General features: G+C 40.4%; 2 protein-coding genes and 1 pseudogene across 3 annotated transcripts; 1 reads left to right on the forward strand and 2 right to left on the reverse strand.

Annotated features, from left to right (window-relative positions):
• The first annotated feature begins 19,192 nt into the window (after positions 1–19,192).
• LOC105870334 (ATP synthase F(0) complex subunit f, mitochondrial pseudogene) lies at positions 19,193–19,444 on the forward strand (annotated as a pseudogene).
• Positions 19,445–56,839: 37,395 nt separating this feature from the next.
• Positions 56,840–108,230, reverse strand: SLC16A9 (solute carrier family 16 member 9). 2 transcript variants are annotated; one of them, XM_012762813.3, is made up of 6 exons: positions 107,838–108,226; positions 83,615–83,847; positions 73,852–73,995; positions 62,157–62,252; positions 59,470–60,387; positions 56,840–59,058 (listed from the first exon to the last, which is right to left on the reverse strand). In XM_012762813.3, exons 2-6 carry the CDS (start codon positions 83,808–83,810, stop codon positions 58,880–58,882), a joined length of 1,533 nt encoding a protein of 510 aa, XP_012618267.2. In that variant the 5' UTR covers positions 83,811–83,847; positions 107,838–108,226; the 3' UTR covers positions 56,840–58,879. The 2 variants fall into 2 exon arrangements, with proteins under 2 accessions (XP_012618267.2, XP_012618270.2); XM_012762816.3 differs by lacking the exon at positions 73,852–73,995 and having other exon boundaries at positions 107,838–108,230.
• Positions 108,231–124,704: 16,474 nt separating this feature from the next.
• MRLN (myoregulin) lies at positions 124,705–136,585 on the reverse strand. The gene is made up of 3 exons (XM_012762812.3): positions 136,485–136,585; positions 126,246–126,357; positions 124,705–124,939 (listed from the first exon to the last, which is right to left on the reverse strand). Exon 3 carries the CDS (start codon positions 124,917–124,919, stop codon positions 124,779–124,781), a length of 141 nt encoding a protein of 46 aa, XP_012618266.2. The 5' UTR covers positions 124,920–124,939; positions 126,246–126,357; positions 136,485–136,585; the 3' UTR covers positions 124,705–124,778.
• Positions 136,586–144,179: the final 7,594 nt, after the last annotated feature.

Consider the following 144,179-nt stretch of genomic DNA (forward strand, 5'->3'; position numbering starts at 1 on the left):
TGGTTATTAAAAATGATCATTCATGCTCATGGGCAGCGAGCCTGAATCAAGGCCAATAATGAGAGAGGAGAGCATTTCTCAGGCTTCTAGGTCTCAGCTGCTAACCTCATCTAACTCATCACAGCCAGGGTTTGTCTGCTCTCAGTGCCAGGGATAGTCTTTGCAGTCAAAGATACCCATGGTATAGTGCTGCTTAAAATAGATTTTGTGACTTAAGGATGTCTCTTGTTGCCTAATTTAAATGGAATGAATGACTATTGGTTTGAAGCCATACTGATTTGTCTGACTCTTCTACTTCAAGGAACAGATTCATTCAGGATAAGGGATTTGGTTTAAGCACCTATAGGGAGTCTACTCTGGTCTGAATGTGTCCCTTAAAATTCATCTGTTGGAAACTTAATCTCCAATGCAACAGTCTTAGGGGGAGAAGCTTTGGAGAGGTGTTTGGGTTATGGGGGCTCTGACCTCATGAAAGGATTAGTGCTTTATTAAAAGGGCTTGATAGAGAAAATTTGTCTTTTTTTTTTCCCCCCTCCTTCCACTTTCTGCCTTGTGAGGATGCAGCAAGAGAGCCCTCACCAGATGCCGGTGGCTTAATTTGCACTTCCCAGCCTCCAGAACCGTGAGAAATCAATTTCTGTTCTTTATAGATTACCTGGTCTGTGGCATTCTATATAGCAGCACAAATAGAGTCTAAGGGAAGTAAAAAATAATCAAGACCTAAGGTGAATCTTAGGACCAACTACTCCCTCCATCCTCTCCTGGGCCACTGGCTACTCCCTCTCACACATGTCTGTTTCTCTCTGTGGATAAGCTCTACCTCCACTTTCTCCCCTCCAGCTCACAGAGCTTCAACTTCTTTGCATCTCAGTCTTGCTCAGAGCCCACGCTGGCCACAACCCTCTTGAAGTTCCAACTCCCACTATTAAAGGTCCCACTGTTTTGTCTTCTTGAGAGAATATGATTGACTCAGCACATCCTATCATACCAAAGGAGTGAGTGCCAGGCTGGGGTGACATTCAGATTATTGTAGTTAGCAATTAGCTCTGCACTTACACAGAATATCAGAATCATTGCTAGCCCAGGCCTGGAGCAGCATCTTCTAAACCCCTTGGTCTCCCTGGAGTTAACTCTTTAACTGCTGGAGTGTGGGAAGTCCAGAAGAAAACAGGCTGAGACAGTCAGGTCAGTAGGAGGGCACCAGGCAGGCTCTGGGCAGCAGTGATTTCCAATGGATGCAGAAATGTTTCAATATTTTCATAACCAGTATAGCCATACTGGTCCATACCACTGAAAACTCTGCATCACTGGGTTGGGGAGGCACAGGGACATGATGTAAACAATACAGCCACCTTAGAAGGTGGTCTGGGTTTAACAGATGTTTGAGACTTAATCTGTTCGACACTTATGGACATATTTGAGAGACTTATCAACCTTGAGAGCAACAAAGACTTAAGTCTTTTACTTCTCCTTCAACTCCCCAAAGAACAATTCCACACTCTCCTATACTAAGGGCAACTAGTCAACCATTCAGTGTTGTCTGACTGGTGAGTGAGGGCTCCCCTGGGTCTCAGCTTTCATGACTTTAAAGTGATGAGTTTGTGTTGGATAGACTCTGCAATTCCTTTCCCATTTCAGAATCCTCTCATGTTCAAGGAATTTATTTTTTTACATAAATTTTTATTGAGATGGGGGTCTCATTATGTTTCCTAGGCTAGTCTCAAACTCCTGGGCTAAAGTGATCCTCCCACTTCAGCCTCCCCAATGGCTTATTTTAAGATTTGTGAGCGGAGGCACATGCAATGCCAGCTTCAGAAGGAGGAGAAAAGGCAGAAATCTAACCTTATTTGGATCAACTCAGCACAGTGATGAAGAACATAGACTCAAAAATCAAATCTTAACTCAACCAATTGTAGTTTGTATAACCTTGGACAAATTACTCACCATTTTCTCATCTGTAAAATGGGACTAATAAAAAAGGTTTCACAGTGTTGTTATACAGAATAAATAAGAAAACACATATAAATAAAGTGTTTAAATCAGTGCCTAGCCCACAGGAAGCACTGAATAAATATTAGCCAATATTATCATTAGAAGCCATACTAGGAAATTTTAATTAATTACTGTTAGGATGGAAAGCCTAGTGGGTACTCACTAGGTGCAGATGGAGAAAGATTTCTCACACAGAGATTAAGATATAAAAGTAAAGTTTATTTGATCTTCTTGGAGGAAAGAGAGAGAGTTACCTCATTTAAATATTTTAATGACCATACAGATAGGTGCTATTAAGTCTATATTATCAATGAGAAAAACTGAAGCCAAGAGAGAGATACTTTAATTCCCCTAAGTAAAAGATTGGTCAACTTTTTCTTTAAGAGACACATAGTAAACATTTTAGGCCTGACAGGCCATATAGTCTCTGTGACAAGTACTCAACTGCCATTATAGCTGAAAATAGCCATAGACAATAGTCATTGAAAGGGTGGGGTTATGTTTCAATAAAACTTTATTTTAAAAACACACAGGCTGGCTGGCCCCTGTCAACTAGCCATTGTTGGCCATCCCTTGGCCCTAAGTCTCACAAGCAAACAGCTGGCAGTCAGAATTCGAACTTAGGAAAACCTATCCACTATCCAAGAGATGTTCTAATTCTTCTTTTAGCCATGAAAATATTTTTTTTTGTAATGAAATTTTATGAAGTTCACAGGATATAAGTTAGAGCAGAAGCCCACTCACACAGGCTTCTCTTAACCATCCCAGCTACTTCCCTTGAATAAACCAGTGGTTCTTAACCATGTGGGTTTTTAAAAAAATATAAATCTTTACACAAAATTGATTGTAGTTTTTCAAAACAATACAGATCTGGAGGTCCCTACTTCCATAAGCTCTGGCTCAGATGGCCTAGGGTAGTGTCGAGTGGTGTATTATTGTTCGCAAGCTAACTACCCACGTGATCCCGACCCAGGGTCTTCAGACCACTCTCTGAGAAACACGGATCTAGAATATTCTAATAAATATAAAAGAATTTAATCTTAAGGCTGATTTCATTGAAGATAGGGGAACAAAAGGCATCACGAAACAGGAACTGAGTTTCACTGACTTCACAGTTTTGCCTTGGATTCGCCACAGAGATTAATCTATTTTTCATAATCAGTGCTATTGCTTAAAAGCTTGTGTTACTTTGAAAAGCAATGAGTCTCTCCTACTTATGTCAGATTTCCTTGGCACCTGGTCTTATTAATGTGAAGTACACACAGAATCTCTCCTTAATCCTGCTGTGAATCTAACAGGAAGCTACAATAGTAGTACAAGAATTCCCTCAAGATATTGGGGTGGAAGACTGGTGACAGGGAGTTACTCAATAGCTGGCCCTCAAAAAGAACTTCCAGGGGCTCTGACACACCTTCAAAGAGTAAAGGCAACACTGAGTCATATGACAATGACATTAAATGAGTGTGTGCCCCAAGCAGCTCAAAGAGGGTTCAAGCAGGGCACCAGGCAGGAAGACACCTGAGACACTTGGGCTTCCATTTCAAAAAGAATACAGTTCTCTGAGCAAAGCACAGGCATTAAATTTTTAATATCATTGTAAGTGCTGAAATGTCTTCATAAAACTTGAAGACCTGTGCTTTCTGGGCCCGCACTGAACAGTCTGCACTTTTCTAAGCTATAAACTTGGCCTACAGGGAGAGCTGATAAGAAGGGCCCATCTTTCTTCCAGCTGGCCTCCTTCTTCCTTAGCCTCTTTGAGGCCACCTTCGGGAGAGATTTTCCAACAACACTGGGTGCCCCACCCCTGGCTTGTCCCCTGGCAGCTGGAGCTGCTAAAGACAGACCCACTAACTAACCACTCCCCAGAAACTAGAGACAAACAAGCTAGAAACAGCTTGGAGACGCTGCCTATGAGGGTCTCTAAAAATTTCCTGCTACTTTGGAAAATCTCCCTCCCAGTCCTGCTAAGAGTTCCGGGGGCACAGCTCCATAAACACTTTGTCAAAAGGCTCTTGACTCTCCTGAAAAGCTGACAATCTGACCCCTTTTGAGGCTGCCTTAGGGGGTAAACGGGAGAGAGCACTGGCCTGGAAGTTGGACTATAACAGTAATGGCAGCAGCCACAATTTATTGGAGGCCACCATGTGTCAGACTACTTGCTAAACACTTTATTTACTCTAGTTCATTGAATCTCACCACAACCTTAGGAGGTTGCATTGTGTGGGTTCTTGCTACTCAAACTTTGGTTCAAGGACTAGACGCATAAGCCTCAACTGGGAACTCATCAGATCTGTAGTGTCTTGGGCCCCACCCAAACCTACTAAGGCAGATTCGGCATTTTTAACAGGCTCCTTGGTTGATGTCTGTGCACGTCACATTTGGAGAAGCACTGGTGTAGTTACAAATAAATAGCTGAATCACCTACCTTCCTTAGCACTGGGTTTCTTACCTGAAAAAAATGAGGGAGTTACTCATAATCAATTCCACTTGTTGAACACACTGCAATGCATATGTTGCCACTCACCCTCACAACAGCCCTGAAAGGCTTGTACTCAGATTCCCATTTTAAAAATGAGGAAAGCAAGGTCATAAGCAGTGAAACAGCTTCCCATTTGCAGTTAGGAAGCAGCATAACTGGGATGCAAACCTTCTCTGTACGAATAAAAGATGCTGCTTTTTCCTGTCCACCATGCCTCCTCTTGCAGATGATCCCTGAGATCGTGCAGCTGCTGGCCAACATTTGGTTTGACCCAATTGCTTACCCTATGGACATATGAACCAGCTGTATTCCCTGCCCTCCCTGGTCAGCTCTGAACAATCCCTGGTTCTTGTTCACCTCCTCCCCTGCCTAAGCACATCTCATTTGTCCACCCCTATCATCCAAAGTCAGTAAGTGGCAGGACTAAGATTCAAACCCTGGACTAAAGCCTACCCTCTTCACTCTGATGCTATAAAAACCAGGTGCTTTCTCTCCCTTGACTACAAACTTCCATAGGTACCCAGGAATGCTGGCTTTAACACGACCATGCTGGCCCCAAAACCCAGAAACAGCAGTGGGATTGTAAATGTAGGAGATTCCATTTGGGATAGCTTGACTAAAAAAACAGCATTCTCTCTCCTCTTGGATTCATGTGCTGCTGTGAATGCTTTTGAAACAGATGTTGAACAGTGCTTAACTCCTGCCCTTCCCCCCTAGAAAAACAGAAGCTTCTCTTGTTTCACATTAGCTGGTTTCCCATTATGTAGACCGTCTGAGCCATCTTCATTCAATTTATTGCTACATTAGTCCCAAACCTGGCAATGGGAAATACATTAACTTTTAATAACTTTGATGACTTGTAGAAATCAGTCCCTGCCAACTTCCTTCTTCCATTTATCCTTGTGAATCAGGGAGCAATGGTAGAAAGTGGCAAATTAAACTTTGTGTTCTTCTGCAGCTGAGGGAAAAAAGGAATTTGGAATTCATGGCAGAACTTTAAAAAAATATATGTAGTGTTTAATCATCTGCTTGAAGCATATGGTAGTAAGTAGTAACTTGTTAGCAGATTTCTGGAACTGCGCACACATATCTTTACTCAAAATCCTGACAATGGTACCAACTAGCAACAGGGAAAGGAAGGAAATTACCTAGGATTTTTCTGAGAGCTATTCTTCCTATTACAGCCCTGCTTTCCAAGGTAGGGAGCAATTTAGATTTTATGCATTGCTATAACAGACCTGAAATTAATTCAGAATCTAATCACAAGAACCTTGGGAATCAATCCAATTTTTAGTCAACATCATTATCATCATCATCATCAACAAATGTTTCTAGAGCATCTAGAACACCAGGTGCTGAAATACAAAGAAGCCTGAGCCCCTCTTTCTGCTCTGAGGATTCAATAGAGAGAAAAATAACAGCACATATTAGAATTCACTCAAGATAAAAGGTATTACAGAAGAGGGCTGACTAGAGGCATCTGGCACTTGCCTCTTCCAAATAAGAAGCAAAATAGTGAGTACATAATCACACTTCAATAGATCATCTAAGAGAGAACACTGAAATTCAACAGAGAAGCAACAGGAAACACCTAAAGCAAGTAGAGGAGGGGAGCGAGGCAGCCTGCTCAGCCAGGATCAGTGGGGGGAGGGGGGGGCCTAGAGAGGCTCCCCAGTGCAGGAAAAGGGTCCCTCAGTGGTCCACATTCCCACCATAACTCCTGCAGCCTAGCCATGGGGAAGCCCCTAGACCCTCAAGGCCAAAGACTCACATAGGGAGCTGCCTGCAGACTGGGGGATGGCATTGCTCCAGAGAGGGGCTCACGCTGGATCCCATGCAACCCCTGACACCTAAATAGCTGCAGTGAGATGCCAGATTGGGAGCTCAGCCACCACCAGACCACGTCCTGGGGCCCCAATAACCCCTGCATCTCCACATCTCTGGAGCTATTAACATTCCCCATCTTACAGCCACCTCTGCAGCTGGCTGCTGCTTCCAGGGCTGAAGCACAAACTGTTGGCAAAGACCCTCTGGCCCAGCAGCAGGGCCACAGTGCATATTTAGTGCCCTGAGGAAAAACTCCCCAAGCCAGCAACAGCCACTGCTGTGGAGCTGCAGCATTGCCTCAAAACACAAGTGAAGTGTGTACTCCCCAGCTCCCTGCAGACAGCTGCTGCCACTGAGAGCAACCCTGCCCTGCCACCCCTACCCAACCATTCTTGTTTGGGCCTGAGGATAACCCTGCCCCTGCCTACCGCAGCCAGCACCTTCATGCATCACTGGGCGCAGGGAGGGAGAAGATGAGGACAGGTCTACCTGACCAAGCTCTACTTCCCCAGTGCCTGGGGATCACCCCAGTGTACTGGGGATCACCCAGTCCAGTCCAACACTGCTGGCACCTAAGCACTCCTCCTGGGGTCCTGAGGTCAAGCCCGCTCAACCTGTACTACCACCACAGCAGCCACCCACCCACATGCACCACCTGCAGGCCTGGGAACTGACTCACCCAGGGTTTGCCGTAGGAACTAAACAGGGAAAGGCGCAACCCCCACCGGCTGACTAAGTGGACCCCCTTGGGGCCAAAGGAATATCCTAAAATTAAATTGTCTGCCAGGAGGAGGGAGGTCAGATATGCCTTATCATGCCCCCTCCCTTCTTGGAGACTTCCTTTGTAACCCATTAACAGGCCTAAGGGTTTGCAACTCAGACCTGCAGGTCCTCAGTTTACACAACTAATCTATATCCAATGGCTTATCTCTGATAACAGCTCCTTATGTTAAAACATTCCAAGCCTTTAGACAAAGCTTCATGTCTTTAACCAATTACAGGCCAAAGAATCTTTAAACCCACCTATAACCTGTAAGGCCCCCCTCCCTTCGAGATGTCCCACCTTTTTGGGCCAAACCAATGTGTGCCTCCCACGTATTGACTTATGACTTTACCTGTAACCCCTGCCTCCCTGAAATGTATAAAACCAAACTGTAACCCAGCCACAATGAGTCCACTTGCCCAAGGCCTCTTGGCAGTGGCTGGAGGTCATGGTCCTCAAATTTGGCTCAGAATAAATCTCTTTAAAATTATTTTACAGAGTTTGACTTTTTTCTGTTGACAGCAGCCACTGCCAACACAAGAGTAGCCCGCTTGGGACCCAAAGATTAGACCCATGACGGCTACTTCCATCAGTCATGCCATGCTGGCTACCCTGTGGCCCAAGAACCTACCCACCCACCCACCCAATACACTGCTGCCACCACTGGTACCCAAGCAAACCTTCTGGAAACCCAATAATTAGTCTTCTTGGACCCACTAACACCAATGCCAGCATATGCCACCCTGGGGCCCAAGAACATGCACTCGTAGTCCACTACTGCCACCACTGGTGCCCGAGGAGAAGCCAACCTAGTGTCCTCATCCCCAGCAAACTTCATCACAGCCTCTACTAACAACTGCACCCTAAGCCACTGAGAAAATCACAGACACCACTGATGCTATCTACAGCTAGAGAAATAATATGGAGGCGACAATACTGCACACAAGCAGAATCAAAGGCAAAGTGTCCTACCCAACCAACATCAGAGATTTGTCTTAAGGAAAATATCCTCCCCTATGAAAGCAAATTCAAAGCATTAAGAGAAGTGACTGTTACAACAGATGCACAGGTATAAATGTAAGGACAAAAGAAACATGAAAAAGCAAGAAAATATGGCACCTCCAAAGGAACACAATAATTCTCCAGAAACAGAGTGCAATCAAAAGGAAATTTATAACATCCCAAATAAAAAAAATTCAAAATAATAATAGTAAAGAAGCTCAGTGAGATACCAGAGAATACAGAAAAACAACACATCTCAATGTTTTGTTTGCAGCTAAAAATGTTTAAAAATTAAACATTTTTAAAAATTAAATAATACACAGAAATTAGAAAAGCAATTCGGGATGTGAATGAGAAATTTACCAAAGAGATAGATATCATAAAAAAGAACCAAACAGAAATTCTGGAATTGAAGAATTTATTAAACGAAATACAAAATACATTCAAATGCTTCAACAATAGGCAAGATCAAGCAGAAGAAAGAATTTCAGAACTTGAAGTCAGATCTTTTGAAATAACCCAGCCAGACAAAATAAAGAAAAAATAATTTAAAACAATGAACAAAGTCTGCATGACATATGGGACACCATAAAGTGACCAATTATTCAAATTTCAGTATCCCAGAAGCTGAGGGAAAATAAAATGGTTAGAAAATCTATTTAACAAAATAATAGTTAAAAACTTCCCAAGCCTAGCAAGAGATTTAAAACATCCAAATACAGGAAGCTGGGGGATTTCCAAACAGACAAAATGCAGAAAGGTCTTCTCCAGGGCACATTATAGTCAAACTGTCAAAAGGCAAAGACAAAGAGAGAATTTTTAAAAAAAATTTTAAAAGTGGCTACTTATTTATAAGGGAACTCTCATCAGACTAACAGTGGATTTCTCAGCAGAAACCTACAGGCCAGGAAAGAATGCAGTAGCAAGCAGGAATAGCTATACTTATATCAGATAGAAAAGACTTCAAGTCAAAAACAAAAAAGATAAAGAAGATCATTATATAATAATAAAAATATCAACTCAGCAAAAGGATATAACAATTCTAAACATATATGCACCCCAGAATGGAACACTCAAACATATAAAGCAAATATTATGAAATCTAAATGGAGAGATAGACTCCAATACAATAAGAATTGGGAACTTCAACACCTCACTCTCAACATTACACAGATCATCTAGACAGAAAATTAACAAAGAAACATTGGATTTAAATTGCACATTAGACCAAATGAACCTAATAGACAATTACAGATCATTTCATCTAGGAGTTACAGAACACACTCTTCCAGTATATCAAAGGGATACCTGCATTTCCTATGTTGATTGAAGCTCTATTCACAATAGCAAAGATATGGAATCAACCTAAGTGTCCATCAATGGATGAATAGATAAAGAAAATGTGGTATATACACACAATGAAATAATACTCAGCCATAAAAAATGAAATCATGTCATTTGCAGCAACATGGATGGAACCGGAGAACATTATGTTAAGTGAAATAAGCCAGTCACAGAAAGACAAATATCACATATTCTCACCCATATGTGGGAGCTAAAATACTGATCTCATGGAGGTAGACAATAGAATGATAGACACCAGAGGCTAGGGAGGTTGTGGAAGGGACAAAAAAGAGAGTTTGGTTAATGGGTACAAACATACAGTTAGATAGAAGGACTAAGTTCCAATGTTTGATAGCATAGTAGGGTGACTATTGGTAACAACTTGTAGTGTGTTAATATATTTCAAAACAGCAAGAAGAGAGGACTTGAAAAGTTTCCAACACATAGAAATGATAAATATTCAAGATGAGGGACACCTCAAATACCCTGGCTTGATCATTACACAGTCTATGCGTGTCACAAAATACCACATATGTTCCGTAAATATGTACAATATTTGTATCAAATTTTAAAAAGGTATTACTGTAGGTAGGCTGGAACAGGGAAGGAAAGCCAGAAATAAGATATAACATGAGCAAAGGCCTGAAGATTAGAATTCAGAGAGGATGCTGTTAAGGTAAGATAGACCATCTGTCTGTAGCACAAGGTTTATGCCAGAGTCGGCAGAGAGAAACCTGGACGATGGGCATTTATGAACTGAGCATGCTGAGAGCTGTTGTTTTTCGCCATTTGGCACTGGGGAGTCATGGAAAGTTCTGGAATAGCAGAATGATTTATGCAGAGTGCACTTAGGAAGACCTCCAATGGGCTCGTGCAGTATGAGATCAAAACAACTTGGGGAAAGAGAGATTCATTTGGAAATAATCCCCAGGTTAGGAAAGGCAGATACATACTTTGGAGTTGCCCTATGAAAATAAAAGAAAATAAAGTACCATTATGGACACCAACAATAAAATACCCACAATTCCCCTCTATGTGCCTCTAAAATCATCTGCAATTTCCCATTTACCCTTCGACCCACGCAATAAAATAAGAGAGACCACGTTGCAATCCTTCATTTTTTTTCCTTACTGATCCTAGACTCTCAAATACATTTTCTTTGAGTTTGCTTTCCTGACTTGGTGTCTTTTTGCAAGTTTTATGTTTGACTGTATTTGAAAAGAGGCCTTGTTTTAAACCATCTCATTTTAATAAGACGTCTTCCTGAAGGAGAACTTGTGAGGGTTGTTTACTATGTTGATAACATCAATCCGTGTTCAGTGCTCCTCTAAGCAAAGATGCTGGCTAATGTCAAAGTAACCACAGGCGATTGGGGTTGGTTTGCTGCCTGGGGTTTTATTCTTTTAATTAGCATTGGAATAATTGTAGCCTCTGAAGGCTGATTAACTCCTCCAAACAATGGTGAAGCCAAAACCATTAGGACATCCCCAAGCTACAAATAGGTTGTGTTCTGGAAACAGGAATTTGTCATTTGAGAGTCAGGCCAAGGTTTCTCACAGAGGAAAACAAATGTTCCATAGAACAAGCAGCGTAATGGCCAACAGTCCCCGTGCCTCTGCTCTGTTCTGTTTGTCTGCCTGTTTATATATTTATTTATTTTTTCACTTTCTTCTACAATCTGTCTCCTTGCAGAGACACTCGGGCTTGCGGTTTTTCTTGTCCGCCATCTTCCCTCACTCCACTGACCACATTATTTAAAAATAATACCTCGCTCACCTCCGTGAATCTCTTCCCCACTTTCACCATCTCACATTTCATGTATTTATGCATAGGATACAAATCCATGAGAGTAGAGATTTTGTTGGATTTGTGAATATATAATTTCGGTTGGTGTAAAAGCCACAGGATGAGACTGTGCGTGATATGGGAGCAGATGGGAAAGGATGTCTAGAATGTGGTAAAAACCTTACATTAACACATAGTTGGAAGTGGGTGGGTTTAAAACAAAGCTCTAATAAGATATATTGAGATATATATCACTGAGATTATCAGGGAGTAGGGAGGGAGGCAAGATTAGAAGCATGAAATGGGGTTAAGAAGGCTAGCACATAAACCTAAAGATATCACTCCATTTGGGTTAATGACAGTAGAGATGGAAAAAAAGAAAGAGTTGGGATATATTTTAAAGGCAAGCTAACCAGACTTGCTAAGGGATTGGTGTGGGAGGTAAAGGAAAAAGAGAAGTGAAGAAAATTACTGCTAAATCGTCTGGAATCTACCCTAAGTCACTAACAGCTTCTGGTGGGATGTGGATTAGCATTACACTTGGAGCATGACATCGAAACTTCCACTCTACTTCTCCAAAGACAGCTACACCCCAAAGAGAGAAGTGCTGGCTACTCACTGTTACCAAGTGTCCACTAGGTGTTAAAATACTGCTAGGGGCAGTTTTAACATTGTTTATTTACATTAACATTGTTAAACGTAATATAAAACAAATAGAAGGAATAAAACTTTTTCTCTCGAAATTTGTAAACTTACAGGTGAGGCAGGACAAGACAAAGATATACTGTGTATAAACATCATGAACACACACTCTAATCAAAGAGGCTGGCGTGCTTATTGCAATTTCATCAAGAATTGTAACTCTAAGTAGCTGAGACTTGAGTGGACTTTGCAGGATAAGTTAGGATTTGGATAGATGGAGACGCAGGGGAGGAGAACATTTAATTAACTGGATTTCTTTGAAGTATGAACTCTATCAATTCTGTTCTTAATGCAGATTCAATATTCAACATGTCTAATAATGTGAAATGAAGCCGCCTTACCATCCTTCAAGCACTTCTTGGCAATCAGGGTTCTTGGTTGAGGGGCCTTAGTCTGGGAGACTCAGGAGCAAGGCTCTCTGGAGACAAGTGGCTGACTCTTAATTTTAGCCAAAACCTGAGTTTTCTGAATTCACAGTCCTTTCTAGTAGCCTCTGCTAGTCTTCCTTTTCTCCTCCTCCTCTTTAAAAGAATATAATAATATCTAGAGAAACATTGTTAGGTTTAGGGTTCTCACTTATAAGTTTTCGTTTATGACAAACTAGATGATGCCTGGAACTTTTTTGTTTTTGGAAATAGAATCTCATTCTGGTGCTCTGGCTAGAGTGCAGTGGTATCATTCACTGTAGCTCACTGCAATCTCAAATTCCTGGGTTCAAGTGATCCTTCTGCCCCAGCCTCCCAAGTAGCTGGAACTACAGACATGTGCCACCACACCTGGCTTGTTTTTTTTATTTTTAGTAGAGAAAGGGCCTCGCTCTTGCTCAGGCTGGTCCTCACCTCTTGAGCTCAAGCGATCCTCCCATCTCGGCCTCCCAGAGTGCTAGGATTACTTTTGCACAAGAGTGTTTTCCTTCTCTATTATGTTTTCCAGTACAGTATTTGACACATAATGGTAATATATGTAACATACATTTAAAGTATAAAGCAAATTATATTAAATACCCATGACCCCAACACTAGAATGTAGCAACAACTTATTTACCTCTGTGCTTTTCCCCATCTCTTTGCCCTGGCTTTGTCACCGAGGCAGCCACTACTGGATACTTTTTAAATTTTATTTATGAAGCTGTCTCTTAAAAATTATCATCACACATGTGTTTCTATATACAATTACACAATGTATAATTTGGTTTTATTTTTGAGCTTTATAACATGGTATTATATGTGAACCTTCTGAGACTTACGTTTCTGAAATTCAACCATGTTCGATTTAGCTCAGTCATGTTCTGTTATGATATTCCACTGTGTGAATGTACCTCAATAAATGCATTTATTCTTTTGACTCTGAATAAAAAAAAAAGATTTGTAGCTCTATTAAATTACGCTCAAAAATCCAATTCTGGTTTATAATTACAAGATCAGCTAATGATCACAGTTAGCAATATTAATGCATAAATGGAAGTCAGTTTCACATGCCCATCTTTAGCTTTCATTTATATAATGGCATGTCACTTTGAATGACAGGATCATCAGTCTATTTTATTCTTGAGCTGCATTTACTTAATACCAAAAAGAAAAGGTCATCCAGATAATGGACTAAATTGTCACTTGTCACATACATGTTTTGAATTCTGTAATATAGACAGCACAGAGGAAAATATAAGAAACTCGCCTGTATGGAAACTACCTAAAACAAATTTGTCAATAGGATAAACTAAATACAGAACTGAAAATATTTTTGATGATTCAGTGTCACTGCAAGCTTGATATGTAAACATCAACTCTGAGAATACAGCAAATGAAAAAACTTTGGTAATTATTACTGTTTCTAAAATACAAGCCATTCAAGAACTAATAATTCATTAGATCCTAGAAACTTCCACTCATGCCGGTGATAAAGCCAGAGAATGCAAATAATTATCAAATTCAGCAGATTGTCTTACTCTACATAATTTATACTCATTTATTGCATTGGATTTGCGTCAGCAAATGATTAATCAGTTTTCTTTCTCTACCTCATGGTTGAAATATGATTGCTAATTTTACTTTTCACATTTTCATTCAATACAAGAAAGAATAAAAATTTATCAATGTGTTCAATTGCCAAAGAACCTACAGGCCAGTGTATTAATGATATCTGGGAGATTTCTTTCCTTTCTGAAAAATGGTTGTGATATAGGCTTCCAGGGCTGGAAGATCTATACAGTCCATTCTTCTGTCATCGAAGAACTGCTTACAAAGCAACCAACACATGGTAATAGTTAAGAACTCAGTAATTATAGTCAAATATTGAGTTTTAAACCCAGATACGTCACGTACTTACAGTTGAATCATAGACATATTACTTAAACTCCCTCAGGTTTAAAATTCTAATTCCAAAACCCAGCCCAGAGGGATTAAGTGAAATAATGTATGTCCAGTTTGGGACACAGAGTCACACATATAAGTGCAATAAGTTGACTATAAGAATCATTTTTGAGAAACTCTCAAATTCTCTACATAGTTTACCATTACTACCACCTTCTCCTGGCTTCTGCAGCTCTTGAAATGTGCTCATTCCCTGTTCCCTTGTTCATGCTTTCCATTATTCAACAACAGTGTATTGAATGATTACTTGTGCCAGAAATTGAGACAAGTGCTAAAGCCATAGCTAAAAGATGAGATAAATAAGTTCACTGCCCTTATTGTCTTATAGCCTAGTTAAGTTTGCAACAATACAATGCAATACTTACCCTGATACGAGAAATTTAGGCTAAAATTGGATCCCCTAACCCAGGTTAGGTTGTAACCCAAACTTGGGAGTCAAGGACTGCTTTTTTGTGAACAATATATTTAAATTGCAAATAAAAGAGGAAGTAGAAGTACCTAGGAGAAGGGAAGAAGAATAGTATTTCAGGCAGAGAAATCAATATGAGCAAAAGTCCATGGATGAAAAGTGGTGGTGCAGCATTCACAGTGGTGAAGGTACAAGAAGGTCATGGGGACAGCTGTGCAGAGATAGCAGGGCCCCACCATAGAGACACCTATTGCTTCCCTCTACCCAGCCACCAGCCACCTGCCTCCCACACTACCTAATGATTTCCGTGGGGATTGCCGTGTTTCCAAAGGCTCTACTCCCTCTCCACATCTGCTCAGTCCAGGAGTGACACCTGACCCAAGCTGCACCAATGACCCACGATTCCTTCCCTAGGATTCTTGGTCTTCCAGTGAGTGGTATTATTGAGAGAGTGGTATTATTCTTTTTATTAGTGAAAGTGGTATTATTCTTTTTCTGCTAGCTGGAGGAGTACAGTATAAATCGAGGAGTCACCAGCTCATGTTTTGTGCCATATGGAGAAACCTACTCTATGGCAAGAAAAAAGGATGAAAACTCAGAGATGCAGGCAGAAATTAAACCCTTGTTGTGGTCTAGTCTCTGTTTCTATCTGTTATATCCTCAAGTTCAGTGGCTCCTCTATCACCCATGTGGCTTGTTCTTTCCATGAGTACTCCAGGATCCTTCTGTTAATGAAAAAAAAAAAGATGATATTTATACTTTTGAAAAAGGAGAGCTTAATTCTCATAAAGGGTAGCAGCCTATCGGGCAGCCATTCCCACAGGCTGGAAAGCAGAGGCCTAGCCAGAAGCCAGACACACGTGTTTCGAAAGGATAGACAAAGGGAGGGTGGTCAAATATACATATTCAACAAGCTATAGGAGGAATCATGAATATTTATGAAGGGAAATCATGCATTCGTAATTGTGCTTTATATTTTCCGCCTTCTACCATGGCTGGGAAGTCAGTTTTAAGGTGTTTCTGGGATCTCCTTGACCGAGAAGGGTCCATTCAGTAAGAAAAGGGTTTGGGATTTTAATTTGAATGTATTTCCAATACATTCTTCACTTCACTTAACCTAGTTTGAACTGGGTTTTTATCGGCAATCAAAATAGGCCTTAAAAACAAATTTTTTTTAAAAACGAAAAATGTTGATTTGAGAATTTTTAAATCTAATTTTCCCACTCGATCCTCTATTTCAAAAGCAGTCTCATTTTGTGTTAAACTCATTGATACTTCTTATCAAGTAATGGAAGTAAGATAATAGACAATAGAAGAAATTTTCCTTCCAGCCTGACTTATAAAAATAATAGTGAAGACCAGGACCAATCTCCACAACCTACCTGAAAAAATTTCTTTGGGTGAAGTAGGTTAGCTTGTGCAGTGTTAGCAGTTAAAACTATTTCGTTAATTATCTGGATCTTTGATGTATGAATCGGCTATGAGAAAGAGTTCCTTGAAAAGCTCTCAACAAATTGTACAGTATTGATATCAGTCATCATAAATTATAAATGTTGAAAAATGAATCTCGTTAGAAAAAGATTGAGAAATACACTTTGAGAGCTCAAAGTCCCTGATGAATGAATTTGCCTTACTTTTGTTGCCTTAATTTTATAGATAAAGATCCATAAAAATTAACTTCCCATAGTGCTTGAAATTGATTGCTCCAATCCCTGCACAATTCATTCAAACAAGGGGAAAAGTGAACCTGTACAGATTCCCTGTCTGTACCCTATTCCCTGTCAGGTACCCTATTCAAGGCTTTTCACACATGGTATTTCATTCATTTTAAGAGCCAATTTATAGAGGAGGAAACTGAAGTTCAAAGATATGCTTGCTGGATGTCATCCAAGTGTTTACATGTTAGCAAATAAGATCTTCTAGATTCCAAAGCCCACATTTGAAATAATTTAGTCCTAATCATTCTGCAATTTCAATTCACCAATCATAATTCAAAAGAAATGGGTCATTGGTAGGCTTTGAAAATATTAAAAAGTAAATATAGTCTTCTAATATTCTTCAATAAAGTGGGAAGACTAAAAAACATATAATGTATAATTTAAATTGAGGTGTTGAGGTTGAAGGGGGAGACAATGTTGGTGGTTAAAGTGGTTTCATTTTTGGTTTTTAAGAATGTTTTTGCTTGTTTTGATAAAAGCTATAATCTATCTGCTTTATAGACAAGGATTTAATACTAACAAACCACTAGAACAAATGTGCTCATTCAACTTCTATTTTACTTCCATCTGCTCTGTCTAAAAGCATTGCTGCCACACTGGGCAAGGTGAAACTAACATTGTTAAAAGGGAATTGAGGCCACAGACAGATAAGGAGATTGTAAATGAGTTTCAAACTGGACAGAAAAACAAGTACAGGGGACTCAGGAAGAATTGCTATTGGTGATCTTTGAGGAATCAAAGAGAAAGAAAGTGTAATTATAATCCCCATTCTCACAAAATAAAAGGAGAAAGTGGATTCTACAAGATCCAAGTCGTTGAAATATCCAGTGAGAAATAGAAGGCTTAATGCAGTCTACCAATGGGGCTAATGAATGTGTGGCTGGCTGGGAAGTGACAGAGGAAATCGAACCAGTTCCTCTTCCTCCAGTTAACATCACCTTCACGCTTCACAAAGGTAAAGAGGAAGAAGAATGGACGTTCACTCGCTATTTGAAAAAAGATCAGGGATTTGTAGCAAAGATCCAAAAAATGGTCTGGGTTAAGCACCTGGAACTCTCTGGGAGGTAGTAGTCTATGAAGTCATGCTGAGCACAGGGGAAGAGGAAAGATATAGCCTATGCTCAGAAGAGAATAAAGAAAGTGAGGGGTCCAAGTCCCAGCTCCTAAAGAAGAGGGGGCTTCCTCCATCCCTCTCCTGAGTCCTAGGTCCAGGGTGCAGAGACTTGACAGGAAGGCAGCTAACAGCAGTTGGGATAGCATCGCTAGAGGAGGAGCAGTTGGCCAATGCCATGTGGATTCCCTTGAAGCATCAGCAAGGTGATGTTAGGCCTCCAGACACATAGGCAATGACCAGGCTCCATTACGATGGGCTGAATGTGGAATAAAATAACAACTACCTAATACTGAGCATCTAGTATGTCCCAGGTATTGTGTCCAGTGCTCATAGTGATCCTGTTGTACAAGTTTCATTTTTCTCTCATTTTATAAGTAAGGAAACTGATCCTTAGAAAGTCAACCAACTGGGTCGAACATAACACAGCTGGTAAATGCCCATGAGGATCTGAACCTTAGTCTACATGGCTCTCAAAGTGAATACTCTCTCCTCTGCACAAGAAGAAAGAGAGATTTTGATGCACTGGACATATTTTCCTCCACCTTTGAGCCAGATTAGGTCATGAGGTGGGGCCCTCATGATGGGATTAATGACCTTATGAAAAGAAAAGGAGACACAAGGTCTCACTCTGAGTTCATGCACCAAGAAAGGCCATCTGAGGACAGAAGCAGAACGATGGTCCTCATCAGAACCCAACCATGCTGACGTCCTGATTTCAGATTTCCAGCCTCCAGACCCGTGAGTAATACATTTCTGTTGTTTAAGCCACCCAGTCTATGATACTTTTTTTTTTATAGTATCCCAAACTGACTAAGACAATGACCTAACTAAAAATTGTTAGAATACTGATTCATCAAATTGTTAAATGGCTTGGAACTCAGAGGCAGATGCTTGGGATGAGTGAATCACAATTCAAAGAGTTCTTGTCAGAGGAAATTTAAGCTAATACCTGTAAAGTTCTAAACTTGGGTCCAAAGAATAAAATGTATAAGTAAAATAGTGATATGATAAAAAGACTTAATAGCTTTTGATTAACTTTTAGTCCATATAAGACAGCTCTGAGACGTAACTACCAACAAATTAGCAAATTCTTAAACTCTAATAATAGAATTTATAAAATCTAGAAAAAAAGGTGACATTACCAATTCTTTCTTCACCAACCAGATATATCTGAGACATTGTGTCTCACCCTGAGTGCCACAGGGTAGGAGTAACACTCACATATGAAAGATGTCCATGTTGCAGTTCATTCATTCATTCATTCAGGAAACATTTATGGAGCACCTTTTTTGTCTTGATCAGGATTAGAACAAATTAGAAAAATTTTTTTGTAAGAGTGCAATGAATAGGACAGGATGGTTGCTCCCTAACTTACTGTAATACTTTCTTTAGAACCAGTAGAAATTACCTTTATAAGTAGGATTATCTTTTAGAAATACATGCTGAATTTTTAAATAAGATGATATGATGTCTGGGATTTGCTTCAAAATAATATGGGGAAATGGGGGGTGGGGTTATAGATAGAATAAGATTAGTCATGAGCTGAATTCATATATTGTTTGAAATTTTTCTCAAACAATAAATGCTCACTATCTTTATGGAATATATAATCCAAAGAGAGAAAAATTAAAACAAAGACATAATACAACAATGAAGAATATTAAGACAGCAGACATCAGGGCTTCAAGATGGCATCAGTGGTACTGGTGAAGGAGAAGAAACTCATGGATGTTAAACTAGGGGAGCTGCCAAGCTGGATTTTGATGTGGGATTTCACCCCTAAAGGCATTGTTGGAGCCTTTCAAAGAAGTTACTACCGGTATTACAACAAGCACATCAATGTGAAGAAGAGGAGCTTCACTGGGATTTCTATGATACTGGGAGCTTATGTGCTTTTCAACCACTGCCTTTCTTACAAGGAGCTCAAGCATGAGTGGTGACACAAGTACCACTGAAGAGGGGACCATGTGGGGGGCGTACTCTGCACTCGTGACCTTGACCTTCTTGGCCCTGCACCCTCTGTGAGGAACTCCATCATTGCTGAATACTTTCACATCCTAGTGACAATTGACCTCCAAATAAAAGATGACTGATATGTGTAAAAAAAAAAAAAAAAAAAAAGGCCGGGTGTGGTGGCTCACGCCTGTAATCCTAGCACTCTGGGAGGCCGAGGCGGGTGGATTTGCTCGAGGTCAGGAGATCGAAACCAGCCTGGGCAAGAGCAAGACCCCCGTCTCTACTATAAACAGAAAGAAATTAATTGGCTAACTAATATATATAGAAAAAATTAGCCAGGCATGGTGGCGTGTGCCTGTAGTCCCAGCTACTGGGGAGGCTGAGGCAGAAGGATTGCTCGAGCCCAGGAGTTTGAGGTTGCTGTGAGCTAGGCTGATGCCATGGCACTCACTCTAGCCTGGGCAACAAAGCAAGACTCTTGTCTCAAAAAAAAAGAAGTAAACAATACATGTTGCTCTGAAATTCATAACAGGGAAATCCAACCTAGTCTAGGGATGGTCGGGGAATACTCCCCCAAGAAGGTGGCATGTAGCAGGGTCTGTGGACACGTGACATTAGCCAAATGGATGGGAAGTGAAGTGGAAGGAAAAGAGTGTTTCAGCTATGGGGAGCATATATATGTCTACAGACCCAGAGGCAAAAGAATGTCCTGTTCAGGAATCGAAAGAAACCTGCCATGATTGAGGTCAGAAAAGATATGAAAACAGAAATAAGATGCAAGGCTGAGAAGTTGACAGATGGCCACATAGCTATTTTAAGGGGCTAATGTTTCATTCTAGGACAACAGGATACTATTAATCTATTTTCAACTTTAAAGTATCACTCTGGCTTCAGGGTAGAGATTTGAGCAGAATGAGGCAGCTAAGACCATAGGGACCTTAGGCAGCTAAGACCATGTAGGGCTATGGCAGCTTGGACTGCAGTGGTAGTCCTGAGTAAAGAGAGTAGCAGGTAGATTCCAAAGATATTGCAGGTGGGCACAATGACACACACCTGTAGCCCCAGCTACTTGGGAAGCTGAGGAGGAAGGATTGCTTGAGCCCAGGAGCCTGAGATCAGCCTGAGAGACCATCCTGAACAACATAGTAAGATGCCATCTCTAAAAAATAAAAATAGTAAAATAATTTTAAAAATTAAAGAGACATTGAGGAGATGGAAACCACAAAACTGAGTAAAACACTGAATGGTGGGGTAGGGGGACAAGAAGAGGATTAAGGATAAACCCCAGATTTCTGGTACAGGTAACTGGATTGCTATGGTCTGAATGTTTGTGTCACCCCCAAATTCATATGATGAAATCCTAACCACCAAGGTGATGGTATTAGGAGGTGACGCCTTTGGGAAGTGATTATGTCATGAGGGTGAAACCCTCACAAGTGGGATTAATGCCCTTATACAGAGGCCCAAGGGAGCTTGTTTGCTCCTTCTGCTATGAGGACTAGCATGCAGGCACCACCTATGACTCAGAAACCAAACCTTCACCAGACACCCCATCTACCAGCATCTTGACCTTAGACTTCCAGCCTCCAGAATGGTAAGAAATAAATTTCTGTTGTTTATAGGCTACTCAGTCTATGGCATTTTGTTGTAGCAGCCCAAACAGACTAAGACACAGATGTATGCCAGTTGTCATTTACTGAGCCCCCAAACACTGAGCAAAACACAGATTTAGAAGAGAAAAATAATGATAGTTAGTGAAGCCATTGGAATAGATGAGAAGGTCCAGGAAAGGAGTGTAGAGTGAAAACAGACAGGGGCCTTCAGCAGGAATCAGAGTGGTGAGGAATCTTAAATTCATGTCTTGTAAGAAGGAAAGACAAAGAGGAGACACTCAGAGCAAAATTTTCATGGGGATAGGGCCCTAATTTAAAAGAAAGGTTAGATTTTCCATAGGTGTTTTTCTGAAGGCCAATCGAGGGCCAGTAATTTAAAGTTAGAGAAGTATATTTAGATTTACTATCAAAAATAGTTTTCTAAGAGCCCAAGCTCCCCCAAACTGGAATGGATTAGGCAACCACTACACCAATCACTTTCTGTTACCTCATTTATTCTTCTAATCCTATGAGGTAGGTGTTTCTGTCCTCGTTTTGCAGGTGAGAAAATTGAGTGGCAATCAGAGTATGTAATTCATTCAAGAACACACAGCTAGTAAGCGTTGAATATTGGAATTTGAAATTAGATCTCCAGACCTATATTCTTCCCACTCAGCACTCTGAGAAGAAAGTTGAACTAAATTTTATAATTCTAAGAGTCTGTGATCCTAAAACGAGGAGAAAAATGTGACTTCCTTCTGGAAGACTGGTATATACAATCATTCAGATCTAATCTTTTATTCCTAAGTAAAGTTACAGAGTAGACAAAGCACTTGAAAAAGCAAGCTCTGGCAGGGCGCAGTGGCTCATGCCTGTAATACTAGCATTTGGGGAAGCCAAGGTGAGAGGAACACTTGAGGCCAGGAGTTCAAGACCAGCCTGGGCAACACGGCAGGACCCAGTCTTCTAGCTACTTGGGAGGCTGAGGTGGGAGAATGGCTTGAGCCCAGGAGTTTGAGATTATAATGAACTATAATTGCAGCACTGCACTCCAGCCTGGGTGACAGAGGGTGATGGAAGAGAAGGAGATAGGGAGGAAGGAAGGAAGAAAAAAAAAAAAATATATATATATATATATATATTCATTCTCTTCTGCCGTGTGTGTGTGTGTGTGTGTGTGTGTGTGTGTGTGTAAAATTTTTGTTAAAACTACTTTGGATACTGAGGATAAAGTTCAGCTCTTACAGTACACAAATCTCTCAACATTCTTCATGGGAATATAACTGAAAGAGTCTTACAGGGTCATTTGCTGTAAAATACTCCTAAACGGGAAAATTTGGTAAGAACAAATTGAGTATGTACAAACTTAACAGGAAAATATTACTGTCAGGATACAAGGTTTTTGGGTTCACTCCTCCAACAAGGAGCTCGAAGTTCCATGTGTCATTTGTGGAGATGGATGCAACACATTTATAATGCATGAGATGAATTCTACGGTGTTTCTACTTAATGCTGGAGAACTGTCAACCCCATTTCAAGGGAGCACTGGCACATGGAGTCTGACTCATGCTGAGAATTGAAAATTATAACCTTTCAGTGACACATTAATCTTCATTTCCCAATTTATTTGTAGCATTTTCCAACTGCAAGGCATTTTTATTGCATACATATATTACTATAGTTACATAAAAGTCACATTTCATTCTAAAGCAAAGATAGATGATAGATAGCCTGTCATTCTCCATTCCCCCAGAGAAAACAGACTGTGGAATATGGGCTTACCAATATAATTTGAGGTAGCAATTGAAGTGAGATAAAGAGATAGTTTAGTGAGTATCAGAATACTAAATGGGAATCAAGAGGCATAGTTGTATTTATAAAATTTATGGTATAACCTTGAACATGTTAATTCTTTATTATTTATCTTTCTTTTTGGTAAAATGAGAATGATATTCCAATCTTATCTATCTCATGGGGATGTTTTGGTGCTGTAGGAGATGAGACCAAAGACAAAGGAATCAGCAGAGATGATCAAGATTTCTGCCTATTTCCATTTCTAAACTCGCTCATCACAATAATAAATATCTCTTCCGTGTTTCTATGGCTCCGACTCCAAGCCTTATATGATAGCACTTTCCCGGTGATCATATGTGTTGCTTTGATAATGATTTTTATTAATGAGTTTTGTGTTTTAATCTAGAAAGAAAAAACAGATCCTAGCCACAGTTTATAAACAGAGGTTATAGGGAAAAATAAATCCTGTAGATAGCTGATGCAGAAATCCACTGAACTCTCTGATACTGGTGCACAAATTGTTCCAAGCTAGTGAGTTTGGCAACCATGTGGTGGGTGCCCCTACCCCATAACTCTTCAGTGCTTATCATTTCCATGCATGTCCATTGTTCGCACCCTCCTTTAGGGGGCCACAGAGATGGTTAATGCTTTTACCTTTAGACCTCCATGTTCTCCTTAAAGATATTGATAAGGGGATGGGCAGCAGCTATGGAACTTGGAAATTCTCCACTGTAGGTGGAAATCATCTGACAGTTAATGCGTACTGAAAGGAAAGGTTATGATCATAATCCTTAATATTTATCGAGCACTTCTATAAGTCAGATCCTCTGTAAAGTGCTTTATGTACATTACTTCATTTTATTCTCATGGCAACTTTATGAAATAGGATTTTTGCCCCCATTTTACTGATAAGAACATAGAAGGATGGAGGGTTCACATAGAGTGGAAAAGGCAAGTTTGGGCTTAGCTGCCTTGCAATTCCATGCATGCACTTTACTCTATGCTACACAGACTTCCTGCACTAAAACAAAACAGCTGTGGTGCATCTAGTAGCCAAGGATTATAGCTTGGAGCCTATTCCAACTAGCACAATCCTCAAAACCAGAACCGTTACAAAGCCTGAGAAAGAACATCAATTGTGGAAACAGAGGGAACTATCTTCATAAATGCAGCTGGTAATTACCAGGGCTCCAGACATCACCTGCACTGCACAGCTGGCTGTAAAGCAAACGATCCAAGTTCACCCAACACGAGCAGATTGCTAAATGTGCAAAAAACATAGGGAATTCACAACAGTGTTCTAACTCAAAGGTTTTCTTTTAGCTGCAAATATTTATATTTGAAGAAAATAAGGATAAAAATGAAGTGGGATAACAAAAGCATGATCCATGAAAGTAAAAATTGACAAACTAGACTTTATCAAACAAAAAATAAAACAAAAATCAAAGCTTTTGCTCCGTGAAATACCCTGTTAAAGAGGATGAAAAGACAAGCTAAAAACTGGGAGAAAATCTTTGCAAACCACACATCCAACAGAGTAGTAGTATCTGGAATATTTAAAGAACATTCCAAATTCAACAGTGGAGCAAAGCAAACAATTAGAAATAATTAGAAAAGGGGCAAAAGGCAAGAACAAATTTCACCAAAGAAGATATACAGATGGCAAATAAGCACATGAAAAGATGTTCCATGTCATTAGTCACTAGGGAAATGCAAATTAAAACCCCAATGCAATATCACTACATACTTATCAAAAGGGCTAAAACGAAAAATATGATAACTCCAGATACTGGTGAGAATGTGGCTGAGGCAGGAAGATTGCCCAAAGCCAGGAGTTCGAGACCAGCCTGAGCAATAGCAAGACCCCATCTCTCAAAAAAATAGAAAACTTAGCCAGGCATGGTGGCGCACACCTGTAGTCTCAGATACTTGGGAGGGTGAGGCAGGAGGATATCTCAAGCCCAGGAGTTTGATGTTGCAGAGAGTTACGATGATGCCACTGACACTGCCTAAAAAAAAAAAACAAGAAAAAGATCATATACTATATAATTCTTTCTATATAGCATTTGTAAAAATAACAAGTTTATAAAGAGGAAGAACAGATTAGTGGTTGTTATGAGTTAGGGACTGGGGTCAGGAGGGAGTGGCTATAAAAAGGTAGTACCAGGGTTCCCTGAGATGGAACTGTTCTGTATCTTGACTGTGGTGGTGGTCCTACCATTCCAAATATGTGATGAAATTGCATAGAATTAAATACACACACACACACACACACACACACACGAGTGCATGTAAAAACCATTGAAATCTGAATGAGGCCAATCAATGATAGCAATGTTAATTTTCTGACTGTGATATTACACTATAATTATGTAAGATATTACCATTGGGGGAGGCTGGGAAAAGGGTTTATGGAATCTCTCTATAGCATTTCTTTTTTTTTTTTTTTTTTTTTTTGAGACAGAGTCTCTCTTTGTTGCCCAGGCTAGAGTGAGTGCCATGGCGTCAGCCTAGCTCACAGCAACCTCAAACTCCTGGGCTCGAGTGATCCTTCTGCCTCAGCCTCCCGGGTAGCTGGGACTACAGGCATGCGCCACCATGCCCGGCTAATTTTTTATATATATATATCAGTTGGCCAATTAATTTCTTTCTATTTATAGTAGAGACGGGGTCTCGCTCTTGCTCAGGCTGGTTTTGAACTCCTGACCTTGAGCAATCCGCCCGCCTCGGCCTCCCAAGAGCTAGGATTACAGGCGTGAGCCACAGCGCCCGGCCATCTATAGCATTTCTTACAAGTACATTTGAATCTACAATTATATCAAAGTTAAAAGCTTAAAATTTTAAAAATAAAAATAGAATGAGATCATGTCCTGTAGCTAATTTTATGTTTGTTTATATTAATTAAAATGTAGTTTTAACTTCATGAAATGATAGAAAGGGAGCTGATGTATATTTTTGATGCCAAGGTGGATCACTTACAGGTAAACGGAGCAATAGGCTCCAGCAATCAATTAACGTGTATTTGGATCTCCACCAAGAACTCTTGGTTTTTCATGTCTCACATGTCAACAGGGTGTAGTGGAAAGGGGCCTGGGAATCAGGAGCCTCATGTGTCTAAGTCTGGTTGTGCCTCTTTCTAGCCTGGGCTAAGGTTGACCTTTGGTAATAATACAACACAAATGCGATTTTCATTAGCATATTATTAGTATTTTAAATATCCTTCTTTGCCGAACATTTTTAAAGTAACTTATAGCATAAGCACAATTTTTCTCAACTTTCTCCTAATGACCTCATATTCCATGATTCAACTCTTTCTCTCTCTCTTTTTTTTTTTTTTTTGTATAAATATGTGGAGACCTCAATCCTTAATTCATAAAACATTAGACTTCTGTTCAAATAGCACATGTCCCCAAACCAGGACCCTTCAGATCTCCTGGTAGACCTCGCCGCTTACATACACAGCTGATATCCTGATAGAGCAAACTTTTCCCATAACTCATCCCCTCCTCGGCCAAATTAAAACTCAGATTCATTCCAAATGACTGGGTCATTAGAGGAACATTTGGGACGTGTGCATGTTGCCCTAACTGTACCTTTCAACAAAAGTATAGCGTGATTAAAACAACTAGGGAGAGTGCAGGCATGCTAGCATGGTCTCAAAGTTTTTCTTTCTTCATCTTTGGTTTGTATCTTGACAAAAGGTTATATGCCTTAAAAATGCCAAACTGGGACTTTATTTTACTCCTAATGTAGCTGTGTTCACATTCAGATACATACCTGACTGATACTATGTTTCTTCTCTTTTGGATAGTGACACGATATTTTGGAATGTCGGGGGACATTATAATGTGGAGATCCCATCCTCAATATGTTTTATTTATTATTTTAAATCGGACAAGCCCTAAAGGACCTTTGGAAGAGGGGATGGCCATCCCTAGCAAATACAGACAGTAGAAAGAGAATCAGGTAGAAATCTCTTGGCATTGTTGCTCCAAGAGGAGGTTTTAACAAAAATAGTTTATAGTAAATATTCTTTAAGATAAGGAAAGCTTTGAATGTAGTCAAATACCATTTAAGAATCATAAGATAAGAAGCGGTAGATGCAAGATGATCTTTTCAATAAATTCCGAAGATAAAACAAAGTTAAGTGTTAAGGACTGAATGAATATTTGTGCCCCCCAAAATTCATATGTCAGAGACCTAACCCTCAATGCGATGGTATTTGGAGGTGGGGCCTTTGGAGGGCAAGTAGATTTGGATGAGGTCATGAGGGTGGCGTCCCCACAATGGGAGTAGTGTCCTCATAAGAAGAGACTACAGCTTGCTTGAGCTCTCTCTCCCTCTGCCATACAAGGACAAAGCAAGGCAACCCTCAGCAAGCCAGGAAGAGTGGCCTCACCAGAGCCCGACCATGCTGGCACCCTGATCTGGGACTTTTCAGCCTTTAGAACTGTGAGAAGCATATTTATGTTGCTTAAGAACCCAATCTGTGGTAATTGGCTGTGGTAACCCAAGCTGACTAATGGTAGAATTGCACAGGACGGTACAAATGGGCAAAATGTTAAAGCTACCGTTATAAAGGGAATCACACCTTTGAGTCACCTTGTAGAGCCTAAAGTAGCTTCAGCTCAAAGTTTTGAAGCAGCTGGTAAAAAGAAAAAGGACTCACTTCAGAGACTAATGAGTCCTTGTCAGGTAATATGTAGCAAATATTTATCACCATATTAAAAGATCATGCACCTCTAAAAATAAATAAGTAAATAAATAAATATGCAGCAGTCTCCATGACACTGAATGCCCTAAGTAAGTCAAGGACTTTTTGGGATTGTTATTTCCTTGGCATAGACTTCCTGAGGTCTCAATACTTTATGAGGTGAGGAACAGAGGTGGGTGGTGTTAATGGTGGAGCCCTCCTTGGTAGAGAATATACTTTCTGTAAGTAGACTTTATTTTTAGAAAAAACTGTATTTCTAGCCCCTGCCCCCCCCCCCCAAAAAAAAAAAAAAAAAACTAAGGTCGAGCATGGTGGCTCACACCTGTAATCCTAGCACTCTGGGAGACTGAGGTGGGAGGATTGCTCGAGCTCAGGAGTTCCAGACCAGCTTGAGCAAGAGCAAGACCCGTCTCTACTAAAAATAGAAATATTAGTCAGGTGTGTTGGCAGGCACCTGTAGTCCCAGCTACTAGGGAGACTAAGGCAAAAGCCTCACTTGAGCCCAGGCGTTTGAGATTGCAGTGAGCTATGATGACGCCATTGCACTCTGCCCAGGGTCACAGCAAGACCCTGTCTCAATATTTAAAAAAAGAAAAGAAAAATTTAAATTAAAAAAAAAAAATTTAGACGATAATACAAAGAGCTCCTCTATGCCCACCTCACACACGGTGTCCTCAACTATTAACATGTTCCATTCTTGTAGTACATTTGTGACAATTAATGAGCCAATATTGATTCATTATTAATTAAAGTCAATAGTACAATATAATATATTCAAGACCTCCTTAGTTTTTACCTACTGTCCGTTTTCTCTTCCAGGATCTCATGCAGGATCCCACATCACATCTATTAGCCATGTCTCCTTAGGATCCTATTGGCTGTGACAGTTTTTTAGTCTGTCTTTGTTTCTGATTGACCTTGACAGTTTTGAGGAGTCCTGGTCAGGTGCATTGTAGATTGGCCCTCACTGCAGAGACTTGTCTGACGTTTTTCTCCTGATCAGACTGGAGTTATGGGTTTGGGGGGAAGAAGATCACATAGATGAAGTAATGTTTTCATCACATCGTATCAAAGGGACATATTATTAACACGGTTTATGACTGTTGATGTTGACCTTGATCAACTGGCTAAAACAGTTTTGTCAGGTTTCTCCACTGTCAAGGTACTCTTTTTTTCCCTCTCCCTTTCCACGCTGTACTCTTTGGAAGGAAGTCACCGTGCACCGTCCACAGTTAAGGGGAGCAGGCTCATGCTCCACCTCATTGAAGGCAGAGTCTCCCCCATAAATTATTTAAAATTGTTCTAGGGGATTTGTCTCTGCCTCTCCATTTATTGATTTTTTTTTCAATCATTTACTTTTATCAGTATGAACTTGCAGATATTTGGATATTCATCTTATACTTTGGGTTATAGCAGAATCTACTTTTATTATTATTATTATTTTTTTTTTTTTTTTGAGACAGAGTCTCACTTTGTTGTCCAGGCTAGAGTGAGTGCCGTGGCGTCAGCCTAGCTCACAGCAACCTCAAACTCCTGGGCTCAAGCAATCCTCCTGCCTCAGCCTCCCGAGTAGCTGGGACTACAGGCATGCGCCACCATGCCCGGCTAATTTTATATATATATATCAGTTGGCCAATTAATTACTTTCTATTTATAGTAGAGACGGGGTCTCGCTCTTGCTCAGGCTGGTTTTGAACTCCTGACCTTGAGCAATCCGCCCGCCTCGGCCTCCCAAGAGCTAGGATTACAGGCGTGAGCCATAGCGCCCGGCCTCAGAATCTACTTTTACAAAGCTATAAAACACAGTGTTCCAGAGAAAAACAGGAGCAGGGATCCAGGCCCTGCCTGTGCTGCTGAAATCACAGATGCTGTTTATTGGAACAATCGGTTTCCATGTCCCCCTCTGTCCCTCTGTGGATGGTTCTCCCACTATGGAAGATAAATGGATTAAAAGTTAAATGCTGAGCCCGGCTCTTCTCATTCAAGCCGCACCTGTCTTGTGGCTTCTGCCTGCAATACTCATTTAAGAAACACTTGCAAAATGATCAATCGATGAAAGAGTAAGTCCCTAAATCTCCTAAGAGTGCTGCTTACCTGTCAGAGAATGCAGTAAAGAACCTTTTCCCTGGGGTGTGCTGTGGTTCAGACAGAAACCCTGATTTTGCATAGAGCTCTTTCTCTTTTATTTCCCCACTCGTAACCACTGGATAATTGACTTTCTCAGGAGAGAGGAGGAAGCTGCATTTTTGCCCCTGTAATTGAACTTTGATGTTGAACTAAGAATCTCTCCTCTATCGTATGAATGAGCACATTTGGATTTTTAGTTCCTTGCCTAAAAAGACAAGGGTCTTTTGAACCCAGGGCATTGCCAGAGAAATAAAGCACTCGTCTAAAGAGGAGGTCAAGCCTTGTGAGCAGGAATAGCACCTGCTTCACTGTACCTCCTCAGTACCCACACATAATAGATGATGAATAAATATATAGTGGATTAATTAAGTAATTGGAAGAAAGAAACCCAGGCTCATGCATCAGGAGACCTTTCTTGCTGTCCACTAACTTGCTGTCCGCCCCTGAGTAATCACTTTGTGATTCTGGGTCTTAGTTTTTCTTGAGCAGGAATGGAGGAGGCTGTTCATGCCAACTATTAAAAAGCAAAAATATTCTATAGACTTTGTACTGAAAATCCTTAGGTTTCAAAGTATGTTCCAGGAACCCTACTGAGAAAATGCCATCGCTCCGTGCAAGTAGCCAGATTGATTACAATTGATTGACAGTCACGGAAAACACTTAAGCCTCCACTTCCAGCAGTTTCCACAATTGCTCCTGAGATAAAAAGGGGAATGAAAATAAACGGTACTGCTATTCTTCATAGCCATTTTTCTAGACAAAGCCAGATTTCCACAAAATTGAGAATTAAACAGTTTGTGTCTTTCTATTCTCTCTCCCCTTTGTATGTTGGTTTAATAATTTTTACCTTTTAAAATAAACTGTTATCACAGAAGCAGAACATATGCAGTATAGAAAATAATAAAATGCAAACAAATAAAACTTAAAAAATAAAACTATTGCATTCCTTCCTACAATGCAGAGAACACCACTTATAACACCTTAGTACCTGTCATTCTGGATCATTGTCTATGTATATATGTACATATATGTGTGTTTAACTGAAATGAAGTCATATACTATTTTATTATCTATTTTTTCAGTCAACGACTTCTACTTTATTATTTCTACTGATATCCAGACAATATTCAGATTTTCCCAGTTGACCCCAAAATGTCCTTTAGCTGATTTGTTCAAACCAATATCCCACCCAGGACAATGATGGGATTGCACCTTTTTATTTTTCCTCTCTAGTTTTTTTTAATCTACTTCAGTTCCCCAGATCTGCAAAACAGATAGCCTTGATTATCCTGGAGAATGAACCACCTTCTGGATATGGAATTGTCTTTGCTGCTCTCTTGCAATGTTGTTTAGCTGTTTCTGCACAACAAAAGTTTCATCTTAAAGGCTTGATGGGTTGAAGTTGCATCACATTGGAAGATTTGTGATACCTTAGCACACAGTTTGTGATGCTAAGTCTGACCCTTGGATTAGTGTGATGCTGCTCACATTGTTCTTGCACTTTGTGCAAGTTTTCCCCTTGCATCTGACCATACATCTGTGTGCTGTTGATTACATTGGCACTATGAGAACATTCAGCTCTCCTTCCACCATCCATCTAATGATTTTTAACACAAATTGATCATGCATACCTGGATCCATACTTCCATTATGATTTCCCTAAAAAAATATTTTCCTATTTCTTTCCTTCTTTACACATGAAAAGGAGCCACCCCCTTTTCAGCATCACATTGTCCCTAACCACGTGTGAATTCTCAGGGCACTATATCAACAGTCCCCTGAACCCTCCATCTAGGATGGCCACGTATGCATGTGGACAAGCTTCCACAGTATTAGCCCAGGGGGAGTTAACTCTGTTCACGTCTTCATGAACTGTCACCCCAATGCCCTCTGCTTGTAATGACACTACTTGAGATGTCACCCATGTAAAGGTATCTGGAATGAGGTCATCAACTTCCTAAGGAGGATATGAAACTGTAACAGAAGGAAGAAGAAGGAGGAGGAGGAGGAGGAAGAGGAGGGGGAGGAAGAGGAAGAGGAGGAAGAGGAAGAAGAGGAAGAAGAAGAAGAAGAGGAGGAGGAGGAAAAGGAGGAGGAAGAAAAGATTTTTTTGTTCTCTTTAAAACTTTCCCCACTCTTTCAGGGAACTGCAGTCTGGCCTGCATCCCTGAGGCAGGTTAAGTCTCCTTTAAAAGAAATAACTCCCACGTGGTGCCAGCCCCCAGGTGGGTGGCTGGCGGAGTTCACAGGCTTTGTCTTTGGCAGAGATGGGACGTTTAGAATAATTAACCATGTTATCCTAGAACTGAGGGGCTCTCCCTTTAAAAGCTCTGTATTTCTGCCTATGTTCAGGAAATTTGGATTTTTGAGACAAGAAGATCTGCTATTTTTCCTACTTTGTCAGCAAAGTAATCTCTTTCCTCCTCTCCAAAACACTTGTCCTCGTTCTTCTGATTTGGCCTCGTAGACAAGTGTCGAGTTTTCAATAAGAAAACGGGTCCTGGAAAAAGGCACATTCTAAAGTGCTTTGCACATATCCATAGAAAGCATTCAAAAACGGGTCTTTTTCTTCCTCATGGGGTTTACCGCCCCCCACTTTGTCTTCCCCATCACTGCCCCTCCTTCACTCTCACTCTGCTGTCAGGTCTAGCGGGAAGGGGCTGACCCTATTTGAGTTGAGATCAATTGGTCCCATCATTTGTCCCGTCTGGCCCTCATGACCCAAGAACACAAGGCTATTCGGGCCACAGGCTCCTGAAATTCTTGAGCTGTGGATGTTCAAAATGAAAGAACCTACTTTTATGGAGCTTGTCTTGTGTATCAGGCATTCTGTTGGGAACATAATTCTGAAAGACCAATTTATGGATAAAGAAACTGAGATAACAATATTAAGATTCTTGCCCCGTGCTTCAGACGTCGTCTCTTGACTACGTTACCCCACTCCTTCCCTGCTGGCAGAGTTTACCTCTCACTCTAGAGGCTAAAAATGTCACAGCAAAGGCATGGGCATGTGACTCATCCAGGTTCAGAACACCTGGATTAATATGATGATGTTCTCATATCACAGATATCAGTGGTATACAAGGAGCAGCATGCGAGGAGAAGTCTTGAAGCAGATTCTGAAGTATGCTTCCTTTCTTCATAAAAAGGATGCATGAGAAGAAACTACTATCCTTCCTCATTTTTTTTGTTTGTTGTTTTGTTTTTGCCTTTCACTGTGATTGTGTGAGAACATGAGTGATGCCTGGAGCTATGGTAACCACCTTGTTACCATGAGACAATATTTCTGAGAACAAAAGCCAGCATACTGACTGGCAGGGCAGAAAGATAGAACTTAATTACTTGATGGCAACAGTTGGGACAGGACTTAATTATCAGATGGCAGCAATTACTAGCCTTAGAACTGTCCCAGGTCCCAACTTGCTGTTATATGCAATAGTAAATATCATCCAAACATCCTACCTGATACACCTAGGAAAGCAAGGAGTAAGGGTTTGAACCCCACTCTATCTGTCTCCTGTGCAAACAGGAGTTTCAATTCCCTGGTTCTCCTGGTTTGTTTCTAGACTGTAAAATATTCAAAGGAGATTTGGAGAGACTGCTACCTCTGCCAGGTCTACCCAGCTGCCCCCAAACATGTGTTCTGATGCTCAGCTCTTCACATATCTTCACTCCCTTTCTGAAGTAGGTCTCACTTGGACTGGTTTGGTCTGTGACTTACTGGCTGATGCTGGCCCCACATCTGCACCTCCATCGAGACTTGAATATGCCCTTAGGATCCAGCTCTGGGAAAGGCATCTCAAGCACTAAACTTCCTCTTCTGCTCACAAGGGCCAATTGAAGAGCCTGGTTGCTGCCTGGTAGCCCAGGCCAAATAAACAATAAATGCTGGGCAAATACTCTCAGTCTTCAGAGCCTGCTGCCCATGTGGCAGTGCTTTCTGCTCCTAGACTCCAACCACCTGTCCGTCACGGATGTGCCGTACATTGCAGATGAGAAGGAATGTTCCTAGCCTTTGCTCTGCTGCCTGTTGACATTTTCCTTCAGGGAAATAACTGAATTTCCTACCCTCTATCCCCATTAAAACTCGTCTTTCACAGAACTCATGTAATATGTACTTTTATACTAAGGTTAAAGTAGCACATAAGAGCTTAAATCACTCTTTTAGCAGAATTGTACTTTTAAGGCCTTCTAATGCCTTAACTGAAAGGAAAGAGTCACACAGGAACTACAGGTATTGAGGCCACCTAGTGGGAAGGGATTTTTATTTCTGAGGGTTTTTTTTTTTTTTTTTTCCTGTGCCACTTAAATCTCTCATGCAAATAATTGCCAGATATGATTGGTAGGGCAGCCCACAAGTCTTAGCAAAAAGATGAACACTGAGCCCAAGAGCAGACAGGACTCCATCGTGTGTCCCATCCAGGAGCTGGCACAGTCAGAGCTCTGTTTTTATTTAGGATCTTAAATTGCAAGTGCCTACAACTCTGGGGGGGGAAAAAAGCTACAACATAGAAAACCATTAACTTGAGGACTGAGGGAGAGGCATTGGTTGTTTGACCTTGTTAGTTACAATCGTTGCTCTTTGCCCTTGTTGGAACAGGTATTTAAAACCCTGTAGGTAAATGTCCATTTCTTGACATCTTGGATCTCTTCTTTGGGTCAGCTCATTTGTCAACCAAGGAAGGGTCTGCAAGGCTGTGCTTGGCCAAGTTGAGAAGTCAAAGGACCTTGTTTCCAGAACCCTGCAGTCTACCTGCTTTCACTCTCTTCCCTCTCGGTCCCAAGCCTATCGATCCAAGCAAGTCTCTTGCACTCTCACATTTTTTTCCCCAGTAGTACCTGTTCAAATGCCCTCTCAGCTAAATCTTGGGGAAGTGTCAAGGAGATATTCTTCTGACATCTTCTCATGGGCCCAGAAGACAATGCCTTGCCCTAAGAATAATGCCCTTCTGGAAAAATCCCAAAAGGGGAGGAAAGAGATTATTAGATCATGGCTTTCCAGCAACTCCTTGGCCTACTTTGTACATAACAATGACATAACACTCTGAATAATGCCACAGAAGTCATAGCTATCACCACCACCACCATCAGGGCCGGGACTAGAGTCAGCATCATGAGGGACTCCCTTTCAGGGCCATCTTGCATCCTCACTTGCCCGCCCTAGTTCCCAGCGCTGATTACCACCTTCAGTGAATTGTTAGCAGCTCCCAGGCCTTGCTGTAAAGCCTTTATGTGTTATTAATTCATTTAATGAGAAGGGAAAACTGAGGCACAGAAATCTCATCAATAGACATTCCGCCCAAGTAACACAATGAATGAAGCGTAGCGCTTAGATTTGAACTGCTTCAATAAGTTACTGTCAACTAAAGAATCACAACATTCATAAATTTGGAAAGTAGAGCTTTATTTCTCATAAAAGAGTGCAGCCTACAGGCTAGCCATCTTGCAGACTGGCAAGTGTAGCCTCGGGCAGAAGATAAGAGCAAGTATTACCAGGGAGGGGAGGATGAGATGGAAATTTATGTGGAACAGTTAGCTAAGTATACATATTCCACAGGTTATTGGAGGGACTATGAATATTCATTAAGGGGTGGTATATGCATGCATAGTAGGCTAACATGTATGCAATATGCATCCCATGTTCACTTTGCAGTGGGGACTTAACATTTAGGTATATTACAGTTAGGTCTTACACTTCAAAAAGTGAAGCAGAGGAAATGAAGGTCCTCTGCACACAGCCTCTGTAGACTGACCAGAGCCACTCCATGGTCAGTGGCCTCTATCAGGAAGGAATGCTGGTCTGTTGTTGTGTCAAAACCACAAAAGGGAGGGGCAGTCATGAGGTTTGTTGAAATCAGCAGTAGAGCAAGTCTTCTGAAAGGGCTGGTTTCTGTTTAACCCTTAGGTAAGAAAATCTAACAGTGGTTAGCAAAGGAGGGGGTATAATGAGGTGAGTCTAGCTCCTGGTCCTGTCATAGCTGGGAACTCCATTTTTAAGGTTTCTCTAGGGTCCCCTTGGGCAAGAGGGAGTCCGTTCAGTTGGTTGGGGAGTTAGGATTTTATTTTTATTTCTCATTACACAAGTCCCCTAAGGTTCTGATGCTTAGAGACTGGGGAACTCAGGATATTAACTCTATTTATCACTCTGAGTACAAGCACATCTCTGCAAAAATCTGATGACTTATTTTTAATAGGAAATCGTAAGATGAAGTAGTCAATTGTTAGGAATAGTAAGTTAGCCAATAACATTCTGCCAGTGACTAATGGTGTGGCCACAGGCAAGTCAAACGGCCTCTCTGAATCAGTCAGTGGACTGCAAACTCATACACGTTTGGGGCAGGAACAAATGATACAGGAATTAAGGAGTACAGATGCAAGATAATAGGGAAATAAGTGATGTTACTTACAATAACGTTACTGGGCCCATGGAAACTGGTAAAACCTGTGCTCCAGCTATCGGTTTTCTAACACTATATTCAGCCAATGCTGGCCAGACTAACAGGTCTGTTGATGAAATTCAGCTGCAGGTTGGGTGCAGCTCCACGAAATGAGCGCAATTTCCAGGATGTACCACCAATGGCCGGGAGTTCATTCCTAACTCGGAGCAACTGAAAACATTAACTCAACATTTTACAGTAACAAGAGACAGAGATGCCAAGTTCTCTGGCTAAGCCGAGTCATCTGTGAAATGTGGACACAATTCAATTTAAATAATAGAACTGTGGCAGCGTGGTTCTATGTTTCTGCACGACTCTTCTGTTTAGTTTAAACTGGAGCCATTACGCCGTCTGATTTCTCAGCAGGCGGTCTAGCCTGTAGGAGACTTTCCATATTCAGTAACAAATCTCATTTCCTCTCAGAGGGAAGGAGACAACAAAAGCCAGATGGCCCTTCAAGGCTGTTCAAGAAGCTCGATGATCCCAAGACGGATGTGGCGCTTTCCTGGACTTTTCCCCCTGAACCACGAGGTGGCGCTAAAGTCCAGGAAATGCTTTCTAAGCTTGTGGGTGTCACCTGCAGGGAGGAGGGAAAAGACCATTATCCCAGGTGACTGCATAAAAAGGAAAATGGGAGCCCAGAAAGGCCGGATAAGGCCTCGGCACACAGCGAATGTCCAGTTAGCCTTAGTAAACTCACAGGGGCCCTGAGTTTCAGGAGGCTGCAGGTAAATTAGCTCTGAAAATTCAAAGGAGCTTGAAAGACCAATTAAGTCTTTGGTTTGGTAATGAATGCAGCACTAAGCAATAGGCTGCACAATTAGTGTAATTGAGTTCGGAGCTGAAAGAGCCACGTAGCTCCATTGTAAATTCTGCACCTGTTAAGGGCGGTGCGTTGTGTTTACCAGGGGGCTAATCAGGGAAGGAAACCAAAGGCAGATCCTGCAGGAAATTCCAGACAACTGGGAGATCACCTCCCCCAAAATCCAGGGGGCAGAGAGAGAGGACTGCCTTCTGTCTAGACCTGCACTGGCCACCAGCATGCTCTGAATGGAGACTCTCTGAATGGCTCTAACTTGAAAATTTATACTAGATTTCCTAAAACAAACAAACAAAAAAAGTAAAATAACTCATTAATCCTATTGTATATTGATTATATGTTGAAATGATAACATTTTGGATCTAGTGAGAAAAATAAAATATTAAAATTAATGTCCCCTATTTCTTTTTACTTTTTTTTTAATTTGGCTCCTAAGAAATGTTTAATTGCATATATGGCTCTCGTTCTATTTCCATTGCATGTTGCTGCTCTATCAGAACAACCATATCGTCAGTAAAATATGGAAATACATCCACACCAGTGGGCTGACAACACCACCCTAGTCCCCCAGCCTCTCCCTGCACCCCCTCAGCCTTGGCTGTCCCAACTCTCTGAGCACGGTAATGTCACCAACCAGCCAGCTCGAGGAGGACCCCTCATTCTCCCATGTCCATCCCACCACCACCAGGATGGGCCTGGACCCGAAGGCAATTTCGGTGATACTGCTGGTGCCACTGAGACAAATGTCCCATGCCCATCTGGCACCCCTTGGTCACCCTGCCATGGCTGGGGTGAGAAACCCTTTGCAGTGACTCTATCAGTGGTCAAATACTTTGACTGTCACCCACACCTATAAACTGGGTGCTTGTGTCTACCATGACATTTATCAATGTGTATTCTAATTACACGTTGGTCTCTCCCCAGGTACCGTGTTTCCCCCAAAAGAGTTTATGAAGAAGTCCCCAAAGGCAATCACAGCAGCAACAAAAATAAATAAATGGAACATGATCAAACTAAAAAGCTTCTGCACAGCCAAAGAAACAGTCATGAAAGTAAACAGACAACCTACAGAATGGGAGAAAATTTTTGCATCCTACGCATCTGATAAGGGGCTGATAACTAGAATATACTTAGAACTCTCGAAAATCAGCAAGATAAAATCAAATAACCCTATTAAAAAGTGGGCAAAGGACTTGAACAGAAACTTTTCTAAAGAAGACAGAAGAATGGCCAACAAACACATGAAAAAAGGCTCAACATCTCTAATAATCACGGAAATGCAAATCAAAACCACAATGAGATATCACTTAACTCCAGTGAGAATGGCCTTTATCAAAAAGTCTCCAAACAATAGATGCTGGTGTGGATGCGGAGAGAGGGGAACACTCCTACACTGCTGGTGGGACTGCAAACTAGTTCAACCTCTGTGGAAAGCAATATGGAGATACCTTAAAACGATACAAGTGAATCTACCATTTGATCCAGCAATCCCATTGCTGGGCATCTACCCAAAAGATCCAATGACACTCTACAAAAAAGACACCTGCACTCGAATGTTTATAGCAGCACAATTCATAATTGCAAGGCTGTGGAAACAGCCCAAGTGCCCATTAATCCAAGAATGGATTAATAAAATGTGGTATATGTATACCATGGAGTACTATTCAGCTCTAAGAAACAACGGCGATATAGCACATCTTATATTTTCCTGGTTAGAGCTGGAACCCATACTACTAAGTGAAGTATCCCAAGAATGGAAAAACAAGCACCACATATACTCACCAGCAAACTGGTATTAACTGAGCAGCACCTAAGTGGACACATAGGTACTACAGTAATAGGGTATTGGGCAGGTGGGAGGGGGGAGGGGGCAGGTATATACATACATAATGAATGAGATGTGCACCATCTGGGGAATGGTCATGCTGGAAACTCAGACTTGTGGGGGGAGGGGAGGAAAGGGCATTTATTGAAACCTTAAAATTGGTACCCCCATAATATACCGAAATAGAAAAAAAAGGTCTTATATTTATTTTTCCTCAAGAAGACACCCTAGGGCTTATTTTCAGAGGATGTGTTATTTTTTTTTAAGTATGGTACAACAATCTACATTTATTCAAATATAGTTAAGTCGCCTTCTTCTGGAACATCATCATAACTCTCCAAACCCAATTCCATCCTGAATTTCTTGTGACTCTATTTCCTTCAGAACCATTGGCCCCAGTCTCTCATGTCGAGCAATAGAGCTCTCATGGGGCAGATGAGAAGGGCTGCTGGTCTTCTTTACCACTTGGCGAGGAAATGCATGGGCTGTGCAGATACTCTGCGTAGCCACGCCCATCACTAGGTCTTATTTTCCGGGTCGGACTTACAATGCACAAATGCTTAGAAATCCTGCTAGGGCTTATTTTATGGGTAGGTCTTATTTTCAGGGAAACACGGTAGCATATGAGCTCCTGGGTGGCAGGACAAATCTTAACCAGCCTAAAACTCTCTGCTGTCAGTCCTGTGAGCACATATGCATTCATCTGCTGTGTTTATGAGAACAGCTGAAAAACTGTGTCTGTGGGGGAGATTTATATCTGTAGGGAAAATCTGGTTGGACGCAGCCAGGTTTTCTCTAAGACCTTCCCTTGTCTGGATGAATTGAGAGTCTAGAGAGATTAACTAAGAGTCTGACACCTTTAAAGGTCAGGAAGAAACATTAGCCATCTACTCTCTCTGAGGGCTTCTACCTGTGAGGTTTCATCTACCATAACAAGACCACCTTTGCTAGCCAGGCCTCCTCTCCTCTTCCTCCCATAACCTGTTTTGCTGTGATCCAAGCCCCCATTCTTTCTGCAGTCTCAAAATGATATAAAAGCATCACCCACCTGGCCATTTCTTTGAGATCCTCATAAGGCTCCCATGTACATTAATAAATTTGTATGCCTTTTCTCCTATTAATCTGCCTTTCATCAGTTGATTTTTCAGTGAAACTTCAGAGGGCAAATCCCTTCGCCACTATATCCCCACGAGATACTCAAGTCAGTTTCCCCCTTGGAGTCATGCTACTTGGGAAGAACACAGGAAATCTCTGAAGGGTTTACACAGTGAAGAAATCAAGAATCAAGAGCTTAACTATTTTGTGAAAAACCCTCATGGTATTAAATGACCAAGTCATGTTCATTCTGTGCTTCAAGGTCTTAATTTGATCTGATTCTTCAAATCCCCATTCATTCTATTTCTCATTTCTAGATGTATGTTTCTCTCCAAACTCTTGCCTGACTCAAAAATTCTAGAATACAGGTAGGTAAGTTTTGTCCTCTCTGACTTTAGGTCTTACATAATCTTTGTAACAACAGGCCTTGGGAATGGAGCCATCGTCATCTAGAGCATTGGAAAAAGAGCTGCTCACCAAGGAGGAGTCCCTTGTCAGCTTGAAAGGACAAGGACTTGGATTACTCTGTGCCCTGGGGGAGAGCTAAACATGTCAGCAAACCTAAAGGAATCAGTAGGCCCCATACCTGTGCAGCCACAGGTAGGATTTCATTAATGTGGAGAATAAAGATTCCCTGCTTTTTGCAGCTCTCTAATCATAATCGCTGGTTGCTAACAGAGAGTGTGGAGGGAAATGGCTTGTCCATCCCAATGCAGAGCTCTTGGGTGAGATCTTCCATACTTCCGGGTGCTTCTGCTAGTGAGGAAGTAGAATCAACAGATATCAGCTCATGGGGACAGAGGCTTTGACTAAAGAGGAACACAGTGCCTTTCTAACAGTAGAGCCCCCTGCCATGGACAGCCTGCTAGCCACTCCTGATTGAGTGCTCACAAGGTCCTAAGCTCTGTGCTAAGGGCTTTCCAAACCTTACCTCCACCATCATTTCAAATGGAAAGATAGGGACTGTTATTGATCCTCACTTTATAGCTGAAGAAACGGACACTCAGAGGGGTTAAGCAACTTGGTTAAATGTCACCCAGCAAATAGGCACTGAGAGCTTCTCTGGTCTGTCTGAATTCAAGTTCAGGCACTTAATCACTAAAAAAAAAAAATGCTACTAAAAATTCAAATGGGAGACGTTGATTACTCAAGAAGGGACTATGCACGATATTAGACCGGCAGAAAGCTGCGTCTCACCTGCCACTCTCTATACATGCAACGTGGAGGGGAGGGCATTGGTATGGTCACAGCTAACACTTGATGCCGCTTCTTTGGACTCATGGGGCTGATTTGAGGGCTGATTCGACGAACATAACTATCAATCAATTGTGTGTGAGAAGGACACAGCTGTGATCCCCTGCTGTTGATAAGCACAGAAGGGAGCGAGAGAGAGAAAGTTTGTTGAGGTACACATATACACACCACTTCATTTAAGCTTCACATATAGAGGAGGGGCCGGAGGCTCAGAGAGGTAAGTGACTTGACCATTATCACATAACTAGTCAGAAGCAAAGAGAGGATTTAACTCAGGATTATCAATCTCCAAAACCGAGTGGACGAGATACCTCTTCAAGGTCCCTCCAGACCTTAGGATAGTGTGACTTTAGGAGCAATTCAGATGCTAAAAAGAATCTGAAATTGTAGTGCCTGGCAAAAAGTAATCCTCATTAATTAAATGTCATGTTCTCTTTCCTCTCTGTTATGATAGCCCTTTGTATATAGCACTCATTATATTTGTGCTAGTTAAAAATGCTGACAGAAATACAATCATCTAAGGGACTTTGAGTTCTTTTTTGTTAGAGTCATGGAGCATAAGAGTCAGGCAACAAAAGTTGATTTGGAACCTACTATGATCAGACACTGTACTAAACACAGTTCAGTGAATAAAGCAAACACTGTCCTTACCACTTGTAGGCAATGGTCTGGCAGGAAGCCAGACACTCAGACTTCTCCTTCTCCCTTAATCTCTCCCTGACAATTCATCAAGATGCCCTATTGATTCTGCCTCCTAAATCTCTCTCCTATCATCCTCTCTTCCACCACAATTCAATTATCCCTCATCCTGTGTGGACTTTGAAATGGCCTTCAACATCCTCCCTCCTCCAGTCTTGTCCCTGCCATCTACCAGCTCCTGATTACTGCCAGAAGGATATTTCCGAAATGCAGATTAGACCATGTCATTCCCTGGCTCAAAACTATTTCATGGAGTTCAGTAAAGTGAAAAAATGAAGTTTTCTTATAACAACAACAAAAAAGCATACTACCTCATGATCCAGCAAGTCTAGGTATTTCTCCCAAAAAGATTTGTATAATAATATTCACAACAACTTCATTCATAATAGCTAAAAAAACCCTAAATATCCATTAGCAGGAGAATAAATTACCAAAGTTGTGTTATATTCATACTATAGAACACCAGTCAGCATTTAAAAAAAATATATTAAAAACACAACAATATGACTTAGGGTTACCAGATTTAGCAAATTAAAATGCGCATATCGCATGGAAAATACTTTGGCTAAAAAATTATAGTTTGTTTGAAATTCAAATTTAACTGGGCATCGTGTATTTTATCTGGCAAACTTAACAGGTATAAATCTCAAAAATATTATGTTAAGAAATGAAGTCAGATTCAGAAGAATAGATCCTGCATGATTCCTTTTTTATGAGTTTTTTTAAAATTTATTTATTTATTTATTTTTATTTTGGCATATTATGGGGGTACAAATTTTAAGGTTTCAATAAATGCCCTTTCCTCCCCTCCCCCCACAAGTCTGAGTTTCCAGCATGACCATCCCCCAGATGGTGCACATCCCACTCATTATGTATGTATATACCCGCCCTCCTCCCCCCTCCCACCTGCCCAATACCCTATTACTGTAGTACCTATGTGTCCACTTAGGTGCTGCTCAGTTAATACCAGTTTGTTGGTGAGTATATGTGGTGCTTGTTTTTCCATTCTTGGGATACTTCACTTAGTAGTATGGGTTCCAGCTCAAACCAGGAAAATATAAGATGTGCTATGAGTTCTTGAACAGGAAGAAGTAATATTTGGTGATAGAAATTAGAAGAGTGGTTGCCTCTGGGAGGTGGCAATTGAGTGAAGGGAGGCTAAGGGACATTTCTAGAGTAATAGAAATGTTGGTTGGGACCATAGACACACAGGTATATACATTTAAATAAAACTTATCAACTTGTACACTTAATTTTAGGTCACTTTAAAACACAAATATTATTCTCCATGGATTCTCAATACCTAAACTTTGAATACAGTATCTAAGGTTCTCCTGCTCTTGCCATTCTATAGTATTCAAAGATAATGTTTCGTATTTCCATGGTATCTGTTATGACCTCTCCTCTTTCATTTCTAATCATGTTTATTGGAGTCCTTTCCCTTTGAATTCTTGTCAATCTGGCAAGATGTCTGTTAATTTTGTTTATATTTTCGAAAAACCAGCTTTCAGTTTTGTTGATCTTCTATATAGTTCTTTTGTTCTCAATTTCATTTAGTTCTGCTTTGATCTTAGTTATTTCTTTTCTTCTGCTAGGTTTGGAATTGATTTGCTCTTCCTTTTCCAATTCCTTGAGACTGTTTATTAGATTGTTGATTTTTGAGCTTTCTGCTTTTTGGATATGAGCATTTAATGCTATTAGTTTTCCTCTCAAAAATGCTTTTGCTGTATCTCACAGATTTTGATAACCTTTGTTTGTGTTATCATTTAGTTCGAAGAATCTTTTTATTTCTCTCTGTATTTCCTCCTTGACCCAATAGTTATTCAACAATAGATTGTTTAATTTCCATGACTTTGTGAAGCAGAGTGTATTTCCATTGGAATTGAACTCTAATTTTATACCACTATCATCTGAGAAGATACATGGTATAATTTCTATTTTTTTGAATTTGTTGAGGTCTGATTTGTGGCCTAGTATGTGATCAATTTTTGAGAAAGTTCCATAAACTGATGAGAAGAATGTATATTCAGCTTTATTTGGGTGGAATGTTCTATAGAGGTCTGTCAAAGCCTTTTATTCTAGAGCTCTGTTAAAGTCCATTATTTCTTTGCTTATTTTCTGTTTGGAAGATCTGTCTAGTCCAGTCAGGGGGGTGTTGAAGTCCCCTGCTACAATGGCATTATTTAACATGTATTTAGATCAGACAAGGTTTGCTTTATGTAGTTGGGTGTGCCTGCATTGGGAGCAAAAACATTAAGAATTGTTCATTCTTCTTGTTGGCTCTTCTCTTTCACTGTTATATAGTGACAGTCTTTTTCCTTTCTTACTTTTGCTATTTTATAGCTTATGTTATCTGAAATAAGTATAGCTACCCCTGCTTTCTATTGACTTCCATCTGCCTGGAGGATTGTTTTGCATCCCTTGACCTTGAGCCTGAAAGCATCTTTTTGGGTTAAATGTGTTTCCTATAGACAGCAGATACTAGGCTTATGGATTTTTATCCACTCTGCCAGTCTGTCTTTTCAGAGGATAATTTAGACCACTCACATTTATTGAGAGGATTGATATTTGAGGTAGATTTCTGTTCCTGTTGGTGAATTTCTATTGTTTTGTTTTACTCCTTGAGCCATCATGGAGTCCAGGTTCTAGACTTTAACTCTTGAGTGATTTTACTTTGGAAAGTGTCTAATGCACTGTTCAGTGTGTAATGCAGCTCTGAGTACTTCCTGTAGGGCTAGTCTGGTCTTCACAAATTCCATCAGTGATTGCCTGTCTGGGAAGGTCTTTATTTCTCTCTCATAGATGAAGCTTAATTTTGCCTGGTAGAGAATTCTAGGTTGGCCATTATTTTGTTTTTGAAGACTAAGGATAAGCACCCGATCCCTCTGGCTTGTAAAGTTTCAGTTGAGAAGTCTGCAGTTAGTCTGATAGGTTTTCCTTTGTAGGTTATCTGTTGTTTTCACCTCACTGCTTGAAGGAGTGCTTCTTTCATGTTTAGTTTGGTCAGCCCAATAACTACGTAATGTGGTGATTGCCTTTTCATATTGCATCTCCCAGGAGTTTGTGTGCTTCTTGTATCTGGGTATCTAGATTTCTGGCCAGGCCAGATATATTTTTCTCCAGTATTCCATGATGAAATAAGTTTTCCAGCCCTTTTGTATTTTCTTCTTCTCTCTGGGATGTCAATGATTCTTATATTTGGCTTCTTTACATAATCCCACACTTCTTGTGTGTTTTGTTCTTGTCTCTTGTTTCTGTGCTCTTTTTCTTCATCTGTTTTGTTTAGCACATAGGCATTATCTTCAAGTTCTGAGATTCTTTCCTCTGTGTGATCCATTCTGTTCTTGAGGCTTTCCACTGTGTTTTGAAGTTCTTTGAAAGCCTCCTTCATTTCCCAGATTTCTGTTTGATTTTTCCATAGTATTTCAATGTCTTTAGAGAATTTTTTCATTCATTTCCTGTCTTGTTCTTGTGGCTTCTTTATGTTGGGTTTCTATTTTCTCTTCAATTCCATTGAGTGTTTTTACAAACCATATTTGGAATTCTTTCTTTGTTAATTTAATTATATCATGTATTGATATCTATTTTTGGAGATCAAATACTTTCCTTTGGGGGTGACTTTTATCTCTGATCTTACATGTTTCCTGTGTTCTTTTGCTGATTCTTTCTCATCAGACTACTTTGTCAAGAACTAGGGGTGCTGGAGCCAGCTTATGGCTTTAACTCCAAGTTCCCAAAGGGACGTTCCTTGACAGTGCTGGGGAGATGCACGCTGGGCTTGTATTGCCTTAGAAGTATTTTAGCCTGTTGGGTTGGCTCTGACCTGTTGTCTTCACCTCTTGACAAAGGAGATTAGTGTGTTTGGACCCCTTGCTTAGTCTCCCAGGTGGTAAATCCATCTTGTGTGACTCCACTGGTTTGAGATGGAAGGCACTGTGTTGGGCTATAGGGTTACCCTCCCTTTTGTTGCTCATAGTTTACATGGAGAAGTTGGGTATTCCAATTCTTTTATATTGGGCTCTAAACCCCCGAATATGTCCAAGTCTTTGGGAAATGTCTTGTCACTCCCAAGGGTTACTTAAGCCCTGTTGCCACTTTAGATGCAATAAGAAGAGCAACAGGTACCTGCAAGCCTGAGAGCGTATACTTCTGTGGTTGCTTGATCTGTTGCTAGGGGAGAGTTGCTAGTATGTTATTCAAGGCTCTTCTGCCACACTTGCAGGGCAGCTCCAGGTGGGGGGGGGGTGTCAATAGGCACAATTGCTAAGGACTCTAGCCAATATTTTCCTTCCCAGACCACAAGCCCCAAAGCTTACAGTGGCCTAAGTTCCAAGGGTGAGCCCTAGGGTTATGATCTTATCAGATGATCAGAACCAACCCACTGTATGGAATCAATAGTCTGTCCCCTTTTGCTTAGTTCCAAGGTCCCACAGATTCACATCAGTCACACAGAGAAAATGACTTTTCTCCTTTCTCCCTGCCTCCAAGGGCAGAGTCTTCCCTACCAGGCTGGGGGAGGGGTCTTGCCTAAGACTGCCAGGCATCTCTGCCCAGAAAGTGGCCCCCCTGGTCACTCCAACCTTTCAAGGGCGGGGTTTGACCTGCTTGACATGAAAAGGCAAGTGGCTGGGTTGGGGAAGAAATATTCAGAAAGCGGATTCTCTCGTTACTCCCGTCCTCCAAGGACAGGGCCTGCTCTGCCGGGCAGAGGGAGTGGCATCGCCTGAGTCCATTGTCTGGGCATGCCTTGCTGGGCTGGAGAAAGGGCAATGTCCAGGTTGGCAATGTGCCACAACATTTTTAGGCTATGGACCCCCAAAATGGTGGCTTCCCACCCACAGAGAGCCAGCACTGGAGCCAATTACTGGGTGGCAGTGCGTGCTGGGTTTGGCAGGCTGTCTCAATGAGCCGCTGGCTGTCTCCACTGCTTCCCTGATGCACTGACTCACGTCAGTCCAATAGGGAATCCTGTACTCTCTGTCCCACCCTATGCCAGCTGAATCTTCAGCAGTTTCCAAGGGCAGAGCCTCCCTTTTAGCATTTACCTCCTTTGTTCTGGACCCAGCGACCACCAGAGGCGAGGTGCCTGTCTCCACACTCCCTCCTACAGACCTAGGAAGTGTCCACTCAGACCAGTCCCTCCTCTGCCCAGTGCGGACCTGGCACAGAGCACTGGAGAGTTCAAAATGTTTCCTGCTCTTGTCTCTTCTCTACACAGCCTATCAGCTGTGCTATGACTCTGCACTGAATTCAGGCACTTACCTACCTGAGTGGATGTTGAGGTCGGTGGAGGAAGTCATCCTCCTGTGGATCAGATCCCACTGCCCTGGCCAGCTGACAAGTGTGGCCATCCCACACTTTATTCCATATTGTATATCTCACAAGCTCCAGACTTTGCAGTTGATTCTCCAATTCACCTTTTTTTTTTGTCCAGTGTTGCTTGTCCTGCTCTGCTTCTCTGAAGATTCATGATGCTGTTCCTGTGGAAGAGGGATCCATTCACGTGTAGCTGTCCATGTTCTTCACCTCCTACTCTGGGAGAAGAAAGCCAGGAGGTCACCACTAATCTGCCATTTTTTCTGTACCCCATCTGCTCTTGCCATTCTATATCCATAGGTCTTCCTCTCCTCACATTGTCCTTAGCAAGTTCTACAGGCCAACCTCATTTTAGGCTCAGCCATGGCTCCACCTCCTGTAAGCTGAAGACTTGCTTGAGAGATTTGGACCCACTTTCTTCTCTGGTCCCTCACACCTTGCCACCCACCTCCATGACAGCACTGTCCCATTGCACTGCTGTCACTGTTTGCAGCACACTAAATTATAAATTCCTCATTAAAGCAGGGACTTTTTCTCATTGTATTCATGGTGTACAATGCAAGGAAATGAGCAACCATCTGAAAATTAAAAAAAAAACAATCATTCACCTCAACTTCTTTCCTTAATTCCCAATAGTTTCAGTTAACATTGTTTTCAAATAAAATATTAAATACATATGCACTTATATTTTTAAAAAGTATCCAAACAACCAGAAGAGAATGAACGAAGGACAAGTCTTCTACATACCCTAAGTGCACACTTGTCCTTACCAGAAGCAACCACTATTTACACTTTTCTTCTATACTATTCCAGATGTTTTCTGCGCATAACCAGCATATTTTGTGTGTGCATGTATGCACATATTTATAGATGCCTCCTATTTATATAAATTGGAGATCCTGTGCTACTTACTCTCAGTTTGCACGCTCCACTCGTGGTTCACTTTATGTCCTATTTCTTTGTTCCTAGGAGTGGTCCCTGTGAACCTCATTACCCAGACACCCTGCAGGCTGGTTTCCAGTTGGTGTTGTCCAGTGAGAGACAAAGGAAAGGGGGTTGAGGAATGGGAGGAGACTGAAGTTTGGGTGTCTCTTCTCCCTCTGCTCTGGCCCCACATGCCTAGTGGTAGCTACATCCCTCCACCATGCCGGCTTCTGCAGGCCACCTCTGCTCCAGGCTCCAGCACTGTCAGCACCTTCAGCTCCAGGGATGTGTCCTACATCAGGTTTCCTGGAAACAGACTGAGATGGAGAGGTGCATGCAGATGGCTCACTGAGGGGTGCTTTGGGAGACGCACCTGTAAGGAAAGGAGAAAAGCAGGATTGGCTGGAAGGAGAAACTGACCTGAAATGCAGTTCAGTGAGGCCTCAGCTAACCTCCAGAGAGCTCTGGATCTGGGGCTGCCCTTCAGAATTGTCCCACACTGAGAAAGGCAGCTGAGCTTTTGTATCCCCAAATCAGACAGTCATTGGCCATGGCCACCCCCAGGAGAAAGTGTAACCTGCATGAGGCTGTCCCCTGTGGTGGATGAGGGCAATTCCAGTGAGGAGTCAGCTGTGATGGCCCCAGCCCCTGTGGATGAGGCATCGACCCTGAAAAGGAGACCCGGGTGGAGCAGCGTAGTGTCCACTGTGGCAAAGGGTTCCTGCCAGTGCCAGTATCTGAGTGTCTTAACATGCCCTGCCCACACTTCTGTTGACAGTCCGTTCATTAAAGTCTCAACATTTGGACCATTTTGGACAAATTAAGTTTCTCAATCGGATCCTGACTGGATCACACACACACACACACACACCTCTCTTCTCTTAATATGTCATAAAGCACATTCCAAATCAGCACATCTCAGTCTCTCTTATTCTGTTTATTGGCTGCATGGCAGTTCATTGCGTCAATATAATGTCTTTATCAAACCTTCCATTCTTAGACATTGAGATTGTTTCCAGCTCCACTCTTACAAACAGTGCTGCAATAAGCATTTGAGTACATGTTTGCATACATCTACAAGATTAGTATAAATTCTTTCTTTCTCTTTCTTTCTTTCTTTCTTGAGATACTGTTTCACTCTGTTGCCTAGGATGGAGTACAGTGGCCTAATTATAGCTCACAGCAACCTCAAACTCCAGGGTTCAAGTGATCCTCCTGCCTCAGCCTTCCAAGTATTTGGGACTACAGGTGCATGCCACCACACCAACACCAGGTTAATTTTTTTTTTTTTTTTTTTTTTTTAGAGACAGGGCCTTGCTATGGTGCCTAAGCTGGTCTTAAACACCTGGCCTCAAGTGATCCTCCTGCCTTGGCCTTCCAAAGTGCTGGGATTGCAGATGTGAGCCACCATGTCCAGCCAAGATAAATATAAATTCTTAATAGTGAAACTGCTTGGTCAAAGGTATGTACACTCAGATTTTAATAGATATTGCCAAATTGTCGATGAACAGTTTACTCTCATATCTGTCATCATGGCGTATGAGAGTGGCTGTATCACCACATATTCCCCAGAAGTGTGTTCACCTCTTAAAGCAGCCTGTTTGATTTAAAGGCTCCCAAGCACAAGCATCCACCCCCTCTATACACCTCCTTTGGATACACACAGCTGAACTAGAGGAAGAACTCTTGTAGATCATGTGTGGCTTCCCCACCATTTTTCCCACAGTCTTTTGGCCTTTCCTTCATGCAGACTGTCTTATGATACTTAGCCCTCCAGGCTACAATGTCAGATGTGATTAGTGGAGTAATTTCCATCTGCCTTCTCTCCCCTCTGAGTTCAAGATATCTTTAGTAATTCCATTAAGTATCTAGAGCTAGAAAACCAGAAATTAACCTGGAATAATAAAACCTGTCATTTGTAAATGCACCTCGCTGTGTAATCAGTAACCAGACCAGTGCCCCATATCCTACAGACTCTGCAGACACTGAATGTGTATTTGCTGCTTGAGAATACTAGCAATCTCACCTTGATGCCTCTTTGAAGCCATTATAATGCCTCAAAGGAGGAACAATCAGCTTTTGGAAAAAATTCAGGTTCATTAATTCCACCACCTCAATTCCAAGTTTCCCCTTAATGCCCTCCCATTTATGCATAACATATAGATATATTTCGTTTGCTTTGACTAGGAATATTAGTATGTGATTTACACTCTCTAAAATTAGTACTGGAACATTCTTGGAAATGGAAGAGAAGTTATATAATTTCAGGAACACACAATGAAAGGCCACCTGTTGGGTTAATATGTCATCGAATGCTTTAATCTCTTGATTTTAAAAGGAGCTATATTTGATTTTATTAGAAGAAGATGTCCTCTGGTATAATCTGATAGGCTTGTCACCTGGGATCAAACTTTGAGAAACAAACTGTCAAAAACAGACCATCTGCAAGCATCATAGAGAAGAGAGAGAGCTCAGGCTGGAGTCCACGACTCCCAGACACTTAGGCAGACTGGAGATGCCACAGGGAGGAGGTCTAAGTGCCATCTTTCTTTCCCTTCCTGTTACCAGAAAGATATCACACAGGGAAGTAGACCTAGCTAAGTGCAATAGGGTTAAGCTAGCCAGTAGAATCTGACTAAATGGGAACAACAGGAGACAGGTGATCAGAAGTCCTGGGTGTTCATCCCAGGTCTATGCCCTAAGGCAATTCCTTGGCCACTGGAATCTTCAGTTCCTCCTCTGTAAAATGGTGATAGCATCATCTGCCTGGCCTACATCACATGGTGGTTACGTGGATCAGATGGGATAATGAGTAAGAAAGTACTGTGAACCAGGCAGTGCTATGGAATCAAAGCAGTTCACTCCACACAGTGGAGATAACGTCATAGGAAAAAAGGCCAGGGAGCACCTTTTAGTGAGACAGACGTTTAGAGTTATTTCCAAGACTGTGGATGAGTTTGTAACGATCCACTGTACTCTCTCAGGTCATTTCCAGAGGTGAGTATCATGGATGATCAAATTCAGGAATTCATTTTTGGCCATACGACAGAGCAAAGTGAGTTGGCCCTGTATTTAAATCTCACACAGGGATGGAGACAGAAATCTTGGACTAATTAGCACCATGCCTGAGTCAGTCAGCAGAGTTAATATTTTTATCATACACAAGAATAAAACTCCTTAAGAGTTGTTTATATTGAGAGTTTCCAATCACTTTCCCCCCATTCTCTCTTGAAGCCACTCTAATGAGAGGTTTGTGGGCTAACTGCTCCTCCAAGCTACTTACCAAGATCACCAAGTGATCTCCACATTGCTAAAGCCAGCGATCAATATGCGGTCCTCACCTTATTCTACTCATCAGCATCATTTAACACAGTTGATCACTCCTTCCTTCTTGGATCACCTTCCCTGATGACTCCAGGGACATCATTCTTTTTCCTCCTGCCTTATTGACTTGGTCCTTCTCAGCTTCCTTTGTTGGTTCCATCTTACCTTCCAGTTTTCTAAATAATGGAATGCTCAAACCCAGTCCTCACCTCTCTTCCTCACTTCTAAGAGATCTCATCTAGACTCGTGGCTTTAAATACTTTCTATATAACTAATAACTCCCAAATACACAGACAGCACCCCTGAACTCCATGCCTGTACATCCAATCACCTGCTCAACATCTCCACTCGTATAGGAGATATCTCAAGCTTAACTTTCCACAGCAGAACACTTATTTTACAACCTGCAAGACTTTTCCCATCTCAGCAGATGGCAACTCCATCCTTTCAGTTGTTGAAGCCAAAAGCCTTGGAATTGTCCTTACCTCTCTCCTTCAAATCCCACATCAAACCCAGAAAATATACAAGAAATATACAATAAAATACACAAGATGATCTTAAAACATCTTGTCCCATCAGGAAGCAAAAAAAAAAAAAACTGTCAAAGACTATTGACTTTATTAAGACTCAGGAGTCAATGTGATAAAAAATTTTAGCATTTAAAAGAAAAATCTGCCATTGCTGGAAACTCTTCCTGCCCCTAAATTTAAAATCCATGAGTTCATAATGATATCTGCCCTCAAGGGGGGAAAAATTCATTGGTCACATTTGGAGGATGGCAGAAAACCAACTTATTTTTCTGAAACTGATAAATAAAGAAAAATAATCCAATTTTTCTCACTTGTCTTGAATCCACAGTAAATCAGTAGTTAAAGAGGAGGCATCTTCTCTTTATAGAAGTAGGTCAGCTAATAAATGAAAAAATGATAGAATCAAAATATCACCATTTTGCAACTTCTAATGAAATAATGAGCATAAGCAATGCTCATAAATTGCTATTAATACAAAAACCATTAGGTGAAGACAACATGAGGGGGAAATTCACAGTAGACAATCTGTTGATGACCTGGACCCATTGATCAATCCTAACACCATAAAAATGAGACAACCAGGCATGTAGTTGACTAAAATACAGAAATTGCTTGACTTTTCTGGTCCCTTGATTTCCTCAGCAGTCACATGGTGACGGTGGGTCCCTCAGCAAACATTAAGCACTGTCCAAGCACGTTGCCTTCTGAGCAATATAATACACAAATACAATGGCTCTGAGCAGATATCTGCACAGTAGCTGTGACCAGTAGCACTTGGCTGTCACCTGATCCATGTTAACACATCAGAGAAAAGGGTTGCCATGGAGGTAAATACTATTTGCCCCCAACAAGACACTGTCCAGAGGCAATTTCCTAGGGTAGCAAAGGTGGAACATGACTATCTTCTCATGATACTCCTAAACACTCAGGTCACTCAGTGAGCCACCATGTCCCCCGATCCCAGGAACCTCAAACATCTTCTTAGACACCAGTCTAACTTTCTGATCGGCTCTGGGGCTCTGGCAAGCTCAAAGAGGACAGGAATCTTGTCTATCTTGCTCACCATTATATCCTGGGAGCCTGGGAGGGTGCCTAACACATACTAGGTGCTCAGTTAAGATGGATTGGATGAATAAAAAATGAAGCACCTGGACCTGCCAAGAAAGACCCAGACCTGAAATGTCCTAAGATAAAAGGTGTCTTTGTGGCATCCTTATAGTCAAGCAGCCACCCTTGCCAATGCCTTTGGGACTTAAACAGATAAGACATGGTTCATGGAGCACCTGGAACAATACTGGGCACATAAAAGGCCCTCAAAAAAGATGTATTCCTCCCTCTCTGCTCTGATGACCCTGTGTGCATGGCATTAATGCACTGTGTTGGGATTACAATTGTCTTTAGTTGGGTTTCTGGGAAACAGACTACAGTATGGAGTCTGCATGCAGGAAGTTTATTAGGGAGTGCTTTTCAGAAAAATACCTGCTCCTTTGATGTTAGGGTCCTTGGGCTATATTAGCAATGCCCTATTTAAATCATGAGATTTCAGATCTAAGCTGGAGGAATAATGACTTGCATTATTATCATGTCAGGAACTTTTCCAGGAAGAAAACACAGGCATATCTTTGTGGCTATGTAGCTTTAAGGTGACCTCCAGCAGGACAGCACCTTAACCACAGTTAATTATTTTTTTATTGAAGATATGTCGCTTATTGTTGTAACAAATGTAACGACCTGAAAAAGGGTAAACTGTTTTATGAGCTGTCTCTTTAAAATCCTCCCACCCTTTTTGGGAATTAAAACCTATATCCCAGTCTGAGGCTAGTCATCAGAGGGGCCGGCGAGTGTTCTTTATTCTCTGTACCATAGGAGATGGCTCAAGGGAATTGGAGTTGTCCGGGCAAAAGTAATGAGATTGTCTTCACCAGAGATGCTATAGTTAAACAACAATAGCCGGAAGTGGAAAACTCCTTTTAAAACCTCCATATTTCTGCTTATATATACAACCACGGTACTTTAAGGGGGGAGTCTGCCATCCTCCTCAATTGCCAACAAATTAATAAACTTCTCTTTTCTTTTTTGCCAGCAAATGAATAAACTTATCTTTCCTTTCCTTCAAACTGCTTGCACTCGTTAGTTCAGCTGCAAGGACAAGTACCGAACTTTCAGTAACATTGTGGGGGTGAGGGGAAACTGTCCTTTCCCCCCTTTCCCTGAAAGATCAACTCACAGTTAAGGCAGAGTAATAAAAGAGGTTTATTTGCTGTGTACACGGGGAGAATCACGGAGTGATTGCCCAATATCCCAGTGAGGTCTAGAAATTTACATACCCTCCTTTTAGAGGGAAGGGAGAGGTAAGGAGTATAGGTAACTCTGTTTTGGGGCAATAAATGGTTGCTAGGGAGGATGAATAGATACTTGGGAAAATGAACGGATGGGGGAAAACAGATTGGCTTGCAAATTAACCTGAGTGACAGGTATTATATTTAGAATGATTTGGACCAGGTCTAGTTGCATCCTTGATCTTCTCTCCTGCAATATATTGAGATAACAGGGAGGGGAAGGCAAATCAATTTTCTTTTTTTTTTTTTTTTGAGACAGAGTCTCACTTTGTTGCCCGGGTTAGAGTTCCATGGCATCAGCCTAGCTCACAGCAACCTCAAGTTCCTAGGCTCAAGCAATCCTTCTGCCAACGCCTCCCAAGTAGCTGGGACTACAGGCATGTGCCACCATGCCTGGCTAATTTTTTCTGTATATTTTTAGCTATCCAATTAACTTCTTTCTATTTTTGGTAGAGATGGGGTCTCGCTCTTGCTCAGGCTGGTCTCAAACTCCAGAGCTCAAATGATTCACTCACCTCAGCCTCCCAGAGTGCTAGGATTACAGGCCTGAGCCACACCCGCCCAGCCTCAATTTTCTTTTAATGAGTCTTTCTGGTTTATGCAGATAGAGGGAAAACCCCTCCCAAGGTTTGTTAATTTCAAAGGACCTTTAATTTGAAATACTCTTTACACCAAGGAGTCATATTTTAGGGTGAAATTTGCTGAGCTCCTTCATTCCCAAATATTTTAGAATACCACTTAGAAAAAAAAACTGATTAAAATGTATTGTATTTTCTTTTTATTTATTATTTACTTTAGAAGATACTCTTTTATTTTTCTTTAATTTTTTAAAAATTTCAGAATATTATGGGGGGTACAAATGTTTAGGTTATATGTATTTTCTTTTTGCAAGGAGAAAGTAAATCACTCTTTAGCACAAGGAATGCATATGATAAAAAGCAACTCACATGGCTGCAATCTGCCAGGAATGGAATCTCAGAAAACCTGGCAAGGAATTACAGTCCCTCAAGAGTAAATCTCAAAGGCTGGAAAGCAATGAGGTAAGGGCCCTGAGCTGAAGCCAATTAGCACGCAGTAAACAAATCAGATCATTTTGCTTTCTGCCTAATTTCAGGCCTACCTTCTGAGCAGCTGAGAGTTCTTAAGGAGAAAAAAAAAGTTCAAATTCCCATAGCAATTCTATTTACAGAGTGGATTCTTTTTGATTTGTAGAGGAACAGTGTGTGTTTTGTTTTGTGTCAGAACTTCTGCATGGCAATTCCAGAGAAATGTGCTGAGTCATAAATCCCTAAGGATAAAAGATTTTGACAAGAACATGCCTGGGGGAGTCCAGAGCTGTGACAGTTGTTAAGTTAGGGACAACAGAAGGCTCATTCTTCTTCTAAATGAAGCCCTTTAATGCAAACATTTACCCTACACCTGTGCCTAGGGACACACAATGCCACGGGTACAGGGAAGCCACACACGTAAGAATAATGACAACAAAAATAATAATAGCTTGCATTTATCAGACATCTACCACGTGCCAGGCATATATACGGGTTATCTTATTGAATTCCCACTATCTCTCTATGATGTGTTTTATAAATGAGGAAACTGAGGCTTTGGAGGCTAAATAATTTGCTCACAGTCACAAGGGCTCACAAGGACTGAGAGAGAACTGGAACCCAGGTGATCTGGTTGTGGAATCAACAGCTTCAACGAGTACGTGTACTGCATCCCCAAATATCACCCATGCATTCAGAGATCTTTGATCATTTTAACTGAGTGTGGCTAAACCCCTTACTCAAAGAGGGATCTTACTAACTGGCTTCCCTGCAGACACAATTGACTATACAGCAAAAGGTACCAAGATTGCTATTAACGAAGGAAAAATTGTATGGTACTGCTAACATAAATCATGTATTTTATGTGTTCAATATAATACTCTTTCTATGTAAAAGAAAAAATGAGACCTTCTCTCCTTCAAAAATAGAGCTCTCCTTTATGACCTGGAACATCCTAAGTTAAGACAGTTCTATGTTGATTGCTAAGAGTTGGGGTTATCTCAGCTATAGGATTAGTCAGCAGGCACATGTTATACCTTCGGTCATGACCTCCCAGTGCTGGAACTCCTGGTCCTTGGGAACTGTTCCTCAGGGGCCCTTTAAAAATTGGTGGCTGAGCCTTCTCCCTTCCTCCATGACATGATTACCTTGGAGAAAATTACATCATCACTTGGCTCCTGGCAGGTTCATCAGAATCATAAAATGAGAGTCATAATCTGTACCTCAACAGGGTTATTATGAGGGTTAAAGAATATGAGCTTGGAGCATATTAAGAATTCTATAAATGATTAGTGGCATCATTATTAAGAATTTGAGAAAGGACTCAGTTCTCTCTTCCTCGGGAAGATTCTGCAGGTCTGATACATTAGCTTTTGGGAAGGCAATGGTCAAAATAGTTAAGCAAATTGACTTTTGAACATGCTCTTGTCCAATCACCAAATTCTGGAGTCTGAATTGAATCAAATAATTCATATTTTTATAGTCAAGTGAAGTGTCAATATAATTAGAAGGAAAACTGACTGAGAGAAAGCAAACAAACTGATGCCAAACAAACAAACACAAATATTTTATTGTAATCTAAAATTCATCCCCTAGACAATAGATAATGCACACATTAGATAATATTAGTAGACATAGTGAAGATGCATTTGGACAATTAACATCATTGATGAAATGTGGAGATGTCATAAAAGTCAATCTTTTTCAGGTTATTGGATGTCCTGAACATAATATTGAAAAAAGGAACTTTCAACACAAAAACATGTAGTTTATTTTTTTAAAAAATCACTTATTTTATTTACTAACTTTGACAGTGACTAAAGAATGAGGTACAGAAAACTTTCCAGAAGTCTGAGTGTGGAGCAGAAGTCCAAGGCACCCTGGAGCCCCATTATTGCTTTAATTGAGTAGACTTAACTCAGTTATAAAATACTCCATGCTCCAGGTTTACTATGTAGAAAGGTACTATTTACCTACCTCACAGAGGTGTTGTGAGGATTCATGCTTATAAAGTGCTTCAAGGCGCCTTCGAAGAAAGGCAACATAGAAGTATAAAATAACCTTACGTATTTCAAAAGAAATGAAAAGATGATTTTTGGCACAATGGGAAGGGTGCCTCCTATTTAAAGAACGCTTGGCTATTTATTTAGAAAAAACCCTGACCTTAGAGGTTTATGTTTTACGATTATTTAAGAGAATAACATGTTTCTCCACTGCCAATCTTATAACAGCCATTCTCAATCCAGGCTGTGTTATCAGAATCACTTGACAAATTTGTTAAAAATATAGATGCTTGGGCCACAGCCTAGAAGTACAGACTTAAAATCTCTAAGCATGGTACCCAGGCACCTACATTTTTAGAAGGATCCATAGGGAATTCTGATGCATACCGAAGTTTAAAACCCATTTCTTTAGGGAAAAAAAAATCGACTTATTTAACACCAATTTTCTTCCTAAAACATTATTCTTAAGATTATATGAAGTTGGATAAGGGAGGTTATTAATTCCTTATTGCCCTTTCCCCTTCCCACACAGACTCAGAACACACACACACACACACACACACACACACTCACACTCTCACTCACTTTTTATTTCTGCCCTTGAATTAAAATTTGATAGTGGTAAAATCTGACAGTAGCAAATCAATGCTTCATTGGGAAGATGGGCAAAGACTTGCTTGCAATCCATCCCCACTGTGCCCGAAGCAAATGGATGTTTCCCATTTGCCAGAATGGAATGGTTAAAAAAATGCATTTCCAATTTGGAAACAGATAAAATCAGCACTTTCTGGGAAACACCAGCTGAGTGAATGCTGACAAACAGAAGTGAGCAAGGTTACAGTGGCCAGCCATGAAGATAGGCTACGGTGACTACCTTGCTGGTTGGAGTTTGCCTGCATCTTGGCAAACACCTTAGGGACTGAAATGGTTTATGCTCAGTGGGCACCAAACAACATGTGGGTGCTTCATCAAAGTAAATAATGAAATAATCAGTAATGAAAACTGGTGGCTGTACATAAAAATATCTTTTTTTTTTTTTTTAAATGACCAGTTTGCTCCACTGCAATGGTTTATTAAGGCTATTTTAACAACCGCTATAATTTTCCTGGCTGGCTTGAAGTCTATTTACTAGCTAGTCTAACACAGAGAAGAGAATGATTTCTTCCCTAATGGCCTTCACACATATCCCATCATGGTGCTTGTATCAGCTTTAAATTAGAAGAGACCCCTGAAGGTGCCTTGCAGTGGAACAAATGGAGTCGGCAGAGAAACAGTACTTTTTACATAGAGCAAGCCTTCTGCGGCTGGCCAAAATATTTACAATCTTAAGAACTAATGAGTAACAGAATAGAGAATAGTCCCACTTCTTGGGGGGGAAAAAAAAAAGAAAAAAAAATACATGACATAGAGGCTACATATACAGTACATAAAGAATAGGATGTGTAAAAAAAAAAAGTTCAGAGTCAGCCACAGTGAAATTTTGCTATGACAAATGTCTTGACTCTTGAGAATTAGTTAAAATATTTTTGCTATATGGCAGCAAAAATAAAACAGCAAAAATGGTGCCTTCCAATATTCCTCTAAACATTAGAGGCAACTTTGTACAAGAAACTTGTTGGAGCTGGCTTGGGGAGTTGCTTGGTGCATGTATCCCAAAAGGGCAAGGCTGCCAGCAGCAGAATAAATCCTCCCAGCAGGACACAGAAGCCACTAAAATAAAATGCAATGTCATAGGTCTGGGTCCAGTCATAAAACCAACCTGAAAAAACAGGAAGAAAAGAGTGAGTTTCATAGAAATGGAATGAATGTCAAGCCCATACCCTAATTTCATCGCTTTTATATGTAGTTAGGATTAGGATATATATTGTCTCAATACTTCCAACTTAGCTTCTTGGGAGTTAGAAAATGAAAATCTCTCAAATATTTGGACGAAAATAAGCATGTATTTTGAGTTTCTCCCAAATAAAGGATAAACACAATTCCCATAGCACATATAATGACTTTCTAAACTGTATCAAAAAGCAATCTTAAATAAATCATTTACTGTGAGACATTGCATGCAGATTTATTTTGTATAAATCTGTGCTGTTATTACAATCTGAATTTCTATATCTGGGGATGCTACAATGAAGAATAGTAAAATAAGTTGAACTGAAGATAAATATCTTACCAACAATGGGTGGTCCAAGGCTATTTCCAAGTCCAGCGAAGAACATTAATATTCCATAGGCATGGGCTAATTTTTCAATTCCCACAGTCTTGGTGGTCACATATGGGAAAATGGACCAATTACCAGTAAGAAACCCTACGATCCCAGAAAGTATTGCCAATGTGACGTAAGTTTTAGCAAATGGAATTGCACACAAGGCCAGGCCCATGATGAATAAGGTAGCTACGTAAAGATATAAGGTATTAATCCATTTGAAGTCAGCCAGTATTCCTAAAAGAAGTTTACCAACTGCTGTCATAATGCCTATAATGGAAATAAGAGGCATAATAAACTCTTCTTCCTTCACATTTGAACTTCTTGCTACATCTTCCATAAGTAACGAAGGTGGAAACCCTCCAATGTCAAAAAGTAAGATAGCTATGAAAAGGGCTGAAAATACTTTGTTTTTGAAAAGAGCCAAAGTTTCGCCACAGTAATTTTTATATAATTGCCACTTCCTCTTGGCAAGCTGTTTGCAGATGTATGTCTGTTCTGCAACTTTCTTTTTGTACATTTCAGGCTCTTTTGTGTGTGCGATGGTTGTGGGGTTTTTGTGAAGGAGACTCTCCTGTTTGCAGTCCCCATTGGCTATCATGTTCTTGCATTTTTCCTCACTACAGCAGCTCTTGTCAAGAATGTTTATGTTTTCTTCCAGGTTCTTTTCTTTCTCATTGTAAATGGAGTATTTATCTGGTGCATTTTCCGGAGGCATCTTTTCAGGCAAAGGACAATCAGAAGACTGGAGGGGTCTCATCAGACTGCCACAGGCTAATATATTTAAAGCTAAAGCACCCACAATCAGCAAGCATCCGTCCAGTCCATAGAACTCAATCAGCATCCTCTGCAGAGCGGCATATATAAAAAGGCCAACACTTGAACCTAAAAAGGGAATGGGAGATGTTCAATCTTAATCTCTTATCATTTCAGGCTCTTAGGACAAGAATTAGTATCACAACTCAATTTATTTTATTACACTGGTATTTATATCTAACTTCATATTAAAATCACAATAAGAATATTGAAGATAACTAGACTAACAATAGCAGCAATACTGATAGAACACTTAACAATTAGCATTTATAGTTCAGACACTGTTAATCACTTTACATTGCATGAGCTTGTATAATCCTTTTAAGGATCCTGGCCAGGCGTGGTGGATGATGCCTACTGTAATCCTAGCACTGTGGGAAGCAGAGATGGCAGGATTGCTTGAGGCTAGGCGATTGAGATCAGCCTGAACAAGAGCAAGATCCCATCTCTACAAAATACAGAAAAATTAGCCAGGTGTCATGGTATGTGCCTATAGTCCCAGCTACTGGGAAATCTGAGGCAGGAGGATCGCTTGAGTCCAGAAATTTGAGATTGCAGTCAGCTATGATGATACCACTGCATTCCAGCCTGGGTAACAGAGCAAGACCCTGTCTCAAAACAAACAAACAAAAAAGTATCCGATTGGCTAGGTCCTATTATTATTCCCAATCTACAGGTGAAGTGACCTAGGTCTAGAAGGTTGAGAAATTTGCCACAGCTGTAAATGGCATAATTAGGATTCACACTCAGTCTGACTCCAGAGCCCATATGTTTAACAAATACCATTACGCAACGATCTGTTTTGCACTGATTCTGTGCCAGACTTTATGCCATTTATTCCTTTTGGAAAAGAAAATTTTCACATTTTATTTTTTGAGATGAGTAATATATTTTAGTTTTAGGATATTTCTAATGGTCTGATAGTTCAAATCCATTGCTGACTCACCAGAATGATCAATTCATATTAATATTTTTAATGCATTAATAAAATTATGAGAAAAGTAAAGTGGAATATGATAGGATATTTAAATTACAAAATATGCTGGTTTGTGCATTCATGTAACAGTGTGAATACTCCACCTTTTATCACTGATCACACTAAGCAGACTGGAATATCAAGGTATGTCAGCTCAATTAATTTGCATTGTTCTCATCTAGTTCTTATTTCAATTTTTTAAAAATTGAATATTTTAAAATTTAAATATCATGTGAAAAAGCAGGAAAAAACAGATCTGTAAAAAAACAAATAGATGACATGTTTAAAACTGTCATACTAAATTATATCATATCCCCATCAGTGTGTGCCAGTGTGGCCAAACTTGGAGGCATCACTAATGGCATGGACCTGCTAGCAGTAAAAATCCATGTGTTTTTTTTTTGTTTTTTTTTTAGAGCTAGGGTTTTACTCTGTCACCCAGGTTCTGGTGCTGTGGCATGATCATAGCTCACTGCAACCTTGAACTCTTGGACTCAAGCAATTCTCTTGCCTGTCTCCCAAGTAGCTAGGACTACAAGTGCACACCACCACACCTGGCATATTTTTAAATTTTTTTATAGAGATGGGTTTCACTATGTCACCGAGGCTGGTCTCGAACTCTTGACTTCAAGCAATCCTCCCACCTCGGCCTCCCAAAGTGCTGGGATTACATGTGTGAGCTATAATACCAGGCCCAAGCCTAAAAATTTATTTTGCCATGTGACTGGTAGCTGGATAGTGGTTGGTTAAACATATCTGTGTTTGGTAACTTTTTACTTTGCTCAGAATAGGGACAATATTGTTTTACTTTGCTTACTTTGTTTAGAATAGCGACAACAGTGAATGTATTTCGAAAACGTACCTGTTGAAATCAGGCCAAGGGCAAGGCCTCGACGACTGTCAAAATACTGGCACGTAATGGTCACTGTTGCAGTGTACAATAAACCACATCCGAGACCTAAGCATGAGAAGGACATTGCATAAATTAAGACATGCTGCATTACTTTGATGCAGAAACAAAAAAGAAAAAAGGAAAGGAACAATCAACTATCTCCCATAGGACATTCTGTTACTGACTGGTTAAAATGGTTCAGAGTGCAGATTCCTAGTCTCTTTCATATTAGCTGTGCACCCCCGACGGACACATTGGGCAGCCTCATTTTTCACCCTTCATACACCTTAAGGTCAGGGTGAAGTTAAAAAAAAAAAAAATCGAGTTTCTAAAGAATGAATGAACAATGAAGCAAATGCAAATTAAGACATTACAGAGAGAGAGAGAAAAAATGGTTAAATCACATACCAAATAACAAAACTTAATCAATCTTGTCCCTTAGATATCTGTGTCTCTTCTAAATCCTTGTTCCCAACTCAGTGTTCTTCCTCTTCTAAATCCTCTAAACAATTTATTAAAATCCTCTTCATAATCCCAAGCTATTTTGCTAGAGCTTAGCTTGTACACCCCAGGCTGCAAAAGAAAGGCTTTCAGGCAGGCCCTCTAGGATTCTACCATTCCATCACAGTAAAATTTATGTTTGTAAGTCTTTACCTTTTAGAGATGCATGCTACCTTATTTAGAAGTAGAATGTAGTGATATCTTTAATTTAGTTTAAAACATTCTCACAAAAATGGAAGCAAATGCAACAAGATATTAGCAACTGTTAAATTTAAGTGGTAGGCCGGGCGCGGTGGCTCACGCTTGTAATCCTAGCACTCTGGGAGGCCGAGGCGGGCGGATTGCTCAAGGTCAGGAGTTCAAAACCAGCCTGAGCGAGACCCCGTCTCTACTATAAAAAATAGAAAGAAATTAATTGGCCAACTAATATATATATATATATATAAATTAGCCGGGCATGGTGGCACGTGCCTGTAGTCCCAGCTACTCGGGAGGCTGAGGCAGCAGGATTGCTTAAGCCCAGGAGTTTGAGGTTGCTGTGAGCTAGGCTGATGCCACGGCACTCACTCTAGCCTGGGCAACAAAGTGAGACTCTGTCTCAAAAAAAAAAAAAAAAAAAAAAAAATTTAAGTGGTAAGCATGAGCTATATGCTTGCTATAATATTCTCTACTTTTCTATAAATTTGAATTTCTTTTATAAAAATATTGCAAGTAAATTTCCTTTCTTGAGTTCAAAGAGTAATATTTATCTCCAGATCATCTCCAAGGCTTTTGCTCATTAACCTTTTCCTCCCTTTCAAGTATTTGATAACCTCGGTTTTTCATACAAGTCTCCTTTGGCTCTAATTTACTTTTTAGCCTTTCTTCTACAATGTTCTCTGTTCTTAAGTTTCACTCTAAAAAACGGCACATAACCCATAGTCTAAGAACTGAATTTTAACCATGGCCTATTATGTGAATTACTAAGATAATTTTCATTACTTTAAATAGCTGCCTGGGCTAGGATTTAAAATAATATACAAATTTAACAAATTTACTGAGTAAACATTTTAGGAAATAAGCACTTAAAACAACCCAGGGCTCAGAGGATCATCCATGATTGTATAAAAAGTCTTCTTACAGAAATAAGATAGATAAAACAGTTATACTTTAAATAACCCGTTTAAAATAGAGTACCCTTTTGTGTGACTTAACAGAAAAAATACTACCTCGCTATCAAAATATGAGCTGGATTAATTTGTACACTTGTCATTAATGCATATGGGACACTTCAAGACATGAAATAAGACCTGTTTCTGAGCAGTCGATTTTGTGAAGCCAAAAAATGTCGCCCTTAACTGACACTATTTCTGAAAGGGGGAGGAATGAATTTACTTTTCTGTGATTTGGTTGTCAGGTCTATTGTCAAATGTAAGTCATTGGAGACATGAAAAAAAAACATCTCAGATTACTAAACGCCAATATTAAAAAACTTGAAACAGCAACCTTTAAACTTTTAACCTTAGACTAAAAAGAAAGAATTCTGAAAAAATGATTTCAAGGCCATGGGTTTCAGATAAGATTATCTCTTTTTTTTTTTTAATGTAGCAGAAATTCAAAATGTGTCTTCTTTATAGTTTTCAAAAAGCAGAAATCTTTTGATGGCATGATGTCTCACCACATCTGTATCAAGATGAACTTAAACCAGCAGTTATTAAAGAAAGGTCTGTGTACCCCTACAGTGGTCCTTGAGATCTTGCATGGAGTTCATAAAGTCAAAACTATTTTTATATTAATAGTAAGATATTCTCTGCTTTTTTTCACTGGGTTCGCATTTATGCTGATGGTGCAAAGGGGATGGTGAGTAAAACTGGAAAAGCCCTATCAGAAGTTAAGGTATTGGCTGGGGACAGTGGCTCATGCATGTAATTCTAGCACTCTCAGAGGCTGAGGTGGGAGGATCACTTGAGGTCCGGAGTTTGAGACGAGCCTGAGCAATAGCAAGACCTCATCTCTACTGAAAGTAGAAAAAAATTAGCTATACAACTAAAAATAGAAAAAAAAAATTAGCCAGGTGTGGTGGTGCACACCTGTAGTCCCAGCTACTCAGGAGGCTGAGGCAGGAGGATCGCTTGAGCCCAGGTGTTTGAGGTTGCTGTGAGCTAGGCTGATGCCACAGCACTCTAGCCCAGGAAACAGAGTGAGACTGTTTCAAAAAAAAAAAAAGAAAGAAAAAAAGAAATCAAGGTATTTATACCAAACTTAACACCCTATAGGCTTCCCCACCACACACAATAAAAACAAACTTATTTTAATTGCTTCATCTGAATTACAATAATTGTTTCAAAGAAAAGCACTTAAGCAATTGGTTTAGTAGACAGCTAAAATAGCCACTTTTTCCATGTAATCCTGTTTTTATTTGAAAGAATATCTGATAGACACAAAGGAAGGGAAACAAGAAAAACAACTGACGTAATTGCCATCAATGATAAAATTCATGCTTTCCAGCAAAAAAAATAGCATTTTAGAAAACTCAAATCTGCCACCATGAATTTGACAACTTCCCAATACATAAAGATTTTCTGACAAGCTTGTTGGCAATATTAACAAAATTATTTTTTTTATGTTTTATAATATGTGGTAACATTTTTTAAGTTCTTGAATAACTCAGTAAATGTTTCTGAAATGACCAATGCACAATGTTACATAATTAGGTGAAAATGAAGATCTATCCAAAGTACAGCATAAATAAATGGACTTAATATAACAGAATATGAAAAGTATACTGATGTGGTATCCAGTTCCACACTGCAATTAATCTTCAGGATACTATTGCTTTCCAAGTTTTGGTACGATAGGATGGCTGTGCTAATAAATGAACACAGAAAAAATAAACTAGCAGAAAAAGGGAGAAAAAGATCGCTGTGTGTAGGATTAACCATATCGGTCTTAACTGGCTGACTTCAAGATTAACTGCCTGCTGAGATTGTTTTTACAGCATTTGAAAGAGCTGAGCTAAGGGAAAGGGAGTGTAAATCCTCCTCCTTAACGCCTGCCAGACCAGACTGCACAGACCACACTCCAGAGGAGACTGATAAGAATAAAAAAAAAAAAGAGGAAAAAGCAAACACCCTTATATCTCACAGCTGTCTCCTTCTAATCAGTCTACTGCAATAAATTTTTCTTTACCCTTTTATAACCCTCGATAAATACCCCAAGCCCTTAGCCTCGGCCAGCACTTCTTTCTTTCCCTTGTGCTGAGCCCTTTCCCTTTCTCTTTAGGGGAAAGTAAAATAGACCTTCTTCCTTTAAAACTATCCTAATCTTTGTGTCAAGAATTTTTCTCCATGAACCCTGTGAGCTCCCCACCCTAACAATGGTATGGTATCAAAGAAGAACCTTCAATTACCTGAAAACGCTATTAAGAAACTTTTCCCTTCTCCAACTACATCTTTGTGTGATAACAGATTTTCTTCAAATACTTCAATCAACAAACATATTGCAACAGATTCAGTACAGAAGTGCATATGAGAATCCAGCCGTCTTCTATGAAGCCAGACATTAAAGAGATTCGCAAACATGTAAAACCCTGGCACTCTTCAAATTTTGTTTTGCTATGAAAAGCAGAGTTATTTTTCATAATAAATGTGTTATTTATGTTAACATGTACTGGGTTTGTTATCTTTAAATGAATTACTATTATAAATACATACCTATAAAAATTTTTAGTCTCTTAATGCAGTAAATTTTAGTAGAATATGTATAAGTATAATCCACATAATGCAAAGCTCGTTGGGGTCCGAAACAAAAGATTGTAAAAAGGGTTCCAAAACCAAAAAGTTTGGAAACCACTGGCTTAAAGCATTCCTCAAAGCATTTGAATTGTACTACTGACAATTCAAAACATAAACAGTACTAAAACATAATTATTTCCCTTTATTTAAATAGGTAAAAACTAAATACATTTTAGACAGTCTAAGATTGTGTTTCCACACTTTATGTTCTATTTCATACACCTCTGGGTGAGACCACAATTTCAGGGGCCTCTTTTCCCTCATGTCTTTATATCACACCAAACATGAAGGTCTTTACAACACCCGCTGCCTAAATTATCCACCTCCATCTCTCTCTGCACTGCCGCTGCCTCAGTTCACTTCCTCATCTTTTCTGTTCTCAACCATAGCCTAATTGTCTCAGCCTCCATACTTGTTCCACCAATTTGCCCTCTAAATGGCTGTCATACAGTTCTCATCACGTCACACTCCTGCAACAAAGACCACATAGTGCCCCTGTCGTCCCAGCTATTAGGGCAGCTGAGGTAGGAGTGTCACTTGAGCCCAGGAGTTCGAGTCCAGCTTGGGTAACATGGCCAAGACCCCTACCTCTAGAAACAAAAAATGTAACCCTTTGCACTCGCTTGCTTTTTTCTCAATTCCTTTATTCTACTGGGGATTTAATTTTTTTTTAAATACCCCAGATTTTACAAAGCGCGGCAGTAGAATAAAAAACTGGAGTTTCTTTTCATACAAACTTATTTATTTGGAATTTTTTTTTATATTTCAAATTATTGACACATTCAAAGAGTCATTATAACCTCTATAAATTTTTCACGGTGTGAGCTGCTACCGATGCTAACCGTGTCGAGTCACACTAGATATCCGAGTGCAAAGGGTTAAAGACCACATAAAACCTTTTATCATCTGTCCTGTTACACACCATGCTTTGACATATTTGCGACTCCCCACATGATCCTAACAAACGTATAAAAAGCCTGCTGGAATCCATTCTACTTCAGGCCTCTGAGCACTCGGGATCCTGGTTGTTCTTCTCAAAACACCCTCATTCCATTCCAGCCCATATCCACCTGACCACATCCTGCCTGCCCTTCAAGAATCAGCTCAAGTGAAACCTCCTTTACCACCCCTTCTTCCACGCATAAATATTAAATACTACACCAGCACTGGATGTTGGCTTAATTTCATTACTGTATTTACTGTGTTATGTTACAAGTTGTATATTTACAAGTTTCTTCCTTCAACAATGAGACAATTTCTCATGTGGCTTTGGAAACGTCACTTAAACTAAGTTTCTTTAGCTTTAAAACAATCTCATGAGATGGATATAAAAATTAAGACAGGTAAAAAAAAATGTAAACGTTTAGTTTCTGTGCCTGGAATATAGTAAGTACTATAAAATAACCATTATGTTGGTATATTATTTCACTTTTCACTGGAGTATTATGGCATTATGTAGATACAGCCTCAGACCGCATTAGAGAATCATAGTTTCTGATTGTAACTGCATATCCATGAGAGAGTTAAGACTGCCTTTAATGACATAACAATGTAAAGGGGGAGGGGGCTTGCAAATCTCTACCTCTGCTGAAATGAATATACAGAAAATGGTCTTTATCTCATTTGCCATAATTAGAGTAAGAAAATCAGACTAAGAACATGGCTTTTTCCCTCCCCAATCTCAGTGGACCCTACATAGATATTATCAAGAAAATGCAGGAAAAGAAAATTGAATTTTTCCAAAACTCAAGAAGGGAATATTAAGAAAATCATAACCAGGTAGCTGAGTAATAATATATTTTAAAGAAAAGAGAATGTAAGAAATTGATCTTGAGTTGTGCTTTTCAGAAAAGCAAAGAGAACTCATGAAAAGAAGCCTGAGCAATTAATTACAGGCATATTTCCTATAATGGAAAACAACACCCTACCCACCATACCCCATCTCCTACCACACTGTTTCTCCTGATTTAGTAAAGTTATTAAGAAAATAGGAGACTGGATGACCAGACTTGGTTGTGTGGCTTACAGTCACTTGAAATTTGGCAAGCCACCATTTTATTTCAGCTATGAAAACCTAAACAAGATAATGTCATATTCTCAAGATGATATTCTTGGAAAGATCAATTACATGGTAAAACAGAATTATACTAATTAAGGCATTTTAGAATTCTCTTGACATTTGGATTGTAATTCAATATCCAATGTAGTTTTCATTTCTTTCTCTGTATACTTTAATCTCTTACACAAATATTTCTGATTCAATAGAGCTGCTTTGGTATCACAAAATTGTTGCTGTCGTCTTGAACTAAGAGGTCAGAAAAGAATTTAAGAAGAAGGGAACCAACATATATTAAACATCTGTGTGTGCCTCTTTATATACATTATCTCATGAGTAGTCACAAAAAAATAGTCCCACTTTATAAAAAATAAAAATGGGAAATAGGATCAAGAAGGTAGTAGGCACCTTCTTCACAAAGAAGAACCAGAATGGTAAGCAGATTCTCACATTTTGAACAGATCATCTAGGAGAGAATGCTAGGATTCACCAGGGAAACAACGGGAAGCACCAAAAGTAGGTGAGGGAGGATTCAGGGCAACTTGCCCAGCTGGGGATTGGCTAACAACTGGTAGAAGTTTTTTAAATGGGGAAACAGCAAGAAAGAAGAGCCCAGGGCTCCACTCTCAGAGATGAGCTTTTCTTGGCTAGAAGAGAACCCCCTGGCCCATGCATGTCTTAGGCCTAACATAGGGAGCTGCTTGGGGACTGTACAGAGGCATTGCTCCACAAAGGGAACCCACACATAATCCCACAGGCATCCAAGCCTAGAGCTGCTTGAGCCTGGGGTCATCCTGAGAGCCCAGGTACCAGGAGACAGCAGGCATGCCTGTAACCACTGTGCAGCTCTGAGGAGTAGAGGAGCCCAGGCACCAAGACACCCCTGAGAAGGTCCCCATTGCCCTGCTGCAGGCTGTAGTTGAGACTGAGATGTGAACAGATAGCACTTTCCACAGTTTCTTGCCCACATTGCTTGCCTAGGTGGAGCCCCAGCATTCCTGGTTACAGATCCAAGGTGCCATCTTGAAAATTTGACACTGAGCTGCACCCTGCCCCTGGGCTGAGTTTGGGCTGATGCAGCTGCAACCCCTACCTGGCTAGGAAGGGGAAGGGAAACCAGGCTTTCCAGCACACATCTGGGCCACTGCCCACCATCCTGCAGCCAGCTGCCATGGGACCGAGTTTTGAGTGAACTGCACTCTCCACAGCTTCCTGCTAGCGCAGCCTGCCTGAGATGGGCCCTTCCCTCTCTATTCACAGGCTCAAGGCGCCATTTTGAGAATTTAAAGCTAGGCAGCAACCTGCCCTCAGGCTGAGTTCAGGCTGTCTTAGCTACAGTCCTGCCCATCTGAGAGACTGCATGAAAATAGACCCCTCCCCCAGCTCTCACTCTATTCAAAAACCAACTCAAAATGGATCAAAGACCTAAATGTAAGGCCCCAAACAATAAAACTACTAGAAGAAAACATAGCGGAAACATTTCAGGATATTGGTCTGGGAAAAGATTTTATGAATAAGATAAAGCTCAAAAGCAAAAATAAATGAAATTATATCAAAACTAAAAAGCTTCACACAACAAAGGAAGCAATCAATAGGGTGAAAAGACAATCTGTAGAATTGGAGAAAATATTTGCAAGCTACTATCAGACAGGGGATCCACACCCAGAATACACAAGGAACTTAAACATTTACACAGCAGAAAAAACAATCTGATTTAAAAATGGGTAAACGCCGCTGAACAGATCTTTCTTAAAAGAACACATACAAATGGCCAATAAATATTAATATATGAAAAAATAGGCCAGGTACAGTAGCTCATGCCTATAATCCAAGCGCTCTGGGAGGCCGAGGTGAGAGGATCAGTTGAGGTCAGGAGTTCCAGACCAGCCTGAGCAAGAGTGAGAACTTATCTCTACTAAAAAATAGAAAAAAATTAGCTGGGTGTGGTGGTGCACACCTGTAGTCCCAGCTAATCAGGAGGATGAAGCAGGAGGATAGCTTGAACCCAGGAGTTCAAGGTTGCAGTGAGCTATGATAACATCCCCTCACTCTATCCCTAGCGACAGAGCTAGACTCTGTCTTAAAAGAAAAAAAAAAAAAAAGCAAGAAAGAAAAAAAAACGAAACAATATTCAACATCACTAATTATCAGGACAGGAAAATGCAAATCAAAACTATAAGGAGCGATCATTTCACCCCAGTTAAAATGGCTATAATGAAAAAGATAAATAATAAATGCCGGCAAGGATATGGGGAAAGTGGAACTCTTATACATTGTTGGTGAGAGTGCAAACCAGTACAGCCACTATAGAGAACATTATGGAGGTTCCTCAAAAAACTACAAATAGAACTACCATACAATCCAGCCATCTCACTAGTGGGCATTATCCAATGATAAGAAAATCAGTATATCAAAGAGACACCTACACCCCCATGTTTACTGCAGTACTATTCACAATAGCCAAGATATGGATTCAACCTAAGTGTCCAACAAGAGATGAATGAATAAAGAAAAGGTGGTATATAGACACAACGGAATAGTATTCAGCCATTAAAAAGAATGAAAGCCTGTCACTTGCAGCAAAATAGTTGGAACTGGAGGACATTATGTTAAGTGAAGTAAGCCAGGAAGAGAAAATTAAACACCACATATTCTCACTCATATATGAAAGCAAAAATATTTGATCTCATAGAAGTTAAAAGAACAGAAGATACTAGAGGCTTGGGAGGGTAGGGGGAAAAGAGGGTTAGGGAGAGATTTTTTAAAGAATACAAAATTACGTCTAGATAGGAGGAATAAGTTCTAGTGCTCTATACCACTGTAGGATGACAATAGTTAACAATAATATATTATATAGTTTTCCACTATATAATATATTATATAGTGCAAAATATAATATATTATATAGTTTCTATATATTTTATAAATAGAAGGAGGAGATTGAATGTTTCCAACACAAAGAAATAATAAATGTTTGAGAGGATGAATATGCTAGTTACCTTGATCTGATCACTCTCTATAAATGTATTGAAACAGCACTATGTACCTACTCCATAAATATGTACAATTATTATGTATGGATTTTTAAAATGTAAATTAAATTTAATTATTTTAAAAATTATGGTCCAAAGTGGTGACTCGTGCCTGTAGTCCTAGCACTCTGGGAGGTCCAGGTGGGCTGATCACTTGAGGTCAGGGGTTCAAGACCATCCTGAGCAAGAGCGAGTTCCCGTCTCTACTAAAAATAGAAAAAATTAGGCAGGTGTGCTGGTGTATGCCTATAGTTCTAGCTACTCAAGAAGTTGAGATAGGAAAATTGCCTGAGCCCAGAAGTTTGAAGTTGCAGTGAGCTCTGATGATGCCACTGCACTCTAGCCTAGCCAAGGAGACAGAGCAAGACTGTCTCAAAAAAGAAAAATTAATTTTATTCTATAGATGATACAAATGCTATGGCATCACTCACTTTTTATCAATTTTTAAGTCAGTGACAACTTTTGATATATACCCACAAAAGCTATTCCCAGATTAACCTTGAAACCATGTATAAGAGTAAAACCCCATGAAATTTTAAACAGCTAGTCCAGAATTTGGGAAAAATGCCCAAATCATACTTATAGTATAATGATTCTATTTTCTATGTAAAATGAGGTTGTCCTAAAAGGAATAATCCAATGTTTATGCATAAACACAGATATCTACATTTTTATTTTTATTATTTTAAATAAAAATGCAAAATTATTATTCAATGAACATTCTCAAATTTTACACATGAGATTAATGTATTTGAAATCATATTAGGCACTACAGGGAATATAAAATACAAAACATATACTACCTACCCTCAAAGGCCTAACAACTGACCTGTTTAATCTAAATAGATTAAGATCCGAGTAGTATTAGGGTATGTAGTTAAATTAAAATAAACTTTAAAAGTTCTAAAAGCACCAGGATTTATTACAAAAAATGTAAAAGAGGTCACTTTCTGGTGTCAGACCAAATGGACCCAGCCTCAAGTCTCTTAGCTCTGTGACTTTGGTTAGTAATTTTTTTACTTCTCCTGAGCTTCACTTTCTCTATAAAAATAGGTTCTTGTGCAGATGAGACCATGTAAATCATTTAGCACAGTCCTTAGCACAGGGTAAGTACTCTGTGGATGTCAGCTGCTATAATTTCCATTATTTAGCATTGGGGAAATATTCCCAAGTAGAAAAAAGTAATATTGGTAGTCAGCAAAATTAGGTCCTTTCAGGCATCTTTTTTTTTTTTAATGTTTTTTTCCTTTTGAAAGCATCAAGGTCATCTTTTTCAAACTCCCAACTAAAGCTCTTAGGAATGTCAGTCTGGTGATTCTTAACACTGAATGCATTTAATGTCATACATCGCAAGGATATCTCCCCCAAACCGTCAGTGCTCTCAAGTTCTGAGCCCTCCACACTTTCCTCTCTGGCAACCAATAATATCATCAATCATCCTCATCACTCAGTCTCCTTCACTCCTGCCTTATCTTTAAAAATAATAACAATAAATGCTTTAAAATCTACTTTTTATTTCTGTTGTGACTTTTGATTTGGACCCTGGCCACAGATATTGTGAAATGCAACAGCTATTTGTGAACACAAACCAAGGAGCCCTGCTTGGGCCAAGTGAGGTGGCTCATGCCTGTAATCCCAGCATTTGGGGAGGCTGAGGTGGGAGGATTACTTGAGGCCAGTAGTTCAAGACCAGTTTGGACAACATAGCGAGACCCTGTCTCCACAAAAAAATAAGAAAAAATTAGGCAGGTGTAATTACGTGCCTTGGTCTTACCCATTTGGGAGGCTGAGCTAGGAGGACCACTTGGGCCCAGGAGCTCGGGGCTGCAGTGAACTATGATTGAGTCACTGCACCCTAGTTTAGACAACAGATCAAGACCCTGTCTCAAAAAAAAAAAAAAAAAAAAAAAAAGCCCTGCTTGAGTGTCTGATAGGAAAGGGGCCACTTCGTAAGTCAGTGAGAAGTGAAGTGACAGATGTCAGTGACATCCAACCTTTATATTTTCCCCTCTCTCATTTTTCCTTTTTGTTCTATATAGAGATAAGGTCTGAGATGTAAAACCTTCCTGTGCCTTGTAAGGAGACACAGTATGAATTTTAGAAATGTGTTTATCCTTTCAAACATTTTGATTCACTGGGTAAATTTTTTGTTAAATCAACAAGTTTTAGAAAAGTAGTCACTGAAAGTAAGTTATTAGTGAGTGTTTTCACTCCTTTACGTTAACTGAATAATAAACCTGACACGGGTAAAATGGTGCGTAACTCTTTTAGGTTATAAAATTCATAGTGACCGGGTTCCTTACCTACAACAATGCCATAGGAAAAAAACAAAAAGTAGATATTGGGAGCAAAACTGCTCAACATCAGACCTCCAGCCACCATGAAGCCACTGAAGATCGTGACGGGTCTTGCTCCAAAAGATGAGACACAGAGACTGCAGACAGGACCTAAACAAAGAAATGAAACCTTCACTTATTTAGCAGTAACTTCTTTCCCACAATCACATGATCCATCCATCATAAATTCAAAATGATTTTTCCCATCATAAAACAACAACAAAATCCTCCAAGTATTTACAACATGCAGACACCAATGCAAGGTATTTTACATAAACAATCTCATCTCATTTTAATCTTCCTGCAACCCTGAGGGGTAGACACAACTGCTAGTCCCATTTCCCATTTCTGTGATAGGGAAATTAGAGGATGGTAAGATCACATGGTTAAGAAATGGGGGTTATGGAGTCCAACTTTATTCAAATTTTAGCCCTGTTACTTGCTAACTGTTTGATCTTGGGCAATTTATTTGATCTTTCCTCATCTGAAAATTGGAATAGTAGCAGTGCCCATCTCATAGTGTTACAGTGCTCTGTTGACTGATGGGCAAAAGTGACCATTACCTGCAGTTGTTTTATGCCTAAGTGGGCAATTGCTCATGCAATAGAATTTAAGTGATTCTTTCCCACTAGCACTGTACCTGAAAAGTACCTAGAGCTACAAAGCTTAGCATACTAGAAATAAAAGGACAGTAAGGGTCATTTGGCCCAATAGTCTCTTTAGGGAAGGAAACTGAAACTCAGAGAGTTTGTCCAGGTTCATCGTAGAAGAAAGAACCAGGATTTGGAAGCAAAGAAAAACATTCATTAATTAAGTTGACAACAACCTTTCCAGGTACAAATTATGATGTCCAATTTTCAAAAAGAACACCCACCAGAATGGCTAAAGACAGACAACAGTGTTAGCAAGAATGCGGAGCAAGCAGAATTCTCATACACTGCTGGAATTACCTCCTGATGCTGAACACAGCACTCTGTAAAACTCAGAAGTTCCAATTCTATGTATACATCCAATAGAGATAACCACTGCAAAAGTCGTATACATAAATGTTCATAGCAGAATTATGTATATTAGCTAAAGCCAAGAAACCCAGGTGTTCAGCACAATGGAATGTATAAGTAAATTCTGGTATATTCAAACAAGGGACTATCATATGGCAGGCAGAGTGAAGGATCCACAACTCTACGTAACAATATGGATGCATCTCACAAAGACGCTGAGTGAAAGACACCCAACACAAAGAAGTACAAATCACATAATTCCAACTATAGAAAGCATAAAAAACAGGCAAAACTGATCTATGGTCGGGAGTCAGGGCGTGACTGTTTTACGGAGGGGCTGAGAAGTTATACTCAGAAGACACCAAAGCCAAGCTCCCAGGGTACTGCTCATGTTCTGTTCCTTGGTGTGAATGTGCTGATTACAGGGCGTGTTCAGTTTGTGAAAATTCATTAAGCTATACTCTCATAACATGCACACTTTTCTGTATGTATCTTTTACTTCTGTTTGAAGCGACCTCAAACAGAGAAATGATGGAATCCATCCACAATCTCATTGTTAGTAAACAGCAGAGCCAGGATCCAAAGACTCCATGCCCAACATTCTTCCCAATACCAGAGAATCTCTTAAACGCATGTTTAAGTCCAGATTATGGCCACCAAGATACACTGAGATCATAGCTCCCAATGCTTATGGCTCTCCCACATTCCTCCCTGGGCCTGAACTGGCCCCAGGCATGATCAGGCCCCTCTTGTGTGAGCCAGTGCAGAAGAATATATGACAAGCAGAGGGAAACAGTTTGTGTCAGTGTTTTAAAAAGAAAATCCATTTGAAAGATCAAACTTATCATCCAGTAGTTGAGCTGTCCGTACATCCAATGAGAAACACTCAGACACTCAAAAATAGAAATGGTTTTCCAGGAGTCACATTTCATAAATGGATGTCTGACAGCACAAAGCATGACCCTTCTCTGTTTGTTACCAAACTGCATGGACATTGACAGTCAGTGTTCACAAATTTAACAGCACAAGAGGATTGAAAGACACACAGATTATTACTGGCATACTTGAAAAGTTTCAATTTTCATCCTCAAAATAGGACTTCAAATCTATGCACTTCAATGCACACTAACTCCACAAGGAAACTCCAGAGTTAGGGGGTGTGTGGGGGTGGGAACGAGGGCTAATAATTTCACTGTATGTACAACTAAAACCACTGTTCTATAAAATACATAGCATCGTTATCATTTACATGATAAATTCTTACATTATTTTTGCCTAACACATGATTCTTTGAAAAAAATTTAGGCATCAGGAAGAAATGAGCAGAAATTATTTTGCAGATGGAAACAGCACATTGAAAGTTGTTTTTAAAAAAAACCAAAAACAAAACTCAACATTCACACTGCCATCTACTGCTTATTTAGAGAAAAAATGTCCTCCTGATGTTGGAGATTCAAGACCAAAAATTTTAGAGTTGAAATTTTGGAAGTTGAAAATGGTCCAAACACCCCAATTTAAAAATGATGAAACCAGAGCTCAGAAAGATCACACGATTTGAACGAGAATCCAAAGCTGGTCAATGACAGTGTGAAGGCCAATGTCAGCCCAGCATTCTTACCAGTTGAGAAGCAGTTTGATAGGTACCTTTAATTTTCTAGAAATCAAAATATTAGTAAAGAACATAATATCCATGTATTTTTGTTAGTATCTTCCAGATTACATAGCTTTATGAATTTATGTCACATAAAAATACAACCTCACATAAAAACATAACCTCTATCATCATTTGAGATATAAAAATTTACAGCATATTTTACCCTCATCCTTCAAGCCAGGGCATATTTACAGATTCTATTTACATAGATTTAATCTATAATAGCCTCATATTTCATCAATAACAATTAGGGCAAATTACAATGAAGTGACCATCAAGTCACATCTGCAAATCTTGACACATTTATGTGTTCAGTTCTTTGCAATAATATGCAAAGTCTCCAAGATGATAAACCATGTATTCTCAGCACTGAATGAGTTTCAAGAGACAAATTAAGCGAAAGGACTACTCTCAGGGGAGATTTTTTATTATGTTTCAGGTCTTTCACTTTGCAGAAGGGATCTCTGGAACAAAAGTTAGTTAACCCAAAACATGAAACAGTGATTCCATATATTTGAACCTGAAAATTTTTAGGAAGAAAAAAGGGGGGAGGCTGCCAATTTTTCATTTAACAAGACATTTTTAAAATGTAATAACCATCTATTATTATCAGCACTTCATTAGAGAAGAAGCAATATTTTAATAAGGAAATAGCGATCATTGCCTTTATATTCATTTTGCCCTTGGATAAAAGTTTTACTTGAACTTACAGTTGCCCAAGTACTGGTGTTTGAGAGCCATTATTACTATTTTTGGTGTTGGTGATTGGGAGTCACTGTTGCTGTTACTGCTTTCTGTTTGGGAGATTAACCTTGACTGCTTGGTGGAACTGAAAATCCTGAGCTGGACTATTAAGTAGCACAGCTGGCAGGCAGCACAGAAGACTAGCCTAAGGAGGGGAGAAGGCAGTGTGCAGCACTGGGAAGAATGGTTCTGTCCTTTCTAGGGAGTGTACAGGGCCCTTAAAAGATCTTTTACCCTTCTGCGTAATGGCCTGGTGACATTTTGGGCACAATACTGACACATTCCCCCCAAAAGGGTAAAAATCCATATGTTAAAGAGAACAAATAACCCTACAAACCAAAGTGAGGAGCGAAGAAAGAAAGGAGGCTGAAGATGGGATTTTGAGCATTGCAAGCTCTTAAACACAAAACAAAATATAGAAAACTCATTGTTACTAGCTATCTGCAAGTCAGACGATTGATGTCACTCTCAGCCGATAATGGGAAGGAAAATGAAAACTCTACCTTAAAAAGAGTTTTGTTATGATCACAGATGAATTAGAAAAATGAGAAGAATCAATCGCCTCTAAGGAAGTCAAAAAGTGATGACATTGCTTCCTTCAGCCCTCCTGGGTAATTTGGCAGGAGACAATACAGTTCAATTTTTGCTGGCTGTTGAAGTTAGCATGGAGGAAGAATGCATTACAAACTTTAAAATATGTTAGCGACATTATATTTAGTTCTGTGTCAATCAGACAGAAAAATAAATAACTAGCCATCGTCATTCCTTCAATATTTACCAAGCATCTATTACAGCTGTGCTGTACAATACAAACACAAGGAGTCACACGTGTGAACCACATATGAAATTTCACACATTCTAATAACAACATAAGAAAAATAAAAGGAGGTGAAATTAATTTTAATAACATACTCTAACTTAATATATCTAAAATATTATCATTTCAACATTTCAACATCATCGAGATATTTTTCATTCTTTTTCGTGCCAAGTCTTTGAAATCCAGTGTGTATATCTTACACACATAGCACATTTCAATTCGAACGAGTTACATTTCAAGTGCTCAGTAGCCATGTGGCCGCTGTATTGTAAAGCACAGCACTAGAACCTCTTATTCTATTAGAGGACACAGAAAGCCACGCACAACCCAGGACCTATACCAGAGGCAAAACAAACACATTTCAAGAATTAAACGAAAATCAAAAGCCACAGGCAATAAGCACCACAAGGAAGGTTCAGACAGTCTGTTTTGGGATTTCAGAAGCAGGAGACCACCCAGGGCCAAGGAACTAAGCCTTGAACCGGGTCATAGAGTATGATTAAGTCAACCAAAGGGAGGAAAATGCATTCTAAATGAAGGAAACAGAAACATAATGTGGTTTTTCTAGTTCAAAATTATAAGATAGCTTTGAGAATGAAATTATTCCCTTTGGGAAATAAAGTCAACCTCCATGCATGTCTTCCTCCTAAAAAGTTTCCTAGTGCCAAGAGTGGAAGGACAGCCAGGCCTGCTGCATTGATTCCTTAAGTTGGCCAATGTACAGTGAGAAACGAAATATAGCAGTAACCAGCTTGTAGATCTGCTGTGCAGGAGGGATTTCCCAACAGAGTGGATCAGTTAGGTCCATGAAAGCCCTACTCCTCCACCCAGCATGCGGGGAACTCATGGTGTGGGCTCCTTCAAACTGGCAGGTTCCTCACTCCTTGCTCCAGCTAAGACTGTGAATCTCAAGTTCATATCCTTGAGAAAGAGAAAGGCACTGAGGAGCTGCACCCACTCAAATCCTTGATCTCATGTATACTGACTGCCGTTCTTGTTGGCTGGTTCGTCTACAGAGATGGCAGAAAGTTTAACCAAAACCTGGTCACAATTGTCACCAATCTTAGAACTGCCTAGCACTCTGGGAACTGGCCAGTGCAACAGAATCCTCATGGGAGGCAGGAATTTAGTGCTCCTGAAGGAGTTAACAGTACTTGGGGCTAATGCCCAAACCCAGCTCTGCCTGCACTTGCATGAGTGCATTCAGCAAGTGGGATTGGTGATACTGACTCACTGTATTAGCCTGGGATATGTTTACTGACTCATATTATGAGTCTGAAGGCCTGTGGAGGAACTGAGGACAAAAGTGGGGGTGAGGCCTTTTAAATCTGCTGAAAACTACCAAAGCAAGATCTTCAGCACAAAGCTACTGAAGAAAGATCTCCCTGCTATTTTAGCCACTGGTTTGTCTGAGAAGCAGCCCCACCATCTTCCTTGAATTTGAAGAATAACATCTAGCCAAAGGGCATTCTAGCTCATCTTGAAACAATATAAGGCCATTCAGTTACCTTCCATTCCTCCTCTGTCAGTCAGGTTTCAACCAGAGAAACAAAAACAGCAAGAAATACATATTAAGAGATTTATTGCAAGGATCTGGCTTACAAGATTAGCCAGACAATACTTGCCCAGCTGGGCAAGTTCACAATCTGTAGGGCAAGTCACTAGGAAGGGCATGTAGGAACTCTCAGGCATGGGCTGAAGTTGCAGCCACAGCAGAATTTCTTCTCCTGGGAGAGCTCGTTTCTGCTCTTAAAAGCCTTTCAACAGATTGAATCAAATCCATCTGGATTATCTAGGCTAATCTACCTTACATAAAGTTAACTGACGATGAACTTTATGCACATCTACAAAATACCTTCACAGCAACACCTAGATTAGTGTTTGCATAACCGGGGAATGTAACCTAGCCAAATTGACTCATATAACTGACCATCATACCTCCCAACACTAACCCTCCTCTCCAGCCAAATTTACTCAGCCCAAACACATCATCTGCAGTGTGGGCTCCAGGCCTTTGCATATAGGGACTTTGCACAGACTGCCCTCTCCCTGCCTGTTCACCTGTGACAGTCCCATCTTTCCATCTGGCCCACCTTGAAGATTATCTCTATAAAACTGCAGAGATTGTCTTGCCAATGCTATTCTCCTTGGTATTTATAAAGTCTCAAATTATTAGTTACCTTTTTTCTATCTCTTCTCTGAGACTGCAAACCCCTTAGAAGCGTGAATATCTTGGCATCCCTACCACAGAGAAGACCCTACAAACATTTGTAACGATGATGTGTTCATTCACAATGTATCACCCAGAGAGTATGATCCTTTTTATGCCCAGCTTTATTCATCCCAGGGATTATCTGGACAAATAATTTAGGCAAAGGTAAGAAATATTTTCTCCTGAATTACTCAAGTTTCAGAGAAAAGGAATTAAGGGTTAAGGTTATGAAGACTGCAGATCTTTTCACAGTTCTAATATGCTATTATAAGCTACTATCCAAATCTAAGTTTGTCAAAGATAAGGAGTGGGCCTTTACATTTTAGATGCTTAGCCACAATCTCAGCAAAGTTCCAGCTCTCCCTCCTGCCCATCCTTCTAAGAACCATCTTTGCATTTCATCTGCCAGGGTCTCTTTCCTTTAGAGGTTCTTCAGTTTGCTTGGAACTGCTTGGGAGAGTCATTTTATTTGTGAGCGGTTTGTTTTCTGATAACTAAAATTTATTGAGTACCTACCATATGCCAAGTACTATCTCAATTATTCTACACAACAATCATATAGGGTAGGTACTTTTATTGTCTCCAACTTAAAGATGAAGAAACAGGCTTAACAGGTTAAAAAAAAAACAAAAAACCTGAGCTCAGGTGCCACTCTTCTCATTGGAGAAAGTGTTTCACCTTGGGCAGGTCACTAAACCTTGAGGACAATAACTCCCACCTCAATGCATTGTTATGAGGATCAACTAAGATAAAGTGAGTGAAAGTGGTTGCTACTGAGCCTCGCACAGAAGGGGCACTTAGAGAACTTCAGGGACAAGTACATAAAAAAGTAGAACTTTTGTGTTGCTTGGCAAATGTACTGATGCTGCTGTGCCTTGCTCAGTTATAAAGCTACAGAGGTTGGATCACAGAATTGGTCAAGGATGACACCTATCAGGTCTTCTCTGGATAAAAAATGGGCAAAGAAAATAGCTAATGTTTCTCAGTTACCAGATGGCCCGCCTGCATCAGAATCAACTGGGGAGCTAATGTGCAGATTCCTGACCCTCGTCCCTGACCCATTGATGTGCATAAAAGGGGCTTTTGAGACAAGCTCAAATAATTCATATATTCATATGGGTGTCACGCACACCCATAAGTGGTAGCTCTTACAGTCATCTTTCTCCCTGCCCTCACTTTCTCACTCTTGAATCCTCTACTTTCCTTTTTCTATGTTCACCTTCAAAAGCTTTGAGCAGCAGGTCAAGGTGCCCCCTTATGTAGCTGATGACATTGGGCCTAGAGGAGTTAAGTGACTTGCACACTCACCAAATGATGGTAGAGTCAGGACCTGAATTCGCCTCTGACTGCAGCTCCAAACTCCTTCGAGTACTTGTTCTCTCTCCCTGAATTTGGGCAAGACGCTGTGTCTCTCCAGCCCCTACACCCCAGGCCGGCTTCTTGGACTCGTGACCAATGCAGTTGCGCAGGGTTTAGAGTGATCCCACAAGGCCCAGCTATTAAAAGGATTGATTTAATGCCCTGCTGTCACTGTCATGAAATTCTTAACAATTTTTTACCAAGGTTCCCATATTTTCATTTTGCACTGGGGTCCGCAAATTATGTAGCCTGTCCTGCTTAACAGAGAAGAAGGCTGTTCCTGGCCATTGAGATGAGTGGCCATTTCCCCAGGAACCTGGAGAAAGTACGGCTACAGCTTAATTTTCAAAGAAAATCAGCCTCAGGTCTGACCACAAATGCCCCATCCTTAAAGAGATCTCAGCTTCCCTCAATCCTCAACTCCTACCTGGACAGACTTGTGAAAAGAAGCTTTGTTCTCCAAGCATGTGCTAATTGAGATATTTCAATTATCCTTTGACCCTTGCTAGAAGCCAAGGTACATTACATTTCTGTTTAACTTAGAATTTGCTAATAGAAATGGTGACTAACTAGAGAACATTAAAAAAAAATTCTCTCCTCTCCAATATACATTTCCTAGCAATCAATACTTTCAAATCTGTTTATTTACATATCAATTATTATCCACTTGTACTTTGATAGCTTTACAAACAAATCCTATTTTGAAATACTCTCTTAAACAAATCTTGGGCTCCTGTTTCTCTTAAGCTCATGAAGGCAGTATTATTTTTATTTGTTTAGGTATGTTTAGTTATCTGACACAGCCAGATCATCCAGCATTGTTTTTCAAGTGTTTTTGTCCTGTTTATAATTTAACAAAGTAACACAACAGTTGGAAGCATTTTTTCTTTCTTTAGAAGTCCCCTTTAATAACAAGGGGAGACACATATTTAAAAGGAATGGCCAATGCATCTTGTTTTAAGCATATTTTCATGAAACCATTTTAGAGCTGAAAAACACTTTACAAATCACTTCATGCAATGTCCTAATTTTCCTTGTAAGAATAGAGATTGCGACTTGTTCAACTAGTAACTGCAAGTTCAAAGCACATAAGAAGAGATCCCAGGGCCACTGACACCATCTAGCATCTAAATCACCCTCTAAGCACATCTGTGCTTAAATAGTTCCAAGTACATTAGAGTGATGATCACTAAATATTATTGCAGAGTTCAAACTATGATTCCAGAAATTGAAGTGGCCTATGATTTTAATGGTGAAAAGGAAAATAAAATGTCTCTACTGTTCTCTCTAAAGATGATAGGAATCACTATTACAAAATATGTGATTGTTTATGAAGAATATTACTTTTGGAGACATGCGAAATACATCACAAATATCTTTCACATGACACTACGGTAAAATCCTTAATAACATCATCATTGTGAAACTCTTTGCTATGTCAGATTTTTCTTATGAAGTTGTCATGAGCGTGGGACATACTATCTGACTACAGTGCGTCTGAATCAAAAAACGGTAACCATGAGCCATGTAGAACCTGCTTAGAGGGCTGCTGAGAATCATTTGATCCTTTGGTCACTGATGTACCTTGCACATACCTGGATCAATACTTTCACTTCCCTGATTTATTCTTACTCATGGATGTGTGTCTCTTTCTAGACTGATTCCTACTCTCACAGGCAGGAACTGTGTGTTTGCTGTTCATTTTTTCATTGCCAGCAGCTAGCACACTGCCTGGTACATAGTAGAAAATAAATGAATAAAGAAATGAATGAATGATTGAATATCTTATGGAATGCCTATATGTTCACACAGCTTAAGGGTTTCAACATATGCTTTTTTTAAAAAAAAAGAAGCCTCCTATGCCTTGCACAGTGTTAATGATGCAACACATGTGATTAAACGATTAAAGAGTAAAAAGAGGCATAAACGTCTCCACTTACTTGCAAGCAAGCCAACTCCACTTGCCAGGGATCCAACCCAGGCTGTTTTTCCTTTTCCTTCACCAAAGGCGTCCAGCCATTCTATGTACAGGACTCCGACAGCCAGCGGGGATCCGTAACACAGAAACTGAGTAAGGAAGGAGACAAACACAATCATCCAGCCCCATCCACCATCAGGTGACTTTTTAAGTTCCATTGTAAGATGAAATCAAGGAGGTGTTTCTCTGTAGGTCCTAAAGAAAAACAAACAAAAAGAAAAGCATATTTAGTGTGGTAGGGGACAGTATTTTGGATTAAAATGTCTCCTAAATTAAAAAAAGTTCTCTAAAGATGTACATGGAAAAGCATAAAATATCACTGACATGTTTTTTTTTGTTTTTTTTTTTGAGACAGAGTCTCACTTTTGTTGCCCTGGCTAGAGTGAGTGCCGTGGCATCAGCCTAGCTCACAGCAACCTCAGACTCCTGGGCTCAAGCAATCCTCCTGCCTCAGCCTCCCGAGTAGCTGGGACTACAGGCATGTGCCACCATGCCCAGCTAATTTTTTCTATGTATATATTAGTTGGCCAATTAATTTCTTTCTATTTATAGTAGAGACGGGGTCTCGCTCTTGCTCAGGCTGGTTTCAAACTCCTGACCTCAAGCAATCCACCCGCCTCGGCCTCCCAGAGTGCTAGGATTACAGGCGTGAGCCACCGCGCCCGGCCAACATGTTATGTTAACTTTTAAATTTTCATTTATGATTTGAATAAAGCATGCATCCACATGGTACAAATTTTTTTTTAATTATAAAATTGCATAGAGTGAGACGTCTCCTGCTCAAGCTCATACCCCATCATCAGGTTCCCATCCCTGCCCAACCACAGGGAACCACTGATTTTAGCTGCTGGTTTTAAGGTTCTTGGGTTCTCTAGGAAGTAGACTGTCAGCATGAAGAAGATTTATTGGGAGTGCCCTCCAGTCAGCACCTGTGGAAGGGCACAGATGGCAGAGGGAGAAGACAGGCACCCTTGCAGTTTCAACGGAGGGGATTTCTAAAGTTGGGCTGAGCCATCAGAGCTGCCCTGAGTTAGGCGTGGGGAGCTGCCCCGTCACACCCCCATGCCGGTCATTCACTGGATGCAGCCACCCAGGAAGGGGCGGTGGGGGACCCGAGGTGAGGTGGCTCCACAAGGGCTGTCAGCTGAAAGCCATCCGCCAGCGGCATCCCCCACAGGCGGGACAAGGAGTCTTTCATTCCTGAAGGGAGCCTGGAGGGGGAACTGGCAGCACAGCACAACTTCCACCAACGTGAATATCCTTCCTGAGTTCCTTAGGAAACACCATGCAACTATTCTTCGATTTCCCTCTTTTTCAACAAAAAGTAGCTTTCTAGACGTTACATTCTGTACCTTGCCTCGTTCACTTAACGTCTTTGAAGATTTTTCCCTATCACTACATAGAAAGCATCTTTAGCGTTTTTTTAGTAAATATGGCTGTACACTTGTTTATTTACTTACTGAATAGGCAAGTAAATTGCCTATTGCCATATGGCTGTACGCTTGTTTATTTATTTACTTACTGAATAGGCAAAACATTTGCATGTCTCAAAAATTTCAAAAAGGACAAAGGATATACAGTTCCTCATCTACCTATTTCTCATCAAATCCTCATCTCCACGGATAACCAAGGCCTCTTGCTTCTTTCATATCCATCTAGAGTGTCTTTATGCATACCCGAGCACACTCAAATAGAGTTTCTCTATTATTTTAGACAAAAACAGCATTTAGTATATTATACACACTGGCATGTGCCTTGTTTTGGTGTTTGGGTTTTTTCACTTGACAAATATCTTGAAGCTCTCTCACATGGATGCATACTGATCTTCCTTATTCTTCTCTTACTGTTGCATTGCATTCCAGTATAGGAATTTTTTTAACCAGTCCCCTACAGCTTATAATGAAAAAACAATGCAATCTCACATGAGCATATATCTTTTTGCTTGTATCTGTTAGGAAAAATCCAAAAGTGGAATTGCTGAGTCAAAGGCAAGGTGCATTTATAATTGTAATTGGTACTATCAAATTGGCTTCAAGGGCACTAAACTAATTTATATTATTAATAGCTCCAGGATTTTGAGTATAGTGTGAGACTTTTGAATTTTTTCCAATTTGTTGGCATCAAAATAGTATTTCACTGTCGTTTTAACTTGCATTTCTCACACTATGAATGTTGTACATCGTTTCAGAGGTAAAAAGCCATTTGAAATTCCTGTCTAATTCTTGGGTATACCTGGGTGTATTTCTGGATTTTTCTCTTCTGTTCCATTGGTCTGTCTATTCATATACCATTACCACATTAGTTTCATTACACAACCTTTTCATAAAAGTATTTTTTAAAACATATTTCAGTCGTTAGTGGGGCTGAGTTCCTTCCCACATTCCCCATCATTGCATTTCTTTTTCAATATTTTCTTGGCTATTCATGTTTCTTTGCTTTTTTTTTTTTTATGAATTTCAGAATCAGCCTATCTGGTTCAAAAAGAAATCTGATGATGCTTTCATTAGGACTGACTTAAATTTAAAAATTGATTTAGGGAAAATTGATCCTTTTATGATGTTGACTCTAAGAATACAGTGTGTTTTGCATTCGTTCAAGACTCATTTTGTGTTTTTAGTGTTTCAAGTTTTCCTCACCATTCATTTTATCATATCTTTATGTATTTTATCCTTTTTGCTAATACTGTAAGTGAGGTCACTTCTTTGATTTATCTTCTGTTTGAATGTGTCAAAGCTATTGATACCTGTGTGTTAATTTTGTATACCACTACCTTGCTAAATTCTCTTATTTGCAGTAGACTTTCAGATGATTTTCTTGAGTATGTACAATATACAATGCAATACAGTTATATAATCATCTACAGTGATAGTTTTATCTCTTTATATGTTTTGAATTTTTATACTTGTAATTTTCTTCTTTTGTCTTTGCATGGAACAGTACATTCAGAATAATGTCAAATAAAAGCAGACATTTTTGTCTAGCTCCTAACTTTAGTGGGAATGCCTTCAGATGCCATGATGCTGCCACTGGGGCTTAGTTCGATTTCTTTTACAAAACTAACAAAACATTCATATTTTTCTATGTTAAGTGTTCTGCTGAAGCATCCACAAATTACTGGGTTCAACCTTCCCTGGTCAATGCACTATTTTGACTGTGTTAGTCTACTTTGGGGAAGGGTATTTTTAAATTCATAGGTGAGATTTATCTATTCCTGTTTTTAATTTTTACTAGGTTTTAGTATCAAAATGTTTATTTTATTAAAATAAATATGGACATTTTCCTTCTAAAGCAGCTTACAGGGCAAGGATTTGGAGATCCAAGGCAGGGCTTCCTTCCACGTAACCTATACCTTCAGTGTTAAGGTGGGAGTTTGCACATGGGATGAGAAAGAATTCTCAACACAAAGATTAGGATAGGAAGAAGTAAAAAGTTTATTTTGCTTTCTCTGAGAGAGAAAGGAAAGAGAGAGAAGTAAAGAGAAGGGAAAGAAGTGTGGCACATGAAGGAAAGAAGTGGAAGTGTTGTTGGCCTGGAGCAGAAGAGGCTCAGGACTTTATGGGACAAAGAGGGGAAACAGTATTGCGGCAGATTGATAGTAAGAAATGGTTGTGGAGCCACTATGTCTGGTTTTCCCTCTTTTTTCCCCCCTTCTCCTGAAGAAATAGTTTATCAGTAGTCTAGCTGAACTGGTCTAACGAGGACAATTTACATTTCCTTTCTGTCTGCTCAGCTCTTTTCAAATGTTTTGAACAAAACAAGCTCTTCAGGCAGCTAATTATTAGAGACAGTGAGTTAAGATCCCTGTGGCTAATTTTAGAGATAGCAAGTTATATATTTATTTTTCTCTGTGAGCTAGTTTATTAGCAAAGTTGTCCTTTCACTCAATATCTCTTCATGCCAGACTGATAGTCAAGTTCAACAGAGTCTTCTTTGCCCACAGGTTTTGCCAAACCATTCACCTGGCTGTGGTTTCATCAGATAATAGGTAAAGACAATAGGAATATCACTCAAGCATTCATACACATCCTTATTTTATTTTATTTTATTTTATTTTTGAGACAGAGTCTCGCTTTGTTGCCCAGGCTAGAGTGAGTGCCGTGGCGTCAGTCTCGCTCACAGCAACCTCAATCTCCTGGGCTCAAGTGATCCTCCTGCCTCAACTTCCCAAGTAGCTGGGACTACAGGCATGTGCCACCATGCCCAGCTAATTTTTATATATATATATTTTAGTTGGCCAATTAGTCTCTTTCTATTTATAGTAGAGACGGGGTCTCGCTCTTGTTCAGGATGGTTTCGAACTCCTGACCTCGAGCAATCCGCCCGCCTCGGCCTCCCAGAGTGCTAGGATTACAGGCGTGAGCCACCACGCCCGGCCTCACATCCCTATTTTAGATGACAAGGCATTTGGCTACTATGAGACAGTCATGGTTACACTCAAGTTTTCCTGGGCTTCCACAGATTTCTTCACTTTGAATTCAGAGCAATAGGAAAACTCACGTCACCACCTGCCATAGGCCTTTGTACAAATTAACTTTTGATTCTTAGTGACTGAAACAGAAAGATGTTACCATTTGCACCAGAAACTGTAGAGTCTAAACTCTGGGTACTCAAACCACACAATTATGTTAACAGACAGAATAATCCAAAGTTCCAAATATCAAAATCCTTTGTGTTAATCAGATCTGTCCATCCATCAGAAGTATACTCTCTCCAGTACTGACGCTATTGTAAAAGTAAACAATTCAATTCTGGCCTTTCTAATGACAATTTAGCACTTTACAATTCCTTTTCAGAATCCCCTTTATAGAAAAATATAGTCTTAATTCCCCAAACTAGATAATATATGATATTATATATATATATATATATATTTCATATATCATGTATATGAAATAGCCAAACATCTAAAGAGACTAAGGTTGTGTAAAGACAAATGCCTACAAAATTGTCCTTCATTTACATCTTCAAATTGCACCGTTTCAAGAAAAGTACACATTTATATAGAGCAGCAGCATCATGAATAAAGGCAGTATTCCTGGGAGGTGGGAGATGATGGGGGAGAGAGAATTAGCTCCTCTGCCAGTTTTCAAATTTTAAGTAGACAGAAATATCATTACCTTTGTCCTGCCTTGCTTTGCCTTGCCTTGCCTTGGGTGACATTTCAACACATTGTACATGAGCCAGAGAAATTCTTTTCATAGTAAATATTTAGGAGAGCAAACTTTAGAAACACAAAGTTAAGTTCCCGTGGATATCAACTCTGACTAGAAAGACAAGTTTTTATAGAGCTGACTAATAGCTTCTGATCTGTCATCATCTCATAATTTAAGATACATGTAGTTGCAATAGAACATAGCAAAAAATACCATTTCGTGACTTCTTGCTTTCTGACAGGGTCACACCTTTCTCCTGTAGTTTCCTCTACTTCTTAGGTATCACTGGCCTGTTATTTGTTTGATATTCTGTATTCCATAAGGCAATTTCATAAATAGGCTAGTCTTCATTTCCCCCTTTTTGTAATGGTACCCAATTTTCTTTTTGGGGACTCAAGTCTGCACTCTTGGTAGAGGTTTAGAGGGACTATTAATCAAAGTTCCTTGACCTTGAGCAATAGAGTGGTACATAACCCAAGAGAGGCCAGTAGGACCTCCCTATCAGGACTCTGAATATTCAGTGAAATGCTATAAAGAAAGAAAAGTATTTAGAGTTTACTGATCCCCATAAAAGTGCCCTGAAGAGACCCTCTGCCTGTCCCACTACCTTGACCCCCTAGAGACACCCAAGCCTGGTTGCTCCAGCCTTCCATTTTTATGAGCTAACCCAGTAAATTATTTTAAGTTACCTGATGTGCATTTTTTTTTACTTGCAACAGAATAAGCATTGTGAGTATGCAACAATTTCGAGTTAATTATTTTATTTGAACTATCCATAGAAAACTTGGTCTCATTTGGGCCAAAGGTAAAAACTGAGAAATACAGTTGATGACAACAGAATATAGATATGCCGTATCTATTTTTCTGAAAACTTCTTCTTATTATGTCCCCTTCTTCATATCTTAACATCCAATACGATAAACTTCCTTATCTGGCATTCTTTTGAATAAAAACTCCAAATTAACTGAAACTTCCACTAATCCCTTTTATCCTAATGTTTACAGAAATGCGGCATGATAAATGGGGTCTTTATTCAAAACATTTTTTGATCGCTTACAATTTAAATTATATTGCACTAAATAGTAAGGGAAATCAGAAGTGAAATAAGGCATAGTCTTTGTTCTCTAGGAGCTCTTATAATCCAGTCAGGAAGGTAACATATGTGCATATGGAAAGGTATGTATGTGCACGAGAGAGTACATACATGATTTGACGGCAAAGAAATGGATGCATATTAAATGTTTAGGAGTTGAAGGAAATGAAGGCAATTAAGGTGGGAGCAGCAGTAGAAGGCCTCATACAGTAGATTAGCTCTAAAGAACAATGAGGAGATTCATGAAAGGACTGCCCAGGCAAGAGGAACAACAGGAACGTAGGTACAGAAACGAGATAGGCTTGATAGGTTTGGTGGAGTTGGAGAGGGCAGATCTTAGAGGGCTCACAAAGGAAAACAAGATTAGAAAGATGGTACTCTCAGCTGAAATTTAAGAAGAATGTGTTTCAGGAAGTCTGTGTTTATAATCCCCAAATAGAATTATTTCTACACTTTATCTAAAAAATCTTGGCATTAATAACCCATATTATCTAAGCAGTGGATTTTTTTTTCTTTCATAAAAAATAACAAGATCTATAAGTACCAGTAGGTATTATGCTATTTAGACTAATATTCTGTGAGTATATTCAATGTTTGGAGTCCAATTCATATAACTGTATAAAAATTTGTTTCTAGGAAACGTATACATTATAGAGTATTCTAGGAAACTCTTTGAGAATTTGGAATCTCTGTTAACCAAAGTGTTAACAAACCAGGATTCTGCATGACCAGATACCTTATAAAACTCAAAGTTGGAAACCATTTTGAGAAACTATTTGAAGAACACTGTAATTTAGGGGCAGTTTTGTCGTACTACAGGGTCTAATGGGATATCATGAAATTAACTTTAACTTGTAATATAAATGTATTTCTTAACTTTAACTTAAAAATTAAATATTTTCCATGTATTGTGAACCTCCCTTGGAGGAGAGAAAAGAACATGAAATAAAATTAACCATAAGAAGATATCACTATTCAACAAAATTAAATCATCATTAGTATGAAGAATAACCTACCTCCTAAAGCTAGAATTTGTTTTGTTTAAGGGGAAAGAAGAATTGGCAAGTTCCAATCACTTGCCTTTGAAAAATGAAAAGGTCTATTGATGAAAGTCAACATTTCATTCAAGGTAAAGCTTTAAGCTCGAATGCCCCAGACTGGCTTTAGTCCTGTTCAAATAGTGCCAATCCCTTGTTTCCTCAATTGTTCACACTGGCTGAAAATTTCTGTTCTCTTGGTTATAAGGTGTCAGAATTGCATATTTGATATTTAAGAACATTTAATATTGACACGGAAGCTTTCTGTCCCTGAAATGTATACATATGGACTATACTGTTTTTTGCCAAATACAGAGTGATTTACAATTATTTAATCTTATTTTCAGTTGACAGCCCCCTTTTTGCCTTTGTCCCCCACCACAGTTAACTTTCTCTAATAACCCCTTTTTAAATATTATCTATAAATATCTCATTCAAGGCCGGGTGCCAGTGGCTCACGCCTGTAATCCTAGCACTCTGGGAGGCCGAGGCGGGTGGATTGCTCAAGGTCAGGATTTCGAAACCAGCCTGAGCAAGAGCGAGACCCTGTCTCTATTATAAATAGAAAGAAATTAATTGACCAACTAATACATATAGAAAAAATTAGCCGGGCATGGTGGCGCATGCCTGTAGTCCCAGCTACTCGGGAGGCTGAGGCAGGAGGATTGCCTGAGCCCAGGAGTTTGAGGTTGCTGTGAGCTAGGCTGACGCCACGGCACTCACTCTAGCCTGGACAACAAAGCGAGACTCTGTCTCAAAAAAAAAAAAAAAAAAAAATCTCACTCAAGATTCACAGATACATTTTTTCACTTGAAATATGCAAAGTGGTCAATGCCACCACATTATCATTTGAATTTCAATCACTACCAAATTGCCTGGTGCTGAAGCACTTTATTTTAAGAGCCTAGGATCATGTGACCGTATATCCTGCATTGTGGGGGTGGGGTGGGAAATAGTTGATTCCAGGTTGATTTTGCCTTGATCTAGGTATCTGTGAGGAGAGTCAAAAGTCTATCAGGGGTCCTCAAACGTTTTAAACAGGGGGCCAGTTCACTGTCCCTGAGACCGTTGGAGGGCCGTTGGAGAGTGCGGCGCACATTCCACACATGCGCACTGTGGGCCCCGGAGGAGCTGCTAAGCAGGACAGGCAGCGTTGGCAAAAACACCCGCAGGCCAGATAAATGTCCTCAGTGGGCTGCATGTGACCCGCGGGCCGTAGTTTGAGGACTGGGTTCCACAACCTTCCTTCGGTTAGATTTATGCCACTTTTATTACATGAAAGGCTATAAACCATAGGTGAAGATGTGTAGAATTGAAACCCTCATACACTGCTGATATAGATGAAAAGGCTTAACCCGTGTTGGAAAACAGTTTGAGGGGTGGAAATGGGGAATGACTGTTAAAGGTACAGGGGTTCTTTTTTGAAGTGATGAAAATATTTTTAAATTATATTGTGGTACAGATTGCACAACTCTGTGAATATACTAAAAATCCCTGAGCTGTACACATCAAATGGATCGATTTTATTATATATGATTTATATCTTAACAAAGCTGTTAAAACACTCCAAAAGCTACTGAAAATTTTGTTTTAGTTCTGACTCCAATATAGGTAACAAGTTTCATAAACTAAAGAGCAAACCTGCTGTGCCAGAAGCAGTTCTAATATTGATATTACTCTCTTCCCTTAAACTCCGACTTTTGCCCCTCCAAACATATATCATTTATTCCTCAGTTTGGGTAAAGGGATCCTGGGAATTGAGAAATAATTATCTAATACCGAAAAAAATATGTAGGTAAATAAATCGTTCTTTGGGTATTCTAATAAAATGTAAGTAAAAATCTAGATAAATAATTATTTGGGGATTCTAAAAATACATAGACAAACAAATATACTCTAGTACATACTGAAGCTCATAATTCAAATATAAATTAATTCAATTTCATTGCATTTCATTTCATGAGAAACAAGCATAAGACAGGTAGTTAAGATGTACGAGTAATCAGGCCTGTTTCTAATTCTTGAGTCTGCCTTCTCCCGACCATGGCTATTATTCTACTTCTACTTTCACTTTCTTATTTCTTAAGCAGTTTTGTTCTACGATAATTGGAGGTAAAAAGAACACCATCTATGGTCATCAGTTGCAGAAGTGTCAACACACTTATAACCGATTTTTTATAATAATTTCTAAGTAGGATAAAGCTTTAAAATGAGTTCCCTCTGGGTCAAAAATATAAACTTTCAAGTGAATCTACTTTATTTGTTGATCCGTGGATTATCAAGCCTGGTCACATTAACACTAACAGTAGTTCTTTAAAGTTATCATCATTGGGGCTGGACATGGTGGCTCACACCTGTAAGCCCAGCACTTTGGGAGGCCAAGGCAGGAGGACTGCTTGAGGCCAGGAGTTCAAAACCAGCCTGGACAACACAGCAAGACCCCCATGTCTACAGAAAAATTAAAAAAATAATAAATTAGCCAGGAACCAGTAGTGTACTACTCAGGAGGCTGCAGCAGGAAGATTGCTTGAGTCCAGAAATTCAAGGCTGCAGTGAGCTGTGATTGTGTTAATGCCCTCCAGCCTGGGTGACAGAGCAAGACTATGTTTAAAAAAAAAAAAAATGCGGGCGGGTATATACATATATAATGAGTGAGATGTGCACCATCTGGGGGATGGTCATGATGGAGACTCAGACTTTTGGGGGGAGGGGGGAAAATGGGCATTTATTGAAACCTTAAAATCTGTACCCCCATAATATGCCAAAATAAAAAAAAATTGATTGAAAGAAATTATCACACACACAAAAAAAAATGTTATAGTCAGTGGATCAATTTTGTCACTTTACACTGACATTTCAAAATGTCACGGTTTATAATTTCTCTTGTACAGTCAAATGAATTTAGTTATATATCAATATCATTTTTTTTAGGAAAAGAAAAAAATCCACCATGTTGTGCTTCTAATTACAGTGTGAAAACTCTTTGTAAAATTATACTGGGCCATCCCAGTGATGATATATTTATATTTTTTAACATCTACAATTCTTTAAGCATTTTCTACAATTTGAGATAGTTATATGATAGGGTGAACTCCAAATAACAATTTTAGTACAACTGTGAGTCCAATTGTGGTTGCTTTGATCAGATGGCCTCAGAGGTCAAGAAAAGACTAAGCTACTTACATGTTCCTGACTGCCTGGTATATTAAATCTTGAAAGAAAAAATGCCCAAATGGGGATATAAAAAGCAAAGTATCTGTTAAATGTCTACACCTTAAAAATTAATGCTATCAGCCAGAAAGTGATGAATATTTATAGAAAATATTCTATATAGTAAGATAGACAATAGAATATATTATTCTAAATATCTATGTGTTAATGTTCTATATTTATTATAAGTGATGAAAACTGATGAATATTTATATATAATGGACCCAAATGCCCATCAACTGATGAACAGATAAATAAAATGTGACATATCCACACAATGGAATATTATTCAGCAGTGAAAAGGAACAAAGTGCTGATGCAACAGCACATATGAACCTTAAAAACCTTAAGCTAAGAGAAAGAAGCCAGTTGAAAAAGGCAACATATTGTACGATTCCATTTATATGAAATGTCCAGAATGGGCAAATCTATGAAAACAGAAAGTAGATTAATGGCTGCCTATGGCTGGGAGGAGGTTTGTGGATGGGGGAACAGGGAGTGACTGCTAATGGGTATGAGGTTTCTTTTGAGGGTGATGAAAAGGCTCTAAAATTGATTGGGGTGATGGTTGCACTACTCTGAATATACTAAAAATCATCAAACTATATACTTTAAGTAAGAGAATTGTATGGTTTATGAATTCTAATTTAATAAAGCTGTTACAAAAAATATTATGTAAACCTTGACTATATATACATCTGTCAAAACTCATCATATTGTATACTTACAATTGCTGAATTTTATTGTATGTAAATTATACCTTAATAAAGCTGATTTTTAAAAGGCAAAAACGGATGCCATCAACACACATGGTTACAATGTCATATCCCGATATGTCCAATCCATATATATGGACTGCTTTAGAGATAAGATTAGCAATGTCCCCATGAGACTTTTCATAAATGTGAGCACTCCCCCCCAGGCCAAAGGCTCTGCTCCTCACCCACATCCTCTTTCCCTGCCAACACACACGCCCAGACTCTTAACCTAGAAACAGGTTTGCACGAGGGCAATGGAGCCAGGAGAGTATGTGCTGCTTATCTCATGGGTATCGTTGCTCCTCAAACAAAGGGATGGCAGAGCAAAGCTTCCTTCAGGTGCAGCGATGACTGGATATCGTAAAAGAAGAATCCGCACAATAAAAACACACCATAAATTCAGAGTTTCTGAAGTCAGCCTCAGTGACCTTTGGCTGTCTTGTGCACATATGGAAGGAAGAAGGAGATAATAGGAAACGGTATGAAGCTAGTTAATATTTACAATTGCTTAAAAACCTCCCTTTATTCTTCTTAGTTTTACCATAAGGGTGGGGTAGAAGGGAAGAGGGGAAATTTTTCTAGTATCTAGTTTAAGGATGATAGGAATTAACTAATATTTACAATCATGGCTTTCTTATTAATTGTATATCTAGGTTCCAGTTCCGTCTATGCTACCTACCATGTGGTTTTAAGCCAATTACTAAATGTCTCTGAGCCTGTTTTCTCATCTAAAAAATGGGATAATAGTGGACTGAAAATGCAAAGCTTAATGCGTGGCATACAGCAAAACAGCTTAATAACTATTAGCTATTACTTTCATAACCTTAAGGGATTTCTGATCATGTCATAGCCACTTTCTAAGGTAGTCACTAGTTACTCACCCTAGAGTTCTAGAACAGCTGGTTACCGGATCATTTAGAAATCTATGGCTTTTAAGATATTTAGTCTTTAGCTATTTCTTAACACACAGAACATTTAAACCAAGATCTGGATAATAACAGATGGCAATTTGGAATAATTCAAAAGCGGTATTTACTGTTAGGATTTGGTCTCCTTTCAAGTTCCAGGTTCAAGGCCTAAGTGTTTTTAATGTGTTAAGAATTTCAGATTCTGCATTTTTTTAAAAGGCACCCTACGATTCTGACCCAGGTCACCCACAGACACACTCTGAGGAAGGCTGCCCAGCCACAGTGGCTGTCCACCCCAGCTGCACTGTGATCACCTGGCGGCTGGGCCCTACCACCAGGCTGCTCTTTTATAGGCTTCCTAGGCGATTCTGATATGCAGACAGGGTGGAGAACACTGCCCGGTAGCATGGAAGAACAACTTCTGGCCAATTGTCCCATCGTCTGTCTCAATAGGGGAAGGACCCAGGCAAGGGAAGGAAGAGAAGAGGCAGCTGTGGGTAAAGGGAGGACCAGAGCAAGTGGAAACCTTGTCTTAGCCCATTCGGGTTTCTATAACAAAATACCATAGAGATAGATTGAGTGGCTTATAAGCCACAAAAACTCATTTCTCGCTGCTCTAGAGGATGGGAAGTCCAAGATCAAGGCAGATTCAGTGACTGGTGAGGGCCTACTTCCTGGTCCATAGACAGCTCCTTCTAGCTGTGTCCTCACTTGGTGGAAGGGCAAAGGGGTCTCTCTCTTTTATAAGGGCACTAATCCCATTCAGGGGGGCTCCACCCTCATTACCTAATTATCTTCTAAAGGCCCCACCTCCTAATACCATCACCTTGGGGGTTAGGATTTCAACATATGAATTTGGGCAGAACACAAACATTCAGACCACAGCATGGCCTGAGCCTACCTGCCCTAATGCAGCAGCCAGCACCTGGCTGTTCTTTTAGCCTTATCCTGTCATCTATACTGTCATGGACAATGCTTATTTGCCCCCCAAAAATCCCTATTGATTATCACATATAGGTTTCAAAGAGAAACAAAAACAAAAATTCTTGTAGTAACAATGACCATAGCAAAAGTTATTTTCTTGATTTTTTATAAAACATTTGGGAAAATGCAGGAGGGGCACATTGTCTATGATACAAAATTTAAAATATGATCATATCCACTTATCTGCAGATTTGCAAACTTTTTTCATGAAAATAGGAGAAAGTGGTTTAAGAAAGTACATCAAACAACTCAAAAAGCAGCTTCTGACATGCTAAAAGTGAGCCTAAGTGAATTGTAAGGTTATAGAAAAGTAGGCATTGCTCTGCAAAGAGCTAAAACTCTACAAATCAAGAGAGCAGAATAATTGGATCTTCTCGGGGGAACATTACTTTTCCCCTAAGTACACTGGACTACAGGGGGAGAACAAAGGAATGTATGGCTGCCAGCTCCTTCTTCACTCGTCACATTTGACTCTGTCCCTACTGGTGGTGGCAATGCTATTAGCCCTACTCTTCAATGCGGCAAATCTGCAAAATCTGTTGGCTGCTCTCCAGCTGGAATATGAGCACAGTTTCACCCGTGTGGCTCCAGAAAGAGCAAGCACACACCACTGCCAGCCAGAAGAGAGAAAAGTCCTTTCCTGTCTCTTTCCCATTGTCCCAAATAGCTAAGCACCAGCTTGGCCACCATAAAGCCATCCTTCTGCCATACAGCCGCCCAGGAGCAGCTCTGAGAATCTCTGAGCAGCCAGGGCCACACTCCCCAGCCAGTCCCCTCAGGACCCGAGAGAGCAGGCGTGGAGGCAGCAGGAAAAACTCTGAGAAGATTCTAACGATGACGATGGCGATGGTGATGAGAATTATAATAAGGCTGTCAACATAATGACGGTCTCACCTGTGACTTTATTCAGATTATCAAAACCACCTCTCAGCGTGGGAAAGGTGGCAGGGGGGAGGTTGCGATCTTTTGGTAATGGCATTATGTGGTCCACAAGAACGGCTGGTAGAATTTCTACCTTTCAGTTATTTCGATAGGCTCACGCAAGCACAAACACAGACATTCCTGTCTATAAATATGTGAAGACATGTATTGTAGAAAATTTAGCATAAGGATTAAGAGCACTGGCTGAGGCCCTGGGTAACCTGCGTGTACATCCCAGCCCTGGTACCAGCCAAGAGAGTGACCTTCAGCAAGTTCCTCAAACATCTTCGCATCTTGCTTTCTTCGTCTAAAAAGTAGGGGGAACCACAGTATTTACCTCATCAGACTGTTTTAATGATTATATGAATTAATTTATTTAAAGCATATAGCACAATGCCTGGCACACAGTAATCTCAGTATAAAGTATTGTTTTAATCCCTTTAAACAAAATCAATAATCACAAAAAGAGTGGGATTTTTGTCCTCACATAGCTCCCCCTCAAATCTGAAAGTACTGTCTCTATAAATGCTCTGGCCAGAATGTCCTCAGTCCCCTCCTTCCCTACCACAATAGCATGTTTTCCTCTATTAGACACTGGTTCTAGGTTTTCTTTATCTCAGATTCAACTGGACTAAAAACACACACACACACACATACACTATCACCACATTCTCCCCGCAAAAAAAGATAAGATATGAAAATGGTATTTTTCAACATCTCCTAGAATAATTTCCTGACAGAAAGAAAAGTCAGCAAATGGGAAGAAGGACGTCCAAGTGAAGGAAAACCCAATGGACGATGACAGGCTGCTCTTAGGCCGCGAAGAGCCCTCAGGTCATTGACAGTCCAGATAAGACATAACAAAGAGGCAGTGAAGTCCAGACAAGGTTTTCTTTTTCCTTCCTTCCTTCCTTCCTTCCTTCCTTCCTTCCTTCCTTCCTTCCTTCCTTCCTTCCTTCCTTCCTTCCTTCCTTCCTTCCTTCCTTCCTTCCTTCTTCTCTTCCCTTCCTTCTTCCCTTCCCTTCCCTTCCCTTCCCTTCCCTTCCCTTCCCTTCCCTTCCCTTCCCTTCCCTTCCCTTCCCTTCCCTTCCCTTCCCTTCCCTTCCCTTCCCTTCCCTTCCCTTCCCTTCCCTTCCCTTTTCTCCTCAACTCAGGAAGCCATATAGCTCATTAGCTCCCCTTTTCCAGATGCTGCTGTACAGTTATTAGGGTACTTAATAGAATTGAGGTGAAAATTAATCCTCAAAGTTGACAAGGGCTAAACATGACTTCTTTAAAGCAGCTACTTTGTTTCCTAAGCACTGCACAGTCAAGTATGTCTTTGCATTCTTCACGCCCCAGTTTTTTGCTCTTTCCCCAGTTCAGAGACCCCTTTCTTATCCCAATGATTCCCGGGCTCGTCCTTTCAAAAATAGTTCGCAAAAAATGGTGGTAATTCAATGTGCATCCAAAAGCAAATGAAGCACACCACTTCAAGGTTGTATTTCCACATAGCATTCTTTTTTTTTTTTTTTTTTTTCTGAGATGAGATCTCACTCTGTTGTCCAGGCCAGAGTACAGTGGAGTCATCTTAGCTCACGGCAACCTCAAACTCTCATACTCTCATAGCTCACTGCAACCTCAAAATCCTGGGCTCAAGGGATTCTCCTGCCTTGGCTTCCTTAGTAGCTGGTACTACAGGTGCATGCCACCATGCCCTGCTATTTTTTATAGAGATAGGGTCTCCCTATGTTTCTCAGGCTAATTTTGAACTCCTGGCCTTAAGCAATCCTCCTACCTTGGCCACCCAAAGTGCTGGGATTACAGGCATGAGTCACCATGCCTGGTCCACACGAACATGTTTCTAATAACAACAAAAGCATATGCTAAGGCCTGCGGGGGATTTCAAACCTGACTATGAAGCACTAGCATGGTGCTCGGTACAGAGTAAACACTTAGATATCGTTACTGTAGTTGCATCTTTTAAAGGTTTTCTTGGAAAAACTTGAAAGAGTACCCTCCCCGCCTCTGCTTCCTCATCACCCTCTCTCATTCCTCAACCCAGTGCTTTCTGGTTTCTGATCCATCTAAACAAAAAAAAATGTTGTCACTATGGTGACACTCCTCATTGTCACTCCTCATTGGTCACTCAATGGTCACTCCTCATTGTCAATCAGCACAGCTTCCTCGGTCTTGACACTGCTGTCCTCAATTTTTGCAAACCAGCTCCCCCTTAGCTGTCCTGAGCCCATAGGACCCTCCCGAGCTGGCCCTGCCTTCACCACGTGGCCACAGACACTCAAAGGAAGGAGTCTGAGGCCTCCAGGAAAAACTCTGAGAAGACTCTAACAATGACGATGACGATGGTGTCAGTGATGAGAATTATAATGAGGCCGTCAACATAATAACGGTCACTTATGAATTTGTTCAGATGATCAAAACCACCTCCCAGTGCGGGGAAAGTTGGCAGGGGAGAGCTGAGATCTGTGATCACACGGTGAAGTCAGAGAGACCTTGGAGGATCATGTGGCAGTGGGCTCAGGAGAGCTAAGAGGGCAGTGGTTTGCAAAAAAAAAGAAGAGGGAGGTAAAAAATAGTGTCAAGGCAAGATAAGTCTTAAGGTAAGGGCTTTTATCCACAAGCCTGTCCCATATCCCTAGCACTAAGAATTATAATTGGCACATAGTAAAAGCCCAACAAATCCTTATGAAATGAATGAATGTATAGAAAACCTACTTATCTAAATCCCTCATATATTCAAATTATTAATCAAATATCTTTCATTCAACAAAATGAAGTGAGTGCATTTAGAAGGCATTGTGGAGTGAAGGAGTCCTGCCTCTCTGGAGCTTGGAATCTGATTCCATCACTGAATTTGAAAGACTAGCTAAATACACAGGTAAAAAAAATTTTTTTTTTTTTGAGACAGAGTCTCGCTTTGTTGCCCAGGCTAGAGTAAGTGCCATGGCATCAGCCTAGCTCACAGCAACCTCAATCTCCTGGGCTCAAGCGATCCTCCTGCCTCAGCCTCCCGAGTAGCTGGGAATACAGGCATGCGCCACCATGCCCAGCTAATTTTTTCTATATATATTAGTTGGCCAACTAATTTCTTTCTAGTTATAGTAGAGACGGGGGGTCTTGCTCTTGCTCAGGCTGGTTTCGAACTCCTGACCTCGAGCAATCCACCCGCCTCGGCCTCTCAGAGTGCTAGGATTATAGGCGTGAGCCACCGCACCCGGCTGAAATTTTTTTTTTTTTTTTTTTTTTTTTTGAGACAGAGTCTCGCTTTGTTGCCCAGGCTAGAGTGAGTGCCGTGGCGTCAGCCTAGCTCACAGCAACCTCAAACTCCTAGGCTCGAGTGATCCTTCTGCCTCAGCCTCCCGGGTAGCTGGGACTACAGGCATGCGCCACCATGCCCGGCTAATTTTTTATATATGTATCAGTTGGCCAATTAATTCCTTTCTATTTATAGTAGAGACGGGGTCTCACTCTTGCTCAGGCTGGTTTTGAACTCCTGACCTTGAGCAATCCGCCCGCCTCGGCCTCCCAAGAGCTAGGATTACAGGCGTGAGCCACCGCGCCCGGCCCCGGCTGAAATTTTTTTAATTGATTTTTTAAAATCTTTTACCAATGTAACATCACATACTTATGTCTTTAATGATAAAAAATTACCTGATTCTTTCTGATTTGCTTTTAAATGTTAAACATTCAGTGGTGGTTAACATACTCTCTGATGTGCAAGGGATAGGGGTTTGAGTCATTACTGGGGCAAAGACAAATTGTGGCTCTGGACTGTTATTCTGTTCCCTCTCAAGGTCAGCTCAGTCACAATAAGGTATGTGGTTTCTCTGAATATGTCATTCCTGCTTTATTTAATCAGATGCTTCCTTCCCATTGTCAACATCTGCTTTGAACTTTAAGTTAGAGCCAGGTCCACACGTTTGCAAAATAGCTCATTGACGTAAAACAGAAAACACCTCGAAGCCAGTCAAATCCAAGAAACTCAGCTTTAAAAATAAAATTGCATTAAAGAATTTCACTGCAAATCTATCATTTTTGTTTTCCTTTCTATTTATAAGATCCATATAAATATGCTTTACAAGAAAATCTAAATTGCTTTATGAACTCAACTCATAAAAGTTAAACTCTTATTTATTTAGTCGAAATTCAAGGACATCCCCAGAGAGCTCTACATTTAAAAAGAGGGACTGAATACACAGGGAAATACTGCCAGGGTGAAGACGATGAAGATTTCTCTGTCTGCACCATAAGTCAGGCCTGTAAATACCCTTGTCCAAGTGGAAACTAGAATCGATCTCCCCATAGTTTATTATCTCACTTTGAGATGCGAAGGCAGAGCAGGAAGGAAAACATTTAGAAGAGCAGCTCTGGGTCCTGGAATTAAATCACACTAATTGTCCCTGAAAGGGATAATTAACACAAGTAATTGACTGCTGGAGCCTCTGAATTTTATCAACAGCATGGCCATCAAAAAAGGATATCATTTGACCTTCAAGGCTTTGCAGATCTATCATAGACCAGCACCTGCCAAAGGGCTCCTCCAAAGCTATCATAATTTGGATATAGCAAGCACTACCATGTGTCTTAGCAAAAAAGGGGAAAATGGGTTATAGATATAATGGATTGAGCCTAGGATCATTGAAATCTGAAGCCAGAAGGAACGTTGGACACGTTGGCCAAATCTGGTCTCTAAATGTGTTTTGTTTGGCCTGCCTGTGCTTTTGGTTTTGTCGTTAGCAAATCTGAATAAATTGCTAATGTTTTATCACAAAAATCTGAATTTCAGCATTCTCTCATAAAATTGAAATCTCTAGCAACACTAGGCCCTCATTCTTACATAGCAATGAACTGGGCTGGCTGCAGTGGCTCGAACCTGTAATCCCAGCACTTGGGGAGGCCAAGGTGGGAGGATTGCTTCAGGCCAGGAGTTTGAGACCAGCCTGAACAACACTGTGATGATCCCCGTCTCTACAAAAAATAAAAAATTATCTGGCTGTGGTGGCATGCACCTACAGTCCCAGCTTCTTGGGAAGCTGAGGCAGGAAGATCGCTTGAGCCCAGGAGTTTGAGGTTGCTGTGAGCTATGATAATGCCACTGCACTCAGCCTGGGAGAAAGAACAAGACCTTGTTTCTAAAAAAATAAATAAAAATTTGAAAAAAAATTTTTTTTAAAAACCAATTAACTGGAACTGAGTAACTGTGGCCCTCATTGAGTGGGGCATTTTCTTTCCAATTCCTTCCACTCCCTAATGTCTCCTTGACACAGGACCAAAGCTAACTTGCATTTATTTAGACTTTCACCTGTTATCCCCCAGCCCCTACCCCCATCACCCACCCCATCCCACTCCCTGCCCCCATCTTCTCTGCTCATTTGTGATGCCTGTCTCACCTGTGGGAACCTTGTGACCTTGCCACCACTGATCTTATTCAATCCTCTAATTTACACATGAGGAAACTGAGGTTTAGAGATGGCATGCTAGGGGAGAGACCAGTTTCAAGATCCCTTACTCACCTATCCAGTGAACAGTCATCTATTTGGAAGCCCTGCTCTCTAGTTCAGAAGAGAAAATAGCAGGATCTGTAAACCACTGAGGGTCTGAGAAAAGATGAGAAGGGCCAGAGATTTAACGGAGTTAAATATAGGCAAGATGACGGCCAGACATGGAGACATAAGTTGGTATCATCATCTCCAAGTGTCCCACACTCTTACTGTGGTCACTGTGCTGCCACTCAGGTCTGAATCCTGCACAGCACGCCCCAACGAGTACTGCTTTGGTGAAGAGATCTATGGTGATGCTATGAATCCTTGATGTGTTCTTTTGCTTAGTATATGTTTCACACAATTTATATGTGATTCTGTAGGGCCTGATCTGTTGTCTGAATACACACTTTAGTATGGTAGTGTGCCAGGTACAAGCTAGTATGTTTGCAGTCTCACCTTCAGAATAAAATATCAAGGCACACAGAAACATATATGGGATGCTTACACACAAAAGATCTGGTGCATTTGGGGAGTTTATTGGGAATAGTGAGAATACTGGAAATTAACACTCTTCCAGAGAACCTGGAAGGTCTGGTCTTCACATTTAATACTGTCACTTTTGCTATTGTTTATCTCATCCCATATCCCATCTCTTTTCAAAGACCTTAAGAGTTTCTTCTGAGTGGGTCATAAAAGCGCAAGATCGTATATATTTTTAAGGTGTGTCACGGCAGTGAAATATGTCCCCTTATTGAACATGTGAAGTGAAATTAGTCAGACTGATGGGACTGAGGAAGCAAAGAAAAAAAAAAAAACCAGAAAAACTCTTCCTACAGGTACCAGGCCCAATTTCTCACTACTATTAGTAGTAGTTATCACATCTGATGCTCCTGTTATATGACAGCACAATAGTTGAAAGGTTACCCTGTGGAGGTAGACTGCTTGGGTTCAAATCCTGGTCCTATCATTTACTTAGTTGGAAATCTTATCACAATTCTCAAAGATCAAAATAATGCCCCCCTAGAGAACTTAAGGTATGTGGCTCCCTTGACATGACTTGCTCAATAAACATCATTATTAATATTATTATTATTAACAATTGAAACAAAGAATAGAAAAGGCTTTATTTTGCATATTGGCCCAAGAGAGTGGAAATATTTTCCTATTCAAAGTTTTAATAAAGCTAAGAGTTATCATACCATAAGATTTCAGATTTGGGGGAAAATATTGTTGTATTTAAATAAAGCATTAAAGGCTATTAGAAACACATTACTCTTTTATAGTGACATCAATAGGAAGAAAATATCATTAAGATTTGAATTATCTACTTGTTTTAGAGAGAAACTCACAAAACTCAAATTAAAGGCAAAATGTACCATAGGGATGCTGATATTGTTTATAGAAATATAACAATAATGTTCAATCGCATTTTAATTTCTTAGCATAACTTGTCACGTTCTTCATAATCAAGTCTCTTCCTACCTCCCAGCTTGTCAATCTTAAATTCCAGGCTCCAGCTACTCCAAACTGCTCTGCTTCCTTTGAACAAACCAGACTTCATACCTCTGTGCTATTCTCTAGTTCCACCAGGCCTCCTTTCCATCAAGGAAATCCTCTTCCTTCTTCAAGTCACAGCTAAAATACTACACCCATCACAAAACTTCTCTCAATACATAACCTGAATGAACCCCTCCTTTTCTCTGCCATTCAATAGCACACTATTGATGTTGCTGTCATATGACTCCATTTATACTGTCTTGTATTATAGAGATGTGTAAACATGTCTAATTTTCCCACTAAACTTTTAGAAGCCAGGGACGATGTTTTCTTTTCTTGAACTAAGTTTTAAGTTATAGTTCAATCCCATTCACTACCCACAGGGAAAACCCTGGTGCCTCCAAAGAACCTCTCAAAGGCTAACTAGCTCAAAATATATGCATTTTTGCAATCATTATTTAAAACTGAAGCCACTGGGTGATACTTTCTTGCAAAGCCATAGTTACACAAGCAAGACATTGTTCCTTTTACACCTTCCCATAAGCCTTCTATACCAAATTGGATTCTAGGAATTAAATTCAAGAGACATCTCACTTTAGAAAAAGACTACAAAAATTGAGGGTTCAATCCTTGCACACCATTGGCGAGAATGTTAATTAGCACAGCCATGATGGAAAGCAGTATAGGGATTCCTCAAAAAATTACAAATAGAACTACCATATGATCCAGCAATCCCGCCACTGGGTATCTATCCAAAGGAAATTAAAGTGTGTTGAAGTGCTATCTGCACTCTCATGTTCATTGCCGCAGTAGTCACAATAGCCAGGAAAGGGAATCAACTTAAGTGTCCATCAATGGATAAATGGATAAAGAAAATGTGGTATACACACACATATACACACACACAATGGGAGACTTATTCAGCCTTTAAAAACAAAGAAATCCTGTCATTTATGACAACATGAATGAACCTAGAGGACATTATGTTAGTGAAATAAACCAGGCACAGAAAGACAAATTCCGCATGATGTCACTTATCTGTGGAATCTAGAAAAGCTGAACCCATAGAAGTAGAGAGTTGAATGGTGGTTGCCAGGGTTTAGGGTTAGGAGGGGAAGGAGAAGTTGGTCAAAGAATATAAAATTTCAGTTAGATAGGAGGAATACGTTCAAGAGATCAGTACATAGGGACTGTAATTAATAACAATGTTGTATTCTAAAATTACTAAAAAAGTAGATTTTAAGTGTTCTCACCATTAATGATAAATATGTGAGATAATATGAATGTTAATTTGCTTGATTGAGCCATCCATCCCACAAAGTATACATATTTCAAAACATCATGTTGTATATGATAAATATGCACAACTTTTATTTGTCAAACAAATAAATTGTGAGTTTGAAAGATTGAGATGAGGAAGTAAAACTTGCAGCTCAGACATCTGTCCACTCTAGTTTGATGGCCAGACCACCACCGAAGCACTAAGAACTGTACCAATAATAACTCAGATACTAACCATTGCACACCATCATCCCCACCTTTTCAGAGTCAAAGCCAGAAGCCAGGAAAGATTTCCTAATGTCCTGATCCACCTCCTCACACCTTTGGCTCTTCCCAATCTTCATTCTACAGATATGAGGGGTCCCTGTTACCCCACTTGCCTATACACAAAAAAGGAAGAAACCAGAAGGATGTTCTCAGGTGGTCAGTGTTGCCAAGAGCAGGAGTAGTTGCAACATTGCAGGTTAAATTATTTTATTATCTAATGAATTTCTACTTCCAAAGGCCTTTAACAAAAAACTCGTTTGTGGCAATGATACGAGTACTAACCCTGTGATCTGCATTTGCATACTATTTTAAAAAGGTCACAATCATGTATTGAACAATTGGTGCTCTCTCTTCAGAATTGTCTCTAGCTTCCTCAGTCCTCTGCCTAGACCAGCCTAAGGAATTCCTCAAAACTGAAGCCAACCCAAATATAAGAAACTGTTAGGACACACCAAGTTGACCGAATTTGATGGAACAACTGAAAAATCCTACTCTTGGGTGCGGAGGTGGGTGGGGATTCCACCATCAATGTGAACTAATATTCAGGTAACTCAAGGCTAAAAAATAAGTGTGTGTGTGTGTGTGTGTGTGTGTGTGTGTGTGTGTGTGTAAAAAATAATACGCTGAAACTGTGACCCAGGAAATTGGTCAAAAAATGTTATATCGAATAACTTCCTATATCGGTAATACTAATATATTTAGTGTAAATCCTGCTTGGACTTCCGGAATAGTTTGCGCAGATTAGACCTGGCATCCCAAGAACAAGGTGAAGAAGCATTAATTTGATTTTGATGGCCAAGTTTTTTTTGTTTTTTGTTTTGTTTTTAACGGTTTATCAGCACTCTCGAGAGCCTCTGGGGGATGCTGAAGCCAGAGAAGAGGCGACCCAGGGCGAGCCAAAGATGGGGAGTTACGCACCAACTCCTCCGAGTTCCCGCTCAGTGTCGCGTGGCCGAGGCGCGCGTGCATCCCGCCGCGGTGGCAGAGGCCGGGCTCCCGCGCGGGGCGCTGAACCTGGTGCCACCGCGCAGAACCCGCCAGCCTCGCGCCGCTCGGGAGCACCTGGCGCTGCCCAGCCCCGACCCTCCCGGGGGCACCTGCTCGCACCCGCTCCCGGCCAGGGCGGTTGGAGGCCTAGCGGCCCTGCGGAAAATGAGGGCTCACCTAGGTCGCGCACCCCCGCCCTGCTCTGCCACCAGCAACCCCAGAAGCTATCTTAGGAGTCCCGGGGCAGATCTCTGCCCTGAGCCCCCATATGGAGGGACCGTCCTCTTCCCCCCACCCCCGAACCCCCTTTCTCTTTCAACTCCGTGCAAAATGCCACCTTCAGGTTCCCGGGGAAACCGCGTAGAAGCACCCCATCGACAAGGGGAGTGTTGAGGGGTGGGCGCGAGGCCACCGCGGACACTCTGAGCCCCCAGCATACATCCCCGGCGAGAAACCGGTTACAAGCTGCTCGGCCGCCGGTGACAGCGCCGTGGCCGCCGCCTCCTACCGCTCGGAGTCGGAGGGGCTGCCCCTCGCCTCCGCCAGGCTGGGCAGCAGGGGCGGCTGCGACCCCTGGGACCGTGCCCGGCAGCTCCAGTCCTTTACCTGAGTGCCGGCCTCGGCGGGGGCTCCGGGGCGCAGCTCCGGGCGCAGTGCCCCGGGCGGCCGGGCGGGTGGTGAGGTGGGGACCGCGGCCGCCGCTCTCCCCTGCGGCTCCCGGCCGGCCGGGCGGCTATTTATCCGGGCGTCCGGGCCCCGGCCCCTGCCGGCGTATTGGGCAACCGGCCCCGCTACGCGCTGCCCCGGGAGCCGCCGCCCTCTGCCCCCAGCGACCCCTGCAGCGGCGGCCGCCACATGGAGCGGGGGAGCCAGCCCCCTTCTGTGGGCTCCACCTTCTCTTTCTCCTCCTCCTCCCCGGAGTTTTCCCTGTGTTTTTTCCCCTTGTTTCTCTTCTTTGCGGGGCACCCGGCCAGTCTGAACCGGTTGTGACTGCGCGGGTGGCTGGGGGAAGGAGGAGGCGGAGGAGGCGGCGAGATGGAAGCGGAAAAGCGGGCGGTAGGGGCGCTGCGCCTGCTCTCGCGGCTCCCGGCCGGGCCAGGCCAGGCCTGGCCGGGGTAGGGGGGTAGGGCACTGTCCGGGCTGCGGCCCCGGCCCGGCCGGGAGCCACCGAGGCCGCGGGAGAGGTGGGCACCGCCGCGCACACACGCGCGTCCCCGGGCGCCGCTGCGCCCCCACCGCGTGCCCGAGCCGAGCCCGCCAAGGACCGTGCGCAGTTAGGGGGAACCGGGGTCTAGAAATAAATGCGAGTTGTCCCGGGTCTCCCTGGCTCCCGGGGCCGCCGGGCGCCCTCCTGGCCGGAGCTGTATACCCAGCTGGCAGCCGTCCCGGAGAAACGGGCACCAGAACTTTGTGGAGTCGGTGCTCCTGGGCTGTGAGGATGCCAAGTGCTGTCCTGTGACAGCGTCGCGGGAAAGGAGGGCGTCCCGCAGCGCACACACAGAGAGGCTGCACCTAAGGACTAGTTCAGTCTGTCCAGCAGGTGAATGGCATTAACAGTCCCATCTTTGGCTGAAAGGTAATGGACAGGGGTGCTGAGATGGATGCCAGCTGTATCCCTCAGAGAGTCACCGCGGCGGACTGGGTGGGGACTGTCCATAGGTATTAGTGGTTCACTGGGTGTAGGAACCCCCTAAAACGATGTGCACGTCTTGTGTTCCTGTGTGTGTGCATTCTTCCGCGCGCCACCATACTTTCTACTGGTTTCTCAAAGGAGACTGGGGCCGTCCACCACCTAGATGAGAATTCCCTTTATACTGGAGGTCTCTGGTTCTTACCTTGACAAAAACTCTACACCTCGCAGAAGTCTGGATTAAGCTGCCTAACCTTCCTGAGCTAGTTTCCTTATCTATGAAAGGAGAGTCAGATTCCAAACTATTGTCTGCACCATGGAGTCTATGTGAGATGAGAATTCAAAAACACCTGTGGAACCTGGCCACACATGTCATGTCTTCTTACAGGACAAATATCATAGCAGTTCAGCCTTTTTGTCCCTCCTGCCTCCCAACACACACACACACACACACACACACACACACATGCACATTTCTTTCTACTCATTTGACTGACAGGTTAGGGGGAAGAAAAATGGCCAGTGCTAGTCAATTTTACTTTGTTTTGTCCTAAAAAGGAAAAAGAAATTAAGTGACAATAAGGATGAGAGGAGAGTGGTCCCAAGAATAGTTTCTGGAAGAAACAATGGAAAGGCTATGCTGTCAATACCATCCAAAACATTTCTGAGGAGGGGAGGAGACTCAAGAAGGGCTTCTTATCATACTGTATTTTTGACCTGGTGTGTGGTTACTCAGTAATGTTCACTTTGTGATAATGCATTGACCTGCACACTGACAATTTGTGTACTTCTCTCTACATGTTTCAATAAAAGATATTTTTAGAAAGTTCATCTTTGATTCAAATACCTCCTAACCACCAGAGCACATGTCATCTGGATTGTTGGTCACACCAATCAATGTATAAGAAATTATGTTTTGAAGACAAGAAAACCCTGCCTGAAAAACATTTCTATTAAACACCCACTAACTGGTTTCCGAAATGGCCACACCCCTGTTCTCACTTGCACCAAGTTTCCCAGATTTCTTTTACAGAGAGCATATGGCCAGCACTTCCATTTCTACACAGCCCAGTCCACACCTATCAACTAAAATGGAAAATGAGCTTGTCCTCCCGTGCAGGCACGCCCCAGCTTTACGGTATGACTGGATCCTAGGGGCCCCAAACTCAGATGGCTGCAGGGCCGGGTTTGTGCTGTGATGGATGATGGCTAGAAGGAAGCCTGGAAAACTTAAGAGAGTGTGGAATCTGGCCCTGGGGGCACTGGCTGCTGAGCTCTGGGTGCTGTTGCCAGGCTGGAATGTGAAAATTGCCCCCAGCACCTTGTGAAGGTTCATTGTTCAGTCACACATGGAAGAGCACTGAAAGATCTAGTAAAACCCTGACACTTTACTTGCAAATGGAATTTGACCCAGAGAGGCTCAAGATGTGCTCCAGATCGCCCCAGAGAGGGGGAGAGCAGGCAGGTTGGCAGAGACGAGGCTAAAAGCACCTGCCTACCCTCTCAAGTTTTCACCCCCTGCAACGTAAAGATGCAAGATATGCTTACAAAGGGAGGGTCAGAGAAGTTAAATATTTGCTGGCTTTAAAGTTCCGCAGCATCTGCCCCTTGGGTCTCTCTCCAGGCGGAGAAGTTGATGTACTTTCAACAAGATGGGAAAAGGCAGGTCATTAAATAAGCTGGATTTAAATGAACCTACCTCGGGAAGAAAAAGAAAAAGCCTGACCAGAAGCTTTCAAAGAAATGCTGATGTAAAGGTGATGCTCTGAATGAAGGAGTTCATTCTTTGCTTTGTATTCCTCTTATGGAGAAGTTTATTAAAAATTTTGTAATTTGTGAAATATTCTAATGTCCCTCCTACCTAGAATATTTCCCACCCCAGTCCTTCAGAGAACGAGATAGAAAAATTAACCCAAAATTGCTCCTTGGTCCTCACCCCAGCAAGAAAGCAGAAATAGAAACATAGCGGGCAGAGGAAGGCGCCATTTGGTCAGGGTGGTGCAGTTGCCAGCACCACTCACTGGCCCAGCTCTCCCTGGGCTGGTGGACTTTCCTTCTTGACTTGTTACACCACAACAGGTTTCTTTTCTTTTGACGTGATGTTCTTCCCCTGTTATGAACAGCAGCATAGCTACAAAGACACCCTACACTTTGAAATAAAAACAACTAAAGAAAACAGAATTTAGGACTTTTATAGCAGTTAGCGTGGAGATCTATGAATCATTCTATTAGTTCCATTCCATTCTATCACACTCTAGCTCTGTGGTCCCCAACCCCTGCCCTGCCCGGAACCAGGCTGCACAGCACGAGGCCAGGGGCGGGAATGGGCAAAGCCACTTGGACCCACAGCTGCTCCCGATCCCTGGTGTCACTACCCAAGCCCCACCCCCCATCAGATCAGCAGGGACATCAGACTCTCAGACCTTCATAGGAGCACGAACCCCACTGCAAATTGCACATGTGTGGGATCCAGGTTGAGCGCTCCCCATGAAAGTCCAACACCCGATGATCTGAGGTGGTCACCACGGTGATCTGAAGGTGGTGACCCACCACCCTCAGGCTTCTCCGTGGAAAAACTGTCTTCCACAAAACTGGCCCCTTGTGTCAAAAAGGTTGGGGACCACTGCACAGATAAAACGTCAGAACATAATAAAAGCAGATAAATCATTCTCTCTTATGCTTATAGAACTTTTGTTTAAAGTTGTTTAAAGAAAGAAGAACTGTTGTTTAATGTAAAAATTTTCAAATGTTAAAAATGGGCGGGGCACAGTGGCTCATGCCTGTAATCCTAGTACTCTGGAAGGCCAAAACAGGAAGATTGCTTGAGCCCAGAAGTTTGAGGTTGCTGTGAGCTAGACTGACGCCACCGTGCTCTAGCCCAGGCAACAGAGCAAGACCCTGTCTCAAAAAAAGAAAAAGAAAAAAAAAATATTTAAAGATAAACTATATCATATTTTTCCTTGCAATTCTCCAGAATATCATTTCATCATTTCCTTATTTCCTCTTTTTAAAAACCTTTTATCATACGATCTGACTCAAATGATTTTTAATCTTAGGGGAAGAGGGGAAGAGAAATAAATGCTATTCTTTGAAAGCCTGCCGATTGCCAAGAGCTATGCTTTCTCACCCCTCAAAGCAATCTCATGTGGTTAAGTACTGTTACCTCCATTTTACAGAGGAGGAAACTGGGGTTCTGAGATGTTAAGTTACTTGCTGAGCCACTTGGTAAGTCAGTGATGCAGTGAGATTCCACGCCAGTCTGGCTGATTGCTGAGCCTGTGTGCTCTTCCCCCTCCACCTTAGAAAAATGATTCAAGACTGATGAAAGTTAACACTGAGGACTGACCTTGTACAGGTATTAACTCATCTAAAGCTTCACAAGAAACCTAAGATATGGGTACTGTTATTATCGTCCGCCTGTTAGCATCGTTGCCAATGATGAAAATAAACTAGAGAGAAGTTAAATCATTTCCCCCCAGTCACACAGTTAGTGAGAGGTGAGGCTGGGGTTTGAATCTGAGTGGCCTGGCTACAGAGAACCATGCTCTGAACCATCACTCTATATTCCCATTAAAGTGGAAAACAGGAGCATGAAACTACACAGAATGTTCATGTCCTCTGTGTGTGTGTGTGTGTACACAAATATGCACTTTCCACTTCACATCTTTCTGACTTGCATTGCGTGGTTTCAAAGTCATAGCCCAAAACGATCCACACCCCCATGCATACCACTTTCCAAAGCACCCGATAGATGTGTACAACTCATGACACCTGAACCATGTTTATTGTCTACTTATACAGTGAAATTATACACTTCCGAGAGAAGGTATGAGGTCTGTACTGTTAATCTTTTTTTTTTTTTTTTTTTTTTCTGAGACAGAGCCTTGCTTGGTCGCTCTGTGTAGAGTGCAGTGGCATCATCATAGCTCACTGCAATCTCAAGCTCCTAGACTCAAGTGATCCTCCTGCCTTGGCCTCCCAGAGTGCTGGGATTACAGGTGTGAGCCACCACACCCGGCCCTGTTCATCATTTTTAATGTGCCTCCACCTGTGTTCCACAGTGGCCAGAACACAGTAGAAATTTGCTCAAGGGGCCTTTGTTGAATGAACGAATGAATGACCAAATACACAAATGAATGAATGCCTGCCCAAACTGTCAGTAATTTTTTTGCTGCAACAGATCATTGAAATCCCTCAGTTGCCTTACTTTGCCAAGCTGTATCCTATTCTAAATAATTATAAGCGTTGTTTCATTTCATCCTGGAAGGCAAGTACTGCTACTTTTTACTCATTTTACAGAAGGGAAACTAAGGCCTCGTGAAGTAAGAGAACTGCCCAAAGTGGGAGAGCACTGAAGTGGCAGACAGGAGGCAAAAACAGGCAGTGTGAGTCCGGGGTTTACACTTAGTAACGTGTGGCCTCTAGCCGTGCTCACTCACAACTATATCCCAGGATCCCGTAGAGTGCTGGGCACATAGTAGGTCCTCATAAGTGCATGTAAGTAAGGGAGGAGAATGTTTCTACATGGGTGCAGGGCAGTGTAAGGCCATTTCCCACATTTTTAATTCACTCATGGAATCATTTGTGTTACAAATGCAGCTTCAGGATCTATAGTGAAATCATCGGGAAAGAAGAGTTTATTCCCAAAGGCAGGATGTTGAGTTCAAATGTACCAATGGATCCAATTTCCTCTTATGAAAATACAAGTGGAAAAGATGAATATTATTTCAAGATAAACATAAGACCAGTGAATTAAATCTTTTTTATGAAACAGTGCCAGTTTTTTATTATGTGCCTTCACTTAAGTGTATGACTTAGATGTATTACATAACAAAGTTTTGGAAAGCTCCAATTTTTCAGTTCAAAATGTCATGTGTTAGCCCTCTTCTTGTCTTCATTAAACAATGTAGGAGAAAGAGCATGACCTCTACCCTCTATGTACAGGGTCCATACTTTGTGGATGGTCTGAAGACTTTACCCCATGGTTTCAGCAGGTAAATATTTTTACTTGGAAAATATGGTCGACTTAGATTCATTCAACATGCTGCAATTTGATTTCTTGGGAAAAGATTTAGAAGATGGTAGGTAACCCACGCAACTTAAAGTTATACACAAAAGACATACCCTTGAAGGAAAAAAAAATGTAGTCAAGCAGTTCCATAACAGTTTGAACATAGACTAAAATAAATACAGACAGAATTAATCTAAAAGGATGAGTCAGGTGGCCCATACCTATAATCCTGGCACTCTGAAGAGTCCTAGTTGGGAGGATTGTTTGAGGTCAGAAGTTCAAGACCAGCTGGAGCAACACCAAAACCCTGTCTCTACAAAAATTAGAAAAAATTAGCCAGGAGTGGTGGCACATGCCTGTAGTCCCAGCTACTTGGGATGCTGAGACAGGAGGATCCCTTGAGTTCGGGAGTTTGAGGTTGCAGTGAGCTATGATGATGCCACAGCACTCTAGCCAGTGCGACAGAATGAGACTCTGTCTCAAAAAAAAGTAAATTGGGACACTGACTAGCCAAAACACAACAAACGTCCTCTGCAATGGTTTAGAGTAAGCATAGACATTTTTGTTTCCATATAAGGCTACCCAGAAAGCAAAGGAGAACCATTGAAACATTCTAAACAGAGGAATGACATGTTTGAATTTGTATTTCAAAATGATTGCTTTCAGAACCCGGGTTGGAGGATGAACTAGAAAGGAGACTACTTAGGAGGCTCATTTAATAGCTGAGGCAAAAATCATGAAAACTTAAAATCTATAAAATTATGAAAAGATAAGGGAACCAATTTGAGAGATTATGAAGTGCTACGCAACTAATGGAAACAGGGATTAGTAAAGAGAAATATCTAGGATGACTTCCAGGTTTCCCACAAGAATTTACAAAGAGAATTGCTGGAAGGCCGGGCGTGGTGGCTCACACCTATAATCCTAACACTCTGGGAGGCTGAGGTGGAAGAATCGTTTGAGCTCAAGAGTTCGAGACCAGCGTGAGCAAGAGCGAGACCCCCGTCTCTACTAATAAATAGAAAGAAATTAGCTGGACAACTAAAAAATATATTTATAAAATGAGCTGGGCATGGTGGCACATGCCTGTAGTCCCAGCTACTCCAGAGGCTGAGGCAGTAGTATTGCCTGAGCCCAGGAGTTTGAGGTTGTTGTGAGCTAGGCTGACGCCATGGCACTCTAGCCTGGGCAACAGAGTGAGACTCTGTCTCAAAAAAAAAGAACTGCTGGAAAATTAGGGAAGTGTGCTTCACACTGCAGAATCCTCTAGAATGGTTCCAATTTCAAATATTATGTCTCTTTGTTCCAATAACACATTAAAAAATTCTAAAGAACTCCAGTATTATTGAATTTAAAATAAATCTTCAAGATTTCTTTGCAACTGGAAATGGTACAAAATTCTTTTGTAAAACTCAGTTTCCTTATTTGTGGTTTGGAAAATATGATCATAGGTCACCAAACAGATTCAGCCGAAACAAGAAGTAGGGAACGATTAGGTACCAGTATAGTGCGTAATGGTTCCCAGCGAAGAAAATGCTAAAGTTCCACTGTCCTAACCAAGGAGGCTCAGGAGTTGATTAGGCAAAAGAGGCTTTAGGAAAAAAAGGGTAATATCCTTTAGCTGTAACAAGCTAACATCTATCAAACTCCAGATGTCTAGTTGGTTCAGATAGAAGGATGCCAACAGTCCTTTACCTTCAACCAAATCCATCACCGGGTATGTAGATAAAAATTATTACATTTATAAATCTACAGAGTGGTATGACTCACAGTACAAATATTTGGATGGATCACACAGACTCTGGTACTCACTGAGCTAAGGCTGAATTAATCGACAGCCTCATGTCCAGTGATCATTTGGACCATTTCCTTTCATTGAACTTGGTCCTCCAGACATCCCTGGGGGCACAAAGAGGCTGCTTCTGAGTATTTTAATTTCTAGGATATTTTGTGCCTAATTATTTCTCTTAATCACACATGGTCACGAGTGATCTTTGTGAGACTGCTGAATTTGAACTAGAAACTTAGTGAAGGGGCCCTGGAGATCATTGAGTGCAGCCTCATACTCAATGTAGAATTTAATTGGCTAATTTTTCAGATGAAGAAACTGAAATCCCAAGAGGGTGAGTAAAAGTTGGCAGAAGGATCCAGGCATGGTGGTGCATGCCCATAGTCCCAGCTACTCCAGAGGCTTGAGGCCAAGGATTTCAGACTGCAGTGCACAATGATCGCACTTATAAATAGCTACTGCATTCCAGCCTGGGCAATGTAGCAAGACCCCATCTGACAAAAAGAAAAGAGACAGAAAGCAGAGAGGACAACAGCATAGACCCAGAAGCCAAGACTCAGATTAGCATTATAACCTCGATGAGGTTCTTTATCTTCTCTCTACCTGTTTCCTCACCTGTAAAATGAGGAGGATAATACCTACCTCACATGGTATAATAGCTGTGAAGATTCATGCATTAAACCAGAAAAAATAGTCTAACACATAGTAAGCGCTATATGAGTTCTTGCTTTCATGAGCATACCAAGGAACTCCACTACAATGAAGGTTTTGAACCTACCTTTTGTATACATGGTCAAAAGAGGAAAATTCTATCCATTGACAAATTTACAATGACTATGAATGGATGTCATATGCAATAATATCATTTAATGTTATTATCACAACCAGTATCTGAGTTCTTGAAATTCACTACAGAAGTTTCTATCATGACAGGAATATATGGTAACCAGTCCAGGGATTCAACAAAGTCCAGAGATCAACAAAATCTGAAATTTAGCCCTCAAACTAAGTAGACTTGAATTACTTCTCAGGCATCCTCCTCCTTCCCCAATAATATCAATATTTCTACAACTCAGGTGCATCTTCTGTCAGCTGTGGTCTTAATAAACTAAAGGGTTGGATTCTGAATGAGGTGTAATTCTTAGAAAGCTGTTAGTGCAACCTTTCTTTGGGTGGTCTAGATTATTTTTCAATAGGTTCTTCAGCCAATAGTGTTATGCCACCAAATAAATGAAGAAATAAATATTGCTGTGGGTGGAAAAAGAAATACCTGGCTGGGTGCGGTGACTCACGCCTATAATCCTAGCACTCTGGGAGGCCGAGGCGGGTGGATTGTTTGAGCTCAGGAGTTAGAGATTAGCCTGAGCAAGAGCGAGACCCCGTCTCTACTAAAAATAGAAAGAAATTATTTGGACAGCTAAAAATATATAGAAAAAATTAGCCAGGCATGGTGGCGCATGTCTGTAGTCCCAGCTACTCGGGAGGCTGAGGCAGGAGGATCACTTGAGCCCATGAGTTTGAGGTTGCTATGAGCTAGGCTGATGCCACAACACTCTAGCCCAGGCAACTGAGTGAAACTCTGTCTAAAAATAAAAAAGAAAGAAAGAGAGAGAGAGAGAGAGAGAGAGAGAGAGAGAGAGAGAGAGAGAGAGAGAGAGAGAGAGAGAAAGAAAGAAAGAAAGAAAGAAAGAAAGAAAGAAAGAAAGAAAGAAAGAAAGAAAGAAAGAAAGAAAGAAAGAAAGAAAGAAAGAAAAGAAAAGAAATACCTAATGGAACTCTTGTGGTACTAACAACTAAAATCTGCAGTAAGTTTGACTTACTAAGTGTGGCCTAAGTGGAAGGGGAAGTATGTAGCTAATGAATACTAAAAGCTAGAAATTCAGTATCCAAAGGGTCTGCTTATGGAAAATGAGCTGTAAGAATTGTTTGTAGTACACAGTTTTCCTCAACCACACAACTAATAAAGTAGCCTTGTAAAGTATAAAACAGCAAGGAGAATATTTAGCACTTCACACATACCTGGCATAGAGTGGGCACCTAATGATTATTAGTTGAATAAATCTAATTACTGTCAATGAAAAGGAATCTCGTGTTTACTTAGATCTTCATTACCTGACCTAAGGTTCTTGAAGAAAATGTAAAGAATTTCTTATATAATTAAATTTTTAATGTGAAATGGGTAATAAGGAACTCAAATAATAAGCTATGATAACTAGATGGCATAAAATAGAAATTTAAAGAAAATACATGAAAGTTTTAAAACTCAAGCTAAATTGAGAGGAAGGAGGCAAATGCTTTAATTGCTAGCCTTCACTTCATAATCTGTCTATTTAACATTTGAAATCTTGAGGATTATCAAAGGTGTCAAAAATATTCTTCTCTCCCTAGAGATCAGGAGAAAACTTTTTCAAAAACTATAGACATGAGTCAGCCACTTTGTAAAATAGCCTGAGAGATCCTCAAAAAGTTAGAGATAGAGTTACCATATGACCCAATCATTCCACTCCTATGTATATAATCAAGAGAAAACATATGCCCTCATAAAGGCTTGTACATTAATATTCATAGCTGCATTATTCACAATAGCCAAAAATGGAAACAATCTAAATGTCCATCCACTGATGAATGAATAATTAAAATGTGGTATATCCATACGATGGAATATCATTCTGTCATAAAAATGTACTGATGCATGCTACAACATGGATGAACCTTGAAAACATTATGCTAAACGAAAGAAGCCAGACAGAAAATGCCACATGTTATATAATATGATTCCACTAATATGAAATTCCCAGAATAGGCAAGTCTATAGAGACAGAAAGTAGATTAGTGGTTGCCCAGGCCTGGGGAGGGAGACAAGCTGGGGAAAAATGGGGATTGACTCCTTAATGGGTACTAGTGGGAATGAGATTTCTTTTTGGGGTGATGAAAATGTTCTAAAATTCATTGTGATGATGGTTACAGAACTCTGTAAATATATTAAAAATCATAGAATTGTACACTTTAAATTGCACACAAATTGTATGTCAATTGAATTGTATGGTATATGAATTATATCTCATTACAGCTGTTGCTAAAAAAGCCGCAGCAAAGGCCGGGTGCAATGGCTCACACCTGTAATCCTGGCACTTTGGGAGGCCAAGGTGGGAGAATCACTTGAGGCCAAGTTCAAGACCAGCCTGGGCAACATAGCAAGATCTCATCTCTATAAAAAAAAAAAAAAAAAAAAAAAAATTAGCCATGCATGGTGGTGCGTGCCTGTAGTTCCAGCTACTCAGGGGCTGAGGTAAGAGGATCCCTTTGAGCCCAGGAGTTCAAGGCCACAGTGAGCTATGATTGTGCCTCTGCACTCCAGTCTGGATAAGAGTGAGACCCTGTCTTTAAAATAAAATAAAAATTAAAAACCACAGCAGATGCAATTGTAGTGCTGTCTGTGGTTTTTAAAAAGCAGTCCTAAAAAAACAGCAACGGAGCTGCTTAACATTCACAATCAGCCTGGAATAACCAGGGAAAAAATTGCAACCCTCAAAGACAGGGTTCACTGTTTAACATAAGTTGTGAAATGTGCCAGTACAAAGGACAACACCATATAGAGAGTCTCATATTCTCTCTCTCTCTTCTGCCGTGGGAAAGTTTCCTTGACTACCTACGTCAGAGAAGTTATGTAGAAGCCGATTTTTATCAATCCTGAAAAGTTAACTCCCCATTTGTTCACTAAGCTGTAGTCACACTGGGCTTCCTAATGTTTCAATAAGTTCTACCCACCTCAGGGCCTTTGTACCTGCTCCTCTCTGCATCTGAGTCCTCTGCCAGGCTCCACCCAGCAGGCTCCTTGCCCATCAGGTCTCTGCTCCAGTGTTGCTATCTCAGGAACGGTTTCTTAGCTCCTGCCAGCTAAAACAATCTTCCCCCATATAAACCTTCTCTCCCACTGGACTGTTTTATTTTCTGCACAGCACATGAAATTCTCATGTGTTTATCAGTTCACTGTCTGCCTCCCTCGCCAGAAAGCAAGCTCCATGAGGACAGGGACTCCACCTGCTTTGAACACCAATGCATCCCCTGCACCCACAACACTGCCAGATAGACAGTGTGTGCTCTACAGATATTTACTGAGTGAGTGACCCCCATGGTGCACGACGTCATAATCAACTTCCATATGCAACAGTCCAAAGGTCAGTCTCTGCATGTTGAGATCACACCTTGTACAGGAGGCCATGGGTACAGACTCTCCAGGGACAGTCTGCTATCATCTCCTGGCTGAAAGGGCAAATGGCTTACACTGGAAGCCCAATTGGTCACCAAGGACTTCCCGGGCTTTTGCACTAATCCTCCCTCACCCTGGGCTCAGGTCAGATGGCACAGCGCACTCAAAGGCCTTTCCTGTAGGTTTATAAATAAACTTGGGCTCATTGTTGATCTTAGACTGGCCTACATAGCATGTTGCCCTCCATGTGCTCAGTTAGTGGGACTGTTCCCAGTAAGACTGGTAAACAGTCACGCAGAGAACAACCCAGAACGACAACCTAGGTCTAAAGTGGTCACACAAACACCACATATTTAAGATCCTCTCTCAAATCCTGCCCCCAGTCTTTACAGAAGCAGTTCATCCCAATTATGTGCCGGAGTTAGGAATTGTTCATTCTTACCGAAATGACTATCTGGCTTATTTTTCTTGTAAGTCATTTCCTTCCAGTGGACACTCAAATGTTAGACCATCTACAACCCCTGATGAGTCACTAAGTGTTTCATAAACTGTAGAGTACTGCTTACTCAAGAGGTATTATTATTATTAAGCCCAAGCAACGGGCGTATTTACCGGTATTTCAATTCTGAGTTCTTTGGAAACATATTGCTCAAAATAGTATTTGAGATTTTTTAATTAATAAAAAACTTACATTAAAATTGATTTTATAGATAGAGCTTTAATTTCTTTGTACATTGAACACAAAACAGTTGATATGAGATTCCCATTTACAAGACCTGACTACAGGTTTAATAACACAAAATAATGGAGCTCAATGACTGGAGAATACATATGCCATTTTATTACAGACTGAAGCCTTAGAAAAGAGGAAAGAGTTATCTGTAAAGTGGGTAGCCAACACAAGGTTAGCTAAGGTTGCAAAGTTGCATGACGCAATTAGGAGGGATGAAATAGTTTGCATTTTACTCATTGAATCCTTGAGTTTAGGATTGGGATGCTTCATTTTGGTTCAAACCTCTTGCTTTGGAGCAAATCTCCCAAACCTCTCAAATGAGGAAGCAGTGAAGCAATTAACTTCTGTGGTTTGATGTGGGGCAGAATAACTGAGTGGTTAACAACGGACTTCTAGATGCAGGTGGTTTTGAGTTGGGGGTCTGGGTTCTGTCACCTTCTAGCTGCATCACCACAGTGAGGATGTCCTATGTGAATCTCGGCATTTGACTTAATTCCTCTGAACCTGCATTTCCTCATTTATGAAATGGAAATACCCCATGAACTTGTTAGTACAGATTAAATTTCATATCGCATAAGCAAAGCACTTAGCACAGTACACTTCAATCCTAGGTATTGGCATTTGTAAATAACAAGGGTTCTGGAAGTCATTTTCTGCCCTCTCTTATTAAATTCAAAATAATTTCTTCAAGAAACAGTGGAACTGGGATAGGATACAAGGCCACTTGAATTAATACCAAGAGATTATGAAATTAATAGCATGTAGATATCTGTACTCAGGCATGGCTGGATAATTCAAATTTATTAGTGGCAAGTTAAGAAACACCATCTACCCTTCAGTTGAGGGTTGATTATAAGTTCTATGAAATGTCACAGAGATTGACCAGAGGAAAAACATGTTCCCTAACCCAGACTTCATACATACAAATTTGTCATGGTTACTGTTGCAGTTTTTAAAAACAATCCTTCTGTTTTACTGAAGGGAGCCACAGATTCCTTACCTCACAGAGCAACTCCTGTCTTCTGGATGTTTATAACGATGTCATAGATTTGCAGAACTCCTTTCTGCTGTGCATTTTCATGCAAGTTTCAGCCCAGTTCATTTACTGGTTATAGCATTTCATGTGATATACAAAGCAGATATCAATGTCATTTTTGTTTGTTTCTTTATTTTAACACAGGAAGAGTATGAGACCCAGAGAGGTTACGCAATTTGTCCAATGTCAATCTGTCCAAGGGTCACATAGCTGTTCAGTAACCAGAGCAACAAGATAGCAGGAACACTTACTTAGTCCAGTGAGATTCCCAGGGCTTCTCAAACCATAGCGTGCACATGAAACTCTGGGGATCTTGTTATAATGCAGTTTCTGAATTCGGTAGGTCTGGGGGGTGTACTAGGAATCTGGATATCTAACAAGTTCCCAGAAGTTTCTGCAGCTGGCAGTCCTTGGATCATCTCTCACTATACCTTCATGACACCCTGAGCATGTCCTTCCTAATACTTCCCCCAGCTGTAATTGGACCGTTTGGTTATTCATTCATTTCCCCCACCTGACTATGAACTCCATAAGAACAAAAACTGTGTTTTGTTTATAAGTTTGACTTGGCTGCCCAGCACCATGTCTGGCAAAAAAAAGGAACCAAATAAATGAACATCTTGAAAGAGTGAGGGGAAAATGATCTATTTCCAATTATAAAGCTATAACACTTGCATATTAAGAATCTGATTACTTGAAAAAAGGAGGGAAAAAAAGATGTTTGCACATATGTTTTCTTGTCTTAAGTCACATTATGATACCTAATTGTAATTGCCATCTCCCAAAATAACATAACCAAAAGAAGCCCTGCAGAGTCAACCAGTTTAGACCTGCACCTCTTGCAGAACTATGGCTAGGTTCCAGTGGAACCCAATTACATCCTCCAGCCAATGGGATGAGTTAGTGGGTGGTCCTTCTGAGTGTAAGGATTGGTGTAGAATAGGCAGGGTGACCAAGGTTCATGAACACTAAGTTTGAAAGAGGCCACATCATTTCTGTTCCCACTTGAGAATAATAATGACAGCGATCTACCATACATTAAGGGTTTTCCACATGCCAGGCACCATGCTAAGCACTTTGCACCAGTCATTTCATTCTCTCTACAAACCTATGAGATAGGCTCTCGTTTTATAGATAAAGAAACTGAGACATAGGGTTTTCAAACTATAGGAAGTGAAGCCAGGATTTGGCAGTCTTGTTTTAGAGCTAATGCTTCTAACCACATTGCCTACTGCCTAGAAGCTCCCAGGGAAAAGAAACAATTGCTGGAGATGGGAGTGACTCTACTCATCTGTCATTAACCTGATAATAAGCTCTGACAAATCCCATATATAAGAGGTTGGGGAGAAACACATGACATTAACAGGATGTGGTCGTTATACCTAGAAAGAAGCGTCTGAAAATATAGAAAAAGAATAGGATTACCTGCTACAGTTTTCAATTATTGCTCAGTCTGACTCTATTTGGTTTATGGTTAAATATACAACACCACTGAAAGGTTAAGTAAGAGTCAGTTAAGGAATAGGTTTCAAAGGTCCAGATTCCTTTCATACTTCATTAAGTCTCTTATGAAACCTGGCATTAATGATTGGGCCAAATCTGAAAAGAAAGTCATCACATGAAACAAATCAGAATTTTGTTAAGATGTGTGTCCAGTGTAAAATCTCAAAAGGTCTAAAGGACAGCGAGATCTTGTTTTTCAAAAGCTTAAAAAGCAGAAGTTCAACAGTTATATTTTAACACTGACTGCCAGGCAATGAGTGAATTAAAAAAACAGGGAAAGAGAATGCATTGTCAAGTGGGACATGAGAAAAGGGTAAACTTGATCTTTTTTCTTGACAAAATATTTTTAAACGTGGAATAAGAAAAATAAAGAGTAGCAATACTAGATACAGCAATAGGGACTTAAATAAAGCAGTATTGTAAAAAAAAGTAGTTGAGTTCTACAGATTGGTTTTTAAACTACATTTGTCTTTTTTTTTTTTTTTTTTGAGACAGAGTCTTACTCTGTTGCCTGGGCTAGAGTGCCGTGGCATCAGCCTAGCTCACAGCAACCTCAAACTCCTGGGTTCAAGCAATCATTCTGCGTCAGCCTCCCGAGTAGAGGGGACTACAGGCATGTGCCACCATGCCCAGCTAATTTTTGCTATCTATTTTTAGTTGGCCAATTAATTTCTTTCTATTTTTAGTAGAGACGGGGGTCTCGCTCTTGCTCAGGCTGGTCTTGAACTTCTGACCTTGAGCGATCCTCCTGGCTCAGCCTCCCAGAGTACTAGGATTATAGGTGTGAGCCACCGCGCCCAGTCTACATTTGTCTTATTAAGGTATTATTGTGCACTTTTGGTGGCAACATGATATTATGGACCTGGTTCTGCCACTTCCTAGTTATGGCCTCAAGCTGGTATAATTCCTCCAAGATTCAGTTTATTCATCTGTAAAATTTAGACAACTAACACCTTCTTCCTAGGATTATTATAAAACTTGCATTAAATCACATAGAGTGAGAATTTAGACCCAAAGAGGAAATCAACTCAGGTTATACCGTTTTCTCTCCTTTCTTATAAGCTCTGTTTTCCTAAAAGGATGTCTTTTAAGTATTTCCTTCCAAACTCTAAGTCTTTGTCGGTATAAATATTCTCACTTGTTTAATTGCCCCAGGGTTAAGAAAAACAATCTACCTGAAAACAGATGAAATATTTGTATAAGAAAATGGGCATAAACTACTGGTATATTGTATATAAAGATTATGCTCCTGGGATATTAAATTTGGTATGTTAAAAATAGAATGATACAAAATTTCACAAAAGTACACATCCTTAAAAAATCAACTTCACACATAATTTCACCTATAAATATTAGTCAATACACCAAATAACAACTATGTTAAAATTGGAAGTTTGATGACTCTATAAGATAGATTTTTTGGGAAAAAAATTTCCACTTTGATTTATATGAATGTTTTATAAGCTGTAAAGTATGAAACAGTACACAATGTTGTTTTTAACGTAATATCCTGTTGGCTTCTAGAATACATTGGCGATGTCATCAAATTGAAATCACTCAATATATTAAAATACAAATTTTTATTCACTGGAATTCAATTTGAAATTTACATGTAAAGTAAAGGAAATCAGCTTTCTAAGAAGTTATAACAACATACATAATAGACATTAAGTCAACAAAGATGACAAACAAAATTTTTAGAAGTCTTCCCACAATTTCATCTTCCAGAGTTTTGGGAGTAGTAGTGGAAATTAATATCCAGTTTTTACCAGTCATATCCAGAATACTCCTGCTCCCTAGGGAAAAAAAAAAAAGGAAAATTATCTTCAAATGAGCACATTTAGAATCCCAATTCTTTCAACTCAATCTAATATTTGCACTATAAAAAATAGTGATGAAGATTAGTCTTCCAGGGAATACTCTGTACCTATTTGTAATCAACCAATGAGCTAAAATATTTTTCTTCCCAATGAATTAAATTATTTTTCTCCCATTCATTCTGACCAATTTATGTCATAATCACAAGTTTTTCTATATGCCAAACTTTTCCTTTCTTTCTAAAAGAAACAGCTCAAGAGACTTTCATAATGACCATCCTCTTCTCATACTATAATATGTAATATAACACAATATTACATAAATAAGTTTATTTATGAAGTTTCTTCAGTCATTTACATTGGTGAAGTTGCCATTCCTCTAATCTGTACAGTTGGTGTTAACAGAAAGTGATAATTTGAAGACATGAAAAAAGGCAGGTAATGATAAAATTTTTAAAAAAATAAACAACAAAGAGTCTTTTTTTTTTCAAGATTCTCTCATGGTTTGGTCACTTAATAAGACATCAAACGTTTCATTTCCTCCACATTTCTGTGTTGATGAAACAGCTTTTTAAAAAAATAGCTGGAATTTTGGAAGGTATTAATTTCTGGTCTGTTTTCCACACTGTCAGAACATCTTACCAAATATCTGTCAGGAAAGGAGTTTAGAACTATTCTCAATCCCTTCTACAGGGAGTACAAAGGCAAGTAAGTAATTTTCAAAGCCTTACACCAAAGTTCTTTATATACATTGAAGTTAAAATGAACATCAATACCTAAAAAAAAAAAAAGTGGCAAGATTTGGGTAGCAAAATATTTCATCTGCTTTTTTCACTCAACAATCAAAAAGGCAGGTTGAGTTTTACAAGAGCAGGAGAAAGAGAGAAGGAAAGAGAGATAAGTGTTACGCCAGTGTTGTCTTCTCCCACTTTGAGCAACCTTGATTAATTTCTGTAATAGCCTGCTCCATTCCTAGAGGAGGGAATGACTTGCCCCAAATTACACAGCAATCGTTGGCAAAATAAACACCTAGCAATTTCCCTACATTCAACAATTCCTTTTGTCTGTGTTTCGGCAACAAGGGGCAAGAATAACACATGTGTTTGCAAAATGATTTTCCTTCCCTCCTGTAGCCTCAGCCTCCAGCTTGTGTTTCTTCAGGCTGTGCTCCCTGGGGTGCCTTCAACTCTCTCCAAAAGCAGTGAGAAAGAGACTGAAATAAGAAGTGAGGGGGAGACTAGACAATTGGTGTGGACTGAGGAGTGGGTAGAGACCCATTTCTCACCTGAGTTAATCCCAGGCACTGGTAGGTAACACTGCTCCTCAGTTTTCTCTTAGTCTGCTCTTGCTAGAACAAAGTGCATTCAGCGCAGGTGGTCTCTTAGCAACCTCGATTCCTGTGACAAAGCACATTAAAAGGTTTTATTGGACAATGAGGTAGTGTAGGAAGTGGAGAGGCAGGGAGCTTACATGGAAAAACTCTAAAATTGTTTTCAAAAGAAGACAGGAAGGAAATGTCGAAGAGCGAACTTTGGAAAATACGACACTCTGATTTCTACTTATCACAGAATTGTATAGCTAGAACTGAACATTTAACAGAAAGATTAAGCTGACTTCTAGGATTTTCCTGGCAGGGCAAACATTCATCACACTTTTTAAAGAAATAATTCTCTAAAAGTTATTTTAAACAAATGCTTTCATATCTTCATGACAATACAACCACCACCATCAAAAAAACTCTCTTCCCCCCAAAAAACAAAAAAAAATTTCCCAAATCTTCTCTATATAAGAGAATTTAACTCATGAGATTGTATGTCTGTGTTTTAATTAAGTCATCCCTCCATATCCATTGGGAATTGGGTCCAAGACCCTCCACAGATATCCAAATCTATAGATGCTCAAGTCTCTGGTATAAAATGGCATAGTATTTGCATATGAGCTACACACATCCTCCTGTATACTTTAAGTTCTTTCCAGATTACTTACAGTACCTGATATAATGTAAATGCTATATAAATACTTGTTATGCTGTATTGTTCAGGGAATAACGACATGCAAAAAAAAGTCTGCACATGTTCAGTACAAACAATTTTTTTCCTAATATTTTCGATTCACAGTTGATTGAATCCATGGATGTAGAACCCACGGAGACAGAGGACCAACTGTACTATAAGTTTTCAGATTTTGTATCACTTTTACAAATGTATTCGTTGTATATGACAATGTAATAATAATAGGAGTAAAGCGCACAATAAATGTAATGCTCTTGAATCATCCCCATACCATCCCCCGACTCCCTGGTCCATGGAAAAATTGTCTTCCATGAAAATGGTCTCTGGTGCCGAAAAGGTTGGGGACCACTGCTCTAAGTGACCTTGTAGCTGTCACAATGTCATAGTAGAATGCATTACTCTTATGTTGGTGGTGATGCTGGTGTAAATAAACCTACTGCACTGCCAGTCATACAAAAGCACAGCACATACAATTATGTACAGTGCCTAATACTTGATCATGATAATGAATGACTATGCTACTGTTTTATGTATTTTACTATATTATATTTTCTATTGTTATTTTAGAGTATACTCCTTCTACTTATTAAACAAAATTTTAACTGTCAAATAGCCTCTGGCAGGTCTTTCAGGAGGTATTCTAGAAGAAGGCATTGTTATCATGGAAGATGACAGCTCCATGCATGTTACTGACCCTGAAGACCTTCCAGTGGGACAAGATGTGGAGGTGGAAGACAGTGATATTGAAGATCTTGACTCTGTGTTGGCCTAGGCTAATGTGTGTGTGTCTTAGTTTTTAACAAAAAAGTTTTAAAAGGAAAAAAAAAAATCTTGAAAACAGAAAAAAGCTTATAGAATAAGGATATAAAGAAAATTTTTTTTTGTACAGCTCTACAATGTATTCATGTTTTAAGCTAAGTGTTATTACAAAAAGGTAAAAAAATTAAAAACTTAAAAAGTGTATAAATTAAAAAAATTATAGTAAGCTAATTCATTATCAAAGAATTTTTTTAATAAATTTAGTGTAGCCTAAGTGTACAGTGTTCACAAAATCTATAATAGTGTACAGTAATATCCTAAGTCTTCACATTCACTCACTAATACTGATTCACCCAAAGCAACTTCCAGTCCTGCAAACTCCATTCATGGTGGTAAGTGCCTTACACAAGTATTATATACCACTTTTTATCTTTTATACTGTATTTTTACTGTACCTTTTCTATGCCTAGACAGACACACAAATACTTACCATTGTGCTACAATAACCTACAGTATTCAGTATAGTAATATGCTATACAGGTTTGTAGCCTAGGAGCAATAGGTTATATCATGTAGCCTAGGTGTGTAGTAGTCTATACCATCTAGGTTTGTGTGAGTACACTCTGTTATGTTCATACAACAATGATATCACCTAATGCTACATTTCTCAAAATGTATCCCTGTGGTTAAGCTACCCATGACTGTAATATTCATTGGGGTAATCTACACTGATAATATACTTTAAATATAAAGACCTTATACTCAAAGGTGTTCATTGCAGTCTACTTGCTCCACCCCTTCACCACATCCTTTTTCTCTGGTAAGCTTTTCTTAATGAACTATATCATACCTATACAATAGAAAAGTAGAAAAATAGTAAGTAATGAGTCATAAGTGAATAAATCATAAGCTTAATGAGTTTTTTACAAAATAAATGCATGCATATAACCACATCGGATCCACAGTGTCATTTTTATTACAGAAAAAAATTAGGAGTAATGATAACAGAGTAAACAAACTATAATTTAGCTACATAGGATAGTTATTCCAACTATGAAATCGTGGAAAAACCACGTAGAAAATGATGTCAGAGTATTTAGCTATGAATACAACACATACTTATGACCACCCATTGCATTCCTGGGTCTATCTCCTAAAGAAATGCATGGCTATCTGCCTACCAGGACACATATCCAAACATTATTCCTAATATCTTCAACTTGGAAACAACCCAAATACCCATTAGTACATAGACAAACTCCGGCAAAGTTGTGTAATAGAATAATAAAAATCATACTACAGCTATGTACAAAAAATAGGGGTGAATCTTACAAACATAATATTGAATTTTAAGAAGCAAGGCACAAAAGAAAACACACAGCATAAGCACATTTATATAAAGCAGAAAAACAGTAAAAGTGCATGGTATAGGGGTGTATAGATGGTTGGCAATGGGGTAGTTGGTAAATTTTATCAGGAAAACAAAGGGATTGGCTACCATAAAATCACAACAGTGGTGACTTTAGTGAGGGTAGGGAAGAAATAGGCGGGAGCTTCCTGCAATGTCCCATTTCTTGTCCTGGGTGGTGGCTACATTGACAATTGCTTTTGAACTATTTGCTTAACTGTACACAGAAGTTGTATGTGCTTTTCTGTATGCACATTAGATTTAATAGAAACATTTAAAATGAGACAAGAGAAATACATACAAATGTTAATAGTGTCATAGTGGCTAAGTTTGGGTGAAAGTAATCTGGGTGACTTTTTTTCCCTATTGTTTCCATTTCTCACATCCTTTTTTTTTTAAAGGAATATTGCCTTTGAAACAAATGTCAGAAAAGTAAAGAAAGTAGTCCTAGTATTGCTGGTCCTCTTCTCTCTCCATATATTTAAAAGTAATTTATACTGATTTTATTTTTGTCAAACCGATCATTACAACACATATGAATAAAAGGAAAATTAAACTTATCAGTGAAACATTTTAAAGAAAGTATGTAACTTATATAATAAATGACACAAATCTCTTCCACTAAAGAACATGTTCCCTTACATTCAAAATGCTTGTGAGAAACAGGAACCTGGGTAGTTCCTGTTTGGTTCTTCCCCTTGCTGTTAGATCTGTTTCTAGATCTAAAATCATTGGAAAGACATAAATTAGTATCGTCAAAAGTTTATTGACACATCTAGTTTTTACTGTGGATGAAAATTATGAGCATGATGGTGCTTTGATTTACATTTTGCTCCTTACTTCTCAGTTAGAATCATGGCAGTGTGTTTTTCTTTAGAACTGAAGGGACGTTTTTGGGGGAAAACTACTCAACAGCAGTAATTTTTAGGAAGAAATATTTCCTAGTGATTTTTTTAAATCTGATAAAACATGTACCAAAAAGATAAATAAATTTTAAACAATTTAGGACACTTTATAAACTATGCTACAATTTCTTGGAAGTGACTATCTGAAGACCTTGGTCTTATCTTGAATGTAGTGTTCTAAAATCATAGCTAAAATGACATGACCTCCAATTGCTGATGTAAGACATCTCAGGTTATTTTGGGTCAAATATATTTTATGTTGAAACTTCAGATGACTGCAAATAGTTTCCCCTCTCATTTAAAGGTGTCTTTCTTTCTTTTCCCCATTTCCAGAGGTCACTGGAAGTCAACTTATTATTTTATAGAATATTGTACTGAAAATAGAATGAATACTCTCATCTAGTTTTTAAATCTTTATTTTTTTCCTTCGATGCTATCAAGATTTAGATCCAAATAATCTAATTCAAATTGGCCTATTCATTGCTTACTGATAGTTGAGTAGTGGTATTCCACAAAGCAAGCTGGACTTCATTGTATTATCTATTTTTGACTCTGTCACCAGTTTGTAGGCCCTTTACTACCTTATTTTTATATTAAAAAAGAGTTTCTCAAATCAACTGACTTCTTGGATGGTAAGAAGGATGCATTTTCTAAATTGCTTGCTCCCTTTGCAAAAACAAAAACAAAACATCCCCCTCCGTTATATAAAAATATTGCTAGTTCTAAGACCTCACTCACCCTTTCTTAACTTCTCTCAACCCCTAACATTTCCCCTTATTAGGTGTGGAGTTTTGGTCAAGACAAAGAACAGAACATACTTTGCAAAGTCTCCTTTTCAATCAAAAGAAAAATACTTTTCATTGGATTCAAGTTTATAGTCTTAAACCCACGAATCACATTTCAGAAATATTTTCTTTTTTGACAAGAATTTTCTAATCCTACTCCTTGTTTCAATTGATATCTGATAGTTAAGATAATATTGACAGAAGTTCTTAGACACACATGTTGAAAAATGAGATATAATTGAAATCTGTCCATTTTTGCTTAGTTGCTCACCTAAGTAAACAATACTAAGTACTGTTCAGTGGGGAACTACCATGTCCAGGGCCCTGATTGTCACTATTGGGAGGTGAGGGACACTTAGTATGCTGCACTGGGGTCTAGATGCTAACCCAGGACTCCAGCCTCCAAATGCCATTCTCTTTCAACTATGCTGGTTTATTCATGTTTGCAAATGAAAAGTTACTTTTGAAAAGATCTATACTACAATGGGAATTAGCTATACTGGAATGGAAACATCCACGTAGTTATTAATGGGCACTCTCCCTTAGTCCTGGCTCCTTTCTACATATGGAAACTGCTTGTGGAACAATGGGATGGAGGGTCTCACAGTTACCCCTCTGGGCCTGATAACCCTGAATTTGCCAGAATTCACTTTACAACAATAAATTGTTAATTTATTCATAATTTATTTATATCAAAACGATCTGGGCCGGGTGCGGTGGCTCACACCTGTAATCCTGGGAGGCCGAGGCGGGCAGATTGCTCGAGATCAGGAGTTCGAAACCAGCCTGAGCAAGAGCGAGACCCCATCTCTACTACTACTACTACTACTACTACTACTACTCTCTACTACTTTCTACTAAATAGAAAGAAATTAATTGGCCAACTAACATATATATAGAAAAAATGAGCCGGGCATTGTGGCACATGCCTGTAGTCCCAGCTACTCAAGGGGCTGAGGCAGTAGGATTGCTTGAGCCCAGGAGTTTGAGGTTGCTGTGAGCTAGGCTGATGCTACAGTACTCAACCCTAGCCTGGGCAACAAAGCGAGACTCTGTCTCAAAAAAATAAATAAATAAATAAATAAAAATAAATAAAATCACAAACATGGGTGTTCCCAACTTGTCTCCATGTGGCAAAAGTCTCCATTTCCCAGAAAGTTGATGTTCAATCAACTTGTCTTTTAGAAACTTGAGAAATCATATGAGAATGATGTCTTGTTGATGCTTTTCCTTTTGTTTTTGCTTTTTGCTTGTAATTAGGGAACCAAGTCAAGTTGTTGGAAGGCAACAAAATTTTGGCATAGGACTTACAGGGTTTTGAGGATAGGAGCATCTGGTTGGGATGGCTACTCTTCCTACAGCAAAACAGAGATTTGCCCTCACTAAACTCCTCAAATTTGAGTCACTCGGGAGTTCACTGAAAACTCAGCCCTAGTCAATGGTAAATGAATTTTATGTGTTCTGTAAGTTTCTAAAATTTGAATTTAAGTTGCATTTTCTGAACTAATTAAGGTCTCATTAGATTCTGCCCAAAATTGGATTATATGAGAAAGGGAATTTAACACATATCTGAGAAATTAACTTATCAATGACGTAAGTCTTGTACAAGAGAAAGATGAGAATTTTTTAAAAAATGGCCTTTGACTTTACATTTCAATGATTGCAGCCATGATTGTTGTACCTTGTTTCCTGATTAAGACATAATTTCAAGGCAGTTTTTCCCTTTTCAGTGAAGAAAAACAACAGTAGTGAAAGGTTTGAAGTAGTAAAGAAATATTGGCCCTGGAAAAGACATTCGAGCTTTTGTAATCTTCTCATTTGACAAACAAGGCCCAGAGAAGTACAGAGACTGATCTGATGTCACACAGTTACTTTTTTTCCAGAGTGAGTACCATCCTTGCCTCAGCAATTTTCTGACACTTCTGATAAATTGGATTCTGTGTTTCACCAGACTTGGCTCTGTGGAGAGAGATTCTGCCTTCATCACTTTCCAACATCTATGATTCAGGCCAATGTGAAGACCAGAGAGTACAGATTAAAGTAAATCACAAGTGAAAACTGGAAAGTTTGGCAGGTCGCCGTCACAAGGCAAAGAACTCGACAAAGTGTACTTCGAATGAAAACAAAAGCGTGTTTTGCTGCAGATGGACAGTCAGCAAGGTGGGGTGAGGAGAGGGTGTAGGATTTGCATCAGGTGGAACTGGTTGTAGATCTTGGCTCTGGTCGGTATTAACTCTGCAGCCTTGGACAAGGCGTCTAACCTCAGATGCTACCTAACCTGGGGAACAGAGAAGATCATATCTGTCATGTGAGGGTTTGAAAGGACTTCTATTCATAACTAATGTGCATACTACAAACACTTGGATTTTAATCTCATCCAACTTTATGAGATGGGATATTAGTACCGCTGTTTCCTTAGTTGGAGAGACTGAAGCACAGAGAAGTTGAGTGAGCTGTCCATGGTCACACACTTAGCAAGAGGTGACCAAGGATTTGTAGAGATGAGACATCATTTTGGCTCCAAAACTCATACTCTTAGCTACAGTAATATTGTAGAATTGGTTAAAAAAATAAGCCAAAAGCCTGGCATGCTGCCTGACCCTCAATAAATAGTGGTCAGCTAGATGAAGCAGAGATTCAGAAGAACGGCTGATTCCTGCAGCGCAATCGTGGTGAAGAGGGATGGAGTGGCTAAGATAGATGAGAGGAGACAAATGGCCCTTAAGAGAGGGAAATTGGCCAGGCATCATGGCTCATACCTGTAATCCTAGCATTTGGGGAGGCTGAGGTGGGAGGATTTCTTGAAGCCAGGAGTTCAAGACCAACCTGGGCAACATAGCAAGACCTTGTCTCTACAAAAAAAATTAAAAATTGGCTGGGCATGGTGGCGCATGCCTGCAGACGTAGCTACTCTAGGTCTGTGGCAGGAGGATCACTTGAACTCAGGAGCTCAAGGTTACAGTGAGCTATGATAAGGTCACACTGCACTCCAGCCTGAGGCAAGACTTTGTCCCTAAAATTAAAGAGAGAGAGAGAGAAGGAAAGCCCTGGGAAGTTGTGAGAAGTTGAGGCAGACACATGACACGTGGGCAGCAGGATGTTGCCTTGCCTGAAAGTCCGCCTGATCACCCATAGGCCCCGGGGGGTAGGGGGGAAGGGGGTTCCAGAAGCCTCTCTTCGTACTTCTCATGCTTTGTTTATCCTATGTCAACACCTGTTCAGTATTAGCTTTTCCAAGTCATTGATGGCCATACCTGAAATATTTGAAGTAAATAATCTGGCCCTAAAACGAACAATTTTTCTACACACGAACACACTCGTTCTCTTAATTATCTACTACCAGGACTTGTGAAGGCTAAGATTTCCAGCTGCCACGTTCCTGCCCTTAATAGATCGTGCATTGCCCCTAAGAAGATATAAATTACTCTGTTAAGGGCATTTAACATTAAGAAATATTCTAGAACCAAGATGATCAAAATGTTATTAACCTTCTCCTTCCCAAGTTTCCCAGCCTGTTCCATGAATCACAGCTGCAATTCATGCTCTCTTATAAGGCCAGAAGAAGTGCCCCGATCGCTGGCTGGGGACCAGCCATGTAAGGTTCCCCCAGGGAGCCCCAGCACAATGCTGCCACTCATACTCATCCGTGAGTGGGGTGCAGAAGCAAGAAAAGGACTGAGGGGCTTTGCTGGTGAGGTTTGTATTTTTTTTATCTGCAGAGCTCAGATATCCAAATAAGCGCCATTCCCCATTTGGGGATGGGGATTGAAAAAGGGAGTGGAGAATCTCTGGACTTGTTTGAATTCTCACAAACTTTTGGCAAAACCGTTTAAACTGCCTGTGACACACACTCTTCTCCTTAAATTCACTGGTTGCAATCTTTTATGTTTTTAGATAGAGATTTGATCTCTGAAACCAAATGAATGTTATTCGGAGTCAAGTTTAGCAGAGAAAATAGATGGCTGGCTAGGATGGAGAACAGAGTTTCAAGTTTAAATGAAAGACTTTAACCATTGTTAGAGCAGAAATGATATCTTCAGCATTTAGGTGCTCAATAATTTTCGGGGTGGGGGTAGGAGGATGAGGTGTGACTTTAAGGCATAGTTCTTCTATGTGTCACAAGGTCATTGCTTAGACGGTGGTACACAAGGGGGAGCCCTGGAAAGAACAGAATCATGAGCAAGCCCATCCTGACTTTCCAGTTATTGAGACAGCTCTCCCCTCTGTCTTATCCAGACACAGAACAGAATCTAATGTAGCAAGCATGGAAAACCAGTCCTGCAGAAACACTGAAGCATGTAATGAAAAGAAAGATTTTATAACACTGATTATAACAGAGCAGGTAAGTTTATGGAAATAATAGGCTATGTTTTGAAATTGGTTTTGGAAGTTCTTCATCATCATTGACCTTAGCCGTAGCCTCAATGTCCTGAATCGCAAACAATATACCATCCTCCAATCCACCCTTCCTCAGCATTCCCACAGTTTACACCATCCAAAAAATAAAGTTATTAAAATCCAATGTTGGATTTTAATCCGGTTATTAAAGTCCAATGTTGTCTCTGTGGTTTAATTTTTCCCATGAAAGACTGCATTTGGAGGCTGTGGATTTGAGTTAGAGACAAATAAGTGATGATTAGGAAGATTCAGGAAAAACTGGAAGATGGGATTTATATATAATGTTACATTAACTTATACACGTTATAAGTAAACCCCACCACCCTGTAAAACAGGTTATGATTCTCATTTCACAAATGAGCCCTCAGCTCTGAGTGGTTGGGTGCTCGCTCCAGGGAACACAACCTGTAAATGGTCCAAGCCAGGGCTCAACACCAGGTCCCCATCTGCTTCCTTCCAACTCACGGTAATGCCTCTCTTACACATTGTATTTAGGAGCCTGGGGCACATGCTCAGGAATCGGACATATGTAATCCCAGCAGAATGCTGTATTAGTCTACGGTCCTGGAGAGGGACCGCAGTGTCAGGTTTCAGCTCTGCTCACTAGGACCGAGCAGGGCATATGCCTTTCTGGGCTTCAGGGTCCTCCTTTTCCAGACAGAAAACATAGTGACCTACTTTGCAGGACTTTCAGAGGCAACCATTATAAAGAAGGCTGCAAAGACAAAGCCTTTGGCTAAAGAACAAGGAAGCAACGGATCCATGGAACAAGAAGGGTGCCCTCTCTGATCCAAACCTGGAACATGGGAAAGCAAACAAATAAACAAACAAACAAGGGCCTGGGTATCCTGTCCCTCCTGCACATAATTCCCACATGCAAAAATTCTCTTTGAAATCACTGGAATTCTAATAGGAGAGGAAACACGAGGAGGTGGGAGTATCAAGCCATGGCTACAGGGTTTGGTTAAATAGTTTATATATTATTAATCCTGTGCTTCTCCTCCTGCCTTTACTTAGCCAAAAGGAAGTGAAAAGAGTAGAAACCTAATTCATTAATCTCTCTTACAGTCAGCCTTGTAAAAATTGGAGAGGTGTTGAAATGCAGAGAATAGGAAACAGGCTTTGTGAGTCTTAGTGAGTTTTAACCTACTATATTCTCCCTCTACAAGATGCAAACAAAAGTCACACTAAACTGTCCTCCTACATCAACATTTTAAAATGTTACATTAAAAAATAAATAAATAAAACAACACTTACTGTTCAGAGGTTCAATAAGCGAAGTCCAAAGTCAAGGGAATGGTCTCTCCCTCTTTTGTGAAAAACACCATATGCTCTTGTTGGATCAGGAGGCTCACTGGTCTGTTATTAATAACTGGCTTAGAGCTTTATGGAGAAACATGAGCCAGAATGCCATGGGAGGAGGCGAGTGGAAAGAAATTGACAGACACAGGTGGAATAAGTTATAACAAAAATATATTTATACCCACATAGGAGTTTAAATAACCCGTGAGAAGGTGATTAGTTCCTACACAATCAGTAGACTCTCATGCCAAGTGTTCAAAGAGTTTAACAACCAGCAAAAATGTCCTTAATGTCGAAGAAAGCCATAATTTATTTAATGTTATACTATCCTTTACTCTTTTGAACAATTCTTCTCATGGACATCTGAATATCTTTTCAAATTTATACACTTTACCTTATTTACATTGACTCCTCCCTGTTCTTAAAGTATATCAACCAATGAATTTTCAAATGTACACTACCAATTTTTTGAAATTTGTTCACCTATGAGCATGTCAGCTTCCCTCCCTTAAGAATCCTAAAACAATTCCTGGAAAAAAGATAGGTATATGTGAGGATTGAGGGGTGGATCTTGGGCTTGTATCATGGATAAAAGGAAGCCTGTAGAACTAATGTAGTAACTAAGAAGGCAGGTATAATCATGACCTGGCTCCTGGTTTTTAGTGGCTCTTCTGGTTTGAAAAGTTCCATTTCAAAAAAATTCCAAGCCTGTGCCTCCCCTGCCCACCATAACTGACATCAAATTGTCAGGGGTCCTCAAACTTTTTAAACAGGGGGCCAGTTCACTGTCCCTCAGACCGCTGGAGGGCCAGACTACAGTTTAACAAAACTATGAACAAATTCCTATGCACACTGCACATATCTTATTTTGAAGTAAAAAAACAAACGAGCAAAAACACCCGCATGTGACTCTCGGGCCATAGTTTGAGGACGCCTGGTTTAGACTATGAACAACATGTCTTTTGAGTTAAATTACATGAAACCTGGGCTCTGTCAGTCTAAAGTACACTACAACCCTCAAACAGCAAGTACAGCATTATTATGCTGAGGCAACTGTTAAAAAGAGAAACTAGCAAACCAGTGACCACCAGTTAAATAGATGGGTGAGAAGGAGTAGACTAGGTAAAGGGCCTCCAACTTTTTTTTTCCTCGACATTAGTTTAAAAATTTCCAGTGTGCACCAAATATGTATTTATTTATAGAACATATTCATGTACTATTGTAAATATATCATTTACACCGTAAAACACAAATAGACATTTTAAAAAGAGGACATTTTAAAATAAAACAGATATTCTAATCTTCCTTTACTTTCAGGGTGTCATCTTTATTGAATCCTGGGGCATGAACACCCCATTCTGCAAATGAGTGGGGAGTATGCAGAACCCTAGGCCCACCGCTTATTTATAAGCTGTTGTGGGTTGAATTGTGTCCTCCCCAAAAGATATGTTCAAGTCCTAATCCTCGGTAGCTGTGAATGTGATCTTCCATGGACATAGGGCCTTGCTGATGTAATCAAGCCAAGATGAGGTCATGCTGGATTAGAGTGGGCGCTACTCCAGTGACCCGAGTCCTTATAAGGAAAGGTAAATTCGGACACAGAGAGACACAGAGGGAGGACTCCATGTGACAAAGGAAATAGATATTGGAGTGATGTGTCCACAAGCCAAGGAACACCAAGGACTGCGGGCAACCACCAGAAGCTAGGGAAAGGCAGGGCAGGGCAGGATCTTCCCCCAGGGCCTTCAGAGAGGGGATGGCCCTGCTGACATCTTGATGTTGGACTTCCCAGAACTGAGATAATACATTTCTGTTGTTTTAAGACATTCTGTTTGTGGTAAAATTGAACTTCTAATGCTTAAAAAAATATTCTTATAAAAACTAACCCAAATGCTTTAATAATTCAAGTTCATAAAATTTAGGTAACTCTTTAAAAAATAAGACAAGTTTAATACTGTTATTTAATAAAAAGAGCTATATTCTGAGCTATCCAAATTAAGTGTAATACAACCATACATTTGTATTCTATTTGGGTATGTTCTTTCTGTACTCAGGTTTACTAATTGATTAAATTGGCAGTACATTTCCCAGATATTTAAGATGATGAAAACTGGAGTCTTTTGTTTAACCAAATTAATCATTATTCTGGTAAACTTTATTTCAACGGTAATTATGTTTTGTAGTATGTCAGCTTGAGCTCTTTTAGTAATTTAAAACTTATGCTATATTAAGTTATTAATGGATATTCATTAAATACCTAGATAATTTCCAGTAAAATAAACTACTGAAATATTAATAACTAAGCATAACTTTAAGGATCTATATATTTTACCACATTGAGAAGTTGTACTATAAGGATGTATATGGCTATAAAAAGTTGTGAGGTGTATATTCATAAGTTCTACTACAAAATTATGGTATATGACAGTTCACAAATATCCACCTGATAGTTATCTCTGCAAAATAGAAATTACTGTCACTAAAATTTATGATCGATATATGTGAATGAGACTCTTTAGGAAAAATAACTGTAGAAAAAATGACTTTATATGCAAGATATCAAGATGTGTTTTTGTTAAGGGAAAGGAAAGTAATGTTGTCCTAAAGTAAAATGACTGGTTGTTCCAGAAAGAGGAAGAAGAACATGTAGTGCAAAATTTGAAAGGATATAGAAAGTTGTAGAAGGTGCACAGAAAGGTAATTTTATTTGTTTTAGTCAAAGTTGGCTAAGGTTTAGAAGATTTACAAGATTTTCTTAAAAAGAGATTTAGAATCTGGCTGGGCGTGGTGGCTCACGCCTGTAATCCTAGCACCTTGGGAGGCTGAGGCAGGAGGACTGCTTGAGGCCAAGAGTTTGAAAAAGAGATTTAGTATCAAATATTATGCTGATGCAAAACTAAAATTTGGTTTTCTCTCTGTTAAATGACAAAATTTTCTTAAACTAAAAAAAAATATACTTCTAAGAGGTTATTTAATACTTCTTAAGAGGTTATAAAGGTTTTTCTTTACCTTCTTTCTGCCTAAAAGGCAAACATTTTATCTTATTAGAATAATTTTCTGTGCTTTATGTTGACTTTTCACATCCTTAATTACTAAAAGGAACAAAATCTTCTCACTCTTGAAAGAACTGAGATTCTTCATAATCCTGTTACATCCTATGTTTTCTTTTAAAATTTTCTATTGTCACTTTGGTTTTAAATTCACTCTATTTTGTTTTACATGCCACAGAAACAACCAAATTCATTATCAATTGCCTTATTTTTGTAATGAACTCATTAGATCTTTCACTTTTGAAAATTATTGTTATTAAGTTAACCACAGCCATTTTTTTTTGTTATCTACAGATAGTTTTTTTGTTTTACTCGATGCTTCCCTGTTTATCTATTCATCCATAGATGGACGACAGTGTTACACTTTGCCTGAGCCCTGTGTCCTAGAAAACTGCACTCAGAAAATCCTCCTTCCCTTTGCAGCTTACTGCAAAGAACCACTCTTCCTGTGTGACTGAGATAAGACTTGTGGACGCCCCCTTGTTTACCTAGGACAAGGCCAGCCGCAGACCCTCCCAGTTTTAGCTCATCAGTGATTACCCAAGTTGTCCCCACTGACCATCTGGACAAAATGCCTGCTAATGTGACTTGACCAAACTTTAGTTCCGCTTCTCCCCTCCCCATAAGCCCCCAAACTTTGTCCCACCTTCAACCTGCGCTGGAATGTGGAGCAGCCGTTGGCGACCACAAATGTCTGAGGTCTCTTTTGAGAGTCTGGCAGATGTTGTGGTCGCCATGCTTTCCCTATTACAATAGTCTTCTCCTGCTACTGAAATAGTCTTTTCAAATAAAGTCCCTACCTATCTTGGACTGGATTTGTTTTGATTTGCCTGCGATTAGTGAAACAACGCTGAGAGGTGCACCACCACGAGATGTGAACCCCAAGGAGCATGGGGTCTGGTTCTAGCATGTAAGCAGACAACAATGTTTAGTCCCATTTTACAGGTAAGAGAATGCAAATCGGAGAAGGCTAAAGGATTTGCTGGCTGTCACAGCACCAGTGACAGTTACTGGGAATCCAGACACCGTCTCTCACCTCATTAAAACAGTGCTCTTTCCAGTACAAACGTGCCCAATCCCGGTCGATGTTTGTAGATGTTGTATAACACTCTCCGATGTTCTAAGAAAAGGAAAATAACACTGAAAGGAAATAAATGGAATACCCAGAGATTCAGGGAACCTTTTCTAGTCTGTGAATATGAATGAAGACTACCCTAATGAGAACGAGCAACAGCTATTGATTCTGAGCTTGCTCTCCCGAGGGAGTCAGCCACTGTCACTTGCACCAGGCAAAGACTCAAAGGCAGGCAGCTTCATAGTGGAGAAAAGGGAAGGAGTCCAGTCACTGTCACGGGGAAACTAGCAGCTAACTAGAAGCGGCGTTCTATGTAGCAGTAATTGCATAGGGGTGCATATTTGGCTCTCTCCTGTGGGTCCTAAATTGGAAGCTGATGTAGAAATTAGGGAAGCTGTCAGCTATTAATTAAGTTCTGGCTGTTTGGGGGTCCACTACTACAGGGGTTACTTTTTGGCTTTCTGGATTGGTTGCTATTGCCAGTAGGTTGGCCTCATGGACTGGCTGCGGCAGGTTCTCAGTTCCAGTTCTATTTGTATTTCTAGTTTGGCCATTGGCCACTTGTGTGTTCAGTCTCTCAGGTCTCTGCAAGGACGCCTCATTTCCAAGTGGCTTTCAGACATCACACCCAGCCCCAGGACTGGTGGCGAGAGGCTTTCTACTTCCTGTATCCAGCGGTGCATTTGCCTCAACTACTGTCCCCTGCCACACTCTTTTTTCACCAGTAGGTGAAGATCAGGACCTTGAATATCATCTCCAGCTTCCCAGGACTGATGCCCTCCTGCCTGCCTTCTTTTCTTTATGCGGGTCATGGAATCTCAGAAAATCCAAAGACTTTAGCCAACTCCTCACACTGCCCTTCTATTTAACAGACAGTGAGGCACAGATTCCAGATTAGAATTCTCATCTAGTTCCACTGGGACCTCCTTGAACTGGGCATGGGAGATGTGACATCCTGAAGGAGCTCAGTCAAGTCAGAGAGATAAGTATCAACAACTAGATAACACACACCTGACAATTTCCCCAATTTCCTCCTACCAGTTGTCTTGGCTCTGAGCTTGCAAATACTGTTTCTTCTGTCTAAAAACCTCTCCCTTTTCCACCAATTCCATCCTGTGGATTCCTTTCCATCCATGGGTTCCCAAGCCTCAAAATCATCTCCTCTAGAAGGGTTTCCCAGATCCTTCAACCTTCTATGTATTTCTAAAATGTGCTATGCTTACCTGTCCTGGATTACTTGTTCTACTCCAGGGTTGTTTTGTTTGTTTGTTTCTTTTTTTTTCCTTTTGCCTCTTTTCCCTAAACGATTGCAAATTCCTGAGGACCAACTTCAGATCTCCATTGTCAGTTTCATAACTAATACCAAGCAGCCCCTCGGATGTTCAGAGGTGTACACAGAACACAATGGCAGCACAGGGAATAGGAGGGAAGATTCATGGGAGGAGAAGGTGATGCAGGGGCCAAGTCTGAAAGAAAGAGTAGGAATTGGCCAAGGAGTCAACCAGGAAAGGCATTCCTGGCAGAGCTCTTAGCAGGAGCAAAATATGGTAAGGTGGGGACGTAGATATGGGAGAGGTGATAATGGCATGCAGCTTGCCAGTCTGGATGATAAAGAACAAGGCAGAAGTGGCCAGAGATAAGGAAGTGGCCAGAGATAAGGAAGTGGCCAGAGATAAGGCTGCAAGAATAGGCAGGAATATGTGAAATCGTTAATATTCTGCTTCATCACTTACTAGCTGTTTGACTCCAAGCAAGTTATTTAACTTCCCTGTGCCTCAATTTCTTCACCTGGCAAGTGGAGATTATAATATTAACCCTCACGTAACGTTGTTACAAGGATTAAGGGAGTTAACATATAAGAGACATTTAGAAGAGCATAGAGTCGGAACCATGAAAGTGCTTGCTATTTTTATATAATGTCAGAGACTTCATCCTATAGGCGAGACAGGGCTGACACGTGTAAGCAGGGGAGAGATACAGTCAGGTTTAGTTTAGAAAGATTTTGTGGCAGAGGGGTTGGTGGGGCAGGACCTGAGGCCAGAAAAGCAGCTGGGAAATCATTTCCCACATAAATCCAATGATCAACAAGGATTGAACTGACCTGGGTCTGGAGCAGAGAGGATGAGGCAGGATTAAGTAGCACTTAACAGGTCAAACTGGCAAGATTTAATAACTGGTTAGAATTGGGTGGGGAGAGATTGCAAGAAGTCCAGGACACTGCCTTGGTTTAGGTGATGTGGGTGGATAAGATATAGAAAGACAAGAAGTTTGCAAGCACCTCCTATGCCAGGCACAGAGCTCGACACTGAATGTCAAAAGGTGCCGAGGAACTGACCTAGGACCACAGCAGGAAAGTGGCCAAAGGAGACTTGAAACTCTGTCTCCCTATGCCTGGTTTATGCACTTTCTAACACACCCCACTGCAATCTGGCAATAAAATAAATTCCGGCCGGGTGTGGTGGCTCACGCCTGTAATTCCATCACTTTGGGAGACCCAGGAAGAATTACTTGAGGCCAGGAGTATGAGACCAGCCTGGGCAACATAGCAAGGCTCTATCTCTACAAAAATTTAAAAAATTAGCTGGGCAGGGTAGCACAGGCCCATAGTCCCAGCTACTTGGGAGGCTGAGACAGGAGGATCATTTGGGCCCAGAGTTCAAGACTACAGTGAGCTGTGATCATGTCACTGAACTCCAGCCTGAGCGACAGAGCAAGACCCTGTCTTGGAAAAAAAAAAATTCCTTTATTCCCTTGTTTTTTATGTAATATGCAATATACAAACTTAAATATTTTGCCTCTAATACCCATTTTTATGGCTGGAGGCAGATCTCTGACTTTTATTTCTTAGATTTCAAAAAGGGTTGTCATTAAAAACTTCCCTTGAATATCAGAAATAAGAAAAAAAAATTCCATGAAATTATGGACTAAAGCTCTTTTTCAAGTATTCCCCCTCCCCCCCCCCCCCAATTTCACGTGAAGAAGCTGGTTGTGGTTTTTGTTATTAGGCAGAACCTGGCTTGGTAAATGTGTGTTGAGCGAAAGAGTCAGCACACCTAGAAAGAAAAATAAGCCAATCTTCAAACAACAAAATTCAAGAACCAACACATTCCCTTCTCGTGAGGCCACTGACTTTCCAAACGCCCTCAGAGAAGCAGAAGGAAGTGTTCCTCAAACTCTGAGCTCTGCAAATCCCTTGACAATAGTGCTGGAATCAGCAAGAAACCTGCTCATGTTTTTCCTTAGCAGGGTGACCAGGATCCAATGTGAGCGAAGTAGCTGTGTTTGGGGAAGAGAGACTGGCTTATTGCAGGAAGATGTGTTTACAGTGAAGGCAACCAGCAAGATGTAACTAAAGGACCGCCCTACAGCAGAAATATTTATCAGGAAACTAACTTCCTGTTCTTAATCAGCCCTCTCTTTTAAAGAGAGGAGAATGTCTTTGGGGTGGAGAGTGGAGGGAGTGGGGAGAAAGTGACAAAGAACAGTAATCTGGAGCTCTAGACAACTGTCTCTGCCCTGTCTGGC

Source organism: Microcebus murinus, chromosome 14 (assembly GCF_040939455.1).
Source record: "Microcebus murinus isolate Inina chromosome 14, M.murinus_Inina_mat1.0, whole genome shotgun sequence".
Lineage (NCBI taxonomy): Eukaryota > Metazoa > Chordata > Mammalia > Primates > Cheirogaleidae > Microcebus > Microcebus murinus.

Bases quoted from the DNA above. Each gene is read 5' to 3' on its own strand.
- MRLN (XM_012762812.3), bottom strand. From the start codon at position 124,919: ATGACTGGTAAAAACTGGATATTAATTTCCACTACTACTCCCAAAACT.
- SLC16A9 (XM_012762813.3), bottom strand. From the start codon at position 83,810: ATGGAACTTAAAAAGTCACCTGATGGTGGATGGGGCTGGATGATTGTG. The intron at 73,996-83,614 runs GTAAGTGGAGAC...TTCTTTGTTTAG, and splicing joins TGGAGTTGGCTTGCTTGCAA to GTCCTGTCTGCAGTCTCTGT. The intron at 60,388-62,156 runs GTACGTTTTCGA...TTCCCTTTTTAG, and splicing joins CCTTGGCCTGATTTCAACAG to GTTCAAGTGTTGGCCTTTTT.